Source organism: Mirounga angustirostris, unplaced genomic scaffold, assembly GCF_029215605.1.
Source record: "Mirounga angustirostris isolate CCGP_5_RB_7025 unplaced genomic scaffold, mMirAng1.0.hap1 SCAF_6, whole genome shotgun sequence".
Taxonomy (NCBI): domain Eukaryota; kingdom Metazoa; phylum Chordata; class Mammalia; order Carnivora; family Phocidae; genus Mirounga; species Mirounga angustirostris.
Genome location: NW_026991714.1, coordinates 144239460 through 144383638, shown reverse-complemented (window position 1 = coordinate 144383638; position 144179 = coordinate 144239460). Strand labels below are relative to the sequence as shown.

At 44.4% G+C, this 144179-nt stretch overlaps 2 protein-coding genes across 8 annotated transcripts; one reads left to right on the top strand and one right to left on the bottom strand.

The window, feature by feature from the left end:
* Positions 1 to 62055: 62055 nt before the first annotated feature.
* LOC123846917 (large ribosomal subunit protein eL18) lies at positions 62056 to 62799 on the top strand. Its single transcript, XM_045878986.3, has one exon. The coding sequence runs from the start codon at positions 62071 to 62073 to the stop codon at positions 62761 to 62763; it is 693 nt and encodes a 230-aa protein (XP_045734942.2). The 5' UTR covers positions 62056 to 62070; the 3' UTR covers positions 62764 to 62799.
* An 8147-nt stretch (positions 62800 to 70946) lies between these two features.
* WDR11 (WD repeat domain 11) lies at positions 70947 to 127876 on the bottom strand. Of its 7 annotated transcripts, none has more exons than XR_010412598.1 (30): positions 127729 to 127876; positions 126639 to 126750; positions 121598 to 121751; positions 120497 to 120670; positions 118284 to 118470; positions 115757 to 115922; positions 114961 to 115075; positions 113905 to 114100; positions 113301 to 113404; positions 110148 to 110324; positions 106838 to 106922; positions 101494 to 101600; positions 99529 to 99604; positions 94390 to 94498; positions 92452 to 92576; positions 91614 to 91761; positions 87449 to 87555; positions 86723 to 86837; positions 86253 to 86424; positions 80386 to 80494; positions 79229 to 79291; positions 77959 to 78024; positions 76997 to 77174; positions 76073 to 76168; positions 75397 to 75562; positions 74827 to 75038; positions 74232 to 74377; positions 73112 to 73239; positions 72255 to 72463; positions 71779 to 71913 (listed from the first exon to the last, which is right to left on the bottom strand). XR_010412598.1 is itself a non-coding variant. In XM_064595339.1 (29 exons), exons 1-29 carry the CDS (start codon positions 127812 to 127814, stop codon positions 71758 to 71760), a joined length of 3789 nt encoding a protein of 1262 aa, XP_064451409.1. In that variant the 5' UTR covers positions 127815 to 127876; the 3' UTR covers positions 70947 to 71757. The 7 variants fall into 7 exon arrangements, 5 of the variants coding, with proteins under 5 accessions (XP_064451409.1, XP_045734941.1, XP_064451410.1 ...); XR_010412599.1 differs by having other exon boundaries at positions 71782 to 71913; positions 72303 to 72463; XM_064595339.1 differs by lacking the exon at positions 72255 to 72463 and having other exon boundaries at positions 70947 to 71915; positions 73160 to 73239.
* Positions 127877 to 144179: the final 16303 nt, after the last annotated feature.

Genomic DNA, 144179 nt, shown 5'->3' with positions numbered 1-144179 from the left:
GAGTTAATATTTCAAATTTTCCAGAGCTTGAGGAGACACAAGTCTTCAGATTGAAAGGACCCAGGGAATCATATTCTGTGACTTCTCTTAAGGTTTATAAGACTTAAAAAAAAGTGCTTAGACTCTTCTAAAGAATTGGCTCTGTGCTTATTCTATTTTTCCATGCATTTAAGCTATAATAAGTTCTAACATTTTTTACAAGTCCCCCTGCACGTTTTCTATCATTTGGTGGTCTTATCATCCCTTGTCTTGGTTTCTGAGTTCCTATATCAAATCTCTGACTTGCTACAATTTGCCCCTCTCTGTGGCTTTGCTATTCTAGTTCCCAAGGCAGTGACACAGTCACTGTTCCATCTGTTAGGATTTTAGTCTCCAAGAGTCAGGCCTATATGAGTTCAAGGGGAGTGATATCACCAACAGGGTGCTTTATTTAACTGTGAGCCTTTGCACTGGAATGTTCTGCTGGTGTTTTAGAATAACCATTCTATGGATCGTTTCTGCCAGACTCCAGTGTGCCTCACAAGAAATGATCACTGCCCATCTCATAACTGTTGAGTTTGGTGCATATCAGGTAAGAGTCCATAGGAGCACACGTGAATCTGTGCAAAGCAGATAGTGTGGGCTGCATCCAGGTCCCCATTTCCAAATTCAAGCCACATATTGAACATCTAAAGCACAGGCCAAATCACACATCTTGCAGGACAAATTTGTTCTGTAGACAGGTCATAGAAATACTTTGTTTGGCCCACATGGTATTTCTTTTTAAATATTTTAATTGGTTGCTGGAAAATCAGTCTCAAGTGCCTGCAAGGCAATATTAGTGAATGTCCCCTTTGACCAGAGCGTGTGCTCACTCAAACCACCAGGCACCAACATAAATGGGAGCAAAGCAACTCGAACTACATTGTCTTTGTTAAGCATAGCCAAGAATCACTCCACACTCATCCATTCAAGATCCGTACTAAGCACCTGCTATATGTCAAAGAGGATGCAAAGATGGATAAGACCATAGGATAGCCGAGCAGAAAGGACCTTAGAGAGCATCTTCATCAATTTCCAGATAGAGAAATAAAAATTCGGTGATGTCAAAAGCTTTGCCCAAGTTCAAATCCCGGTTGGTGGCATAGCCAGAAGAAAAATCTAGGCTCTTAGCATACTCAAACATTGTTATATGGTTGATTTCATTGCACTTATTCTAATCTGTCTTTAAAAAGCACAGTGGAATAAAAGGTAATCGGATATTAAAAAGAAAACAATTCAGTTAGTAAAAAGGTAGGGGCAATTTTTAATAAATAGTACTTTGTATGACCTCAGTTCCTTGTAAAATATCTTGTGGAGGTTATTGTTCTTCTGTTTAAAAGGATATTCCATGTACATAGAGACTTGAATATTTTTTTCAAATCTTAACATTTTTTAAGGATAGGTGAAACTTTACAAACATCAAGGAATTCAATATGAGGAAGGAATTTGGAGTGTTTATGGCTTTTCTCACCACTTGGAAATGGTACACTCCTGCAGGGTCTGAGGATCACTGGCTTGGGGGCGCTGTTGTATGGAATTCTTAAGAGAATTTCTGATCATTATCTTCCTGTATTTTTATGTTGAATGTTATGGGGTGTTGGGGGGTTGAGAGTGGTCCATTATTCACAGATGAAAGCCATTCTGCTCTGAATTGGATCTAGCACCACGTTGGAAGGAACCAGAGAAGGCCTTTGCTGGGTTAGGCACACTTGTTTTTAACTGCACAGTAGAAAAGCAACACAAGGGACTCCTGAGTCACATTCTAAGAGACAAGTAGATGACACAAATTGCATGGATCGATCTATCTATCATCATCTATCTACGTATTTATCCAAAGAGTTTGGGTTTCTCATGGGCTTCTCTCTCGAATTACTCCTCCTGCTGCTTTGTCTCTCTCCCTGCTCTGGCCTGAACTGCACACCCAGCTCTGGGCCTCTTCCATTAGGTCATGCAGTTATTGCAGTCCTATCCTGTCTTCCCCAAAGCTTTCCAATCTTTGATTAGAAGGTATTGGTTTGTGTTTCCTAGAAACCTGGGATCTCTGCTAAAGTCCTTGATATCTGAGCCCTGTCATAAACTACGAAGGAGGAAGGGCTTGGTGGAGGTAAAGGCTCACTTGTAAGGCCAGAAGGTAAGGCTTCAGGTGGTCATGGTTGAGTCCAGTCTACCAACTGGGCGTCTCTGTTACACAGGATAAACTGTCAATGTCAGTCTTCCTTGGTTGTTTAACCTTAGCCTTTTCTTCCAGCCAGGTCACTGTGCTTCTGTCCTCCACAGACATCTGGTACATCCTCACCTTCACCCACAGGCTTATTTCTCTGCTTCCCATATTCCAGCCTCATGGGAGTACTCCGTTTCCTAAACCCACTGTGGACAAACATGCATTTGATCCTGTGTGCATGCTGTTCCCTCAGTCTGGAACATCCAGATCCTCTTTGCTTGGTGTGGTTTCACTGGCCGTCATTACCCACCGGGAGACTTGGTCACCCTTGCTTTGTGTTTCCACAGCATGAGCGTCTAGATCAGTAACAGTCTAGCCTATTTAGACCACTGCATCTGGTCAGTGTCTGCTTGCCTTTGACCATGACTCCCTCTGGAGCAGGCCCTTCTTGAAGACAGGGATGTCATCAATTTCATCAATTCTTTCATCAGTCCTTTTGTATCTCTGGTACTGCTGTGGAGAAGGTCTCATTTTAAAGTGAATAAGAGCATGATTGTCAAGAAGCACCAGGGTGGTCTCAGACCTGTTCATAAGGGTTTCCTTTTCCATTGAGTTGTTTTCTGAAGACTTTTCTGATTTTTAAGGGTCTGTCTTTAACAAATTCAATAGATATTTCTTACTCCAATCATTGTATATTGCCCACAATTTCACTAATTTCCCATCATCAGAGCAAAGGGAGGGACTTCTAATTTTTCCATCAAGCATCTGCCTTTCAATGGATTTTCAGAGGAATAACTTCCTCTACTTTATGTAACCATAATTACAATAGGTTAACCAGGTACAAATAGAAGTATACATAAAGGTTCTCATTTATCCTATGAGAAAGAATGGCCACATAATTTTGTTATTGATATAGGGGCGAGGTTTTCTTTGCCATACGGGCTACAGGAAACTCAGAAGGTAAGAAAAGAAACTCCTAAAACTCAGAAATATTGCTCCATTGAACCAGTTGGCTCAGGTGCCATACATAGTACATTCAGGTGGAGTCATCTATTTGTACTGTGCACAAAATCCGACAATAACAAGAATATAGTTTGGAGTGCAAAAAAACCTCAAACCCAAAGTCATGAAGATGAAAAGAGAGTCTCCAGATTTTCCTTCCCTACCACCTCCTCTCTGCCCACCCAAGATAATCCCAAAATTGCCATCCTGGTCGGTGCAGGCATGATATGGAGAAAGGTTTGGGAGACCAGTGGAGAGCAAGATGCTCCAGACACCTGGTAGGGTAGACGTGGGGGCTGATGAGGGACATGCCACTAGATATTGTTGCTGTAGACTCTAAATTTGGATCCTCTTCATAGTTTTGAGAAGCCTGGATAAGGTTTGGAATTCTTTTTTAAATTACTTTCTTGGCCGAGAGACTACAGTTCTTTAAACGAGACGCTGCCCACGTGGGGCCCGGGATTTAGAAGGGTTGCAGAAGCAAGGTGCTCCGCGCTGGGGAGCTGGGTTGGCTTGCAGAGCTTATCTGCTGAAACATGCCTACTGTATGCCGTGCAGACATTCTCTTAAAGGAAGATAATTACTATGAGAACGAAAAGGAAAGTAGGAAATGACACGTAATCTATAAAATAGTTTCTGAGAAGAAATCTATTCCTGCTTGGCACAAATAAAAGGATCTTTTTTGTTGCCAGAAGAAAGTCAAGGCTAGTTTTCAAGACCATGAAAACCTCAAAGTTTTGCCTGGAGGAATTTCCTTCTACAGGAGAATTCTGAAAATCTTGACTTTGATCTGCCGTGTTTGATCCATGGAGAAGCAATATCGTCAATATCTCAAGGTTCAGCGGAGTACCCCATTAACCTGACATCACAGTGAGGTGATTACTTCTGCTTAAGCAGAGGCATATTTAAAATGAGACAGAAGCCTTCCACCAAAGGCATCTCATGCGTCCTAAACAGTCCCATGTGGTGGACACAAGACCATTCTCAATAAACCGAATGATCCAGCTGGTCTTCAGAAGTGCCTGTTGACGGCAGCATAGGGTGGGGGTTTATACCGTGGTTGGCAGAGGCTGCTGCAGGGGGCTGGCTCTGGGCCACCTCAGTCCCCCTCCATCTCTGCCACGCTTGTTGATTGTAGAATCTGTTTTGTATCCGGGGTCGGCATGTCAGATGTTATTGGAACAAAGGTGGCTGTAGCTGAAAAAAAAGTGTTGGAAAATCCCGAGAAGCCCAGCCATCGCTGCAAATGGAGCCTGTTTTCAAACACTGTCAGTTACTTGGAACTCAGAACACATGTCCCCTCTCCCAGAAATAATATTAAAGATTGCAGCTGGGACCCCAAACTGGTCCATAGATGCCTGTCCCTCTGTGTCCTGGAAAAGCTGGGACAGATGGAGGAATGGCCATCACAAATGGGTATCCCAGAAGCGGGAGGCTCCCTATAACTCTCATAAGGGACAGAAAATATTAGTAATGATAAGTAATATTATTTATTGACCATACTGTATATACCAGCCTCTCTTCTGGGTGGTTTCTATGAGTCATCTTGTGTGTTATTAATTAGAGGTGACGCGGCCGAGCTCTTTCTGTGTGCCAGGCACTTTTCACAGCTTTTTCTCATTTAGGCTTCTTAATAACCTATTTTATAGACAGAAAAACTAAGTCAGAAAAGTTGATTCATTTGCTTTCATTTGCTTGTGTTTCGATCGTGGTTTTTAACCGCTAGCAGAGTGACTGCTTTAAGCCCTGTGCCCCAGCCAGGCCCCATACCTCCAGAATGGCACTTCGGGCCACGACAGGAAGGGGGACAGGCCAGAGGGTGATGCCAGCTGGCAGCGAGTCATCGGGACTGGGGAGAGCCGGCAGGTTTATATCCTGAGTCTTCACTTACCTGCTGTGGGAGCCCAGCGAGTGGGTAGCTTCTCGGAGCCATTGTCCTCATCCGTTTACCAGGGATAACAGTAGGATCCATCTCATGGGGCTTCAGGGAGGATTAAGTGGGAAGGCACGAAATGTGTTAGCATAGTTCCAAGTGCCTGGTATCTCAGATCTGTCCTCTGTTTCTCTGAGTCACTGAATTAAGACCTATAAGCCTTACCTTGGCCACGAGGAACTCCTGACCCACATAAGACTTAGGCCACTTCTGGTGATTTCTGTAGAGGCCTAATTATACCATCTAACATCACAGTGGGAAAAGTCTGTGATGTGCAAGATATAAAAATGGTGGATAGCATGCTGCCTCCCTCAGGTTCAGCTCCATGATGGTGTACTTGAGCCCTGGCACATCAACCCCCTCCGTCTTTTCTAGATGGTCTAGAAACTCCTAAAGAAGTAAGCAGGGCCTTGAAGCAAACACCGCAGAAGAATGGCTGCGTCATCTTTCCGGATGAGAGTCTGTAACAAGACCTGCTGGGTCACAGACCAGCATGTCTCAGCGTCAGGGACAAGGGTCACTTTGAAAGGCCTGTGTCTAGGGCATTGAGGTTTGCTCGTCCCAAAAGCCTTGTGGGATGGGGCTTCTCCAGAAGGTCTTATTTATACCTTTCTCTCATTTCTTTTCTTTTCAAATGTTGTGAGTGAGGGGAGAGAGAGCTTGCCTTTAAAATGAAAACTTGTTTTGTGAATCCATGAAGGGAAAGATTGGAAAGGGATTGAGAACTGCCTGGTGGAGAAGTATGTCTTTGAGTAAGATAAATGGATGGAGAGGCACCTGGGTGGCTCAGTCAGTTAAGTGTCTGCCTTCAGCTCAGGTCATGATCCCAGGGTCCCAGGATCAAACCCCACATCGGGCTTCCTTGCTCAGCAGGAAGTCTGCTTCTCCCTCTGCCCCTCCCCTTGCTCGTGCTCTCTCTCTCTCAAATAAATAAATAAATCTTAAAAAAAAAAAAAAAGATAAATGGATGGAATTCTCCAAATACAGTAGGCTACAGGCTGAAGGCAACCCAGCTCTCCAAGAAAAGTGTGCACGTGTATGTACATAAGTTTATTATGAATCGAACCGATAGAAAGGATTACAGCACACAATTTACAAAAAATAAAATATTCACTAATCTTAATTGTAAATTACTTACACCTTAAACTTCAAGGTGACCTATTTATTGCAAAATCCAGTCCTTATAATGTATTACTCGAGAGTGTGACAAAATCAGACTATGAATAAATACTTGAATACAGTTTGAATCAGCAAAGTCCATCACATCACTGACGATGAGCGTAATTCTAGTGACTGTCAGACTAATGCATGCTGGTTGCTATTTTCCATACGACAAATGTGACACCATGAAAACGGGTAGTGGAACTTCACTCATTCATCAGTGATGTGACCAACTTCTTTCCTGAATCAAATAATAGTTTTCTAATACTGCAAGAGTATTTTCTTGATTCTTTTGTACTATTCATAGTGTAAGTGCTGGATACAGCAAACTTACGTTTAACTGTATCATTAACATTTTCTCAGTCACTCTCGCGAATCAAGACAATAAGCAGAATGATAAGCTCACACTGATTCCTGTGGTGTAAATACTCCTGTCCCGGCCGTGTCAGGCTACTCAGGTGACATCACTGAACGGTGCCGAGTACTGCCGTTACACTGTATTTCCACCCCACAGGTACAACAGATGCAAATACAAATATTAAATAATAAATTTATAAATAATAAAAGTAAATATGGAATAGATGAAAGGCAAAATAGCTGGGAAGTAATGAGTTTTGGGTATTTATTACCTTTGACTGTAAGAATAGAATACATTTTATGTAGACCTTAATTTTTCATATGACTGTCTTTAGCCAGCTCACCAAATCCTTGAAAACCTAGGATCAGCTAGTGGTCCCGGACCAGGGGGCCTCCACTGCACACTGGCTGAGGGGGTGGGAAGGCAGGCGGGAGGTCTGAGTGGAAAGGCCAGGCTGGGCCACTGCTCCTGGAGCCAAAGCTGAGACACAGCTGCGGAGCAGGTGCAGAGAGCGCGCTAAGCCGTGGGGCTGGACCATGGCTTGGGGAAAAGCCATCTTGACCAAAACCAGGAAAACCAAACGCAGCGAGCACCAATTTGCTGCAGGGCGTTTTAGCAGGAGGGATTGCATCCTTCTTCCCATTGCTAACTCCTGCCTCCAAGCTTCTCACCTCTAAGGTCCCAACTCGAAGCCCATGCCTTCATGCCCTCCGCCTCGGCATCACTCTTGCCTGCGCAAGTTCATCTCTGACCTCTGGATTCCCAGTAGACCACAAACCTCCCGAGGGCAAGCACTGTCTGGTTTCCTGCCTCATCCTTGAGCAGGAAAGGATGTCCCTATTTGAGACATCAAGTTAAATGGCTAATTCTAGTCTGGTAATGATGCCAGGCATTGCCTTCCTCAACCTTATCTCGGGCGCCAGCTTCCTGTTTGGGTTCAGGTTGCAGATTAAAGGTGCAGGTGACTTGCTTGGCCTTATCAACTGGGCAAACTTAGCAGGGTCACTTTTCAGATTAAAGAAACGAGGGGTGGGGATGTTTGGGCATGAGTCATAGAGGGAAACTCTTGGGCTGGTTTCCTTAATCTCAAAGCAGTTTTGTTCTCTAGTTTACTCATTCATTCATTCATGTGTTCTTCCATCACTTAACAGCTCCTCACACCGGCTCTGTGCCTGGCCATGCACAAAGGTCTCTATCTGGCACCTGACACCTGCTTGGTCACTGACAGAGCAATATTTGTAAATAGGTCTTCTGGAATCAGACAGACATAGCTTCAAATTCTGGGTCTGTCCTGATAGCTATGAAAACTTGGGCATATTTTTAACCTCCCTGAGCCTCAGTGTCCCTCCTTGGCGCAAAGGGCTGATCAGGTTCATCTTGCAGGGCTGCTGTGGGGTTCACAGGTGATGAAATATTTAAAACAACCAGCTCCAAGTTGGGGCTCCATACATGTTGGTTGCGAGCCCACTCCGCACGCCTGCCCACCTCCAACACATCTCTAAGTAGTTTGTGCAGCTCTTTTTCCAAAGCATTTTTTCTTGTCGAGTGTTAAACCATTTGGAAAACCTGCCAATCCTTCGGTGTCCTTCAGAATTTCTCAAGGCGCAGCACCCAGATCACCAGCATCCATCACCTGGGGAGCCTGTTAACGTGCCAAATCCGGGGCTCTGGTGTAGTGTTCTAGAATCGGAACCTCAGGAGGCTCAGCAGATGGCATTGCAAATACGTGCCTGAGGCAGGAACACCTGCACTGGATACTCCCAGCCTCCGAGAAGCCCCTTGGCAGCAACGATGGATGCCAGCCATGGAGACTTAGCTTGCAGAGAAAGCAGCCATCTGAAAGGCTATGTGCTTAGCAAGGAGCCCGGAGGGGAAGGAGCGAAGCTCTGCGATGCTGTGGGCTTGGCTGAGCTGCGGTGAGACGGTGCAGAAGGAGGTGCCAGAGAGCAGTGTTCTGGCTGGGCAGGAACAAGCAGACACCCCTGAACCTGCGGCTGGAAACCCGCCCCGCCAGGGAGGGGGCAGCACGACTCAGGGGCCAAGGCCCCCCGGGAGTCACAGGGGAGGGTCGGGACCTGCACCAAGTCCCGGCAGTGTAGTTCTCCGGGTCCACCCCGGCTTCCACCACCGTGCCCCTTTCCCAGACTGTGCCCTGGGGACGGGAGTTGCTGCTACCTCTGAGGGAGCACTTCCGGTGAGACAGCAAGCACCCCTACCCCCCGCTTCGAAAAGCGGGGAGGTGCTAGGGTGAAAATCGCATTCAAGCCCTGACTCTGGTCCCCGTCAGGAGGGTGGCGTCGGAAAAGTCCTGTGCGTCTGTTTGCTCATCTGTAAAATGGGGGGGATGACAAAGTCCCCCCCCCTCAGGGTTGTGGCGAGGAATAGATGGCATCTCCAAAGCCTGCCGTGGAGACAGGCTCAGGGTAGGCGCTCGGTGAATGTTCCTTGCTCCCCACCCACCATTCCAGAAAGGAGCCCAAGCAGCAGCTGGCCCCTCCCCCAGTCCAGGTCAACGCAGGCAGCTCTGGCAGTCCCACCGTCCCAGAGCCACCCACAGAGACGACTTTGTGTCTGGTGTTACACTCCGACTGACCGGCCTACGCTAAACACAGAAGGTCTGCATTTTTGATGGAATGGGAGGGAGAGACAGGAAGGGGGAGGCGTTGGGAGGCCTCCGATCCAGAGCCGTGGCCCCCAGGCGAGCCCGGGATGTTCCAGTGGAGTTGGAGGTGCCAGTGGCCCACGAAGGACAAGGAGAATTCGTTGTTGAAGACGCAGCTCCTTGGCCTTTCACTTGGAACAAGTAGACGTGGCCGTGGAGCCCCGAGCCTGGCGTCAGCGAAGCAGAGACACATGGTTCCCCACGATTCGGGCTCAGAGCAGGGGTAGCTGCTCACAGAGGGGGTTGCACTAAGAATCCAGAAAGGGGCTGGCCTGAGACCGTGGGCTCTTCTCTGAGTGGGTTTCCCTTCTCCCTCCGTCCCCTTCCACTCCTTTCCCTGGATTGTCATCACACTTGGGGCCTTGGGGACAGGGCCAGGGCCCACTGTGACACCAGGCGCAGCAGAGAGCAGCACAGGGTGGACGGGAGGGCCCCCCGCCCCCGACTTGGAGGCGACGAGGAACTTCAGTGCCAGCTTCGGGGGGCCTTGCAGGGACTTCTGTGGCTTCACAGCAGCAGGAGGCGTGGGCTCTGTGGCAGCAGAAGCAGAAGCACAAAAGGGGGAATTAAGCGGGCCCCCCAGAGGCAAGAAGGGCATTTGGCGAGCCGTCCTTCACCTCCCCGTCTGCTTTGGGATTTCAGAAAGGCCCGGGAGAAACCCATGAATTTGGAAGCAAGTTGCAACCCCCCAGGGGCAGGGTGAGACTCAGTGGTGAGAATCTGCGTCGCTGCTGCTTTTTAGAATACAGGAGCTTAGAGCACATGCCCCCCTGCCCCGACTGTGTGCCTCCACGTTGGTCCCCCAGCCCCCTGCCCCCCTGGCACGGCCCAGCCAACAAACAGGATCCTGTGCCGTGACTTCCCCGGCCCCTCCCCACCACCCACAAACAGATGCTTCCACGTGGGAACCTACGGTCTAGAAGATTCTCCCACTTTGTCTCACGGGTCATGGCCACTCTCCAAGAACGCCCTGGTTCAGGGGCTCCGCTGACCTAAGAGCTCATCTCCGCGCCTCTGAACCTCCCCTGTTCTGCGGCCAGTTCCACCTCACAGCACACAACTCTTCTGTGCGATTCACATCTCCCCAGTGCCACACTGGTTTCAGGCCCTGACCCTTCTTGGAAGCCTCTTGTCCTCCGCATCCTCTGGTGGTGCGTCTGGGGACACAACGCAGGGTCAGTGTGACAGCCCTGCCCTAAGGGAGCCGAGTTGCTGCAGTGCCCCCCGGAGCCAAGACCCTCTCCCCCTCGAGGCTTCCCAACCTCCCAGACCTCACCTCTGCTTTCTCTGTCACCAGAACACTTGCTGTCTCTCCGGAGCTGTGTCTGTGGTAGAAGCAAATGGGCCAGGCTTGGGGTGGGAGACCTCTGGGGCCCTGGCCAGCTGCGGCTCCCCCACAGTCTTCGGTGCCCAGGGCAGGGGGTGGGTGGGACCCCCCAAGGGGTTAAGCCTTAAGACCCCTGCGTGGCCCTGAGGACTGAGGCTTCCTTTCATCTGCCTCGTGGTGAAGCTGCTCTTGTTCTTTTCTGGTCTTCAAGTCCAGATGGCCGGGCTCCCTCCCCACAGAAATCCCAGCAAAGAGGAAAACAGCACCCCATGTGGGGCTAAGCGGGTCTGAGCACGCCTGCGGCTACACCACCTGACGCCCAGCATGGCAGCCCATGGTGCCCCTTACCCCCTCAGCTCTGCATCCTGGACTGGGGGGTAGGAGCTCCCTCGCCGCCTGGCACTCAGAGGGTGTAAGCAACGCTGTCCTCAGGTCCCCTTCTCATCCCAGTACTCTCCCTGCCTAGATGGCACACACGGCCAACCTTTTGTCCCATCTCCCCGGTGACACCAGATGTAGGAACACAGTAGGTCCTTAGAATTGTCCAACTGCCTTGCTGCTCAAGCCTACAGCGCATCCAGCACGAATCTGGCTTCTGGCCAGTAGTTCCCAAGCTTCCCATGGACCAGCTTTGCCCCCAAGCTTGTCGTTCAGGTGTAAGAGTGTGTCTCCTCTTCTCCAGACCCAGCTCCCGTTTCCTCTGCTCTGGTCATGTTCCACACCTTCTCAGGTCCCCAAGTTAAACTGTAGGGACAGCATGAAAGGAGTTTTCCTTTCTTGAGTACCCTTTGCTCCTGGCACTTGTGTGTGTGTGGGGGTTGGCTTTGGTCTAATCACATGTCCTTTTTAAGAAGACATTCATTGCTCCCTGACACAGACCAGACACGGGCTCGGGGCAGGCACCATGCGATTCTCACGTTCACCAGCCCTGGGGGTCAGCACCATTATTTTCCCGGTTTTACCCATGGGATCCTTAGGAGTGACTTGCCTGTGGTCTCGTGACTCGGAAGGGCAGTGCTGGGGTGTGGGCTCGGCCCGCCCGGTCCCAGGAGAGTGTGCTTGCTTGGGGACCACCTGTCGCAGCCTCTCCCGGAGGACTGGGCACCCAAATGGGAGGCAGCTGAGCCCTCCCCCCAGAGCATCACCCACAGCAGGCTGGGCGCCCCCCTCCCCTGAGAGGGGAGAGGCCGGGGTGGAAACCAGCAGGAAATTCTCTAGCTGCGGCTGCTAGGCTGGAGGTGGGCATGTGGAGGAGGCAGGGAGGCTCCTGGCCAGTGAGGAAGTGGGCTCTGGGCCCACAAGTCAGGTGCACCGGGCCAGCCTCCGTGACTCCAAAGCAAGGGGCCAATGGGGGACCCAAGGGCAGCATTCGGTGCTGGGGAGGAGGGCAGCACGACCGCTCGCTGCTCTGGGGGAAGCTCCGAGATCACCGGGGCTGATTGGCCAGTCCGAGGTGGCAGAGCTAGGGCCGGACTCACCCCCAGCTCCTGGCCCTTAAACATGAGCTGTTCTCACTGCGCCCTGGGGCCCCCAGAGCGGCAGCCAGCTCCTTGGCACAGCGGCTCTAGGAACCGTGGGTACCACCCAGAATACCAGCTACCCTGTGTTTAGCCTTTTGTGTGTGCCAGGCACTTGCTAAATGCTTTGTACATACCCATCATTTTACACCATTGCCCCAGGAACCCTTGAGGGGGATGCCATGATTATCCATGTTACAGTCGAAGAAGCACAGCTGGGGCGTGAGGCTTTGGGGGCTGCCCTGCGGACAGTCATTTACATTTGCTCAGCCAGCTTTCATGCGGATGGCACGGAGGCTGGAAGGGGACTACACATCTCTCTCTGACACTCACACACACACAACGGTCTCCGATGAACACTTTGCTCCACAGGGCTGTGGGTACGGGAGAGATTTGGGTTGCACCGGGAGATAAGATCCAGGGAAGAATGGTCTCCTTGAGGGGGAGAAGGCCAACCCCTCCCTCATCCCCCCTGCCTACAATGCCTTCAACTCCCTCTTTTTGGTCCACCTCCTATTCTGCTCAGAACTCGCCTCCTTCAGGAAGCCTCACCTGATTTCTCCCCGCCCCCGCCCCCCAAGGCTGGGTTGGGCATTGCTTTCGCAAAGCACCAGCGCCCTGCCATCTAGTCCTTAGTGCAATGTGCTGTATTGGTCTGTATAGGGTCCAGCCTCCTCCCCTGGACTGTGGGGTCACTGATTCTCTCTCACCTCTACATCCCTATTGCCCAGCCCGGGTTAAAAATATCACAAGTGTTGGGGTGCCTGGGTGGCTCAGTCGTTAAGCGTCTGCCTTCGGCTCAGGTCATGATCCCAGGGTCCTGGGATCGAGCCCCGCATCGGGCTCCCTGCTCTGTGGGAAGCCTGCTTCTCCCTCTCCCACTCCCCCTGCTTGTGTTCCCTCTCTTGCTGTGTCTCTCTCTATCAAATAAATGAATAAAATCTTAAAAAAAAAAAAAATCACAAGTGTTTAGGGAACATTTGTTGAGCTGCATGGAGGGGAAGGGTGAGCAGAGCTGCAAAGGAGGGAGGCTTATGGGTGGTGACGGCGCCTGCTTTTCTTGGAGCTAAGCGTCCGAGTAGGAGCAAGGTGGCAGGTAGCCCTGGAGAAGTGGGTTCGCCCCATCCTGGCGCTCTCACCCATGGATGCTACACTTGCAGAAACTTTGGGGAAAGTGCCATGGCTTCTCCCTCATTTCTTCAAATCAAATCTGGGCCCGAATGCCCCAGGCAGCTCTTCTGTGCAAAATCATGCGTGTTTATTTTGCCACCTCGGACTAATAACTCCAAGGGCTCAGGGTACAGCCCTGGTAGGCCCTGGGATGAGCAAGGTAAGGAGGCAGGGAACAAAGACAATCCATAGTGTGGTCAGGGCTGAGCTCTTGGCTTTAATTCCACGTTTCTTGATTCTGAGGCTTTGAAAAAGAAAACACGCTCTGATTTGGCCTGGAGGACAGAAGCTTCAGTCTCATCATGAGGAAACCTCCTCCTCCGTTGTGAACTCTTGGCTTGTTGGTGAATCCTGGGGCTGTCACCGAGCCCTCTAGGCTTGGGCGGCAGCAGCATCTATGTGGGGATGGAGGAAGGGCCTCCTTTCTGCAGTGGCCCATCACTGCCCAGCAAGGGGGAAGAGATGCTGGCATGTTCTATCCTGCCTTCTGCTTATTGTTCTGTCCATCGTCTCTCCCCTAGCCTATCAAACCCCTTAGGGACAAGGATGGATCTCCCACATCTTCACTGAGCATATGTGTAAGTCCTTGAAAAATACAGGTGGAAAGGGGAACTTAGGTGGCCCACAGAAAGAGGCAGGGAAGTGGAGACATCTTAGACCTTTGGCAAATAATCCCAATGGATAACTTTTTAGAGCACTTGACAGTTTTCCAATCACATACAAATGTGCGAGTCTCTGGTAGCCAATTTCACCAAATCTTTAAATCCAACTGCTGACATTTACTAAGCACTTGGACCTTAACACAAACCCCAGGAGGTAGGGAAAATGCCAAAAGTTTCCCTACCACTCAGCTAAAGAGAAGCAAAAATGAATTAGAGAAATAATTTCCACAGGGCTCAGCTGGTGAAACAGCTACGCAGGAGTTATCCTGGTAACTCCGCCCCTTCGGGTCATCTCCCTGCTGTTACAGATGACAGAAGTGTCCCTAAGATGAGGTGACCTCTCAAGGGCAGCAGTGGGTCCGTGTGGCCAGGAAATAGCAGAGCTGGGCTCAGAGCTGCGGTCTGATTCTAGAGCCTAGGCTTTTCTCACACTCCCAATGGAAGGATGCTTCCAGTGTTTCGTCCCAAGGTGATGGATCCCACATCAAGGCCACTTGCTCACTAGTGTTCACATTCCGTGTGCTTGGGCTGAGATGAGTCTACACTGCTTGTTATGGGCTGGATTATGTCCCCCTCTAATTCCTAGTTGAAGTCTTAACTCTCAGTTCTTCAGAATGTAATGGTCTTAAAAGAGGTTGTTATATTAAAATAAGGTATTTAGGGTGGGCCTTAATCCAATATGATGGTATCCTGCAAAGAAGAAATTTAGACACATGGAAGATACCAGAAATGTGCACGTGCAGAGAGTTGCTTGTGTGAAGATAGTGAGAAGGTGGCCATTTCCAAGCCAAGGAGAAAGACCTCAGAAGAAATCAAACCTCCTAACACCCTGATTTCAGACTTCCAGCCTCCAGAACAGTGAGAAAAAAACCCTGCTGTTTAAACCACGCAGTTTGACATATTTCATTATGGCAGCCCGAGCAAACTAATACAGAGTTACAAGGCCATATGCACCTATCAGAATGGCTAGGAACAGGGGCGCCTGGGTGGCTCAGGAGGTTAAGAATCTGACTCTTAATTTCGGCTCAGGTCATGATCTCAGGGTCGTGAGATCAAGCCCTCCATTGGGCTCCGTGCTGGGCGTGGAGCCTGCTTAAGCTTCTTTCTCTCTCCCTCTGCCCCTCCCTTCTCTCTCTCTCTCAAAAAAAAAAAAAAAATGGCTAGGAAGAAGAAGAAGGGAGGGAGGGAGGGAAAGAGGGAAGGAGGGAGGAAGAAGACATTACCAAGTGTTGAGAAGCATACCTAGAACTCTCACACATTGTCGGGACAGTGAGGGAAACACGCAATGATACAATCACTTTGGACAGTTTCTTATAAAGTTAATACACCTGTGTGACCCATCGATTCTACCTCCAGGTGTTTTTCCCCAAGTTAAATGAAATTTATGCTCACACAAAACCCCAAACATGCATGTTTATAGCAGCTTGATTCATCATCCTCTCACACTGGAAATAACCCAAACATCCTTCACCTGGTGCAAATCTTGTGCGGTTCATCCATGCAGTAGAAGACTGCACAATAATAATAAGGAACAGCCTGTTGATCCACAACCACTTGGGTCATCTCAAATGCATAACTCTAAGGGTGAGAAGCCGGTCTCCAGAGGCTACATATACTATGTGATTCCATTTATAAACCACCCATTTATATTTCATTTGTATCACCTACAGTCATACTATATGATTCTATTTGTGTAACATGGAGGAAAAGGCAAAATTATAGGAACAGAACACAGATCAGTGGTTGCCAGTGGTGGGGAGTGGGGAGAGGGCTTGAGACAGAGGAGAAGGAGAAGGATATCTTTCCGATGGAGCAACTGTTTTGTGTCTTGATTGTGACAGTGGTGACATGACTAGACACCTAGAAATGTACACTCAAAAGTGTATGTAACTGGGCGCCTGGGTGGCTCAGTTGGTTGGGCGACTGCCTTCGGCTGAGGTCATGATCCTGGAGTCCCAGGATCGAGTCCCGCATCAGGCTCCCTGCTCGGCGGGGAGTCTGCTTCTCCCTCTCCCACTCCCCGTTTGTGTTCCCTCTCTCACTGTCTTTCTCTGTCAAATAAATAAATAAAATCTTTAAAAAAAAAAAAAGTGTATGTAACCATATGGAAATGCATACGGTTTTTTTAAGTGAATAAAAATGGGGCTACAGTTAGAAAAAAAATCCAAACCAAACCTGCAGGGCCAGGTGTGAGCAGCTAGAGTATAAGGGGGAGAGCAGCCCCTTCCTGCCAGTGTTCATGCTTTCACAAGGCCTTTCCTGTGCATTCTCTCTTTGATCCTCTATCATCCCCTCAGGCAGGGCACTGAGTAGAGCTGCCTCATTTTATAGATGTGGCAACAAAATAGAGGTTCCAGAACCATCCTCAGGATTGGCGGCTTGGCGATCCGAAGTGCCCACTCAGGCCATTCTCACTCATACTCAGTCCAGACATGACAGCTCCCTGGAGCCCAAGAGAGACATGGGAAACATGGGGGTTGATGCTGCTGTCTGGGGTCCCTTTGATTGGCGGTCCCCTGAGGGAGGAACTGAGTCAGGTGTGCTGGGCTCCAAGCAGTGCTTGGTGCTCATCAGCTGGGTACAGAATTGAAAAGTGCTCATGGGGGGGCGCCTGGGTGGCTCAGTTGGTTAAGCGACTGCCTTCGGCTCAGGTCATGGTCCTGGAGTCCCGGGATCGAGTCCCGCATCGGGCTCCCTGCTCGGCAGGGAGTCTGCTTCTCCCTCTGACCCTCTTCCCTCTCGTGCTCTCTGTCTCTCATTCTCTCTCTCAAATAAATAAATAAAATCTTAAAAAAAAGAAAAGAAAAGAAAAGAAAAGTGCTCATGGGTTTTGGCCTTTATGGACCTAGGCAGAAAAACCAGCTCACAGCCCCCTGGGAGTGCTTGGTTTTGCAGGGAGGGGTCCCTGCCTGCAGACCGCAGGCCCTGGGTGATTAGGGCAGGGGAAGGTGGGCTGGAGTGTGGAGCTCAATAAAGCAGTTGGGCAGGTGGACTTTGAAATGGTTTGCATATGAAAAACGCCCTCAGGGACCAGTTGTTTGCAAACTCTTAAGAGTTGGCTAGTCCTGGGAGGGGCAGTCCCTCCAGGGTCCTCAAGGCCGGCAATCAATGTGTCAAACCATGAAAAATACAGAATAAAAGGCCTATTAACAACAGCAAGCCCCCAGATACTCAGCCAGGTGCTAGTGCTCTCTGGGCCTTACAGGACACCCCACAGATAGGTTTTCCCGTTGCCCCCTACCTCACCCCTGACCGGGCCACACAGGAGTTTGAGAGAAACCTACCTGGAGGGACCAGGGTTTTCTCTAAGGAGTTTGTGAGGTTGTCCCATCCTTGTGGGGTTTTGCTGTGAGAGAGAAACCTCATGAAAACATCCATCAAAATGGAAAGTATTTTCACAGATATCAGCTGGCAGAGTCTCACAATCGATTCGTGAGGTGACATTATCATACCCATTTCACAGATGAGAAACTGAGACTCAGAGATATGAAGAGACTGACCCAAGTTCATAGCTAACCTGCGAGCCACCCTCGGGGGCGCCGGGCTGTGGATGAGGCACAGGTGGCCTGAAACAAGAAGCCTCCAGAAGCTTGGAAGCTCACCGCTTTCTTGGGAAAATCGGCCACGAGCATGTGAAAAGGCAAATGTGGAGAATACAGGGAATGAATGGAAGCTAGAAAGTGGGAAGGTTCTGGATGGCTGAGGTGGTTGGGTGGACTGAGGGAGGCTGGCGGGCATTGCAGGTGGGAGAACGCTGGCTCCCAGGAGAAGGGTTAGGACACTAAGTAGCTGGTCTCCGTGGACGGGGGTGAGGGTTAGGGGTGAAGCGAGCCGGAGGGAGACACTGCCATGAAGTGGATGGGCTGAGGACAGCTTCAGACACCCACGGAAGGAACGAGAGCTATATTCTGGCGTACGAAGGAGCCACTGGAGATACTTGAAGAGGCTTTCAGGCCAATTGGACGGAGGTTTTAATCCCCTGCTCTATCACTTACTAGCTGTTCTCCCTTCAGCAAGTTCCTTAGCCTCTCTGGTCCTCAGTAGCCTCATTTACAAATTAGGGATTAACACTTGGAATTAATACTGTCAGAATTCTTGTTGCTATCATATGAAATACCATGTAAGCTATTCACATTATCCAGCACACGGCAGGTCCTCAAAAGAGTAAATACTTCTTGCTCATCAGAAAAGAAACGAAATCTCTCTGAGCTTCAGATGCCTCACCTCTGCAACGGGAAAAATAATGCTAGCTCTCAAATTTCTCAAAACAAACACCAGGCGAGTTTGTTAGCGAGCGCACCGCCTTGACAATCTTAGTAATGTCTCCGAAAGGGGAGGAGCCGGGGGAGTCTAGTGACAGGGTTTGAGGTCCAGGGTGACTTTAAGGCAGTTCTGGAAGGACTGGAAAAACTGGGCAGAATTGATGACAATACTTCTTGATTGGTGAGCACAGTGAGGCAAGGGTCTTGAAGGAAGTATCCATGAGCAAGCATGTGGTCTGGATAAGAAAATCAGTCTGGGGGCGCTTGGGTGGCTCAGTCGGTTAAGCGTCTGCCTTGGGCTCAGGTCATGATCGCAGGGCCCCGGGATTGAGCCCCACATCAGGCTCCCTGCTCAGTGGGGAGTCTGCTTCTTCCTTTCCCTCTGCCCCTTCCCCCTTCTCATGCTCGCTCTATCTCAAATAAATAAAATCAAGAAAGAAAGAAAAAGGAAGAAAGAAAGCAAAAGAAAATCAGTATTTCCTGGAGCATGCAGCTAAATTCTTTTGCATAGTCCAGTTTTATCTTAGCACAAAACCCAGAAAGTATGTTTTGTCCCAGTATATCGTTTAAGACAGGAACGGTAAAGTATGTTGGTGTCAATAATAATACTTAGCTCGTAGGATCATTGGAGAAATCAAGGGAAATTGTGTAGAATGTGTGCTTAGCACAACCTCTGCATAACCTAACATTAACTTGTTAATTAGGGGGAGGAGGGCAGTAACTGGAACAGAGTATGATAAGGCAATTTTGCTAAGGGGTTTCCAGGATGTGAACTTTCAGTTTTAAAACCGAAACAACTCCCCCGGCCCGTGCCCTGGCGATCATCCTTCTACTTTCTATGAATTTGATGGCTATTGGCACCTCCATATGAGTGGAATTATACAGCGTTTGTCTTTTTTGTGACTTAGCATAATGCTTTCAAGTTTCATCCATGTGTCATCTGCATATGTCCGAACTCTGTTCCTTTTTAAGGCTGAATAATACCCCACTGTAGGGATATACCATGTGTTGAACATCCATTCATCTGTCAGTGGACACGTGGGTTTCTTGGCTAAGAGGACTAATGCTGCCATCAACATGTACCAGCATGGGTGTACTTTTTTTAAAAAGCATTTGAAGTGTTCAACAAGGTTTGTTTGCAAGTCACAGAGTACAAGGAAGGCCCTTAGTGAATAGAGAGTAGGGCTTCCTGAGCAGCAAAGGCTCTATCCCTCAGCAAGCCTTTGCTAGATTCCAGCTTTGGGGCCTTTGCTGAGGATGCTAAGACAACCCTTTGGAAGCACCCCAGCTGCTCCTGGAGACGCTGCACTGGAAAGAAAGAAGCCCTTGGAGGATCATGCTGAGGGGAGAGCCTGAGATCCTAAACCAACCAGAGACACCCTTGGCATGACAGGTGGAGCTCCACCTCCTTTGTTTCTCTCTCCTGTTCAAAGGAAAAACTGAATCTGAGTGAAGAAATGCCCAGAATTGGGGTTAAAAATACAGCAACTGGCTTCTTTTCCAGAGAAGACATACAGATGGCCAACAGACTCATGAAAAGATGTTTGACATCACTGATCATCAGGGAAATGCAAATCAAAACCACAATGAGAAAATTACCACACACCTGTTAGAATGGCTAGTATCAAAAAGATAAGAAATAACGAGTGTAGGCAAGGATGTGGAGAAAAGGGGGCCCTTTTGCCCAGCTGGTGGGAATGCAAACTGGTGCAGCCACTCTGGAAAACAGTATGAAGTTTCCTCAAAAAATTAAAAATAGAAATACCATATGATCCAGCAATTCTGCTTCTGGGTATTTACCTACAGAAAATGAAAACACTAATTCGAAAAGATATATGCACCCCTATGTTTACTGCAACATTATTTACAATAGCCAAGATAGATATGGAACAACCTAAGTGTCCATTGATGGGTTAATGGATAAAGATCACACACACACACAATGGAATACCATTCAGCCATAAAAAAGAATGAAATTTTGCCATTTGCAAAGACATGAATGGACCTTGAGGGCATTATGCTAACTGAAATAAGATAAAGAGATAAACAGTATGATCTCATTGTATGTGGAATCAAAAAAATAAAAATTAAAAAAAAAAAAACAAGCTCAAAGATAAAGAGAATAGACTGGTGGTTTCCAGAGATTAGGGTGAAGGGGGTCAAATGGCAAAAACTTCCAGTTATAAAATAAATAAGTCACAGGGATGTGATGTACAGCATGGTGACCATAGTTAATAATACAGTATTGCATATTTGGAAGTTGCTAATGGAGTAAATCTTAAAAGTTCTCATCACAAGAAAAAACAATTCTGTGTGTGTGGTGGCAGGTGTTAACTAGACTTATTGTGATCATTTCACAATATATACAAATACCAAATCATTATGTTGCATTCGTGAAACTAATGTAATATTGTATGTCAATTACACCTCAAAACAAAACAAAACAAAACCAAAAAACAGTAGGCTCCAAGGTTAGACATTTCCCCCATCCCTCTTGCCCCAGATGGAGACCAACACCACTTACTGGCTCACTGGATTTCTCTGCTAAAGGCCTGGCTGGCTCTGGCCCCTGTAATTCTCACCACTGCCCTGTGAGGAGCTGAGTATATTAGTACCTCCACATTACAGACCAGGAAATTAAGGTTGGGAGGGGTTAAGGGACTAGCTAAAGGTCACGCAGCAGAAGGGACAGGGGAGCTGGGATTCCAGTGTGGTTTCATAGGGAGAGAACCTCGGGCCTTTCTTCTCAGCCTCCTAAGTGTGAGAGCCATCAACCACTGGGTGATCAGGTCTCCCAAGATTAATGAGTCATCAGGATTCTCAAAGCACTATCTGAAGGTAAACAAGTCAGTATCACTTCCCGCTTAGGGTTTGTGAGTGACTTTTCCTCCTTTGGGAGAGAAAGGTGGAAATCTATACCTAATTGAGCCCAAAGCAGGGGCTCAGGTTTCTCTTGGGGCCAACTTGCTTCCAACCCCCTGGGGGTCCTGGCTGGGTGCTATTCTCAGGAGGGTCCCCCCTCAGCAGGGAAACCAGAGCAGATTGACAGGAACTCCAGATGGAGGGAGAGCCCTGGGGGCACTTGGCTTAAGCCAGATCTGAACTGTTTCCCTCAGTCTTGCTCCCCAGGCAGGAGGCCCCCTGCAAGGTCCTAACTACACTGATCTTATCTCCTCCTGGGGAATTTTCCCACAGGGAGGTGGGAAAGGTCAGCTGTGTGTCCTGGGGGCCTTGGGGCAGGCTCAGCCCCTTCTGCTACGGAGGGGCTAGGGCAGAGGCCCCAGAGCCTCCACGTGTGTACTCACGTGGGCCCCTGTGTCCTTCTAAGGCACACCAGGGAGCTCTGAGTGGTGGATATCAACATGGTACCCTGCCTGCAAGACAGCTGAAAATCATTGTCAGGTTTCATTAAGCTCTCATTTGACAAGGTTTAAAATTGGCTCAAACTTGAACATGGGTGCAGGAGGAGAAACTCCATCACTCTCAAGGAGTAGGTCTGAAATGCCACCTCTTCATAATTCATACATTATATTCGCTATTTTTGCCACATCTGCATCCCACCAGTGCTGTTGTTTCAATTTTTAATTAAGTCTATTATTTTATTCCTTAATAATTTTTTTAAAAGTATCAACAGAGGCCAATGGAAAACCAGTACCAGTATCCATGTATTATACATAGAAAGTCACCATAAAAAGAAATACGATGAATACTCGTCAGCAACTCGAATGAACAATCTACATAGACACACAATAGTGCAGATGAATCTCACAAAGCTCTGGGAAAGGAGCCGGGCCCAGGTGATTCCAGGTGTATGAAGGATGTGAAAAACAGGCAGATGCAACTTATGCTCTTAGGAGTCAGGAGAGTGATCACCCTTTGAGAAGGGAGATAGTGACCCAAAAGGGACCGGGGAGGGGGCTTCCAGGAGCCCAGAAAATTTTGTTTTCTGAATTCAGAATTATCTGACTGCTGGTTTCACAGATCGTTCAGTTTGTGATAATTCACCCAGTTGAACACCACTTATGGTGCTAAACTTCAATACTTAAAAAAGTTAAAAATCAGTGGAGACACAGTGAACCAGCGAGGTGCTTATTAAAGTCTAGGGGGAAACCATGCTGGGCTAAGGGCTCTGAGCCTGAGCTCCGCTCCCTGTTGTGGAGAAGAGGGGTCAAAGTCCTGCTCCTCCTCCTCAGAAGGTTCGGGGGAGAGCTAAAAAGGATGTGGCCTTTTCACCGCGAGATTTCAACTCCCAGCACTTGGGAAAACAGGGAAGGAGGCAGTCTACCCTCTGCTCCAGGTAACTAGTTGCAATGCGGTCCGGGAGGAGAGTGGGGACACTGAGTGTGTGCAAGGGAGGCAGGCCGGCAGGTGGAAGGGTGGGGGGTGGGGGACCAGCAGACGTCGCAGCTGAAGCGGCAGTGCTGGGGGCTAGCGGGGTGAGGGCGGGGGAGGTGCCCCAGGCCCCGCGGGGTTGCTGGCTTTGAGGCCTCCCCGCCGTCTGGAGCGGCCAGGCCAGCGTGAGTGGCTTTGGGCTGCTTACGCACCCGCACCCGTATCTCAGGCCTGGCTTAAAAAGTGGGCTAATGCCTCCACCCTCCCAGGGCTAGGCCAGCCGGCGGAAAGGATCCAGTTCCCCAGGTCGGTGCCACCTCCGTGCCCCCCATTCGCCCAAATTCTCAGGCGCTTGGAACCTAAAGGACGCATCTGCCCACCCTGGGCGTCAGCAGGACGCCCCATAGACACTGCCTCCGCGGGAGCCCTGACGCGGTGGGAACCCCGGAGGGCCCCCCCCGCAAGCGCCGAGCCAGAGCCTCCAGGGCGCCCTCCGCCCCGACTTGGGCGGGCCTCCTGGGGTTGCTTTAGTATTAAGCGTTAATGATTAAATCCGGGGTTCTCCATTAACCCCGCTGCCAGCCTCGGTCCCGGGCCGCCTAGGAGCCTCCTCCTTTGAAATGCCACATAAAAATGATACATGCTCTTTTCCTCCCTCCCGGCATCGGCAGGCCCTCTTTCCCTTTAAAGTTTAATTCGGGTGCGCCCAGCTTCAGCACAGAAGCACGAGGCGACCTGGGCCGTGCAGGCCGGGGACTGCGGGGACCAGCAGCGAGCGAGCCGGGTGGCTGTGGGGACTGGACCTCGAGGAGCGGCCGCGGGAACCGGGGCAGCCCCCTCAGGCCCAATCGCGCCGGGCTTAGGGCCGGCCCTGCCTCTCAGCCAAGGATCTCGTTGTTGGCTATGATAGTAACATCAACCACAGGGGAAGAAAACTTGACCTGTCCACACGGCAAAGCGCCGGAACGACCGTTGAATGAGGAAGGATGTAGACACGGTTGGGTTGGTGAATTCCGAATTCTGCACCACCACCGCTCAGAGCGGGGTCCAGAGACCAGCTGCACTGACATCACCTGCGAGCTTGTTAGAAATGCGGGATCTCCGGTGCTCGGAATGAGAATCGGCGCTTTCCTTAGATTCCCAAGCCACTCATGTGCGCGCTAGGGTGGGAGAAGTCTGGTCTACCTGCAGGCAACCAGTGGTTCTGGTCAGAAGAGTAACAATGCGGGCTAACGCGTATTGAGTGCTCATCAGGAGCCAGCATCATTCTAAGCACTTTGTGTAATTATTCTGTTTAATCCTTGCAACATGCCAGAGACACCATTTTGTGGATGCCAAGGTTGATTTGGTGTCTTGCCAGAAGTCACATGCGCAGGGATTTGATATCCCGGCTGGGACAAGCACCCACACAGAAACCCCTTCCAGTTAGCTTCTGTGTGTGCGCCACATCAAGTTGGGGGCTGTCCTTTGGAATAACCAGAGGCCAACTCCTGGCGGCTCCCGGTGCACCCAGTTGAGATGGATCAGTCGAAAGCACGCTCTTGGCCACAGAAAGACCTGCTCCTCGAGGCACCCACCTGCGGCTGCAGACAGATGAGACCTCTCACCTCCGTACCCCAGCTTTTCGGCAGAAATACCAGCGCTGGGTGTAAGCAACCCCCACCCCCCTGCACACGTACCTCCCAGGTCCACTCTGGTGCCACAAAAGGGTTAAATTAGGACTTAGCCACTACATAAATCTGTGTTTATCTGCTGCAAAGTAAGCTATTTAGGTTTCTGATTTACAATCCTGCGTTTTCATAAAAGTCAGTCATTCCCAGTAAAAGAATGTAGGTTAGATTTATAGGATCTACGTTAGTCTTTAAAGCCCAAAGCTGGTCTATGACTCACTCTCTTTAATGTTTTTGCTCTAGTCCGGAGACATTCATGTGCAAAGAGAAAGATTCAGATCTCTGCCCTAAAAAATAGGACTTTTGGGGGGAACTAATTATAATGGCGTCAATTGTACTATGCTTGTAAACTTGCCCTCAGCAGGCCCCCCTGGAGCCTGTTTTCCAAGCATTTTATTCCACAATAAAATGTGCTCTGGTTTGCAGCTTGGCATATAAGACCTCCAATGGTATGAGCGCATGTTTTTTCCTACCAAATTATTAGAAATAAACAGCCCACCAGTGGAAAGGCAGAAAAATTATAAGCAAGGAAAATAAATCTTGGAATGTTTGCGTTTGGTGACTTTAATAAAATCGGTCACTTAGCCCAACGGCCCAACTGGCAAAATGGAGCCAGCCTGGTATTTTTATTTTAACTTGAGTTTGTATTTTGCCAGTGTGAAATGGGGTCAAGGCAAGGCACCGTGGAAAAAGGCTTTGATGTCTCCTTGAAAAATAGTTTGCACTGTGACTTTCTGGTATTTCATGCCCTTCTCCCCCTCCCCACCCCCAACCCCCAGCTTGATGAACTGCATGTCTAACTCATGACCATCACACATAATAAAATATAGCCATCACCAACAGTCCTCTTTCCAGCCTTCTCCCCTCCCCCAGTGAAGTCAGAATTCAAGGCAGAATGCTTAAAATAAAAATGCTGATCAAAATAATCAAATATAATTTAAGGGGACGGAGGAAACTAGCCTTTTAAACTTTTTCCAAAGCCAGACCAAAGTGAGGGGCCCAAGTGCACGAGGTGGGGAGGGAAGGAAGGTCTCAAGGACTGGGCTGTCGGCCAGGTCTGTTTGAACTGGGTTAGGAGGGAAGGTTTGCCAGTGTGTGGAGAAGCAGAGAAGGATGGGCTAAAAGGATGAGTGAGAGCAGTGAGCCCAGAATAAAAGCAAGCTCTCCTTCACCATATGGGTGAGAGAGAAAGGTGTGCTTGTATGTACAAGACTTCAATTCTGTCTCAGCAGGGGCACAGTAGAGAGAGAGCAGGGTAAAGTGACAGACTTGGAAGTATCTGCTCTCAGTTGTGGGCAGGAAAGTTTTATTGTGGGCCTGCAAAGTGCAGGCTGAGGCCCCCCGGACACACGGATGCCTGTGACTTGCCTTGACTTTTTCCCAGACTAGCGCTGGAGCAGATGAGTTGGCAGAGGGTTTCAGTATGAGCAAGCAGTGCCCACAGAACAGTCCAGATCTACCCTATGTGGCCCATTCATGTTTCAGTGGGGCTGCAACAAAAATCCTGTTGGGCTTCTTCCTTAATTTGTCTTCATCTTTACCTTAGTGCAGGGAATCCTGGTAGGTAGGTCCTGTGGGGCTCTCAGAAATGAACAGAATATGATCCTGGCCTGAGTTCACTAGCACCAAGAAGTATCCAGGACTCTCCAGTAGACCACAAAGAAGCAGATAAGGGCAGTAAAGAGAGAGAGAGAATATGTGCAAATCCAGAAACCAGGGAAGGCTTCAGGGAGCAGGTGGTGTTCCTATGGCTCTTGAGGACTCAGTAGTGGGTTACCATGGAGAGGGGAGGAGCGAGGATAATCCAGGGAGAGAGACGAATTAAAAAAAAAAAAAAAAAAAGGAGTAGAAGTAGAGAAGTTGGCCTGTTTGGAAGGAGGCAGGAGCTCTTTACAGGTGCTTCCTGGAACATGTGAGGAGTCCAGAGGTTAGGAAAGTGAGCCCAGGCCAGGGATGGACAGTCTTGCACACTCGCTGAGGAAACTGGACTGTCCTGCGAGTACTGGGGCCTCCCCTGACCCACCGAGTCTGCGGCTGTGTCCTTATTTGTGGCCCCAGTGAACCCACTCCCTCCCTCCCTGTTACAGAACTCTTCACCCTATAGTACAGCTCCCTGTTTGTCTCCCCTATGGGATCGTGAGCCCCCAGAGCCCTGTTCACTGTTCCAGTCCTAGCTCCTAATACGATGCCCAGCACATAATAGATTTTTAAGAAGTATCCGATACAGAATGAATGCAAGGGATTTTTCATGCTGATCAACTGAAGGCTGACAGCAGGGACAGACAGCTTAGAGCCCTTGGACTTTGGGCTTAGGATGGACTGGAGCAGGGGAACCAGGACGCTGGGATCTGTCGGCGTTGACTGGCAACTGGGGAGTATAGTCGTTGGAGGTAGCAAATAGAGGGGATGGGGAAGTCAGGATGCAGAGAAGTTTGGAAATGAAGATGGGCAAAGCACAGTGAATGAATGAATGAATGAATTCTGTTAGGGATATGCTGCATTTGAAGTGTGCTATGCCTCTGAATAGAGGCTTTGCAGCAGTCAGGTAGAAATTTAGCATAGAAACATCTGCACAGTGACCTCCAAGAGAGACAATGCAACGAAAAAGCCAAGACTAGAGCCCAGGAGGTTGCCTCTTTTGGGGAGATGGAACATCAGACACTAAATCTGAAATTCCCTTTTCTGTGAACCCCCTCTCCTCTACCTATTTTAGTTGAAATCAGTTTGGATTCACAGTGGGTCGGCCAATTTCCCTCTGATGTTGTTTTGATCTTAAACCCCCATAAATTGGAGGTCTCTCTAGGCATTTGAAATGCACCCCCCTCCAGCACATTGGGAAGTAGCCCAGCTGGCAGAAACCTTGAACTCTGTGTCACATTGTGATAAACAGCCCTGGACAATGAACAGGCCTCCACTCTGTAGGCTCTGTGCATTGGCTCTTTTGCAGGACACAAGCATTATCTACTGTGAGAAGCATCTAGAAGCGGGTGATTTCTGCTCCCATGATGGAGCTGGTTGAGAGGATCCATGGGTAATGAACAGAGGGGTTGACCCTCTTAGCCAGGGAGCAAAGAAATAGAAATACAGTTGACTAAAGGTCAGAAATGACAGGGAGCAAAATGGGGGCCAGAATGGAGTGAACGGCAGGAGGTGAATATTATAAATCCAGGAAAGATTGGCCTAACCTGAGCCCAGGAGGAGAGAGTATTTCTGGAGATTCTGAGTAAGTGAGTCAGGAAGGAGAGGTGACAGAGAAGACACTGCCCAAGGAGCACTTCAGGCTAGAGCCAGGGCCTCCACCTGAATAACCAGCCGGGAAAGGCCTGGTATCCTTGGGGCGGGGGTGGGGGGTGGGGGTGGGGAACAAGGGAGAGAGTGAGGGAAGGCTTCCCTGGCTAAGGAATCCCACACAACTTAGGAGACAAGAGCTTTCCATTAAGTTGGCCTCTGGAACCTTCCTCCCAGGCCTCATCTCTAGCAAAACAGTCTTTCTTCTCGGCAGACTGTCTGGGGGTAGTGTGAGATCGCTTGGTTACTCACCCCTGACCCCGAAGGAGAATACAGAACAGACTCTCCTCATCTCCGCAGTGGAGAGAGAGGTCAGAAGTGCCCAGCGTGGCCGCAAGTATGTTCCCAATATTACTCAAGAAGTTTCTGGAATCTGTGCCTCAAACCAGCTGCTCTGCTCTCCATGCCATGCTCTGGTCAACAAAGGCTGCTGAGATTAACTGACCCTCTTCTGCAGAGGATTTATTTACATTTCCAGGAGAAGACATGCTTTTCCAGGAGAAGACATGCTTTTCCAGGAGAAGACATGCTTTTCCAGGAAGGATCCTCCCAGAAGTAAACAGCAGTGGCTCCCATCATGGGTTGGACCAGTTGAGGTAGAGGATCCAGCCTTAGAAGTGATGTCACCTTGGTGGGATCTCCAGAGTCTGGGGGCTTCATCCGGGCAGGAGTCATATAGCACGTTTAAAATAATTTTAAAAAGAATTTTTGTACACATACCATAAAACTACCATATAAACCATTTTAAAGTGTATGATTCATTGGTATTTCGTATGTTCACAACATTGTGCAACAATTACCACTATCTAGTTCCAGAACATTTTCATCCCCCCAAAAGGAAACCATTGTATGTATTAAGCAATCACTCCCTTTCTATCTCCCCACAGTCCCTGAAAATCACTCATCTGCTTCCTGTCTCTATGGATTTGCCTATTCTGGACATTCCATATAGGTGAAATCATATACTAATATATGACCACGCCTGTCTGGCTTCTTCTACTTAGCACCCCTTTCCGGGGCTCATCTATGTTGTAGCATCTATCAGGACTTCATGCCTTTGAATTGCCCAATAATATCGCAGTGTATAGATAGCAGGCATTTTTTTCATCCATTCCTCCATTGATGTACATTTGAATTGCTTCCACCTTTGGCTATTGTGAATAATGCTAATGGTGAACATTCCTACTGGTTTTTATTTGAATGCTTATCTTTAATTCTTTGGGGTATATACCTAGGAATACAATTGCTGGTCCCATGGCAAATCTATGTTTAACTTGTTGAGGAACTACTAGACTGGTCTCCACAGTGGCTCTTCCACTGGATATTCCCAGCAGCAAGGTATGAGGGTTCCACTTTCTCTACATCCTCACCCATACTTGATTTTTTTCTTTTGTTTCCATGATAGCCATCCGAGTGTGTGTGAAGTGGTACCTCACTGTGTTTTGATTTGCATCTCCCTACTGATAAGGATGGTAAACATCTTTTCATGTGCCTACTGGCCGGCCATATTTTCTTTGGAGAAATGCCTACTCAGATCCTCTGCCCATTTATTAATTGGGCTCTTTGTCTTTTTATTATTGAGTTGTAACAGTTCTTTATATATTCTGGATATTAGACTCTTCTCAGATATCTGATTTGCAAATGCTTTCTCCTGCCCTGTTGGTTGTCTTTTCACTTTCCTGCTAGTGTTCTTTGATGGGCCAAAGTTTTTCATTTTGATGAAATCCAATTTATTTTTTTTTTCCTTTGTCGATTGTGCTTTTTTTTTTTTTTTTTTTTGGTCATCTAAGAATATTGATAAATCCAAAGTCATGAAGACTTACCCATATGTTCTAAGAGTTTTATAGTTTTAGCAGTTATATTTATGTCTGACGGGAACTTTTGCAAGACGTGTGTGCAGAGTTAAAGGAAACCAACAAGGAATGGTGCAGGACCTTGGGGCAAGGCAGGCAGGGGCGCTGTTACCATCCCTAAGCCTGGGGACAGAAGAGAGAGAGGAACAGTGGGGCTGAGTCTGCAGCTGTGTAGAAGGGGAAGGGACTGACTGCCAGATGCTGTGTGCTTTGGGAGAGGGATGCACCCATCCACAGCCCGCCACGGAGAGAAACTGGGGGATCTTCTCTGTTTTCTGATCTTTGCTGATGCTTCCATTGGTTGAGTCCCACCAGAAACGAGAGAACAAGGGAGCGACTAGATGCGATTGCTACAGGTCAGTCTCCAGGGGCACTGAGCAGCTTGGAGGAGGTGAGGAGTGTAAATCTGGGGGCGTGGCCAGCAGGATAATAGCCCCCAAAGATCCACTGGTCCTAATTCTCAGAGCCTGTGAATGCAATGCAGCTGTGGTTAAGGATCTTGAGGTGGACTGATTGTTCTGGCTTATACGGGTTGGCATAATATAATCACAATAGTCCTTGTAAGGGAAGGCAAGAAAGTCATTGTGAGAGTTTGAAGATGCTACTGCTTTGAAGATGGAGAAAAATGTCATGAGCCAAAGAGTGTGGGTGGCCTCTAGAAGCTAAAAAAGGTAAGGAAACAGATTCTTCCCTAGAGCCTCCAGAAGGAATGTGGCCCTGAGGACTCCATAATCTTAACCCCAATGAGACCCGCTTTGAACTTATGACCTCCAGAACTGTAGGATAATAAATATGTGTTGATTTAAGCCATGAAGCCTGTAGTAATTTCTTACAGCAGTAATAACAAACTAACACAGGAGGGGCAGGTGGTGTTTCTCTCTGTCTCCCTCTGCCCGGGGAGACCTGGGGTTACCAGTCCTGGAAGAACTCCAGGTGACCACATTTACTTTCTCTGGGAAGACCACATTTCATGAGTCTTGGTTGCTGTTTTCTCTAGAGGGGGAGGCTCCATAACTACCCTTGGTGATCGAATTACCCAGGATTCACTCAGAAGAGTAGATTCACTCTGAGGGATAGAGAATCAGGGGTTTATTATAGGAATTGGGTTTTATGCAATACTGGAATCCGGTGGAAAATTCTGTGCAAGGCTGTTTTTGCCTCTGGTGTTGAGCCTGAAGTGGATTAGGTCAGCCAGACCAGCAGTGAGGAAGGAAAGCTGATGTGAAGTGCAGGAGAGCAAGGATCAGCTGGAATCCACCAGGGGCGCTGGAACCCAAACCTCTCTCCCATGCAACTTTGATGACATGGGTGACCTGTCAGAGGAAGTGGGCACTGAGCCACAGAAATCATAGGTACCTGGTCCAGGACTTGAAGACGTTGAAGAAGGAGACCCAGAGGGCATTGACAAAGCTGCCCCAGGCCAACAAAGTGCCCTATACCAACCTTCAAGAGCATAAAATGGCCACTGCACCATTGTGTCTCCCAAATTTCCCATAGATGTCTCCTGTGGTCAATCCAAACCCAGAGCCATATAGGAAAAGGAATTGTGGGAATCACGGTTGAGCCTAGGTAGGTTAATATGTTTCAAATCAATGGTGTGAAAGGGTAAGCGTTTGTTACGTGCTTGCTTACTATGTATCGTGGACCCCAGCTCCATTACCTCATTCAATCACCTTGCAATTATGTCTATTTCACAGGCAAGAAAACTAAAGGTTCAGGATGACATACCTTCCCAAATCACGTGCTACTCCAAAGAAGATACACGGGTGGCCAATAGGTGCATGAGAAGATACTCAATGTCATTATCCATTAGAGATAGGCAAATCAAAACCACAGTGAGAGGCCTCTTCACACCCACTAGGATGGTTATAATAATAATAATTTTTTAAAAAGATGGGCAAACCATGTATTGGGAAAGCTGTAGAGAAATTGCAACCTTCATGCACAGCTGGTGGGAAAGTAAAGTGGGGCTGCCCCTTTGGAAAACAGTCTGGCAGTTCCTCAAAATGGTATATGCATTGAGTTACCACACGACCCAGCAATTGCACTCCCAGGCACAAGAGAAATGTAAGCATGCATCCACGCAAAATATGGCACACAAATGTCTTCAGCAGCCTTATTCGTAATAGCCAAAAAATGGAAACAACAAGTGCCCATCCACAAATAAATGGATAAATATAAGATGGTATATCCACGCATTGGAATATTAGCCATAAAAAAGAATGAAATAGTGACACGCAACAACATAGATGAACCTTGAAAACGTTATGCTAAATGAAAGAACCCAGATACAAATAGCCACCTATTGTATGATTCCGTCGATATGAACTATCTATAGCACAGGCAAATCCATAGAGACAGAAGGCAGATTAGTGGTTGCTTAGGGCTGAGGGGTTAAGGGTAAATGGAGAGTGACTGCTAATGGGCACAGGTTTTTTCACTTGGGGTAATAAAAATGTTCTAAAATTGATTGGATGGATGATGGCGCAACTCTGAATATACTAGAAACTAATGAACTGTATGTACAAAGTGTATGTGTGGATTGCACGGTATATATATCTCAATAATGCTGTTTAAAAAAATCATGCCCCTAGTAAAGAGCAAAGCACAGAATCCAGCCAGGGTTTTTCTGACTTCAAAACCATGCTGCTCCCCCTCAGTAAAAGTGGATCCCTAACTGGGTGGAAGGGTCACTCCGTGAGCTCGTTAAACGCACAGATTCCCTGGCCCACTTCCCGGAGTCCAGTTGAGTCGAGGTGGTGAGGTTGGGGGATCTTCATGCTTAAGATCCAGGTGACTGGAGTGTAGGCGGTCTGCGGCCACCCCTGGAAAACCACTGGCCCTGGTTCTGCATCTCACAGCTAATCATGGACGTTCGTTGGTGAAATCTGAGCACGTGGGTGAGTAAAGGGAAAGGAAGGAAGGAGTAAGAGAGAGACATGGAAGCTCATGGACTGGGACATGTATTGGAGGGAGGTGCAGTGGAGGCCTCTGTCAGAGATCCATTCAAGGGAAGGCACATCAAAGAGAAAAGGAATGTCAAAGGTGTGTGGAAATTTCTCTGGAGGGGAGAGAGAGCAAATACATACTGGTCAAGTTTGCCACCTGCCTGGGCCTTCCGGAATGACTTGCCTCACACTCAAGTGTAATTCTTGAGAGGAAGAGAATTTCAGTGAACTCAAGGTAACCAGTTCTCTGGGGCTTCTTTTTGAAGAACTAACGTGAACAAGCTTGGAAAGCACCCAGCAGTGGTTAAATTTCAATCTTTTTGTGCTGTTACATCTTTGTTCCCTTTACCTTCTCCTTGAAGTGGAAGTGATTGATGCTTAAGTAACTTTGGCTATTGAGTAATGTTTATTCAGACTGCAGGGGAACAAGATAGGGCTTAAGAACGAGGTGGGCATGTTTCCTTTGAATGGCACAAGTTGAGCCTTTGAAAGTCAAGTGTATTCCCAGTTGCGCAGGATGATAAAGAGTGAGGGGCCAGCGAGCAAAAGGTCTCCTGCAGATGATCAATGTGCAGAAGTTAAAGTGGAGCTCAAACAGTCTCATGAAGCCACATGAGCCGAAGTCCCAGGTTATAAATATTGACTGGGGCCTGGAACGTTCTGAGGATATCTTAGGTCTTGTGGTGAGCACTTTTGACCTAGGAACTGGAGGGCTTTGTAAATAAGCTTCGAAAGCTCTGAGGAAAGAGGCAGGTCCTGTTCCCATATTTCAGACCTTTTGTAGATAATGGCGGTCCCAGCCCGACCTGCCACCTCAGGGGTCAGCAGAGACTGGCGAGAAAAAGAAACCTCCCCCCTGACACCAGTGATGGTGGTGATCGCCTCCAGAGGAGCCCGAACTCCTCCATGTGTGGGCTCCTTCCTGTCCATTGGCTCTTGCTGGGCTGTGGTAGCAGCCAACTGGGCTCAGTCTCGTCCAAAACACACCCAAGGATTTGGCTTGGCATGCTATTATTTGATCTTAAAATCTAAAAATATGCAAGCAAAAGCAGGAAAGAGTAATTGTTTGTCTTCATTTTGCTAGGGTAGTCTAACACTTGAAATTGGTCATCTTTGAACCTATGGATTGAAGATGGGGCAAGGGACTTACACTCTCTGGGGAAGCAAAGGGAAGTTAGAGTTTTCTGAGCTCTGGGTGAGGACTCCATTGACCAGTGTTGGTGGTGCTCAAAATGGCTCTCTCCTTCTGGGGGCGGGGGCTGTGGAAGGAAGAGCTGAGGGCCTCTACGTATTCTCTCTGAGAGCTTCCAGAAGGAACGCCACCCGGCACCGCCTTGAGATTAGCCTGGTATGCCTGTGTTGGCCTTCTAACCCACAAAAATGTGAGATAGGCTTGTGTTGTTTTAAGTCAGGACATTTGCGATAATTTGTTACCTCCTCAATAGAAAACTAATACACGGGTTAAGATCATGGATGTACGAGTTCTTTGACAAGTGCTACCTAGATAGAAATCAGAAGAGTCCCTGTTGCTCAGAGGCCAGGAGGGCTGGGGACGTCTGCTGAATCGATACCACATCCCTGCAGATGAATGTGTCAGACTTGCCGTCCCTATTCATTTTGGGCCCTCTACAGGTGCATAAAACTCGCAAAGACCTCAGTGCTCAACATCACCCTTCCTGCACCCACTGAGGCAGGGATCTTCGCCCCCAGCAGAGGGGAGGGCCACAGGACAGAAACGAGGAGCCTGTCCCCTTTCGAAACTCCAGCTCTGGGGTCCTCGGCCTCAGCCAGTGGTTCTCAACCCTGGTGTCACATTAAAAGCACCCAGAGAGCTTTGGACCCCTGCCAGGGAGTGGGCCCCCCACCTGGGAAATTCAGATTGGCTTGGTCTATAGGGCCACCAGCCACCAGCATCGTGTAAACACTCCCGCAGGAGCGGCCAGTACTGGGAGAGCTGGGGAGAGGTGGGGAGTGTTGGGGAGAGGTGGGGAGAGCTGGGGAGAGGTGGGGAGAGCTGGGGAGAAGTGGTGAGTTGGGGAGAGCTGGGAAGAGGTGGGGAGAGCTGGGGAGTGTTGGGGAGAGCTGGGGAGAGGTGGCGAGTGTTGGGGAGAGCTGGGAAGAGGTGGGGAGAGCTGGGGAGAGCTGGGAGAGCTAGGGAGAGCTGGGGAGTGTTGGGGAGAGCTGGGGAGTGTTGGGGAGAGCTGGGGAGTGTTGGGGAGAGGTGGGGAGATCTGCAGAGTGTTGGGGAGAGCTGGGGAGTGCTGGGGAGAGCTGGGAGCCTGATGGCCCAGAGAGGCCCCCTCATGGGCCACTGTGGGAGAGCCTTCCCTCTCACCCCGGGGGACTCTGGTGTCCGGTTTCTCCCAGCCCCTGCAGCCTGCCTGGCGTCAGTTTGCCCACTACACCAGCTCCTCCCAGACCATAAATTTTAATTCAAAGCTTTCCCTTTTTATTATTTTCAAATGCTCAAGGCCCTAAATGCGATGCCAAGCTCCTCTCTTGCTCTGACCTGCAGAAAAGCAGCGTTTCCCTTCCACAGGGGGCATCCTATTTCGGCAGCCCCACCCTTTACAACACACACACACACCTGCGCACACACACACCCCCCCGCACAACCCCCCGTGTGCACGCACACACACACACACATCCCCGCGTGTGCACACGCACACATTAAACTGGTTCTTCTTCGCATCTGTGGATACAGTTCGAGCCAGTGTGAGCCCAGTGACTTCACCCGGCTCACCTCTGCGCGGGGGCTCCTTCTCTGGGGCCAAAGGGAAAGCGAACCCAGACAGTCGCGGGTACTGCCCGCGAGGACGGGACTCGGCCGCACAGGCCGCCGCTCAGTGAAGCTCACGGAACTTGTCGAGGCAGGGAGGACCCCTGCCTGCGGCGCCCTGGCTCACCTGCATTCCTGGGCTGTTGTGTGTCTTGACTGCGCCTGACGCCGCGTGGGCCTGCGAGTGACCGAGCCCCTTGGGCCTGGCCTCCCACCTGGAATATGGGAAAACCTAAGCTGAAGGCTTGCTGTGCCCCTGGTTTGCCCCCCCACCCCACCCCCCTGCTCTGTCCTCCGTGGCCTGAGCCTGGGCGTGGGAGGGTCCATCCTTAAGGCCACGTTGCCCCAGGCAGGGACCACTGTTGGCCCAGAAACCCTCGGGAAGTCCCATCGCTCTGGTGAGCCAGAGAAATCGGATCCAGTGGGTCTGGGGCAGGGCCTGAGGTTCTGCGTTCCTAACTAGCTCCCCGGGGCCCGCTGATGCTGCGGGCTCCAGGACCAACCACACCTGGGGCAGCAAGGCCTGGGGGCTTCCGGCTGGCTCTGGAGCTAGGTCCAAACCCAGCTAGAGCTTCCGTGGAAACATCTCTAGTGTATAGGCGGGAAGGTACAAGGGAGCCCTAGAGTGCCGTGGAAGGATGCACAGCGGCGTGACCACTCGTGGTTGTGGCCTCCGGGTAGCGATGATGTTGCCGAAAAGGGGTCAGTGGAGGCGGCCTCCCTCCTCCCTCCCCTCCCCACCAGCCTCTACCGGGCAGCATGGAAACCAGAGCCTGTTGCCTCGTCGGCTCCGGCTCCGTGTGCGGCCCCGGACACTGGGCGATCCCCTCCTGGTTGCTGGAGTGACACGCAGGGCCCATCGGTCAGGTCGCAGTCCACACACACACACACAGCCTGAGCCCCTGGCCGGCCTCCCACCCTCTCTCAGGCCCGAGCCCAGGGCCACCCCGCCATTTCAGAGCCCCAGCCACAGACACTGCCTCCGTGCGGTCTCCCCAACTTCGGCTAGAATGATTCTCGTGCTCTCCAGGCCTCGCAACACTCCGCGTACCCCCGCCCGCCCGCTCTGGAGCTTTCCCGGTGGTGCTGTCATTGTCTCCCCTGCCAGCCTCCGAGCACCTCAAAAAGAGCACCTGCCAGGCATGTGGGTGGGCATCCAGGCCATGCGTGTTCAAGGTCTAAATCCTCACAAGGTGGGGAAGTGTAGCCTGGTTCAGGGCTGGACGAGGCACAGCGCGCGTATTCTCAGTGCCGAGAGCGGGCGGGGTGGAGAATTACTGCCCAGAGAGCAGAGGCCTTGGATGGGAAGCTCTCCCGCTCACTCCAAGACTCCCCCTAGTCCTTCCTGAAGGAAGAAGCCCCGTGTCTGCAGCGCAGGCCCCCGGAACCTGGCAGATTTGTGGGGAACCTGATGGGGTGAGGGCCGAGGGTCCCTTGATGAGGAGGTGTATCCCCAACAGTGAGGTCAGACCCTCACCCAGAATGTCAAACAGGTTAAAATACATCTCTGCTAATACTGGAACACATCTTTGTATGAATTCTGAAGTCGAGTGAGGGTTGATTCTAAATGCGGTATGTTTTGCAGGCGTTGCATTCAACAGGTACTCCTTTTAGTCCTATTTTTCACTCCCTCTCTTTGAAGGAGGGCTGTGGCTTAAGCCCTTCCATGGGGTCTGGGTCCTAAGTAAGCCCAGTGCCTCTGGAGCCCCTGCAGACACCCCCAGGCTGGGGACCGGGGGTGGGGGGGGGCCTGGGGGGCTCTGGGGCAGGGAGGCAAGGCTTCTCAGCCGGGCAGCAGTACTCAGCTAAGGGCTTCTCTTTTCTGCCTCCGAGCTGGATTCTTCCTCCAGCTCCCTCCTCTCCTGGAGGGAAGGGGAGTGAGTTCCCTTCAGGGTAGAGTAACTCAGCTCAAGCCAGGAACTCAGTGACAGCCACCAGGAAGTCATGAGGGCCAAGTAATCAGTGGTTTGCACTTTGAGAGGGGCCCTCCAGGTGGGATTGTACAGTTGATCCTCGGTGTTGTACAGCCCGAAGCCCCCTCCAGGGGCCTGGCTGGTGCTGCCCAGAGTGCTCACGCCCAGGGGCCATCCCTCCCCCACCCCCCCAAGTGTATGAGCCCCTCTAACCCCAGGTGTCTTCAATGCCCGGCCCCTGCCAGGCGCCCCAGGAAACACACCTGCAGCCTGCAGCCTCCTGACCTGGGCTGGGCCAGGCAGGTGCATGCTCCTGCAACCGCCCCACTCCACATTCCACCGTGCCTCACCTCTGGGCTGGCTCAGACAAGCAGTTCCCCCTCCCCTCCTCCCCCCACCCCCCAGCTCCGGATGCCCAAACAGAGGCCTCTCCCTCTCCGGGACTGGGCCTAATTGCAACCTGGATGTGAGTGTCAGGAGGGACCGGGGAGAGAGTGTTAACAAGCCAGGAGGCTCCTGCTCTGAATGCTTTGGCAGTCAGGACTCCTGCACCGAGCATAAGGCCGAGAAACAGAGATAGTGCAGGGACGGGAGCTAATTAAGCTGTAAACCATCCCCAGAGCCCCAGTGCATTTGTAATTATGCTCTCTGATCTCAGAAGCGCCTCGGGGGCTCTGGGAGAGCTGGGGGGGTGGTGGGAAGGGGGAGCAGATGATTGAGAAGTTCATCGGGGCTTTGAGAATGGATTTTCGTGAAACTGACATTTACCCCGTTCTTGGAGAATCTGCTCCTTGAAAAGAACCATAAACCGTGCCTAATTCTGCCACGTGATCTGAGGAGCTCCAATCGGCCAGCCCCAGGGGGTACTGACTTGTTTTATGTAGGTCAGGGGACCCCTGTGTGGTATGATGTTGGAAGCCCCCCTCCCTCACTCCTGCCCACGGAAATATCCCAGCTCAGCGCATCGGTGCTGAAAATCGTGTAGCTGTTTAATTCTGGTGCTTTTAACATCGCCCACATCCAAACATCGTGCTTTGCCTTCACCGATGCTGCACCTCAGTGGGAAGGAGAATAACCCAGTCTCAAGGACGGGACCTCATCCTTCTATTCGCACCCTATCCTTCTATTCACACCTTCTATTCTATTCTTTTTTGTTTTTTAAACAGTCAACAAATCAAAACATGACCTAATATTTAGGTCTAATTTTTCAAGTGGGTAAACTGAGGGCCAGAAAGAGCTGGGGACCTCATCTGAGATCACACAGGCAGAAAGGTAGCAGAGCGGGACTTGCAGCCAAGTCTGGCTTCAAATCTAGCAGACTCCGCAGTTTATAAGAAGTAGAGGAGGGCGCCTGGGTGGCTCAGTCAGTTGGGCGACTGCCTTCGGCTCAGGTCATGATCCTGGAGTCCCGGGATCGGGTCCCGCGTCGGGCTCCCTGCTCGGCGGGGAGTCTGCTTCTCCCTCTGACCCTCCTCCCTCTCATGTGCTCTCTCTCTCTCTCTCTCTCAAATAAATAAATAAAATCCTTAAAAAATAAAAATAAAGGGGCGCCTGGGTGGCTCAGTCGGTTGGGCGACTGCCTTCGGCTCAGGTCATGATCCTGGAGTCCCTGGATCGAGTCCCACGTCGGGCTCCCTGCTCGGCGGGGAGTCTGCTTCTCCCTCTGACCCTCCCCCCTCTCATGTGCTCTCTGTCTCTCTCATTCTCTGTCTCAAATAAATAAATAAAATCTTTAAAAAATGAAAAATAAAAAAAAAAGAAGTTGAGTAAAAAAGAAAAAGCTGGAAAGCTCAGGACTTGTCAAGCATCGTCCTGCAGAGGCTGGTACTGGGGAAGGGTGCCATGCACCGAAGGGCTGGAGCCTGAAGTCGTCTCCCATTACCACCTTTGGCCATATTTTTTATTTGTTGACTGTTCGAAAAATTCCGGGTTGGGGATATAGCCTTGCTCCAAAGGTTAAGTTATAAGCAGAAACTCTCACGCTGATGCATTTGCATCCTCGTGCAGTGATGGGCCCTGCTGACAACTGACTCAGGTCTGGGCTGAGCACACGGTCCCCAGAAACCCCTTCGCCCAGACAGTCCCGCATAACTAAATAGCAGCAGCTCATCTGTGCTCAGCCTTTGAAGAAAACCAGATAATACTGGGCTCAACCCAGTTTAGGCAGTGGCTATTTCTTTTAAAAACAAAGAAGGAGACAGAATTCCTGCCTGAATCCGTTCACCCTGCCCCTGCGGCCAAGCCCCAGGAATTCTGCCCTGGCGGGGAAGACTCAGACCTCAGCACTTTTCTGAGAAATGGGGATTTGGGCCAGAATCTCCCCTCATGATTCTGGTTCCCAGAACGGCAGCAAGGCATGTCCGCGGGAGCCGGCCCTCCAGCGCCTTCCAAAGCTGTGCAGCGAAGCTCGGGAATCTTGAGACTTTTTTCTACTTTTACTACAAATCATAAAATAGAAACAACTAATTTTTCATCAAGCTTTAATACAAATTGAAGAGTAGAGGAACATAGCCCAGTGCCTGGCATCGAGTAAGCAACCCCCAAATTGTCATTATCAAAAGAATACATTTCTAGCTATAAAGGTAGCTCTCGCATTGTAAAAAACTTATAAAACCCCAAGAAGTACAAAGAACGTAATTAAATTCCTCTATAATCCAAACTCCCAGACATGGCAACTTGTGGATCTATATCCTTCCAGATTTTTTTCTACCCATATACTCAATGTATCTATCATATAAACTGGGTATGTCGATATCATACACCATAAATGGAATAAATCTATTCACGAAAACGGGATCGCAGTATAGATATTGTTTGACTATAGTTTCGCTGTTCATCATTTCATGAACTTCTCTTCGTAGTAACGAGTATTCACCTAATCCATTATTTTTCACAAGTGCAGGGCATTCTGTTATAACATAACAGCTCTCCGATGAGCATCCCTGCACATTGACGCACATCCTTGCACAGCTTTCACTCCCTTGCCTGATGATTTTCTCTGGATAATTCCCAGCAGTTGGGCTGTCAGAGTTAAAGATTTTAGGGATGCAGGGCCCAACTGCCCTCCAGAAGGAGCACACCAGTTTCCTTCCCGACATCTTTTCGGGTATCAACAACACCTTGACATGCGTCGATCCTCACTATTCATGGATCCCATGTTTGTGGATTCACAAGAATCGGTCCAGAAAGTCTCTATAGAAAAGAGGATCCAAATTTTTTATCTTTTCACTTGTGATACCCCTGGTATGTAGTAAACACTCAGTAAATGCAGTGCATGTTGAATGAATGGGAAGAAAATCAGAGATGGTTATACAATTTGGACCCCAGGTCAGGATCCTGGATTTTCTGTTTCTTCTTTTTTTTTAACCAGCATCTTTCCCTGTCCTGCTAAAGGCTGGTTCTCACAGGCATCTCTCGGAGGAACAAGCACCCCTCACAGAAAAGCAAACTCCAGATGTCACCCTTGATCTTTTACCACTCATTAATTCGGAAGGTCACCAATGGCGTTGATGTAGCATGGATAATCATATTTTCCCAACTAAAAAGTAGGAAACGAGGATGTTATCTGATTTACAAATCTATTTATGTGGAAGAAGAAAAATATTTGCAGAAGAATAATATTTTGTGACATGCAAAGATTATGCAGAGTTCAAATTTCAGTGTCCATAAAAAATGTTGTTGGAACGTAGCCACGCCCATTTGTCACCGATCAGCTACGGCAGATTCTGCTGTATTACCGGGGAGTGGAGTAATTCCTACAGAGAAGGGACAGCCCCCAAAGCCTAAAATATTTACTCCCTGGCCCTTACAGGAAAATTTGCCAACTTCTCGCCTGGAGGTAGGATAGAATACTTGGTCACAACATACTTTAAGTGTACGCGTGTGGACATACAGACACGAGGAGAGCAAAAATTCTTTTGTTGAGAATAGTGGTCCTCCAACTACTTGGCCTCAGAACGCTTTTCCATCTTGAAAACCACTGAAGACCTAAGAGAACTTTTGCTGAATGTGGGTTATATCTATTGAAATGTGCCATATTTGAAATTAATTCTATGAAACACTTAAAAAGTTATTAATTCACTGAAAATAACACAATAATCCCTTTACATATTAATGTACATACCACATTTTTATGAAAAAAACAACTATATTTTCCAGAACAAAAATGTCAGCTGAGAAGAGTGGCATAATTTTATGTATTTGCCCATCTCTTCAAAATCTGGGTGAATAGAAGACAGGGAGATTCTCATCATCGTCTCTGTGGTCACTCCATTGCAACATTACACCTGACGCAGCCTCTGGAAAACTCTACCATGAAGGCAAAAAGGACAAATAACATCTTGGTAGTATTATAAAAATGGTTTTGACATAGCGGATCCTGTGAAAGTTTCTTAGGGAACCCCAGGGGGTCCCCGGGCCACACTTTGAGAACTGCTGGTTTAGAAACACAAGGACATATATAGGACAATGTTCGCAGGGTGAAGCCTCTGCGAGAGGGCCGACTGAGCTGGAGCCAAGAGCACGCTTCTTTTTTGCCCCTGCTTGCAACAACGTAACCAGAGTCTCAGAGATGGAGAAGATTAAGACAACCCGGGCCATCCCCTCACTTGTCCCGCAAACCTGGGGAGGGGACAGCCGCTCACTTGCAGCCCCAGCAGCCAAAGCTGAGGGAGAAGCAGGAGGGGCTTCAGAGGTGACAGATCCTCCTCCCCCAGTGCCAGCCTTTTGCCAAGCCTCCTCTGTCTTCCTCCCTATTTCTTCTCCTCCCCTCCACCCTCTCCATGAGCTGGGGTGGGGGTGGGGGTGGGAGAGAAGCCAGCTGACACGACACCGACACCGTGGGTGTCGTTGGGAAGGACCAGGGCAGCTCTCATTTGCATTTCCCGTGGACACGTCTGTCTGAGATCCTTCCTTCAGCTGGAGGGGTCGCTCCCCTGGAGCTTGCACTTCAAGTCCCTTCCGGGGCTCCCCCAGCCGCCCGCTGCACCAGCGCCCTCATAATCCTATTTTCTCCCGCACGGAACATGAGATTCAGTCCATTCCCCTGCTTGCTTTTGCTTTTTCTCATTTTTAAATTGTTGCTACTCTGCGGAGACAGCACCGTCTGTATACGGAGACTGAGCACAGAAGTAAAGTGTTGTGAGCACGAAGGTGAGGTCTATGAGGCGCATGAGGCATGACGCTCAGCTTCCAGCACGGCGGGATTCTGATGAGAGGATGAGTCTGCGGGTACTGTCCACTCACTAAGTACCAAGCACTGTGTCAAGCCTTTCAGACCCTTGAGACCGCAAACTCCATGCCTCGACATCTGCTTTTCCCCTTTCCTTTCTTTCTAGAAGCCACGGTTTCAAGTGTGGCATGCAGCTTCGCAGTATAGAAACAACATCTGCAAGCCTCCCTTGCATCCAGGCGTGTCCACAGGACTAAGTTTTGGTCAATGAGATGCACAGATGAGCCCTGTGCCTCTGTTTCCCTCTCTCGTTCCTTCCTGCTAGCTGCAGTGAGGCGCCGATGACCGAGGCTCAGTGACCATCTGGGGCCATACGGTGGAAGCCACTTGCTGAAGAAGGTAGAGCAACAGGTGAGAAGGAGCCTGGGTCCCTGACACTGGGCAACATACCAGCCTGGACAGCCTGGCTGTGGTCTTTTGAAGGAAATAACTATCTTTCTTTTGTTTTAAGCCACTGTCTTCTGTTACGGTTAAATATAATCGCAATACAGACCTTTAAGAGTCATTTCTTTGGATCCTTATAACAGCAGTATGACATCCACACTTTCCAGACGAGGCAGATAGAGATTATATAACGAACCCAAGGCCATATCCTCAATGAGGCTGAAACAAAGATTCTAGCCCAGGCAGTCAGAATTCCAATCCTGTGCTTTTAACAACTATATTTGCTCCCCACTATTTCAATAAATGACTGGCCTTCTCCCTTCTGAAGTTGGTTTTCTGGCTTCTTTCATTTCCTGTTTATAAAAATCTACTACTTGATAGTAGATTCTGGAGTAGAGCCACTGGGTTGCCAACTACAAAATGGGGCAATAATACCCTTATTTATTATATTCTCAACTCCCGTGAACTTACAGGTGTAAAGGCGCACGCGCGCGCACACGCGCGCGCCCACAAGCACACCCATGCACACGCATACACACGCACATGCACACACACATACATATGCAAACGCTGATGGTACGTTTCCATCTCAGATGAAATGCTGAGTGTCCTCCTAGCTCCTCGGCCATTGGCTTTTAGACTCTCTACACACTGATCATGATCCTAAACCCACAAATATATCCTATAACTTGGGATTATACTCTCTGGAACATAGAACCTCCATGATTACCATGGAAAGGGAAGAGAACCCTTGGATATCCCACCCCCTCTGTTTTATGCTTCAACCCAGAAGTAACAGGTCACTTCCTCTCACAACCCATTGGGCAGAACTAGTCACATGAACCCACCTTTCCACAAGGGGTCTGGTGGAGGACACATGATAGGTATATGGTGAGCTGGAAGTGTTTCTGCCATCTCACGTAAGCATCAACACTCTACAATCATGAGTCCTACCAAAAAATATTCTGAGTTCTTTCCTTAGTCTTTGGTGGGCACAGGTGGACACTTCTAAGCTCCAGCTAATGGGAAAGCACAGATGCATAAGGACTTCCGTGGGCATCTCTGTCCTAGTGACAGAACGGGTTAGGATTTTAATATCTGATGGTTGAGGAGCAGTTAGTCAAGTGGTGCCTGAGAATTAGAAGAGAATACTTAGTGGCCTGAGGAGAAATAAGTCCAGTGGTCCATCTGGTTCTGCCTTCCAGCCACGAGAAAACCAGCGCACCTGTGGTACCCACTCACTCTTCTACTCACTCCGGTCCTCCCGTAAGGTTGACAGGAAATACAGGCACAGATTTGGAACTTTGGACTTGGGAAAGAGATGAACTTGGGAAGGAGATGTACATTATTATTTATATCCTGAGTCCTCCATTTTATTTAGAGGTTTGAAGAGGAACGATCAGCTTCTCTTTGTTTTGGCTGGCCAATTCCAATTAGTACCTAAGGATCTAGTTGAACCAGGGGCTGACTTGTTTTTGCTCTGGATGGTAAATCAGCCACTCAGATATTTACTTTGTCCCTACCATGTGCCTGGTACAATGCTAATGAATACTTTGATGTTTGCAAAAGAACGGTACAATGCGCTACAAGGCAATGAGACAAGTTTTGTAGTAAAACACACCACTTTGGTAATATTTACAAATAGCTCAGAAAAACTCGCCCTTCAAAGTAGTCTTTTTAGAAGTCTGCACACTTCTTTCTTTCTTTCTTTCTTTTTTAAGATTTTATTTATTTCCTGTAGAGAGGGGGGAGGGGGAGCCAATGCCGGGGGGAGGGGCAGAGGGAGATGGAAAGAGAGAGAATTTTAAGCTGGGCGTGGAGCCCGATGTGGAGCTCAATCTCATGACCCTGAGATCATGGCCTGAGCAGATGTGCAACCGACTGAGTCATTCAGGCGGCCCTGCTTGCTTATTTCTGAGATGTAGCTGAGAAAGGTCTTGATATCCTCTTTTGGAAATATCTTCAGGCCCCGGGTAAAGATGCCTCTGAAAGTTGACCCCATTACTACTGTAACATCTCCTTTTCTATACTATTGTTATCCAGCAGAGTTATCTACTAGTTTACTACAGTTGGCTTTCGATACCTTTTGTGTATTCTCAGAAATCAAATACATCCTCAACAGAGGAAGAGTAACCATGCCTACGGGATATCTAGAAAAATGTGCTGTAGCCTCTGAAGGCAAATCCCTAATTACATTTCAAAACTCCATGACATATTATCTTTTCCAAAAGCCTATCTCTCATTCTATATACTTTCCAAGAAACTTGACACTCGCCCATCAAGAGGTGGACTCTAATCCCCTTCCCCTTGCAACTAGGTGAGTTTCTGACTCACTTGTAATCAACCGAAGGCAGGGAAGTGATGCTGTCAGGCTTCAGTGTGTGATCATAAAAGGTAATTCAGTCCTGCCATGTGAGTCACTCTCACCAGAGCCCCGAATCACCATGTAAGCACTCTGACTATTCCCGTGGTGTAAATACTCCCACGACGGCCAATGTGGTGAATGTAGAGTTGGAAAGGGACGCACACAGGGGGCATGCTGGTCCCAGCCCACCCCCTACCCAGAGCTGCAGCAGGCCCTGAAACAGGTCAGTTCTGAACGGCCAACAGGTGCTCCTGAATACGTGTTTCAAAGTTCCTTCCTGCTTATGGGATGGAGCCCAGAGCCAGGAAGCACTGAAATTTGTGGAGCTTACCTGTGCTTGCCTCTGGCCAAGACAGAGAATGAGACCCTTCTGGCTTCACAGACAAAGAGACAACAGAACTGGACAAACAGAACTGAAACCTCTGAGCCACCCCAAAGGACCCCTAATTGGGCAGCATCTTCCTGTGATACAGAAAAATGTAGTGGAGAGTGCCCTCACCTCCTGAGGGGTAGATACGCTGTGGGCAGCTTAGGCCATCAGCTCTCTAGGGTTTTGAAGGCCCTGCCTCCCTAACAAGGCTGGGAAAACCTGCCCTGAGGGATTTGGCTAGTGTGGAACAAACTGGTGGGCGAGGAGCTGTGGGAGGGCTGGGCCTGCTTTGTGAGAGCATGGCCCTGTTTCTGGTGCGAGAACATGCCCGCGCCCCACCACCGGGGAAAATACCCTGAGTCAGCATGAGGGGGTCAGAGAGAGAAGGCCATGCTCTTTGCAACGACATGGTTTCTATCTTAAATTAATATATTGTATCTTGGATAAAGAAAGCACATAAAAGGAGAAAATAAAAATTGTACTTGATCCCCCGCTCTTCCTACTGAAAATTCGGGTTTGTTTACGGTCTTTGAGAATATACAGTATACACAGGTTTTACACCCAAAGTCTTTCCCTTAGCATTAATTATATCATGGCCATATCCCCATATCCTTAAATCTTAAAAAATAATAATGGGTGTGGGGTGCCAGGTGGTGCAGTCGGTTGAGCGTGACTCTTGGGTTCGGCTCAGGTCGTGATCTCAGGGTTGTGGATTGAGCCCCGTGTTGGGCTCCGCGCTCAGTGCGGGGTCTGTTTGTCCATCTCCCTTTGTTCCTGCCCCCCCCAAATAAAAAAATAAAACATTTAAAAATAATAACGGGTGCATAATATTCCATCATTTGGAAGAAAACAATTCTAATTACTGGCGATATAGGCTAACTTTGCTCTTCCATGATGGAAAAACTTGTAAGTCCGTCTTTGTGCTCTTACCTGACTCTAGAGCGTTTGTAGCAACAGGAAAGCACCGTGGAATGACAGGGTCGTTGTTAAGGCCCTTGATGAACATCGCTGTTTTACAGAAAGCTGCTCTAAGTCTGAGCTCCCACCGGGAAAGCAGACCAGTGCAGGTCCTACAGCAGTGAAAGGGGCAACATGAATTTGCATGATTGGCTTGATCTCCATTTTTGATGAAGACATGGAAACGTTGTACATGTTTGCTGACCACGTGTCTTTTTGCAGTTGACTCATGTTCTTTGTCCCTTTTCTTACAGACATCTCAGCACTTTTGTGAGGTTTTGCAATAGCCTTTCCACATCAAAATAAAATTCTTTGTGATATTTAGCACAAACATCTTCCCAGCATTACTGAGAGCTACACTGAGTTCCAGTTTCTGCGATCAGACGCAATCATCTCTTACTTTTTAACTTACGTCCAAGCTTTTATATCTACAAAGTCCTCTCAAGATCTGAAGTTTACGTACGTCTTCTATGCTTATGTTATTTTTGCATATAACTGTTAAATGCCTGTGGACTTAATTTTGACATATGGGGAGAACTAGGAATTATCTTTAATCTTTTCCACATGGTTGGTCCTGACATCATTTGTTGACTAACCTCCCTTTCCTCACAGATCTTAACCATGGACTAATTTTTTTATCTATAGTATTTCTATTAGGGCCTGTGTGTGAGACTCTGTTATTCCCATCCATCTGCTGATGGTTTGATTTGGCTATTGAAATTTTATAATATCTTTGTTTTTCTTCTTTTCCCTCAACAGCATAATACTTTTACTACGGTTCCTTCTCAAAATATTCTGGAGGAAGCTACCAAAATTTCCTACGTCAGGCCTCATCCGAATACAACTCTTGTTGATTAGAGTACATTGCCAACTCTCCCCCAAGAAACCACTCTTTTAATTTTTCCCTGCTCATCCTGGCCTTGGGCTTTGGGATGGAGAAGCAAACAAGAGCGGGTGAAGACAGAGCTTGGGCCTCACGAGGCCACCTTGACAGGAAATTAATTTGTGGCATTACCTTCTTCTTATTAAGGGCCATGTGTCTGGTCTGTTGTAGCTAGAAAGTAACAGCTTGCATTTAGCCATGTCTCCAAGGCGCCAAGGCAGAGAGACACCCAAAAATGAGACTATAGCTCCTCATTAAAGAACACTCAGCAAAGGGTCTGGGCTCTACTTGCAACTTGATCACTAAGTTATCTCGGGCTCACTGCTGTCACACTCTGGAATTCTGCCACACCATCTGTAAAATGAGGCTTCCGGACTGGACTCCCTTCTAGCTCTAACATGGTGCAACTGGTTGTAGGCAGCCCCATCCAAATCTTGCCTTTGTTTCCCTGAAGCCAGCATCCGTCAGAACCTTTCTTTTTTTTTTTTTAAGATTTTTTTTTTTATTTATTCATTTGAGACACAGAGATAGAGAGAGAGAGAGCATGAGCAGGGGGAGAGGCAGAGGCAGAGGGAGAAGCAGGCTCCCCGCTGAGCCAGGAGCCCGATGTGGGGCTCGATCCCAGGACCCTGGGATCATGACCTGAGCTGAAGACAGATGCTTAACCATCTGAGCCACCCAGGCGCCCCAGTCAGAACCTTTCAATGGCTCTGAGTTCGGACATCTTCACATTTTCCGGAGACTTCTTGCTTTGTGAACGGTCCTTTCAAGATCCAAGGAATAAAAGCACCCCCAAAGTACGAAGCAGATAAAAAGGAACATCTATCTAAGAGAAGAAGAAAGTTTGTCTGTTTCTCTCTCTCTCTCTTTCTCATTAGTGTGACTTCTGACCGACTCAAACATTTGTTACACTTTTTCTGGAAACTTAAAAGTTTAATTTGGAATATAGTCATGGAGAGAAAATTCTGCTGAGTGTATAATATAAAAATATGGTTACTAATGAGTGGCACTGATTTAACAGGAAATAAGGAAGAAAAATACAAATTTTGGAAGAAAATAAGCAATTTCAAAATATTTCCATTTGCTCCCAATCCAACTTCATTGCTTCAAGGGGTAGCTTGGAAATTCTTCTCATGAAAGTGCAGTAAATATTACCGTAGACTGTTTTCTGGCCTGGAAGACATGGGTAGAAATGACAGATTTCCTAGAACAACTTTTGGGAAATTTGTGTTGATGGTACCTCTGATTTTAAAATCTTTATTCTTTCTTCCAGCAAAAACACACCAAATTGTTGCAACAACACAGAACAGAGTTGCAAATTCCTGCTTCTTCAATTAAAAAAAAAAATCTTTTTAGTCTTTGTGTCCATATCGTGTGTGTGTGTGTGTGTGTGTATTGTGAGTATCTGAGTGTGTGTGTGTATGTTAGATACGTTTTGAGATCGTTCTGGGACACACCACAAAAGAATCTCCTTCCTCCCTATTAGAAATTCTCATTTTACACCATTAATTGGCATTTTCAAAACACTAAGCACCAGGTTTGAAGTCCACAAATAAAATGCAAGCCCAGATGCTGTGTTTACGCTTGCATGCATTAACAGTTCATAAGCAGTTCATTAAACTGATAACACTTTAAACAGTAACACTGGCTCTTTCAGACTCTCTCAGCCTGTAATTGTCCTGAGGCACCAAATGAACCCTTTCTAGGCTGGGAACCACAGGAATTTACATTCTTGACGTGTGTCTCTTAATTATGGACACCCTGGGCCCTGGCTGACTCGGGGAAGGCTGGGCTCGGGCCTGCATGCCCCACCGACTGCAGGCACGGGCCCAGGCCTGGAGCTGTGTGCTGGGGACACCGGCTGGGGAAGGGGCCTCAGAACCAGGCCAGGGCAGCCACAGGAGCAAGGCCGCTCCACGACTTCCCTGAAATTCACACCTCAGCTGGGTTTGTGCTGAGCCTCTGACCAGAAACCCGTTTTCCAAGGTTTTGGAAATGAACGCTCCCCACCTTCTCGAGTTCCTTTCCAAGAGCAGCAACCCCCATCTAGAAATGGGAGAGCCGGGTGCACTGTGCACCCCATCTCCCTGGCACGAACTTCTAGGGCCTGGGGGCTGCATTATCAGAGAGGAAGAGGAATATCTGGGTGTCTGCCTACTGCGCCCAGTCCTCTCTCAGGAACATCAGGGTTAACTGTCCCATTGCCACCGTGTAAGCTCTTCATGCATGTCACTGAATTCCACAGCCATCCAGGAGGCTCTCCCTGTTTGGGATGATGACACCGAGGCCTCCCTGGCCACAAAGGGGTGATGATTTCAGTTCCCCAGGGCACCTGAGCACAGGGCGCTGGGCCGAGTTAGCCTTTTCTAGCATCATCTCCTTCATCCCGCCAACTGATCCGGACCCTTGTTATCCTCACTTTGCAAAAGAGGAGAGGGAAGCAAAGGCGGAGATGGAATTGGAATTCAAGTCCACCATGCGCCCGCGGCAGGGCTGCGGCCTCTCCCCGATGGCCCCCTCTGAGGGTACAGGGCGTGCCCGGCGACTTAGAGGCTCTCAAAGCCCGGCTTCTGGGGTTTCAGCCCGAGGGCAGTGAGAACCCGGCCCTTCTCGCCCCCTCCTGCCAGGCCAGGGCCCGCTGTCCCTCGATTCCCACGCCTCGAGCCCTGGGGCTGATCTCCCGCCCCAGGGAACTGATGGTAACTGATGGCTAACTGATGGCTAACTGACCGGCTGCTGATTAACCTCAGCGAGGTTTCGGCGAGCACTCTTCCCAGACCCGGAGTCCCACGGCCGCTTGGAGGTGGGAACCGAACGGGGAATATCTGGCGTGGAGGCCCGGCCGGGAGTCCGGGAGTCCGGGAGTCCGGGAGTCCGCAGCGAGCGCGCCGCAGGCCTGGACACGCGGGTGCTCCGCGGCCGAGCGCACAGCGCCATCGCGTGGCCGGAGCGGGCAGCGCAGCTGGGAGCGCGGGCTCAAACCTTCTCCAGGACCAGGGTGAGTTAGTTGGGTGATGCCGGTTGGGGAAGGACCAAATCGTCCTTTTGGGAACAGCCCCTGATCTCCAGCTCTGAGTTCAGGAGGCCCGTGGGGCTGTAACAGCAGGGGGAATGGCCCGGTGGGGTCCTGCTCAGCGGGGACACTTTGGTCAGTCCACCAAATGGGGAAGCAAGGGTCCCCACCTCTCCAGGTGGGACAGTGGATTTCTTTCTCCTGAAGAAAGGAGCACAGGTGGCAAATGGCCCCAAGAGCCTTCTGCTTCTTCGGAGACACATGGGTCTCTGAACCCAGGCAAGGTCATATTAAGCTCCCATCACTATTCATTCATTGGTTTTATGGTTCATTCAGTAAGTCAGCCAGCAAAAAATGTAATGAGCACCTCCCATGTGCCAGGACCCCGGGGCGTGCTGATGATACAAAAGTGGACCAAAGGGATGGCTTACAGTGTGACCGGCCCCTTAGCAGTCCGGGGAAGCCCCTGGGCTCCTTCTCAAAACATTGGAGAACACATAAAATAAGGTACACAGAATTACAAAGCAACCAATTATACTAAAACACGGTCCCCAAAATATTTTTTAAATCGTGAAATAGTCATGTTCTTTGTTAATATATAGTGTAGCAAGATCTACAGACCAGTATGCTAACTATTGTTATTTCATATAGCGACGGGCACAAATGATATTTCGGGACAAGTGCCCCAACTGCAATGTGATACGCAAATAGCTATGATTTCTGTTAGTGACAAAGTCACAGGCACTGCTGATACGCTGTGATGAATTGCCTGTATTCATAATTGAAGGAAATGTTAAATTTCTGTTAGAGGTTGGCGAAAGGAATGATGTAACTGCTTCCTCATCCAAGTGCACGGAGCCCCTGGATTTCATCCACGGGCGACTTGGTTAAGAAGCTGGTGGGTGAGCAGCTTGGTTAACAGGTAAATAAACGGGGTGCGTGTGGATGGTGGATATTCACGGAGCCTGTTAAATGCCAGCAACACTGGGGAGGGAGGCGTGATCTTGACACATCAGGCCCTTGCCTGGGGCAGTGGAGGGGGGCTTACATTCCAGGGAGGGAGATACAGCAATGAGTAAAGTAAATACACCAACAAGCTAGCTGGTGCCTGTAGTAAAGACCAAGAAGGAGCTAGAGGAGGGGATGCGGTGGAGAGGGCCTAGAGGTAGCAGCCATTTCGGAAGGGGCGCCCCTGAGGAGGGGAAATTGCAGGTGAGACGCTCAGAGGGAGGGAATCTGCCTGGGGAGAGCTTTGCAGGAAATCAGTAGGGGGGATCCTGACAATAAAAGCCGAGGGCGATGGAACAGGAAGGCCTGGATGAGAAGACACCTGATGTTAAGAGACTCTTGCAGTGGCAGGCGATGGCCACCAGGGGTTCCAGAACCTGCACAGTCTGCAAATTGGCCTCCCACCTGCAGGCCCCGTCTCCACCCTTTGACCACAGTGCCCCGAATTCCTAAGGCCTGGACGGATTCACTCACATGCCTGCCTGGGCCCTGAAGGCACTTGATTTTGCTGCTTTCCCACCAGGGCAACCTGGCCATGGCAACCATGATCTGCCCTATGGAACTGAACCTGTCGGAATTTAACCTGAAGCTCAGGAGCTCTGAGTTTTATTTGGGACCCAGGCTCCTTCAGGTTTGGAGAACCGCCTGAGCCTTCCAGGTTTGTGATTCCTCAGGGTACGGGACCTCTGGTCTCCTCGGGGGTCCAGTCCAGGCAGTGTTTTGGGGGATGGTTGGTGAGCTTAGGGCCGGGTCAGAGGCAGCCTTTGTAGTTGGGTACGAACCAGTGTGGCAAGCTTGTGGGTGATGTCAGGGCCTGGCACCCGCAAAGAACAGCTTTGTTGACAAGAAGATTAATTAGACGAATGTAGCGCCCATCGGTTACTGCCCCCACCTCCTCTGGGGTCAGCTCCAGTCAAGCCCTTGCTGGAGGTTCTTTTTTATTTTTTCTTTCTTCATCTTTTTAAAAGAAAGCTGAATCTCCTAACAAGGCAGCCAAAAAACAATTCAAGGCACGCCAGGGGAACAAGTAGGTACAAGCAGGTTCTGAAGGGAAGGTTCCTGCCAGGCCTTGGGCTGGCCCAGCCTGGGAGCCGACTGGGGCCTCTTCCTTCTACCTGTACAGACCCGACCCCAGGAAGCGTGTTGAGCCCTGAATCCTTCCTCGTGAGGGGGGACGCCCTGTCTGTGAGCTTCCTTGGTCTCTTTTTCTCTCTGCCTTTCATGAGTGCGTGTCCCCAGAGAGGAGCTGGCGGCCCGCCATGCTGGGCCTTCCAGACGTGAGGCTTCCGCCACCTACACTTTTCCTCGTTTCAAATGCCCTCTTTGTCCCGTGTCCCATTGTCTCATTCTGGAAAGCGACAGGGATCCACGGAGTCGTGGTGGCCCCATTCGTCATTCAACAGATATTCACGGAGCCTGTTAAATGCCAGCAACACTGGGGAGGGAGGCGTGATCTTGACACATCAGGCCCTTGCCTGGGGCAGTGGAGGGGGGCTTATATTCCAGGGAGGGAGATACAGCAAAGAGTAAAGTAAATACACCAACAAGCTAGCTGGTGCCTACGTAGTAAAGGCCAAGAAGGAGCTAGAGGAGGGGATGCGGTGGAGAGGGCCTAGAGGTGGCAGCCATTTCGGAAGGGGCGCCCCTGAGGAGGGGAAATTGCAGGTGAGACGCTCGGAGGGAGGGAATCTGCCTGGGGAGAGCTGGCCATTTCTCAGCCGCGGGAGACAGGAGTCTGGTGATGTCAAGGGAGGGAACGCTTGGCAAATGCCAGTTGGTTGGATGAAGAGAAAAATATTTCCAAGTTGTGCTTCTCACACTTCAGCAGACGTCTGAATCTTCTGGGGGACTTGTTAAAATGTAGGTTCCCAGCCCAACTGACTCAGAGGGGGCGGTGTGGGGCCCAGAAGGCTGCATTTCAGCCCTGGCCTGGAGCGCACCCCTCCCCTGGGGCTGGAGAAGGAGCTGCTGTGGGTGCCGGCCTTCGGACCGAGCTGTGGCCCCCTCTCCACGCGGCCTGCTCAGTCCTGGAGTCTGCCCTCTCTGTCCCATCAGGCTCCCTGAGACTCGAGAAAGCCCTTGCAAGGCTGTGGGTGCCCAAAGCAGGCCTGTCCTGGCAGCTTTTCGTCACCCAGGCCCTTCGCCTCCTAGCCTGCCAGCAGCACCAAGGCCTGGCCTGGGGTGGGGCCGCGTCCACCTCGGCATGGCCAAGACACTGAGCACATCCAAGACTTGTAGCCCCAGAGGACGCCTTGGAAGTGGAGAAGGGATCTGGCCCTCTCTCTAAAGGGGGGAGGTCTCTGAAAGCCTCCTGGGGCTGGGGGCAGAGCTGGACGGCCGCTGAATTGTCCTGTCCAACCAGCACCCCTCCTGAGCCTCCCTCAAGCCCCATGGGGTCCTCAGAGCCTCCTGGAGCAGGCTCCCAAATCCGTTTTCTCTCAGAACTGAGAAGCCCACCTGTGGGAATTAGGGTAGCAGTTGGGAGCCCAGGGTCTGAGGAGGACAGGTCCACATGGAGGGGCCCCAGGAGACATTGACCCTTTGGGGGGTGAAGTGCAGTGATGGGCACTGAGCACGGGGTATTCAAGGCAGGAGAGCCAGCAGCGCTAACCCCAAGGCAGGCTTGGCCAGAGACCCCGGCGGGACGGGGAGGACCTGCTCCATCCACCCTGTCTGCAGGGTGAGGCTTCCCAGGACCGGGACGTGCCCACCGGCCCTTCATCCTGACCTTTCAGCGTTCATCTTGGGTACCCGGAGCCTTGAGCCGACTCCGGGCCTGTGTGGGCCTCTCTCCCTGGGGTAGTAGCACAGCTGGGTGTGTGGGTGGCGGGGGGACAGGCCTTGGACGTGTGGGGCTGCAGGTACGCACGCGTGAGCACTCACACATGTTCATGTGGCCCAACAGAGTGCTGGGGGCGGACCTCAAAGGGGGCAGGCCGAAGCCCAGCTCTCAGCACTGCATGTTCTGATAGGCAACTCTTGAGATTTCTAAATTCAAACCTGGCCTTCCAGATGATGAGAAAGATGTATTTATCAAGGTAGAAAAATAATACATGTCTTATCTGACAGCTTGTTGTTTTGATTAATAACTTTTTAGTAATAGGTACAGGCATGGGGCCTCTACTTTGGCTCTTGTCCTGCGTGTCCCAAACATCAGGACACTCAGAGATAGTTGGAGGAGGTTTCCAGAACCAAGGAATGCTCCTCTTGGAGGGTGGGTGATTCTGAGGACAGAGACAGGAGATTTCCAGAGTTGGCCAGGCCTCTGGTCTTCTCTGCACCCAGGCTTTACCTCCATGCACTGATTCTCCAGGTGCGGTTGGGGAAGACCAGCCTGAGTCTCGTGGGAGCCTGTCTGACACGCCGATCCCAGGGCCACCCCCAGACTCGATGAGTGTGGTCAGGTGACTCAGAGTCAGTGGGGAGTGGGCCCACACCAACAGATCCACACTTGGAAAAGGAGCATGGGGTGCTCTGTTTGAAGACCTACTGGAGGGGGGCCAGTCCAGGATCATCTGCTATCTGATTAGATGTTTGGGGACCCCGGGGCAAATATTTGTAGGGAACTCTCTTTTCTGGCTGCACATGGAGGGGGCTTTAAACTCATGAGGCCTAACTCAAACCACTCACGTCCTTCCCATACCCATGGTCCCTGGGCCTCTTCCAGAGGGGTCCCGCTCCCCCCAAAGCCCCATGGAAGAAAGCTAGACTTCAAGGCCACCTGGCCCGATGCTCTTCTAGGAGCGAATGTAAGACTCACAATGGGACGGAGTGATAGGCCTGTGCGTTATCCTGAGCCTGCCGCAATGTGTGCCCATGGGCCCTTTCTCCCTCTCCAGGCCTCAGTTTCCCTGTGTGGAGGACTATAAAGGTGGTTTAGTATCACCTGACTCTACTAAATAAGCTTCCACGTAAAGCATCAATTTACTGCTCTTAGTCACAAAAGAGAGCACAAATGAAATAGGACATTTTTTTGTGTGTCCCTTCGGTTAACGGCTTTTAGAGTGCTGAGCTGCCGGACAGAGCGTCCACCAGAAGACACTGGAGTGGCTCGCAGAGTTCAGAGGAGGGGTTGAGCCGCCCAAATAACTCCATTTCCCAATCTCTGCTGCCCTCTGCTGTCCAGTGGTGGCTAGGACCCGCAGCCCAGGGGGTTCTCAGACGGGGCAGTGATTTTCTTCAGGCCACAGAGCCCGGTGGGCAGGGCTGCAGCTTCGCGCCCATCCGCCGGGCAGAGTCCTCTGGCTCACGGACGCTTCACGGTCGCTGCCGGCACCAGCAGCCTCAGCACCACCTGGGAAGGGACTAGAAAGGCAGCTTTGCAGGCCTCCGGCCGAGACCTTCTGAATCGAAACTGTGGGTGGGGCTCAGGGTTCAGCATTTTATTTTTTTATTTTTATTTTTTATTTTTTTTAAAGATTTTATTTATTTATTTGAGAGAGAGAGAATGAGAGAGAGCACATGAGAGGGGGGAGGGTCAGAGGGAGAAGCAGACTCCCCACCGAGCAGGGAGCCCGACGCGGGACTCGATCCCGGGACTCCAGGATCATGACCTGAGCCGAAGGCAGTCGCTTAACCAACTGAGCCACCCAGGCGCCCTACAGCAGTTTAATTTTAATGAGATTTACATTATATCCTGAGTGTGTAGGGACAACAACATATACATTCATTAATTGTTCTGAATACATATAACATAAATTAAAAATATAAATGAATTTAAACTTGTGTTCAAACCCTCTTTGAGCCCTTGGCTCTATTTGTTAAAACTCAAACTGTATTTTTGGCTTATTTTATTCTTATTTTTTTTTTTAAAGATTTTATTTATTTATTTATTTGAGAGAGAGAGAATGAGAGAGAGCACATGAGAGGGGGGAGGGTCAGAGGGAGAAGCAGACTCCCCGCTGAGCAGGGAGCCCGACGCGGGACTCGATCCAGGGACTCCAGGATCATGACCTGAGCCGAAGGCAGTCGCTTAACCAACTGAGCCACCCAGGCGCCCCTAGGGTTCAGCATTTTAGTAAGCCCTCCAGGTGATGCTGATGCACACGCTAGAGAACCTTTGCTCTCTCTTTGGAAACAGAAGTCTGGAGGGGAAATGGTGTGTATCTATTTTGACCGTATTGTGCATCTTCAAAATTAAAATAAGACATGAAAAAATGTAGGAGTTGCTTTTCATTTCATATTTGGGAAGGCCAGTGCTCTGAGAACATCAGGGTCCCCACATCACACAGGTGGGCTCAGAGCTTTTGCGGAGAGCAAGACTCCTCAGGGACAAACACGTAAGAAGTTTTTCTCTGATCTGGGTGATGGGTGTGCGACTCCAGCGAGTGACAAAGAGCCTCCGCTGTCCAGCAGGATTTCTGCATTTCAACAAGATGCATCTGATGGCTGACATCATCAGGCAGAGGGATTTGAACTTTCAGAGACGGTCCTGATTTGAATGCATTCATGCACTCACTGACTGTTTATCGAGCACTCACCATGTATTCTAAAGACTGAGCTAGCCATGGGGCATTTGATTCCTACCCTTGTAGATGCAGCCCACTGGGGAAGACAGGTGGTAGACCGGAAATTGCACCTAAAAATGATTTAGCGGACATGAATTGGTCCCAGCTAAAATCAGCACTGTGATGAGGACATTCTGCGGGGGCTGATAGGCAGGAGGGCCCCGCCTAGTGAGAGGGAGGCTTATAAGGCCCTGTGATGGCACAGTCTCTGAGGGACGTGGTCCCGGGGCTGTGGGGGAGGCTGGGACACGGCAGACTCACCCTCCCCTGTGGGCTGCAGGGGGAGCCCCGAGGAAAGACATCGCACAGGTTGGGGATTGGTGGGCTGAGTCTTTTTGTCATCAGAATTAAACAGTACAGTATTACTTATTATGGGACAGTTTTTATTGTTAAAAAATTTAGAAAATATAGATAATACCGATAAGGTGAACATTTTAAACCACCTATAATCCCACCATGTAGACATAACCACCACCAAGAGTTTGTTGTAGAGATTTGACTTTTTTCACGTCTATATATGTAATATTACATTACATTATATTAATTATACAAATGGGAGGGGGCAGAGGGAGAGAGACAATCTTCAGGACTCGACTCCTCAGGCTCAACCTCATAACCCCGAGATCATGACCTGAGCCAATAATCAAGAATCAGATAACCGACTGAGCCACCGAGGTGCCCCAGTAATTCGCTTTTTATTTTTTTATTTTTTTTAATTTTAATTCAATAATTAACATATAGTGTGTTATTGGTTTCAGAGGTACAGGCCTGTGATTCATCAGTCTTCTATAATACCCAGTGCTCATGACGTCACGTGCCCTCCTTAATGTCCATCCCCCAGTCAGTCATTTCTAAATGAACAGCGTGGCCCGGCCTTCTTTCTTCTGCCCTCTGTTCACCTGTGGATACCACTCTGTAGCACCTGGCCATGCCACGTGCCTCCGACGTCGTTCCATTCTGACACCTGCCAGGTTGTCCTCCCACCACTCCCAAGTGGACCCTGGACTGGAGGGATCTTTCTTTTCTTTCTTTTTTCTTTCTTTCTTTCTTTCTTTCTTTCTTTCTTTCTTTCTTTCTTTCTTTCTTTCTTTCTTTCTTTCTTTCTTTCTTTCTTCTTTCTTTCTTTTTCTTTCTTCTTTCTTTCTTTCTTCTTTCTTTCTTTCTTTCTTTCTTCTTTCTTTCTTCTTTCCTTCTTTCTTCTTTCATTCTTCTTTCTTTCTTCTTTCTTTCTTCATTCTTTTCTTCTTTTTCTTTCTTTCTTTCTTTCTTCTTTCTTTCTTCATTCTTTTCTTCTTTCTTTTTCTTTCTTTCTTTCTTTTCTTCATTCTTTTTTTCTTTCTTCCTTCCTTCTTTCTTTTTCTTTGACAGAGAGAGAGCATAAGCAGGGGAGAGGGAAAAGCAGGCTTCCCGCGGAGCAGAGAGCCCAATGTGGGGCTCAATCCCAGGACCCCGGGATCATGACTTGAGCTGAAAGCAGATGCTCAACCAACTGAGCCAGCCAGGTGCCCCTTCACGGGATTTTTCTTATTGAAAGTATGGTCACTTTGGGGCGCCTGGGTGGCTCAGTCATGGTTCAGCGTCTGCCTTTGGCTCAGGTCATGACCCTGGAGTCCCAGGATTGAGGGATTGAGCCCTGTGGAGGGCTCCCTGCTCAGTGGGGAGTCTGCTTCTCCTTCCGCCCCTCCCCCTGCTCGTGCTCTCTCTCGCTCTCTCTCTCAAATAAATAAATAAAATCTCTTTAAAAAAAGAAGAAAGTATAGTCACTTTAAGAAGACAGTGGCAGTGTCCTGGGGCTTTTCTGTGAAAGTGACCGCACACTCTCAGAGATAACAATGCCCCGAGGGCCAGGAGAGCATAGAATTGGGATCTAAGAGGTCCAGGCAGGAGGAGGGCAGAGACTGGGGGAGGAGGGACAGGGAGATGGGGTCACACTGGGGAGCCAGGGCTGGCTGGAGCCTGGGAGGGGAGCAGAGAGGTGGGGGCTAGGCATTCACTGGCCACTGACCTCTCTGAGGGGCGTTCAAGGGGTCGACATAGGTAACAAGGACCAAAGCCTCCTCCCCACAGCCTGTGCCAGTCATCAGTGCCAGCCGTGTGCCCTGGACCAGACGTGGCCTTCTGCCAAGGCTCTGGTGACAACGGGCCGGCCCGAGGAGGGTGGAGATCGCCCCCGGGGCAAGGACCTGCTTGAAGCGGTGTGGGAGCATTTGCCTGGGAGCCGAGAGCAGGGCCGAGCTAGGACACACAGAACTGTCTGGGGACAGGACAACACTCAGAAAGCCAGCGTCGGGGTATGCACTGCCCTCCAGTTTCCTAGCTGCTTGCAGACCTTTGCATTTCATCAGCATTAGCTTCACCAAAATGTTGAAAGTGGGGAAATTCAGATGGCAGAGCAAAATGCCCGATTCAGCCAACAAGGGACAGGAAGGACGCCGCTCTGAGTCTCCTGATGCCCCACATCCCATGCTCTTGCCCTGTCCCTGTGATGAGTCTGGAGAATGGGCCCACGAGTCTGTGGAGAGGCCGATGCACCCCTATGCTGGGAAGACGGCCCTTTCTAAGTCATCGGGGCCTCTGAGGAATGGAGGGGCTGTCCTGGGCACATCAGCTCTCAGCCACCGTCACTCCAACAGAAGGACAGGAGAGGGATAAGCCAAGTACACGCAACCCTGACTGCACATTAAAATAGTCTGGGGCACCGTGCGGACCTCCGATGCTCAGACCCCACCCCTCGGTCCTCCAACAGCACGAGGCCGTGGGGTCATGCGTATTGTTAAATTTGCACCTACAATTCAGGTGACCAGGAACAAGGCAGAAACACCTGGGATGCACGCTAGAACCCAAGCGTGCCAGGGGCGACAGGAGGGGGGACGGGGTGGGGGGCGTAGGTAGCTCAGTAAGACCAAGGTGCTCCCAAGAGTTGAGCATCTTCTGGCTCTTTGCTTAGAACATAGTGAAGCTACAAAATAAAGCGTGGTGCTGGTGCTTTCTTGGTTTTATGATTATGAGAGTCACAAACTGTTGGCATGAAAGCCGATTTTGGCCCAGAGGTGTATTTTGTTTGGCTTGTACGGGATTTTTTTTTTTTTTTTAATCAAGCCAACATTTAAAAATCTGGATATTCTGCAAAGTTATTTGGACTTTCAGCCTCTTTTGAAAGATCAGATCTGACCCTCAGGGCCTTGGTCTCCTGCGCCAATAGGCCGCGGGCGCTGGGTGGTGGCTCCCGCTCTTCCTTCCTGAGCCTGGGGCCCCTGGACCCCCTCACACAGGGTGGGCGGGAGCACTGCGCCCTGCCTGTCTCGCTCACACTTACGACTGCTCCCCGCCTTGGCAACGTTTGCCTTTCGGATTTGTTCTAGAGCCTGTGGGTCCCTGTTATCTGTAAAGTAAAACGTTTTGGTGCATCTGAACTTAATCTCTATTAAAATCAAGCAACACAAATCAAATTGCTCATGGGCTCTTTGTGCAACACTAGAAATGTATATACATTTCATTCTACCCCTGAGCCAGCGACACTGTATGTTTTCATCTTTTAAATATGATAACCACAAATCTAGGGAAAAAACAACAACTATGGACCTTGACAGTACTGGTCATTTGCTCAGGAATGGAAGGTGAGCATGGTGGGAAACGGCGGCAGATCAGATCACGACATCTTTACGGAATGGGGAGGAAGGTACCTTATCGGCAGTTACCACCGAGCTGGCTGTGGCCTGCAGCCTGCTCGGCAGAGGCACCAGGCATACTGGAGACTTACCTACCGCCTTCTTCAAGAAGTGTCCAAAATGGTTTTTTTCTGTGTTTAAAAGAGGTGACGGAAGAAGGGGGGGCAATCGGAGGGGGAGACGAACCATGAGAGACTATGGACTCTGAGAAACAAACTGAGGGTTCTAGAGGGGAGGGGGGTGGGAGGATGGGTTAGCCTGGTGATGGGTATTAAAGAGGGCACGTTCTGCATGGAGCACTGGGTGTTATACGCAAACAATGAATCATGGAACACTACCAGAAAAGAAAGAGAGAAAGAAAGAAAGGAAGGAAGGAAGGAAGGAAGGAAGGGAGGGAGGGAGGGAGGGAGGGAGGGAGGGAGGGAGGAGAGAGAGAGAGAGAGAGAGAGAGAGAAAGAAAGAAAGAAAGAAAGAAAGAAAGAAAGAAAGAAAGAAAGAAAAGAAAAGAAAAAGAAAGAAAGAAAGAAAAAGAAAGAAGAGAAAAGAAAAGAAAAAAGAGAAAAAAAGGTGATGGAGAGGTTGTGAATCTAAGTGGACCTTGCAGTGGCCAGAGTGGGGTTAGGGGCCCTGAAAGGCTCCCTACGCTCTAAAAATAAGAGTCAACTAGAAATAGACCAGCCCTCTCAAGCCTCAAAGCCCATTTAGGATCATCTCAGTTCCCAACTGGATCAAGGTAACCTGGGATTGCTAGGGCATCTCCCTTTGGCTGCCTGCAAAAGGCAAAAGGAAAACCTCTGGAGGAAGACAGCCCCATCCAAGGCTTCAAATTCTATCGAGGTTTTTTATATAGAATGTCCAACAATCAAAGATTAACAGGCATATTCAAAGGAGCATCAGTAAGACTGACAACTGGCTTCTCCATAGAAACAGTGGCCGTGGGAAGATGATGGAGTGTCTTCAGAAAGAAAATAATCACCAGGCTAGGGATGCCTGAGTGGCTCAGTCGGTTAAGCGTCTGCCTTCAGCTCAGGTCAGGATCCCAGGGTCCTGGGATTGAGTCCTGCATCAGGCTCCTTGCTCAGCCTGCTTCTCCCTCTGCCTCTGCCTGCCACTCCCCCTGCTTGTGCTTGCTCTCTCTCTCTCTCTGACAAATAAATAAATAAAACCTTTAAAAAAAAAAAAAAAAGAAAATGATTACCAGGCTAGACTATGCAGTGAAAATATCCTTAAAATAATGGAGCTGAGAGATGATTGTTTAAGCTGGGTTATGGGTACATAGAGGTTCATTACATTACTTTCTCTACTTTTGTATGCTTGAAATGTCCCACAAGAGAAATGAAAGCAAAATAAAGACAGCGAAGACAGACAGAACCTGAGAGTATTCATTACCAGGAGACACAGAGTAAAAACCCCACTGGAAGGTGTTCTTCAGGCAGAGGGAGAAGGGTCCCAGATCCTTGCATCCTGACGTGGGCAAGTCTAAATGGATATTGACCACGTAAAACAGTAATTATGTCTTGAGGAGGTTTGAAATATACATAGAATTAAAATACATGATAACAATAGCTACCGAGCCAGAAGAGGGATAAACGGAATTAGCATGCTCTAAGGTCCTTTTCACTGTCCAGAAAGTGGTAAAAGTACTAATTTATGTTAGACTTTAGTAATGAGTCAGGATGAGTATTGTAATCCCCCAGATAATTGTGAAATGAACAGAACAGAATATATAAGTGACAAGATCATAGTGGGGAAATGCAGTATTAAAAAAATCCTCGGAGCAGGAGGAGCCATCATGGGAGTTGACATCCGCCACAACAAGGACCGAAAGGTTCGGCGCAAGGAGCCCAAGAGCCAGGACATCTACCTGAGACTGTTGGTCAAGCTGTACAGGTTTCTGGCCAGACGAACCAACTCTACCTTTAACCAAGTCGTGTTGAAGAGGCTGTTCATGAGTCGCACCAACCGGCCACCTCTGTCACTTTCCCGGATGATCCGGAAGATGAAGCTGCCTGGCCGGGAGAACAAAACAGCTGTGGTTGTAGGGACCATAACCGACGACGTGCGTGTCCAGGAGGTGCCCAAACTGAAGGTGTGCGCGCTGCGTGTGAGCAGCCGTGCCCGGAGCCGCATCCTCAAGGCTGGAGGCAAGATCCTCACCTTCGACCAGTTGGCCCTAGACTCCCCCAAGGGCTGTGGCACCGTCTTGCTCTCTGGTCCACGCAAGGGCCGAGAGGTGTACAGGCATTTCGGCAAGGCCCCGGGAACCCCGCACAGCCACACCAAACCCTACGTGAGATCCAAGGGCCGGAAGTTCGAGCGCGCCAGAGGCCGCAGGGCCAGCCGAGGCTACAAAAACTAACCCCAGATCCTGCCTTGTTATTAAAGATTTTGAATGTTAAAAAAAAAAAAAAAAAAAAAAAAAAAAATCCTCATCTGAAAGACCAGGGAGTGGGGGGAAAGGATATAAAATGAACAGGGAAAATTGAAAACAGATAGTAAAGATTGCAGATTTCCACCGCATCGCATGAAGTCACACCGCTGTGTGTAAGTGGTCTAGCACTCCAACTGAAAGAGCAAATAAAAAACAAAAAAAACAAGTCCATGGTGCTTAGAAGGGACACCCCTTAAACATAAAATACTCCAGGCTCAAAGGACACGAAAACCAATGTGGTTGTGCTCATCGCAAGCATAGTGGACCCATAAGGCAAGAAGCAAACGGCCCCCAAACCTGTGGGATATGGACCCGACAGCCTGTCGGAGCAGGAACCTCGCCCTCTAGTAACACATGGCCCGTGGATGCCCCAGACCCTGACCCATCGTGAAGCAGCAGGTGTATAGACACCTGTGGAAAATGCTAGAGATGCCTGGGTGAGACCCGCCCTGCCTTCCTGGGGCCTCCAGCCCAGTGGAGGAAACAGACTGAGGAATGGGGCATTACGGAGTTGAGCAGGAGGTCTTGTGCTGAGCTCAGAGGCATGAGATGGGATGGGGGGCAGGTGAGGCAGGGGAGGCGTGGGAGACAGCAAGAGCAACGCCATGATGACGTTGCACGGTCAAAAACCACCGGTGTGTCACACGGGGCAAATGGCAGGTGCTGAGTGGAAGAGGTGGGCTGGCCCTGGTTTACTGAGGACCTTCTATGTCATTTGAAAGTGAACGGTCTGCAGGGAGACTTGGCGAAGGGTTCTGGGCTGGAAATCGGCATCGTCCACTGATTTACGGGGCAGACTAGAGGGGCAGGGTGGTTTTTTTGCACTTGGAAGAGAAAGCCTTGGCAGGAAAGAAGGAAGGGAGGGAAGTGCCAAAGAGCACGATCAGCCAGGAGCACGCAGAGCTCAGTAAGGACTGTGGCCCAATAGGTTTAGGAATCCCAAATTCCATAATCCATTGCTTGGAGGTACCCAACGTGTATCTGGCATATTAAAGGCCTTGGGAAGGTCTGCAATAAAAAGAACTTATTTAACTCTATTTATTTTGGCATTTCCCAAACTAATTTGATGATGATGCTTTTAAAAATGTTTGTTAATATTTTGCAGGTTCCAAGGAACACAGATTGGGATATATTGGAAAAAAAAAAAAATTCTTGGCTTCAGAAGCCTGGAAAGCTAAAACCACAGAGAGTCCCACCTGTGGAATCTTCCCCGAGCCACAATCATGGGTCTGGATGGTTTCGACTGCCAAGCAGGACTTTCCTGGGCTGTGGGCTTAGGAATTGTTGGTGCCTGTAGTTGGTCTGATCAGCAGCAAGCAGCAGAAAGACGCGCCCAGAGCGCGTGGTGACGGCGGCTGAGACCAAGGCGCTGAACACCGAAGGCCGAGAGCCCGGCTCGGGAAAGCCAGTTGAAAATAAAATTTCCAGCTCTGGAATTACAACTGGAAGCCTTTCTTTTCCTTCTGGAAAGCAGACTCTGAGAGAACAAAAGCAAGCTAGAGGCCATCCGCCAGGAGAGTGGAGTCGGAATTCCTACTATTCTGGGAGGAGGGGTTGCAGGCCCTGCAACAGGGAGTCCCTGAGGGATTCTGGGTCCTCGGCTTTGGTCAGTGGCAGCATGTTCGAGTCCTAGGACCACCGTAACAGACCACCACACACTTGGTGGCTGAAAGCAGCGGAAATGTATTCTCTCACAGTTCTGGAGGCTCCCCGGCTTCTAGAGGCTTCTGCCCCACCTTGGTGTTCCTCAGCCGGCGGCTGCATCTGTCCAACCTCTTCCCAGGGCCACCTCCTCTGTGTGTCCTCTCCTCTTCTCGTAAAGACACCAGACACGGATTGATGATCTAATCACCAAGGTCTGCGAAGACTCTATTTCTAAATAAGGGCACGTTCTGAGGTTCCAGGGGGACATGCATTTTGGGACACCATTCAGCCCCTACAGGAGAGCCAGCAGTCCCCCCAGTGGGCTCTGTGCGTGGCTCAGGCGTGGGAGGATAGCCGTGGGCTCTCCCTCTGCCAGGATCACAGTCCCAAGGTCCGGGAGCCCAGGGGCTGGGCTGCCCATGCAGCCCTGAGACTCTCCAAGCATGGCGACTACTTTGTAAAAAGCTACTGGCCGCTCACCTCCCAAGCATGGCACTTCCATTTCCCTCCACTGCAACCATGGTATTAGAATCAAGTTGCTGCAACCACCGATGAGTCTAATGATCAGAGGGATAAAGTGGCATTTGCTCGGACCAGACCCAGGCTCACAAAGGGTGGTCTTCCCTGAGCCCCCATCCAGCCACTGGTTCTCCAAGGGCAGAAGTGAGCTGCTCCCGCCCTCGATCTTCGGATTGGACCTGGGTCTTTATGGACAATCGGACTAACCTTTACCCCTCTCTGGGAACGGGGCAGTGAGCTCCAGCCACTCTGCTTTAGTAGGGATTTGCTTCTCCGTTTAGTGTCCTAGTAGCCTCCAGTGGCCTCCTGAGGCTCAATTTTCTGCTAGGAGGGCCAGCTGCCAAGTGGCTGGGGTTTGGGGACAGGAAAGGGGGAAGGGGGATGGCGTGGGGAGGGATGGGCCTGGAGGCAAATGCAAGCGAAGGGAGCAGCCTCTCTGGACCTGTCTCTGCGGTCTCCCCCCTCCTCCCCCTGCAAGAGCAGGCGGTGTCCCCACCACTCATGACATCAGAAGCCCTGCCTGGTTTTAGTCTTTGTCCATAACGCGTGGGCCCATGAGGCTGCTGGAGATTCGTCGACTGAATTTAATCCCACCAGGACTCCCATGTAGACCAAACAGTGCAAGTGGCCTGAACAGGAGAATCACCGAGACCAGGACTCCAGGGACCAGCGGTCACAGGCCCTGCCCTCACGAGGATGGGGAGCAAACACTGTCCTCTGCCCGCATCGTACTTGGGAACAGAGCCACCTCCGTGGTGGTGGGAGGAAGCCATGTCTGTCCCAAGGCCCGTGATGAAGGGATGAAGCGGGCGCTGCACACGGACATTTAGGTTTTCAGCCCACAGGTGAGGTTTCAGTCCCCCCAGAGGCCCCTGCTATTCATTGAAAATAAGGACAGAAAACAAAGCAATAGCATTCTTCAGCATTCCCTCCCCACGAAAGGGGAGCACTCCAAACCCAAATGGTACAACCTCTTCCAGTGCTGCAAATAAATCCACTTGGAGCCTTCAAAAAGCATTTAAAAATTCACGTTTTTTAAACAACAACAAAAAAATTTAAAATGTTTTGAAAAAGACATTCTTTCCAACAGCCGATGCTGAGAAGATAGTTCTTTAGATCTTGCTCCTGCTGATTGCCAGGCCTTCTTCCTCTGCCTAGCTTTCGGGCTGAACCCAGCCTCGCCCCGGATGAGGAGAGTCCCCGGGAGAGGGGGAAGCAGAGAGAGAGCCACCACCCTTCCATGTGGGGTTCAGGGTCACTAGATCTTAATGTGAGCAGGAAATGAGGACAGGGCCCTGGAGAGGCCCCCATCCAAAAAGGAGGGTTGTTTGATTTAGGGACCTGGGCTTTGGGCAACAAATGAGAGGCCTCCACATTCCCGCTGACAATGGTCTTCCCCAAAACAGCACCAATAATGAGACCCAATATTCATCATGCCAAGCTCTGTACCAAGAGCTTTAGGACTCCATGAGGGAAGCACTGTCATCAAGCTCACTGTACTGATGAGGAAACTGAGGCATGGGAATGCTAGATTAACCTGTTAGGGTCTCACAACCAGCAAATGGCAGAGCTGGAGTTCAGAGCTGGGGTGGGCTGGTAGAACAGAGCAGCTGTGAGGGGGCAGGTGACAGAGCTCACCCCACCTTCCCCACCACTGGCTTTGCAGGACAGAGGTTGTCTCTTGGTACCTACAGATTTCAGAAAAGAAAATACAAAACAAGGACACATCATTTTTCTTTCTCGAAAGTGCTTTTTTTCTGTATTCATTAACTACAATAGAAGATGTCATCAGACTAAACACTCCACTTAGAAAAGTTTTCAGGGAATTGCATTTAAGTAAAACACCCATGTGCATTTGCTAAAGGAAATGAAAAGTGATGAGAAGAATGCCTGTCAGGAAAGGTGGAAACTTTCCAATGTGATTGCTCAACACCTGTTGGTAACCCTTCTGGAACACTCTGCAGAGTCAAGGGGGCCACCTGAGGACACAGGCAGGTGGGAAGGCTTCCTGCGCCAGAGGGATGAGGGCTCAGGCTGGGCCAGGCTGGTCTCAGAAGCCGTCCCCACAGCCAATTCCGGCTGTGCCCACCTGGGCCAGACCCCTCCTGAGAGGACCTAAGTGTGTGGCTGTCCCCATCACATGGGCTGTCTCAGCCTTCCACCAGCTTTGACTTAAATCCAGCCCCCTCTCTGGCTTTTCCCAAAAAGCCAGTCACATGGAGCATACGGGGGCCCACCTGGCCCGGGGGGCGTGCTCCAGTGCTCCCGAAAGATGCAACCAGCTGCTGGTGTTGGCTCCAGGCCCGTTCTCATGACCACACCTTTTCCTGTGTTGTTTCATCTGCCTGGACACCCCAGGCTCATGCTTGCTGGCCCTATTCTGCCCACCCTGCAGGGCTGATACCACCTCGTGGGAGCTTCTGGGGCGTCAACCTGCTCCCCCTCATCCCTGAGTCCCCCGCACCTGCGGTGCACCATCCCTGGTCTGTCCCCTGTTGTTGAGGAGTGTCCTTTTATGGTCACCCCCAGTTGGTTCTGTTCAGCCCTTCTCCGGTCAGGGTGAACTTCCCCTTGTGCCCGGGGTTGCTCTTCACCCCCTGCCCCCTCCAGCCCCAGTCCTACCTTGTTTTCCAGAAGTGCCTTGGTGGTGGCTCTCCAAGTACTTGGAGTGTGGTGGTCCTCGCAGGTAAGCGACGGGGCAGGGGATGGGGCAGCAACAAAGATTGGGATGTAGGAAGGGGAATGAGTCTCAGGCAGGAGATGTGCTGCATGGAGGAGATTTTCAGAAATGCTGGAAGCTGCTGGAGGTTTCTAGAGCTGCCTCAAGAGAAAGACTGCAACCCACTGGGCTCCAGATGAAGTGCCTTCTGCTCACAAGTTTTCCACAATGCCATAGTGGGTGAGGTTCGAGAAGTGAAGAGTCCCCCTTTCCTTCTTTGTGTCCGAATCCCAGCTCCAGCCTGCAGTGCCAGGCAGCAGGGCTCTGGGTCGTGAGCGAAAGTGACCCCATCCATCTCCAGCGAGCGGAGAAGCGGTGAGACCGCACCTGTTCTGGATCATGACTGGGGTCTGGAGCACCCTCTAGACTGACAAGCCCCTGCATCTGTCATCCTTCTGTCTACCACCTCGAGAGGTCACCAACATTGCTACCTTCTTACAGGTGAGGCCAGGCAGCCTGATGGCAGGACATGCTGTCCCATGCTCCACTCTCCCCTTGACTCCACATTTCAGACACTGGTGTTCGTTCACAAGCACCACTGAGTGGGTTCAGAGGCAAAAGGCAAAATCCAAGATTCGGTAGAATTATTCTGTTGGCCAGAGTATGGCTCCAGCAGACCCTTTGCCATGTGCATCGGCATTTCCCAAAGCACGAACTTAGATCAGATTCTTACCGCCATTTGGATTAACCTGCCCTGGAGTCTTGCTCGAACACTATCCTCTTGGGACAGCTTCCTAGCTGCTTGACAGGACACCCTGTCTTTTCCTTGGCCGACTCCTGGCGAAGATCAGCAATTTAAGACAAGCGAGGGCCTGTCGTTCAAATTCCCGATTGACATGCATTCTAGAAGACCACTAGGAAGCCAACAATCTGTAGAACTGAATGTTGTTGTTGGACAGGTAGTTATCAAGAAAACTCTCGGTCATTTCCCACAGATCAGCCCGAGAAATCTTGTTTCTTGGGCCTCCTCCTTTCCTCACTCCCCTCCACATGTCTGTGCAAGCTTAGCAGTTTGCCAGTTTCTTCCCGAGCTCTTCCATTTGATCGTATTGCAGACTCGTCCATTCTTCACTTCTGGTCGCTGTTCCACCTCCTGGGTCCTCCCCATGGATTGGATGCAGCCTGAGCCATCAGTCACTGCAGTTCCCCTGACCCAGGATTCTCTCCCCAAGTGGGATGGTCATAAATGCGCGCACCCTATGGATTCAAATCGGCAACGGCAGTGCCGGCCGCTGGCTTAGGACAGAAGCGTTTTTCAGCTTCTACCCTGCCTGAAGGAGTAGGGCTTAAAGATGATGCTCAGATGTCAAAAGATTGGAATACAATGAGGGTTTTTTTTTTGTTTTTTTTTTTACAGCAGAACAGGTTAGGAGGTGTCTGCAGTAAACCTTAGATTAACTTTAAAATGTTGATATGAAACAGCTCTTGGGTTTAAATTTTTCTATCATCTATTGATGCCCTTTACCTCAGAATTGTCAGGAATACAACTAAGGCCACCCTGCGTTTGTAGTTTCCTAGACCTACCACCATGGGAACTTGGGCCTCTGAAGGAGCCAGATGGGATGGAGCTGAAACAACATCTTTCTGGAAAGAGGTTGGTTCTAGTGCACCTGGTCACAGGAAAATCGCAAAGGGCTTCACACTGATCTGCGCCCAACACGGCAGCTGAACACCTGAAATTTCATCACAAGCAAGCACGTGGGACCTTGAGTAGGAGTGGGTACACTTTCCTGTAAAGAGCCAGACATTTAAATATTTTAGGCTTTTCAGACCATATGGTCTCTGCTGCATCTACTCATCTCTGTTGAATGAAAACCACCACAGACAAAGAGCAGATGGGCAGGATTGTGTTTCAGTAAAACTTTATTTACAAAACAGGCAGTGTGTGGGATTAGCTCCCCAGGCTAGTTTGCAGACCCTTAACCTAGAGGGACGGTCACAGTGAAGAGGCCCCTTTCCGGGCAACTCTCCCTCCTCCCTCTGCCCCCACATCAGCCCACTTCACTTCAGCTTTAAAAATACCGTAAATGCAGAGAAAACGGGACTACATTTTTAAGGCAGTGACTGAGGAATGTCTTTTTATCTGATCTTAAATCCTCAACTACCTGTTCCAGCCCAGTCTTTCTGGCAGTACATCGCAGAGTCTGGAACAACCCTCTTCCCTAATTGCACTTGGCTGTGCTAAATATAAATATGCAAGAAGGGGTTGGTGGGGGGGGGGGTGTCACCCGGTGGCTCAGTGCATCAAGCTCTCTGCTCAGTGGGGAGCCGGCTTCTCCCTCTCCTGCTGCCTGCCGCTTCCCCTGCTTGTGTTCGCTGTCAAACAAATAAGGAAGAAGGGAAAGCTAAAAACCAACCCAAATTGCCTGTGGAACCCTAGTTCATATCAGTTCAGCTGTATCTTGACAGACCGGGCTCCGGATGTTGTGAAGGGTAACTGAACTGGGACAGACTTCAGGCCCTTGGCCTCAGGGGCTCTGCTCTCCCTCCTCCATTCCCCCCGTCAGGCAGTGCCTCATCACTTAGTCATTGGCCTCAAATCCAAAGCATATTTAATTTTCAAAATGTCCCACTCTAGAGTAAGATTTCTTTTCTCCTCTCTGCTTACTAAGGCCAGCATATTTTTTTCATTTAGGTAGCTGATGGTTGAATAAACAAAATGTATGTGGGCAATCATTTAACCACAGGCAATATAGAGAGACGGCTGTGTTTGCCCATGGCCTTTAGGAATTCCAATGTAAACCTGCCCAGGCACAGAAAGGACAAGGAAAGTGAGCCAGTTACAGGCCTAATGAATGCATCCCGGATTTCTTCTAGAACTTTAGCCAAAGTGCCAGCCTGGGAACAGGCATTCCTGGGATAAGCCCATTCTCTCCATAGACCTCAGTCCCTTGTCGGAGGGGATCGTTGATACCTAAGGGTAGAGGCTATGACTCTATCTGGAGGGTGTGAGGAGATGTGCCACCCTAGACATCCAGGAGGGGAGACAGGAATGCCACTTCCTCACCTCACCTCCGAGAGCCCTGCTCCCTTGGGAACTCTGAGGCAGATCTGCGCAGGGTGAGGGCGTTTGGTCCAATCCTGGGCCGCACACCTGGAATTCCTATGCTCCAATTTCTCTGGACTCAGCAAGCAACCTGGGCTTTGGAGGGTAAGCAGCTGGAATGACTCCTGAGAAGCCAGCACAGCCCCTGGCCTCCTGCACAGCAGTTTGGGGAACACAAACACCTGGCTGGAATTTCCTTTTTATTTATCATTTTGGTAAGTTACAGACAGCAATAATTTATAAGTCACATCTGATATATTTCAGTTGTTGGACAAACACAAAGACAGAAAATTAAAGCACAGAGAGTTCAAAAAGGAGGTTATATAATACATCAGAGGAGTTAAAATTCAAAATACCCAAGACCCCACATACTAGAACAAAACATAAAGCTTAAAATTTCCCTATGAGCCTATGAGCCTGAAATTACAAAATGTAGCAACTGCCTAAAACAGAGAATCACGAGTTCCATGTTCTCAAGGTAAGAAACAAGGAATGCTTTGGTAAGTCGTCTTCACTGTTGCAACGTCTCTGCTCTGTCTCTTGAATGATTGTATATAAACATAAGCACAGCACATATTTGAGAATAAGTCTCACAAACTTGTCTTACTATTAGATTTTTCAAATATCTTTCCATTCAGTCAATGGGAAAAACAATTCAGTCACTTGAATTTTAAGTTTTAAAAAAATTAGAAGTATTTCCAGGGACTCTTAAAGCTGTCTCTGAAAGTGTAAAATGTTACCCCCTTTCCAAGTCTGAAGCATTCCAGGCTTTCCTCTGAGATAAACACAGGAGGAGGAACTTGCTCCTGACCGTGTAAATGCTCACTGGCTGCTGTGCCCCTGCAGCCTCAGAGAAGTGGTGAGCAGCTCCTGGGGACCCTGGGAGGACGGCATCCTCAGCAGTCCGGACCGTGGCCATGAGCGTGAGCATGAGCACTGCCAGACCAGCCCCGTCCTGCTTGCGAAGCCAGGCTCCCCAGCACATACTGGCCTGTCACTCTTCGGTCCGTTCTTGCTTGGGGGAGTCCAGCTCATTCAATAAATCTCTGCCAGCCGCTCCAGCTTTTGAGGCAAAAAGAACGGCTCCCTGTTTAAAACCGAGGTTCTTCAAACTTCGGGCATAATCTGCATATATAGCAGAGATGAGTTTCTGTAAGCCACAGTTAAGGAAAAGAAGGGCAGAAAGAGATGTGATTACACGCCACCAATCTCCCATAGGCAAGAAGAAACCAGCTCCGTGGGGCTACTCAGAGGGGTGAGCGGGCCCACGGGAGGGCAGCAGGGGACGAGCATGGACACGCTTCCCTGGGGGAGGCTGACTCCTGGTTGGAGGAGGTGAGGTCTCAATCTGCAGTGTCCCCCACTACTACCCTTTGCAAGCGCTGAGTGCAAAGCCTCTCCTTCTGGAAGATCTAGCTAACATTCTCCTAGACTATCTCAAAGCCTAACACAACTAAAGACTACAAAAGGAAAGAGGACTCAAGTGCATACCCTCTGGCATCTGAAAGGCTGAGTGGTGGGTGGTTTGGGGGCAGATACAGCTTAGTGAGAGGTTCTGCTAACAAAGCCTTCCTGGAGGTATTAGGTTTCAGACAGCCCTGTTTCCCTGTGCTCTGACATTCCAAATGGCCCCTTCCAACGGGAGGCAACTTCACCAGTGTCTGGACACAGAACACTAAGTTCAAGTTCAGTTTCATCTTCTGTAACAGATAAAACAAAACAAAACAAAATATATACACACACAGAGAAGACCAAGTATCTGACATACAGAAATGAGGCCACAATGTAGTAAGTCCAAGAGAAGATGTGATGAGAACAAGCAGAGCTCAGCAAACACGAACAATGGGTACCTGTACCCTCAAGCCCAATCCTTTCAAAGAAAAACATGTGACTCAAGTGCTGTCGGCAGGGGGCCACTGTGACCTGCCGGCATGACACATACCTTTGAGGTGCCTTGTCTGGTTCCACGTTAGACTGTCACTATGGATAACAATGTCTTTTTTATTTATTCCAGAATGTATATTCCAGATAAATATATAAATTTTATTCCATGGAGTACATTCTTTTAAATAGTACTATTTTTAAAGTAGCAGGCTCTTACACTTTTCCTGAGTTATTTCCTTTATCTTTTTTTACGTTCAAACAAACCTTCACAAAATTCAGAGTCCCATCCCTTTACAGCCCCACCTGCCTCCCCAACCATCTTAGGGCTGATGCCAGCGACGCCCCCATCTTCTTCCCGATTCTCTCTCATTTCTCCCTCTCTCCTGACTTTGGCCAATCTGAGTATGGATCACTCCTGATATAATACAGTTCTTGCCCAGGCAGTACGACTGAGAGGAACCCACTTGGGCCATCTGTCTCCTCCTTGGCATAATCATCCTAGCAAAGGATATCTGTGTCCTCAGTGACTCCGACTGCACCATACTTGAGACAGGCTTCCACAAACAAGGCAGCTCTATCGAAGTATCTCATGCTGCTCAAGAGAACAAAGTGAGTTAAGCTTTGTGATTTACAGCATTTGGGGGCAGACCCACCCAAGGGTGTATTTCCGTATAAAGACTTGTACCCATTCTCCCTGGAAATCTGAGTGCCAGTAAGTTACACTAGCACCTTTCCAAGCCCTGGCTCACAGAGGAAAGCAGGGGACAATGCTCATGTCCCGAACCCCAGGCTCTTTCTTCTTTTTTATTTTTTAAGATTTTATTTATTTATTTATTTATGAGAGAGAGAGAGAGAGAGCAGGGGGAGGAGCAGAGGCGCAGGGACAAACAGACTCCATGCTGAGTGCAGGGCCTGATGCGGGGCTCGATCTCACCACCCTGACACCACGACCTGAGCCGAAATTAAGAGTCAGATGCTTAATCAACTGAGCCACCCAGGCGCCCCAGCCCCAGGCTCTTTCTAATTAATATTTACAAAAACTGTGACATAGTTGAAATACACACAAATCTACAGAGATAGGACAAGTATCCACATACCCACTGTCCAGATTTAACAAGGAGTCTTTTGCCATATTTGCCTCAACCTCCCTTAGTTTTAAATAAATAAAATGTCCCCTAAGTGATAGGTATTATTTTTGGAGGGGACATCTCCCACGGGCAACGCTCTCTGTCATCCTTCCTACTGCTCTCTGGCCTTCATCTTAGTTGTTCTATTCAAAGCCGAATTCTCTGAAGACTTCTTTTATGTTCTTTTTAAATAGATACCTGTTAGGTTTGGCGAGTATACTGGTAGGAAAATAGAGATCCTAGACCAAGTGTAGATGACTAAACATGGACTGTGGACGGTTCCTTTCCCTGTAGGATTTTTTTTTTTTTTTTTTTTTAGGATTTTTTTTTTTTATAAACCTGAAAGGTAAGCTTCTCCTTTCACTCCACACAGTGAGTGTTCCATCCATCCACCAGAGTCTCAAGAGAGCACAAAGTATTCGTGTCCCTGACCAGCCACGAAGCACTCTGGGTGTACCTGTGAAGTGTCTCAGCCACGCTGAAAAAGCAGCCCAGGGAGAGGAGGACCAGGAGGGCCTTTGACTTCTGGTTGACTTGTGGAGAGCAGAGGTGGTCAACCCACCGCTTTAAAACATCGGCGCACTCTTCAGAACTTAAACGGACCTAGAAAGATGCCCACGTTACAAAGACATCCTGCACTATATAAAGAAAACTCTAATGTAATCAAAATGGGATCTGTTCCTGTGAAGCCAACACTAGGCTTGGCTTTGCTAGCACACGCCCTGACCTTGCTGCTTACCGTGGACAGCAGTGGTAACAATCCACGCCTGCAGAGCTAGGGACCTGGCAACACCTCGGGGCTGGAGTCTGGGCTCACACCCCAGCACCCCAGCAGGGCAAGGGGCCACCTGCTTTCACTTAATTGCTACCAAAGCAATCCACTGCTCCCTAAGAATGTAATTTACACTCATAAAGAACAGGAGCCTTAGAGTTGCAAGAAAATATCTGCATAGCAACTCTGCAGCCAAAAAACTGCTGCTAAATCATGAGTCCAAAGTTCAAGACTGAACTCTCTACCCCAAATGCTCAAGGCACCTCGGGCAATGACCTACTTTTGCCAGCCACGCCGCCCGGTTCCACTCGCCGTATGTCTGCAGGTAGCGGCAGGCGTCTGCAGCTTTGTCTATCAGGCAGAGCAGCTGCACCCCCTCTGGAAGACAGAACGGCAGCCCCTCGGGTGACGCCGCGGCCCCTCCCTGACAAGCCACCACCGCGTGACTGCACCCGCTCTTGTGCATTTCTGATCCACTGCAGACGCTCTTGACTGAAATTTTCCAACAAAACGCCACGGCAGAGTTTTAGAGCGCTGCCCCTCGAGTCAGGAGGGGAGGCAGGAGGGCAGGCAGCGCCGCTCGAGTCCAGCCCGCAGCCCGCAGCCCGCGAGAGCGCGGGCCCGGCGTCGGGCCTGGCGGTTATGACTACGGCCCCTTTCACACGTGACACGTGTTCTGCTTCAGATGATTAAATGATGTGGTCATCATGTAAACAGCTAGCAACAATCGTCCTATTTCTCTCCAGCGCGCAGAAAAAAGAAAAGAACTATCTTAATAATCAAATGCTTTGCTGGGAAGGGGCCTGATTTTCCAGAGGACCGACCAATGCACCCACAAAGCACGCCTTACCTGCCAGTTTGCCATTGGCGATCATGTTCGTTGCCACCAGCTTAATGGTGCTCTGGGAGGGGCCTGAGGAGGTGACAGTTGTGACCAAACAGGCTTTCAGGGAGTCACAGTAATAATGCTGGTTATCCGCACTTGTTTCCAATAGCAACTGCACAGCTCTGTCTGTCTAATGAGAGGAACAGTTCTTCTAATTATGAGACCATTTTCTTCCAACATCATCTTATTGAACTCATAATCTGAAACACTGAAGTTACAGCTTAGAGAAGACTTTCACTTTCAAAACTTGCTTGCCGATGCTTTGAACACAGCGTCCTCCTGCTTCTTTGGAACAAAGGTAAAACCACAGTCTGGTTTACAAAGATGCTCAAGAAACTGCTTACTTTAGTTTTGCATCAGTCAATTCAGAGACACCAAACCAAACCAGTCAGGTCTCATTTGACATTACGTAAGCCAAAATTCCAAGCTAGTCAACTACAAATTTTTGCTTTCTCACGAGGTTTGTTCGTCTTATTTTGAAATAAAGCCTAAATTTATATGTATACTTTCAGGGAAATACTATGATCTACCTATCCATCTGTGTGTGTGTGTGCGCACGCGTGATCTACATGATGCTCTGAAATACTAATCAACTAGCAATTCCGTGAAACATGAAAAGAGTTGTAAAAATTGCACGTACTTGACCCAAGAGAAGTAGCTGGTCTGTACATTTCCTTGTATGATCATAAGTTGACCGCTTTACTTCCTGTAGATTAACCCTTTCCAGCTGAAATTTCTAGAGTAGGAAAAAAAAGAGAAAATTCAGTCCGGATTTTAAGACTTGAGTTAAAATTTACTATATTTAATAAAATCCTTTTATAAAGATTATTTTGACTTCTGAGGTTATTAGATAATCAACTTCATAGAAATCCAACAATGTAATAAGAATTTGATTAGAAAAAACGTTGAAACAAATTCTCATTTCTGTGCGAGTTTACCGCTTACAGAAGCCGGCCCTCCATGTACTGAAGTACTCTCCTGCAGTGAAAAGACTGTGAAAGTACCTTTTTATACAAAAATTCAAACCGAATGAAAGAAATATTTGTTATTTATAGAAAATAAAATGAAAGAATAAAAATGAACCTTCTAAGTTAACAATTACACATACAGAATATTCATAAATCGGGGGCTGAAATAAAGAATAGTAAAATTCTAATGTGTATTAAAAAACTCGATAAGCATTTATGAGCTTTTCAAGTCCTGAGTCAGGCCTTTTTTATGCAGAGGTGACAATGGACTCATTTCTGTTATGTGGACCTTCGCTTAGCTGGAAAGTTTCCCAAATTTAAGATACTTAGACATTAAGTCATCAAGATGGGAGCTTTATTTTATTTATTTTTTAAAGATTTTCTTTATTTGACAGAGAGAGACAGCGAGAGAAGGAACACAAGCAGGGGGGTGGGAGAGGGAGAAGCAGGCTTCCAGCCAAGCAGGGAACCCGATGCGGGGCTTGATCCCAGAACCTGGGATCATGACCTGAGCCGAAGGCAGACGCTTAACGACTGAGCCACCCAGGTGCCCCAAGATGGGAGCTTTAAAGAGTTTAATACATGAAATATAATACCTGAAAATAGGCATTTTCACAGAGTATATCATAACATATATCCAGCGGGTTGTTCACTTTGTCCCGAGGCATGGTTTCTTTAGAGGCTGGGGTGCCTGCTGGCTTTTCCTGGGACAAGCTGTGCAGGTAGTGGGCAGCAACGGTCCAGAAGTGCAGCTCCGACTCATCGCCATAAAGCCTGAGAAGGGTGACACCAAAGTCCCACTGAGCACACACAGCAGACTTGGGCGTGGACAGGGGCTCGCCACAGAAACCTCAAGGACCAGGAGCACAGCACTGTCACATGAAAGACCATCTGGAACACTGGCCTGTGCCTGGCAGGGTGACGGAGGAAGCAGGCCGTTCTGCAGCCCCATTACTGGGTCTCAGACAATCCAGGCGCCTGAGGGCACAGTCCCTTCACACCCAAACCCCCTCTGTGCTGTGTTAAGAGCAACACGATGGTTCCAAGGCCTGGGCAATGATTACCTGCTTTGTCATCAGCACATACACCTTTCAATCCGGACCATAGCTTCACACTAAGGAAGAAGTTCCTCTGGGAAAATTGGCTAAATAAGGTATGGAAATAACTGTAATTTATTCTCTGGGGAATGGATGGAAAGGTCTTTTTTGTAAGTGACAACTCTACCATTCGGTGAGGAAGTACAGATTTTTGCTTCTAAATATAACTTACTGGTGTAATTAAGGACATGCCCTTTGTAGCTGATATTTTAAAACACAAATTTTAAAAAGCTGTCTGTAGGAGGCAGCCTTTTCAGTAGAGAAGGCCTAGATCTCATATTAAAATTGTTTTTTTCCTATTTGTATTACTAGTTTCAAAATTAACTGTAAAGCAAATCTAAAGGATGAACTGATATGTTGTTCTAAAATCTAAAAGGGTTTGTTTGGTCTTAACTAAAAACACTTAATAAGAGAAATGAGTTCATCTGAAATTCTCTCTTACACAGAACACTGAGTGTTACCTTGAAACAAGCAGGCATCTCTGCAGGAGAGTGAATTCTGGGTCGAGCAAGAGTTTCTTGATGTCACTGCAAACAGGAATCCAGACAAAGGCAAGCCAAATTTTTTAATCAAACAATAAAGGATATAGGCCAATATACTCCTGAAAGGGGAAATCTACTCAAAATTGTTAATCTACTTAGAGTTTTGCTATTTCTGAAATATTTTGTTCTTTTTGAACTAGTTACTATGCTTAGAACTGACAAAGGAGGTTACTTTGCCATGACCCTGAAATGACAAATGCTTTAAAAGGCTTACAGTATGTCTAGGCCTAGAGAACTGGTACAGGGGGGTGAGGCTCTGATTCTGGCTTACATTCTTGCAATAGTTCAACTCATGGTTTTGAAAACATGAATAGCTGCCTAACTATAGGAACAAGAATTTCACTGTTGGAAATGATTTTGCTACTCATCAGAAACAGTATATACTTAAGAAGAGACAGATTCAGAAACTATTCCAAAAAATAAAATATTTAAGGAAGAAAGGCATGTTTTTATAAATTGATATTCCTAAAACAGCCACATACAGAATATTCATAAATCGGGGGCGGAAAGATGCTCTTTAAATCTTCTCCACTTAAATTACAAATGTTAACTTTTGGATACAGAAAACAATAATTATTTTGAATTTGGCATCAATAAAACATGGTAAATTTATTAAATATTATGATTACATGTGACAGATTCTAAGATTGCAAAAAATGTATTCTATTTTACCAAGAACTCATGGACCCATATTTTTCTACTTCCTTTGCAATATTATTCCCAATATGTACTTTTAAATGCTCTTGGCTCTAGGGAACATATTAATTTCTTAGAATTGTGCACACATAGCACCTGACACAGAGAACTTATTTTAGAAAAGTCAGTTGCCACCGAAGAACCACGCTGTGCATGGCCTCTAACTTGAGGCTTCATGGGGCATCTGTGGTAGAGGCAGGCTGAGCTACGAGGATGCTCACACCACAGCTTCCAGTCCTGCCCTGACATGGGACCACAGCCATCAACACTTAGGATCTTGGTGAAGGTAGATGCTGTCACCGTAACTATTAAATAACTACGTTTTCTACAACACAAAGATTCTCGAGGGAAATAAGCCTTTGAATAGAATGGTCTCTCCTTGCGCTACTAACATTTTCTAAAACACAACTTACTTTAACTTCAAAAAGCCTAAATAATTATATTTTCTTTCTCATAGTCGTATCCTCTATTAAAACATAGCTGGGGTGCTTACTTTGACAATGAATTCAGCTGCTCTTGAAGGAGATTCTTTATTTCTTCATTTTCTGGATAATCACTGTGCAGAAAAGATTTTGAATAAGCTCATTCTCTCTTCACTTACAATCATGCATTTCTTCACCAGAAAAAAAGTTGTACCAATACAGAAATAACCTCTTTAGAGTCCCTGGTTTAAAAAGCTAGTTATAGACCAAACAGCAACTATTCAAGAACCCACCAACCACCTTTGATGTCTGCTTTTATCTTATTTAGTTAAAACAAAGAAATGAGTAAAGCACGTCTCTCTGGCTTTCAAGAAACCAGAAAATTTATCAGTGGGCTCTAAAAACTATCATGCTTAGATTCATGTTAATAAGAAACCTAGCAATGACTAAAGCAGTTTGTTCTTTCTCCTCTGCAAAACGGACATTCATTTCTCCCAAGTAGATACTTCTTGGAAAACAGATACCTCATCAACATTCTTTTTTGTATTCCCCTAACCCATGCCTATCTGTGCTCTCCACATGACATAAGTTCAGTAATACTAGTGGGTTTAACTAATAACTATTATTAACTAATAATAGTTACTGTGAATGTATCTTTGTAATGAGGCAGTGAGATTCATAAAACAGAAAATATCTCTGCAATAAGCTCATTCTTGCCACTTTAAAAGATTTTATTTATTTGAGAGAGAGAGCGGGCAAGCACGGGAGGAGGATCACAGGTAGAGGGACAAGCAGACTCCGTGGAGCCTTATGTGGCGCTCCATCCCAGGACCATGAGATCATGACCTGAGCTGAAATCAAGAGCTGGTCCCTTAACCGACTGGGCCATCCAGGCACCCCTTGTACTGCTTTTAAGTAGAATTTGAAGTCTGGCCGCAAATTCCTTTTGGCCTAATTGGACCTCTTCACACTCATCATGCCATACCCGTGTTCAGACCACAGCCGCCCAGAGTAGCTCACGTACCCCAGCTCCGCATGCCCGCCCACTCCCAAAGGCCCCAGAGAGGCAGATGAGGGATTCTTTCAGTGTGTCTGCTGTCTCTGCCTCAGCTTGTTTTTACGGTTCCAATCCTTTTAAATCCCAAAGTACAGGCACCTGCTGGTTTTCATGGGTGCCCTTCAACCCCAAGCAAATTAAGAAAGGAAAATAAAAATGGTAAAAACTTACACCTGAGAAATGTCCAAAGAATACTGTCCATTCCATGGCTGGTGTAATAAGAAAGCTTTCAAGGCAAGGGAGGCCCTTGGAACAAGGAGATAGGGGCACCACACAGGCTCTAGATAAAAATAATTAAATAAGTTCTTTCTTTTAATAAAATAGAATTTTATAGTTTTACTGTGAAGCTTCAGCTATAGAAGTTTACAGAGAAGTCAACAGAGAACAAAGTATAAAATCTGGTGGCAACTGAGTCTATTCAGTGTCATCAGTGCTTAAAGACAAACGGGCTAAGAGTGAATGAAGAGAAGAGAGATTCTCTTCATTCAAACTGATTAATAGCTCTTTCTTCACCTTTTTAATAAGTGTCCTGTACGGTATAAAAACACTGGTCCTATGTGAATAAAAGGTTCAATGCAACGACTCGACAGATATTAATAAAGCTCATTATTTTAAAATACTAAAAGTAGTATTTACCTGTATCATCTCATACCATTTGTTATCTTTGCTTCTCTGAGACTATTCAGCTAACACAGCCCATCAACTTTGAGCTTGTTACTAGGGGGATCAGGTCACCTCTGATCAAACGTATCCTCAGGTCTCACTTACAAGGGCAGCTCTTACCTCCCTAGACTACGGGCCCTAGCATCCTCTAAGTGCAGCAGTGGGCTTACTTAGGACACAGTAAACAAGCTTTGCTTCTCTTTCAATATGTTCTAATGCGAGGAAGCAGAGGACCCGAAGGTCCCAGCGCCCAGACAACCATGCCGTGGCTACCTTACACAGATAGCCCCACTCGGTCAGACACTCAATCTGATAAGAGTTCTTTAGGACTTAATTAATTTTAACTAACTTAAATTTCAAAATTAATACTTGATTCAGTCATTGGATAACTTTTATGTCTACTCAGGAATACATAACTACTTTTTCAGTTGTCAATTTTATAAAATCCAAATACAGCTTAAATATTTCTGCTGAAAACGTGTCCCCTAAATTGATCCGTGTTTTTGTTTTTGTTTTTTTTTAAAGATTTTATTTATTTCTTTGACAGAGGAAAGCAGCAGGCAAAGGGAGAGGAGGAAGCAGGCTCCCCGCTGAGCAGGGAGCCCAACGCGAGGCTCGATCCCAGGACCCGAGCCGAAGGCAGCCGCCTCACCACTGAGCCACTCAGGCACCCCATGATCCGTGTTCTGATGTTAAATACACCCTGGATTTTGAAAACTGAGCATGCAAAACTGTGAAATATCTCATTAGTAATTTTTAATACTGACTATATGTTGAAATGACAAAACTCTGGATATACTGGGTTAAATAAAATTTTTTTTTAAAGATTTTATTTATTTATTTGACAGAGAGAGAGAGAGAGAGAGCAGGACAAGCAGGGGGAGTGGGAGAGGGAGAAGCAGGCCTCCCGCCAAGCAGGGAGCCCGATGTGGGGCTCGATCCCAGGATCCTGGGATCATGACCTGAGCCGAAGGCAGATGCTTAACAGTCACTGAGCCACCAAGGCACCCCCCATTCACATTTTATTTTTTAAAAATTTTATTTATTTGAGAGAGAGAGAGAGTGAGAGCAGGACAAGGGGGAGAGGGAGAAGCAGGCTTCCTGCTGAGCACAGAGCCTGATGTGGGGCTCGATCCCAGGACCCTGGGATCATGACCTGAGCCAAAGGCAGACACTTAACTAACTGAGCCACCCAGGGGCTTTTTTATAGTGGGTACCAGAAAATGTAAACATACGTGGCTCACATTATATTTCTGTTAGACAGTACTGCTTTAGAAAACGTCATTCTATGTAGTTAGCTAAGTATTAAATCATAGATAAAATATCTTATGTGGACTTCCCAATTTCAGAGTCAGAAAATGGTCAGAAATATTTTTAATATTACTTTTTGTTTGCACCCAAGAGTTTTAATATTGATTCATTACAATCACTTAAACTGCGGTCCATATTCAGAGGTCCTCTGGTTACTCCCTATCCTGATAGCTATATTCTGCCTGCACTGGCTTCTCATGTCTCCTGAGTCTCCCTCAATCTACAACAGTCCGCTCACCTTTTTGTCTTTGGTCTTACACAACGTTTTCATTTTTGAAAAGTCCTGGTCTGTTCAATGTCCTAGGAAATGATCTCCATTGAGCATTCAGACTCAGGCTAAACATTTTGGGCAAGAACATGACACAGGGGATGTTGCGTACTTCCCACTGCATCCCACCGGAGGGAGCATGTTAGTTGGCCTCCTGGTAACACTGTATCTGATCATCTAGTTAAGGTGAACTCATGGGCTCTCTCCCAGTCAGGGCACCTTTCTCCCCTTCACAATTATGGCGAGATACTGTGAGACCGAATTTCCTATTTCCCAACGCCCTTCCACCCAGTAATCTGACACCCACTAATGATCCTGGCTTGAATCACCTGTTACATTAGGAATTGGAATTGGTGATTTTCTAATTCCATCACTCTGTCTACATTTATCAATAGGCATTCTTCTGTAAAAATGAGCTTTCCCTTCCTGCCCAGGCCCCTTCCTCTTTGTGAATATTACTATGTAATAATGGATTAAAAAAAAAAAAAAAGTCCAACACTGATACCAATACAACTGTTATTCTTTACGATGCTCAGACTGCCCCAGATTTGGCAGTGGAAGCCTCTAAATGCTAGTTTCTGTATGTTTGATTTTTAATAATATATGTTATTTCTCCAAAACCAAACATTGTTGATAGCATCCCCATGAGCCCGAACAAACTGAAAGTGAACTCTATTCCCTCCTACCTTCAAATGCATTTAGATCTTTCTTCTCAAAGGCAAAGATCAACCATGAAAAAGTAATAGGTGATCGTCTCCCAGCTGGAGAAACTCACCTACAAGAGTAATTCACTTCCGGAAATTACAATTAGAATGGAAAGGCAGCTGGCATCACTGCTCCTTCTCTCGCACTCATTCTGCTTACTCTGGGCTACAGCTATCTGAGGTGTTAAACAGAAACACGCCCAGACTGCTGGCTCCCTATGTGACAGCAGTGCAGGGAATCAGGAACCCAAGAGCCAAGAAGAACAGTAGGAAAACTGCTCCTCCCTCACCTGGTGGCCCACGGCATGGTGAGCAGGCAGTTGGGGAAGGAGAGGACCCTGCTCGGGGGGTTTCATCACTGTGATGCAATGGGGGAGCGGGGGAAGGGAAGACAAGGGACACGACTGACATTTTGGGCAACACCATTATTCACTGTCCAGGTTGTTCCCTGCACTGCATGCTGTTTAGTAATCCAGATGCCCCCCAAACACATCTGCACATCCTGACACATTTCCAAACAGCCCAGATGAAAACCACTGGAAATGAGTAGAAAGCAGAGGCAGACGAAGAGGCAAGGTCTGTGTATAAATCTGATTATAGAAAGTTTCTTTCTATGAGTGCTCCCTTACGAAAAATGTGTTGTTCGGCATTGGCCCGAGCAGCTGTGAGGAAGTTGGACTGGACAGTCTCGAACACCCTGCAGATACTATGTAAAGTGTGTGGAAACTGCAATAAACTGGAACGCTATTAAACAAGTCTCACCCTCTTGGACTCCTTCTAGAGGCTGCTAGAAAACGTATTATGATTTTTTTATGCTGTTTTATGACCCTGATAAGACACCAGACAAGAAGGGTTCTCCAACTCAAAAACAGAGTTCCTCTTCTACGTGTGTCTGGCCTTCCCCTTTACTGAGGCGGGGAGGGCTGAGACAAATGCAAACATGGGGGCGGAGGGGAAGGAAGCGGGCCATCTAAGCTGTTCTAAGAAAACTGACAGATTTGAACCAGTATTTTAGGATATTCTCTACTTGTTATTAAGGAGAATTAAAGGAAATTTATTAAATATATCACTGCATATAACCTAAAATGATTTTTATCCCATATCAATAAGTCCAAACTCTATTTCTAATTCCCCAGAACAAAAATATATCAAATATATTTTTCCAAGACCAAGTCAGCATGCAACTGGAGATAAACACATAGACATCTTTTTGCTAAGTCCATAGTTACACACACCACCATTTTTATTCTTTAACATGTATCGAATGTTGTTCTGACTTTAAAGGTTAATATTGAACTTCCCTGTTACTATTTCAAAAATTTTCCCTTTCTGGCTGAGGCTGCAGCACTACAGACTGGGTAGGAATGACTTTTTTTTTTTTTTTCTTGAAAACTTGAAAAGAAAATGTAATCTAAAATCTGTCTGCAGGTCAGATGTTCAAGTATGGTGTTAATGATGGGCTCCAATTCTGTAGTCACTTTAAGAAAAAGCTACCCTGGCTTTGGTAGATTCAAATTTTAAATTAAAGGGGGATAGAAAAGCTTTCCAAACATTTTGATTACATTCGCAAACCTCTTTAACCTCGAACCAGTAGCCGAACTAAAAGGAAAACCACCCCTGAAGTTCCCTCCATTTCCTTAATAACTAAGTTTGTCTCGGAAGGAAGGAGACGCTGCCATTTCTGCAGCGTGAGCAAGCACGTCGGGCACAGACACGGGAAAGCGCTGCACAGCTTCAGGCTTCGGCACAGGGCGGTCAGGGTCACATGGAGGGGAAGCAGCGGTACCGAAGCCACTGGCAGGGCTGGGGCAGCGACAAAAACAAAAGCACACCTAACACAACTTCAAGGGAGCCCAGCCAGGATCGGCAACAACTTGGAAGTGCCTCGAGCACGAACACAAAGTGAAAGCACAGGTTTTCAAAACGTTGCTGCCTCTGAAGGTGCCGAAGGCCGACCCTACAAAGGTACAGCAGTCCCCAGAGCGGACTGCCCTATGCTGGAACCCAGTGACTCAACGAGTCTCTTCTGAAATTGTTCAGCAGCCTGGTGTGCACACCAAAGCGATGCCTGGAGAATACTTAATGCAGGAAGTTTCCTGCTTTGCTCCCATGAGGGTCAGAATGTCTGTCTCCACCCAAAAGTATCTGGCAAGGATGAACATTGCATTTCATCAGACGAAAGCTGACTTTCGAACTGACTGATGGGTGCATTCATAATCCCATTCTTTTTTTTTTAAGTCACATATGAGGTTATAGTTACTAAAATGTTCCTCATTCTGGTAAAAAACAATCTCAAAACCACCTTACAAAAAAGGTACAATAGCACAATCGTCTATTTTATTTTGAGAGGCATCAAAATTCATGACACTCAGAACACTTTCCAAAGTGACTTTTCAATGATATACGCTTACCCTTTTCTTTAAGTAACCTCTATGGCCAACGTGGGGCTCCTACTCACAACCCCGAGACGAAGAGCTGCATGCTCTTCTGACTGAGCCAGCCAGGCACCCCCAGCGATATATGTTTGCAAAAGATATAAAGCTCATTATTAAAAAGCCAGTAGCACCTTACCACTAGATTTATGTCCTCTGATGAGTTCTCCTAAATTCTTTTTTTTTTTTTTTTGGTTAAAGATTTTATTGAGTGAAAAAGAGAGAGTGTGCATGAGCTGGGGGGGAAGGGTCAGAGGGAGAAGCAGACTCCCCACTGAGCAGGGAGCCCAATGTGGGGCTCGATCCAGGACCCTGGGATCATGACCTGAGCTGAAGGCAGCCGCTTAACCAACTGAGCCACCCAGGCAGCCCTGAGTTTAACTAAATTCTAAGTGAATCATTTTTATGTAAACATCTCTGATCTTTTGACAAAGCATTCCTCAAAGGGTCAAAGAAGGGGCACTTGCCAACCTGGAGCTGGAGAATGACTGACATCAGCAGTTACAGAGTATAGCATCTCAGTGGTAAAACACTCAAGCTTGAAGTTAATCTATTTCCTTAAACTCAGATTGTTAGAAAGTAAGACTGAAATGAAACAGAAGACAGCAGCCTGTGCAAAATAAAGAAGGTGTCACAGAGCCTTTCGTTGGCGCTCCATACCGGTTAACTCTTGTTCATCCATTCTAAAACAAGTGGACTTCATAGACATCTCCAGGACTCTGATACACCCATCATCTGATGCCAAGATCACTTTATCTGATGTACACCAGTCCACATCCAATATCCGAAAGGTCACATTTCTTCCACTTCTTAAACTGCTCACCATCTGAACCTTCAAGAGTGAATTTGGGCGTCATTTTCAGAACGAAAAAGATGTTTATCACAGACAGTGCCAGTGGCAAAGACCCAGTGCAAGTTAAAACAAAAGTCTTTGGCAATCTCTCTTCCACATGCAGACTGAATTTTGAAGATCCCAAAGACAGCGATACCATTAAAAGCAAGAAAATCATTTTAAGAAGCTTGACAAACCCATTATATAGGCTTCATTTCTAAATCAGGAGGAAGAAAAAAATTACAGCTCCTGTGACCAGCAGCTTGGTTTGAGTGTTCCCTCATGGAGCTGGGCCTACCTCTTTAGTATCCCACACTTCAGCACCATCATTGTACATTGCTATTAATTTCTGGTTTCCTTTACCAGGAGCAAAACGAATCTTCCTCACCCAGCTTCTGTGTGTAGGTATTCCTCTGAGGAAAAACAAACAAAAACAAAACACCAATATAAAGTAGGGTAATACCTTGTCACTGGAAACTATGTCCAACAACTCTTTCTAGGTCTGCTTTTGACAAGGTCTAGTGATGTGAGAACCACTTTACTATCTGGGACAGGGGACCCATCTGACAGAAAAGGTCAGCCCCTTAAGGACGATGGAATAATATCGCAACACTTCTGCACGGGTCACCTGCAAATAAGCGTCTCCTATGAATGGCCCAGAGCTTGGCTCAAGGCTCTTCCTCCCAAGTTCAGCGACAAGAGACCCAAGGGTCCAAGCTATACCAGGTCACAAGCCTCCAATGGAACCATATCAAGAAGTTACTTTTTTTTTTTAAAAAAACAAATAATATTGTATTTTTTAAAAAAGATTTTATTTATTTTATTTAGAGAGTGAGAGAGAGAATGAGCAAGGGCAGAGGGAGAGGGAAAGGGAGTGAAGCAGACACCCCGCTGAGCGCAGAGCCCGAGGAGGGGCTGGATCTCAAGATCCTGAGATCATGACCTGAGCTGAAACCAAGAGTCAGATGCTTAACCAACTTAGACACCCAGGTGCCCCAAATAATACTGCATTTTTGAATCATACCTGGATACTCTGCCTTTCAAATCCCAAAAATTTAAATTTCCATCCATATCTCCAAGAACTAATGTGTCACCTTTCCAAGCGATGCAGGTAATACTACCCATACTTCCCTAGAAAACAAAAGCAACAGATACACGATACACCTAGTTTTCACTACTTATAAGCCATCATAGCAGAGAAATGTTTTTACTCAATAAATGTGATAAAATAATAAAGATATTTTAATAAAAACTGTAAAAGGTTTTGCTTTGGTATGAATGCCATCAAACATGAACAGACTTGGGACACTAAAAGAGCTACCTAGCTTATCAATTTCAACTACAAAGAAACAAGAGATTTCAGTTTGATGGACATTAAGTTATCTGAACTAAACTTATAGAGAAGAGGTACTTTTTGAGGAAGAAATACCTTAAAGAAAGCAAATTAAAAGCAATAAAGAGAAGGAAGGAAAACCCTTTCCAAAGGGCCCTTGTCTCCAACTTCTCACTCACTGCAAAAGGATAAATCAATCTGTTCCAGAGGAAACTCAGAGCTGTTTCATAATGAATTGTGCAGCAGTTTTTCTACTGAAAAAGGATCTAGAGCTTCACTGATACCTTCTGGATAATGACAGTGAAAAGATACTGTAAATTAAAGGCATCTGCACAGTCTGAGTTAACAGAAAGCTTTGCAAAGAAGGTACATATGGAAACCCAAGTAGAAGAATGGAACACTACTGCAGTAACTCCAAAGTGTGTGTGTGTGTGGCGGGGGAGACGGGGAGAAAGGAGCTTGCAGCTCTATCTAACAAATGCACAGAGGTAGTGTGACAAAGACTATCATAAGAGCCTGGGCTCTAGAGTCAGCTGCTGGGGCTCGAATCTGGGCTTCATCAGGTGTATTTGTTGTGTGGCTTGGGGCACATTTACTTAATCTTTCTGCATCTTGGACTTATCATCAATAAAGGAGGTTAAGCTTATGAAACTTGAGGAGTTCCTACTAGCATTAATAAATTTATATAGGAAAGGGCTCAAAACAATGCCTGCTACACAGTAGTCAATAAATGCTCACTATTAAATAATATTATTGCTCAATTACTTTTCTACTTATAAAAGAAATCTTGTTTTTTGCATTTATAAAACAAAATAAAAATTCACATGCTTCGTTCATAGTGGGAAAGCTCCAGGTTGGCCAAATTGACTATTAATAGACTGGCCCATGCATCAAATACTGCATAAATCCTAGTGGTAGTTAAGAAATAAAAGAAAAAAAATGGATTAAAAATGAGTATTTGAAATAATTCAATAATAAAAAACTTAAAAGTTACGTTAAACAGAATTCTATATAATACGAAGCCGCACTTCAAGATCTGATTTCCATTTTCCTCACCACATTAACAGAATGTTTAAGCGTCTGCCTTTAAGTTTACTTTTTTAGTCTTGAAAACTTTCACATTTTATAATCTTACTTTCTAACCTCTAAAATTAAAATATTAAAGCTTAAATAAGCTCAGAAATCAGCTCAGAATTACAAGTGACATATTAATACAACTACATAATTAAATAATCCAGACCTTTCTACCTAAGAGTTTGTTGACGGGCTACAAGCCATATGCAGATACCAAGGGGCTTTTAGAGGATGTGGCAAAAAGTTGCTTTGTGGCTCCGAATAATCCCAAAGAACCAATTTAAGGTTAAAACTCAGTAGAGTAGGGACGCCTGGGTGGCTCAGTCATTAAGCGTCTGCCTTCGGCTCAGGTCATGATCCCGGGGTCCTGGGATCGAGCCCCGCATCGGGCTCCCTGCTCCACGGGGAGCCTGCTTCTCCCTCTGCCTCTGTCTCTCATGAATAAATAAATAAAATCTTTAAAAAAAATAAAATAAATAAAAAAATAAAATAAAACTCAGTAGAGTATTATTAGTTGACACTGTTATGTTCCTATATACAAGATACGATGTTCAGAAGGCTGACAGCAAAGCAGAGATATTCATTCTCTCTCACTGTTCCAGTTTTCTGAATAAAGGCAGTCAACTACAGATGCTCCAAAACCTAAAATATGCCAAGATTTCCTCTTCTTTTTACCATTTTTATATACTCTATAGTTCTGGGGCCAAAATTCAGAGGGAAAATTTCAACTCAAAGCAAATGTTTAATACTTTACATTTGGGAGGAGGGTAAGATAAATATTGGATTAAAATGAGCAAACAAAACCTCTGCCTAAATACTATATGACAGTCCCTAGAAAATATTTAAATTACAGAAAATAAAAAAAAATGAACCAAAGCCACTTTCTCACGTATCATACAGTAGCTGCTCAGATACCTTTCCCTAAAACCAACCTGCTCTAAAGTACGTACTAATTTCACTGGAGGCTGGATCTGTGTTAGGCTGCTTATTCCCTGAGAAAGCTGCTTCTAGCTGTGGAATAAAAGGATCTGGCAGGCAGATAGAGACCTGCTATACCCTGACTTTGGACCTCCACAAAAAGAGACAGAATCTTAAAAACTGTGAGGCACAATTACCATCCTGAAAAAAACTCTTATAAAAAGGAAAATTACGGTCTAATGTCCAAAAGCTTTAAACTTTTTCTGGGGTGAGGAGGAATTGGCATCTCAAAAAATTACTGGGTTGTTTCTACATCCTAATCGCAAGTGTGAAGTGATCAGAGACAGACGGAGCTGCCTGTGAGTGGCACTAGAAGAGTTCAGATGGGGCCCTCTCTGGGTTTCTAGAGGAGGAACTCTTTATATTCCTAAGACAGCAAACTGATTTTTCAAAGGACAGCTACATTAACACTGCAACTCTTAGGTCTGCTCTCCCTAGCAGTTTTTCTTTCTATACACTTAAACTAAGTTCCTTTTCCTATTATGACCAAATATTAACCTTTCTTATTCGCATTACTACTTTCACCCTTTCAAACTAGTGACAATGAGAGAAAGTTCAAAACAGACATTACTAAGTCTCAAGTATGACTTGTTCTATATAATAGTAAAAAAAAATTGTAAAAATGAAACTTTCACATGTTAGTTTCCATTTTTAGTAGAGAAGGTGGTTTGGATGGCCTCAACTCTTCTCATGTTGTCTATAAGGAAGATGTGGCAGCAGCCTCTAAGAGACCCCCACAGATCCTGCCTTGTTGTATTCATGTCCCTTGGCAGTCACCTCCCAAATGAACAGGACTGACCCATGAACCAACAGCACACTGAGGAACCGACGGAGTGCACTTTCTCAAACTAGGTCCTAAAAGACACTGCAGCTTTCTTTGTGTTCTCTTGGATCACTCACTCTGGAGGAAGCCAACTGCCATGTGGTGAGGACACTCAGACAGCCCTATGGAGATGCCCCTGTGAAGAAGAACTGAGGCCACTCATCAATAGCCACTGTTACTCTGCAATGGTCATGTGAGTTAGCCATCCTGGAAGTGGACCCTCCCACCCCAGCCACCATCCTGACTACAACCTGTAAGACTCTGAGCCACCTGCAAAATATAGGGGTTGGCATTCAACTAAAACAGTCTATTTTTAGACAACAATTTTAAATAAATATATTTTATGAAATCATCTCATGCCTCCACTTAGCCATTATAACAGTATTATTTAACAAAAACATTTTCTTATCTATCCATTAGAAACAACCTATGAGATGCATGCGGACACAAATGAACTACAGAACCTCAGTCAGAGGATTTCACAAGGTCCTAGAAGGATATATATATATACATTAGTAAATATTAATAATGCTACTACACTTACAACCTGATTACTATTACCCCAAAATGATGCTAGACTGTAAGTCAAATCCTCCAAGGTAATGCCTGAAGTGGAAAGAGGAGATATACTGGAATCAGACAGACAGACAGACCTCAGTTTAAAACTGCCATGTCACTAAGCTGGATAACATTGGGAAAGTTACTTACTCTCCCTTGATTCTGTCATAGTTAAAATGGAAAGAATTCCTTATGGATTATTAAGGGGATAAAAAAGTAAGTAGCACAAGGTAAGTATTTAAGTAGTTACAATGTTATTCTCTAGCAGTATGGAATAATATCTCCTTATATAGTCAAGTTTATTATTTACATTAAACTTTCCTGAAATAGCTTCACAACTTAACTATGGCTTCACTGGATATGGAATCAACAAAATCTTTGATAAGAACTCTTCATGAAGACGTAATCAAGAGTTGGACTCACATCTGGTGGAATCCGAGCACTATCTTTCACTGAGTTTCCTTCCACTGTGAGATGATAAACTTGGCCATCATTATCGGTAAACACAAAATGCTCCCGGGCAGAGATGTTCTGACTGAGTTCAGATTTACTTTCTGCCTCCTGCAACAAGCTTTGGAATAGAGAGGAATAAGATAAAGATATTTCTTTTCTCTAGAGTGACACACACATTAATTACCTTGCCCAAAATACAGATGCATTAACAGGAGGTCCAAAACTATTTACAAAAAAATAAAAAGCACTGACACTAATCTTTGCCCAGCTAATAATAGGAAAACACAAATTACTTCCAGCAGGTCATTTACCCCATACAGAGGAATGCAGTCAACTAGACTTCACACAAGAAACTTGTTCACTATTTCTGCTGCAGAAAGAGAGGACTTACCTTGACCCATCATTCTCTCTGAGGTTTTTTTATTTGTAAAACTGGTGGGGATGGAGATGGGGACAGTCCATATAAATCTAGCATTCTCTATATATTTTCTTTGGTGTATATAAATGACAATATGATCTATCTGGATGTTCATGCTACATTCATTTGAATTCCAGAAGCTCAAGTTTAGGGAACATCTGGCTAGTGAGAATGATCACGCTCGCTAACGGAGGCTGACACGTGGATATTATCGTATGCGTTACTGACTGCACTAAGCAATGAAATAATAAAATTAACTCTTCAGTCTTCCAGGTATGCACTGAAACATAACAAGGTACTACAGATGCCTTTGGATGACAGACACCTGTCAAGTTCCCCACCATGACACTGGTATCACAAATGACAGAGGCAGGAAACAGCACACTGCACCTGATCACGGAGGATTCCACGATGCTCAGCTCTGTGTCTGAGACCACGGTCTGGCGGGCCATGGCCTCTCGGGTGGCCAATTGTTTCTTTCTCAGGCTCTTCAGGTTGTGAGATGGGGACCACTCCTGAGAAGCAAAGACAGGCACACCTACAAGTGCTCAGCTTACTGCTGTCAAACAATCTTTCCAGAACAGCTGGGCATTCTCTAGCCACTGCTCGGCATTACTTATTATCACTGCACATGAATTCACAATTTGTTCTTAGGTTTTATCTATTTATAGAAAGGCTGAACAAATGCATTTAATTAGTGCTTAAGGCAGATTTTAATAATCTACCCTCCACCTCCTTCTACCTCTAATCTTTAATGAGAGCTTAAGGTAGAAGAGTTTAATGGCAAACTTCCAAAAGGTCTAACTTTTTGATGCTTTCTTTTTTTTACAAAACAAAAATAATAAAGGCAATTATGGTGTCTTTTCTTCCCTACCTCTAGCCCTCCCCCCAAAGGTGCATGGGGTGAGATGATCATGTTCCTCCAACCATGGATCACTGTCCTCCACAGATCCACCTCAAATCTCTCATTTGATTTATTTATTCTTTTATATTCCCGCCTATTCTAATGCCTTCAATCTAATATCCTCTCATATGCATCAATTTTTCACAGTAGTTATTTTACATGCATGTATTCGTAACTTACATAAACAGAACTTCATCATATCCCACCGTTTCTAACTCTTTTCATTCAGCACAGTGTCAGTCCCATCTCTGTAGTTTCTGCATGCTACCAAAGACTCCTCGAGTGCATCCACCAACCTTTAGTCTCTCTGTTCTCCCAACAGAGAATACCCTGATTGCCCCCAAACTCTCTGACAAACAACACTGCAGTCAATATCCCCACAGAAGCTCCTTTTTGACCAGGGGCTGAAGAGCTGGTGCCCAGGGGATGTCTGTTTGCCGAGGCACTATCAGTCTGCTCTGCAGAGTGCCTCACCGGTCTGCACTCCTACCCGCATTACATAAGGATTCCTGCAAGCTACACTACACCCACGTCGGATGTCATCTGGCTTCCCAGTTTTTGTTAGTCTAAAAGTTACACCTTGATTATTTTATTTTGCCCATCTCTAAAAACTGCTGAATTTGACTATTTCTTCAGATGCTTGTTGGCCTTTTAGGTTTTCCACCATTCGTGAACTGCTCCTGTACTCTGGCCCTCTTTCTACTGGGGTTCCTGTCTTTTCACTGTTTATGTGCAGGAGTTCCCATAATCCTAACTCCCTACAGGGACTAGTTAGTCCTTTGCTGGTTTCGGACATTGGTAAATTTCTTTTCCCAGCTTGTCTTCTCTATTTAACTTTGACACTGGTGTCCTTCATTGAAGAGAAAGCATCAGTCTTGATTAATTAAAAGCATTTTTTCTTTTTTTGCCTTTTGGTTTGAGCCTCTGATGTCCTTTCCTGCCCTAGAACAGAAAAATAGTCTTCTTTTTTTTGACTATATTAATTTTATAGCTTTATATTTTTACATTTAGGTCTTTAATCCCATGGAGCCCACCTCTGAATATGGTATTAGGTAGAGATCCAGTATTTTTCTCCATAAAGTGAGACCATTTTCCCAGTACTGTCCTCTTTTTTTAAGGTTGAGGTAGCTACCATGACCTTTATTCTCTCACAAATCTTTTTATGTTTATCATGTTTAAACATGAATATGTTTATCATGTTCCTCAAAATATCGAAGTAAAATCTGAATTGGAATTGCACTAATGCAATATTTGCTTAACCCATCCAAGAAACTAAAAGTTATCTCCATGTACTTAGATCATCTCTCAACACACATTTTTAGCAAGGAAATACATGACACTAATGATTTCAATTCAAGCAAAAGAAAAATATTCACGACATACAGAACATGCCTAGATAAACTAGTTCTTCAGTTGTAACTTACCAAAGCAGTTATTGCAGGGAAGTTTTTGGACATTTCTCTAAGAATGGTACAAGTCCTAACATCCCATAATTCGAGGGGTTTATCTTTGAATACAACTGCCAAATACTGCCTAAAATAAACAAAAATACTAAATAAGCCCCCTTTTGCAACATTTTCACCATAAGTAATACAAATAAAAAGTTGAGTAAATCAGAAAAGTCACATAATGTATTCTAAACATAGACCATATAAATTAACACTTAGTTCTCATGATTAATAGTCATTAAGAAGGTAAAGCCCTAAGATGACCTTTGAGAGCCATATAGCCATAATTAAGCAAGGATCCCAGGTCAGAAGAATGAAAAAGGAACAAGTTCATATTTTACCAGTTTATCAATTTATGGTAACCCTCCCAAGGCTTCATTTTCTCACACATGACATGAGAATACCACTACCTATCCCAATGGACTGGTATGCAGGTTATGGTAAAAATTAAATGAAAAGTAAAGGTTTTCACAAAGTTTCTATTAGGCTGACACTAAGGAAATGTAACCGAGCAAGAAAATCCCTACACTCAGTGTACCAAAGGACTTAGGTTCTCCTGCTCATACAAAGTCTGCCACTTGATAATTATGTGGCCTCAGATAAACCATGTAATCTTTTTGAGTTTTATTCTACTTATCTTTAGAATGCTGTTAATAACATCTGTCTTACTCCCTCACTAAATGCCCTAAGAATAAAAAAGGGGGGGAGGGGATAGCACACATGAAAGAATTTTATACATCATTATGGATTATACAAAGGCAATATGTTACATTTTTTATTATATCTAACATAAAGACATTAATGGCTTATATATAAATAACTAATGTAGGGCGCCTGGGTGGCTCAGTTGGTTAAGCGACTGCCTTCGGCTCAGGTCATGATCCTGGAGTCCCTGGATCGAGTCCCGCATCGGGCTCCCTGCTCAGCGGGGAGTCTGCTTCTCCCTCTGACCCTCCCCCTTCTCATGTGTTCTCTCTCATTCTCTCTTTCTCAAATAAATAAATAAAATCTTTAAAAATAAATAAATAAATAAATAAATAATGTAAGACAGAGTCTGGTGAATGCGACAAAGATTCAGTATGAAAGAGGAGATTTATTTTGACAACTAGACAATGGCATTTTAGGCAGAGTTACAAATGTGACAAATGGCCAAGACAAGAAAGGACACAGAGTGGAGGAACATGCTACTTGAAATGTAGAGAATGGGGCGCCTGGGTGGCTCAGTTGGTTAAGCGACTGCCTTCAGCTCAGGTCATGATCCTGGAGTCCCGGGATCGAGTCCCGCATCGGGCTCCCTGCTCAGCGGGGGTCTGCTTCCCCCTCTGCCCTCTTCCCTCTTCCCTCTCGTAATCTCTGTCTCTCATTCTCTCTCTCAAATAAATAAATAAAATCTTTAAAAAAAAAATGTAGAGAATGAAAGAGGTAGCATCATGAGAAAGAAAATCGAAGTGTGAATTTTGGATCACATTATAAAAGACTTAAAACACCTGAATAAGCCATGCTAGATATACAGAGATTTATTCTGCAGAGAATAGTGGATCACTGAAGGTTTTAAAGTAGGGGGGATAAAGTGATCAGTTGTTTTAGAGGTATTAATTTAGCAGGTGTGTATGGAGTTAAAACTGGAAACGGAAGAGACTGAAGTCCAAATAGTCTGTCATGTTTAAACATGAATATGTTTATCATGTTCCTCAAAATATCGAAGTAAAATCTGAACTGGAATTGCACTAATGCAATATTTGCTTAACCCATCCAAGAAACTAAAAGTTATCTCCACGTACTTAGATCATTTCTCAACACACATTTTTGAGCAATTCTCAAACCCTGTAATCTCAGGACTCTTTTACATTTTGTTTATTTTTAAAGATTTTATTTATTTATTTGACAGAGAGAGACACAGCGAGAGAGGGAACACAAGCAGAGGGAATGGGAGAGGGAGAAGCAGGCTTCCTGCCGAGCAGGGAGCCCGATGCGGGGCTCGATCCCCGGACTCTGGGATCATGACCTGAGCCGAAGGCAGATGCTTAACGACTGAGCCACCCAAGCGCCCCTCTTTTACACTTTTAAAAATTACTGAGGACCCGCCCCCAAAGAACTTTTGTTTACGTGGTTGATAACAACTGACATTTTGCATATTAGAAATTAAGTCTGATAAATTAAAAACTATCCATATTAATTCATTTTAAATTAAAAAATAGAAAACAACTAGCAAGATGGTAGATTTAAATATAAGCTGCATTGATAATTACACCCAATATGAATAATTTAAACACTGCAATTTGAAACACAGATTACCAAATAGAAAAACAAGCCCCAACTACATGCTTTCTAGAAGATATCAACTTTAAATGTAAAGACATAGATAAGACACAAGAAAAAGGTAAGAAAAAGATACACTATGCAAACACTAATCAAAAGAAAGCTGGAGTGGCTATACAAATCAGACAATCTGACTTACTTCTGAATATACTACCAAAAATATAGAGGATATTTCACAATGATAAAGAAGTCAATCAAAAGGACAGAACAATACTAGATATGTATATACCTAATAACAGAGCTTTAAAATACCCAAAGCAAGAACATGAGCTCTTCAAAAGATAAACAGATCCAGAATAAAGTTCATTTCAACACTCATCTCTCAGTAACAGACAGAAAAGCAGGCAGAAAATCAGTATGAATATGAGACCTGAATAACTACCAACCAATTTGAACTGACATTTATGGAATATTCTAATCAGTAACAGCAGAATACACAATCTTTTCCAGTGCATACGGAACATTCACTAAGACAGACCACAGTCTGGGCCATATAACAATCACATTAAATTTAAAATGATGAAAATAATATAAAATATGCTCTCTGACTCTAATGGAAATCATAAATTAACAGAAAGATATTGGAAAACCCCTAAATATTTTGAAATTAAATAATGTATCTATAAATATCCCATGGAAATTTAAAAATATTAAAGTGAATTAAAATGAAAATTCACCATATCAAAACATGTAGGGTACAGAAAGAGTAGTGCTTATATTAAATTTTAAAGAAAAGCCTTAATTTAATCATCTAAAGTTCTATCTTAAGAAACTAGAAAAACATATTAAACCCGAAGTAAGCAAGAAAAAAAAGATACCTATGGCATTTGATGAAACAGAAAATAGAAAACCAAAGAAAAAATGAGAGAAACTAAAAGTGTTTCTTTGAAAAGATCAACAAAATTGATTAACATAATTTACTGATATCAGAAATAAAAGAGCCATCATTCAGACGAAACTGACATTAAAAGATTAAGAGAATACCATGAACAAGTTTTTAATTAATAAATTCAACAATTTCAATGAAATGGACAGATTACTTGAAAGACACTAACTACCAAAGCTCAGTGAGGAAACCAACCAACCTGAATAGTTCTACATCTATGAAAGAACTGAATATGTATTTAAAAACTTTTCTGCAAAGGAAGTTCTAGGCCCAGGTGGGTTCCCTGGTGAATTCTTCCTATTTCAGTTAAGGTATAATACCAATTCTATACAAACTCATCCAGAAAAAAAGAAGAGAAGGGAACAGTTCACAACTCATTTTACAAGGTCATCATTACCCTGATTCCAAAACCAGACAAGGATATTACACGAAAACTAGATCAATATGCTTCATGAACATAGATGTAATAAAATATCAGCAAATCAAATCCAGTAATATATCATCACCAAGAAGAATTTATGCCAGGGATTTAAATAAAGTTGGTTTAACATACAAAAAATCGGTCAATGTAATTCACCCCATTAGCCAACTTAAAACAAAAGCCCATCATTATGATGATGTCCCTAAATGCAGAAAAAGCATCTGACAAAATCCATCACCTATTCAATGATACAAAGTTTCAGTAAACTAGGAATAGAAAACAATGTAATAAAGGTCACTTACAAAAAATCTACAGCTAACATATTTAATGTTCAAAGACTGAACATTTCACCGTAAGATCCAGAAACAGAACAAAGATGTCAATTCTCATCATTTCTATTCAACACTGTACTGGAGGTCCTACTTAGTACAGCAAAGCAAGGGGGGAAAAAAGGCCCATTGTCCAGAAAAGAGAGATGTAGAAGAGTCTTTACTGGCAAACAACATGGTATGTCTACAGAGAAAATACTAAAGAATCAACAAAAATGCTACTAGATTAAGTTAGCATGGTCATGAGGCCATTACCAAAAATTAACTATTTCAGTATACCATTAATGAATAATTGGTAACTGAAATTAAAAAAAGAAAAAAAGAACATGTGTAAAAGCAATGAAGAAAAAAAAATTATTAGCAAATGATGTGTAATACCTTGACACTGACAATGAAGAAATATTACTGAAAGGCATTAAAGCCCTAAATAAATGGAGCGATAGACCGTGTTCACGAATCACAAAACTTGTTAAGATGTCAATTCCTTCCCCCACGTTGGTCTATGGATTCAGTGCAATCCCAATCAAAATCCCAGGAAGCTTTTTTGGTAAAACTGATAAACTGATTCTAAAATTTATATGGAAATGCAAAGATCCTAGAAAAGCTAAAGCAATTTTGAAAACTATTTTAGAGAGCTTACTCCTTTCTTTGTTCTTCTGATTGATTTTCATTCAGTCTCTATGTTTAATAATCTTGCTTTATGTATTTTCCCTTAGAACGAAAAACTCAAAAACTTACTGAAATTAAAATAGGTCTAAATTATAAACAAAGAAAATTAGTTCTTTGACTCAACAAACCTATGTTGAGATAGAAATGCATAAGAATTTAATTAGATGACAACATTTTCTTTGTGGGTGACAGGCATTTACATCAATATAGCTATAGCACAACAAAACAGATTAGTGGTTTTACCAATCTAATGAAATATTAAGATTCATACAAAAGGTATCTCATCTTTTTAAGAAGTAGAAACTAAAAGCAACAGCAGTTTAATTTTATGATCAAAATATTTTCTTGGAAATGGCTGCAAAGCACCATTTACTATCACTAAGAAGTTCTATATGCATTCTAGCATATTCTTACTTTCTTAAAAATTAAAAAAATCCTTAAGATTCCATTGTGATAACACCAGATTTTTTTTTTTTTTGGTTCACACTTACTTCAAATGAGATACTTTAATCATTTCGATGGGTGACTCATCATTGCCTCGTTCACCGCGAAAAGCAATGCTCCTACCTTTAATTGCAAATATTAAAGAAAATGTGAAATATCAGATGAAACATGTAAGACACAAGAAGCTATACACACCAATAGAATCTGATCAGTGCTGCCTCTACTCTCCCTTTCATTCTTCTACTTGCTTCTAAGCTGTTTCAAGTAATCTAAATTCAAAACGTATTCTCAAAAGTATTACACATTGAAGACCAATAATATATTACTTGTATTCAAAGATCTCTTATAAAATGATATTTACCTTTGTTACAGAGTTTCTTGAATACTTTCGGTTGTTCCTTTTAAATAGTTGTATTTTAGAAATTCAAAAATACCAATTTTAAAAGTTTCAATGCATCTATGGTAAAGGAACTGTCTACTGTAAAACTACTGGTATATTTAAAGTAACATAAACACTCCCATGCTCACAAATACTAACTAGTGGGGAAATCACTCTTTAAACAGGTATTTAAGATTTCCTGTCCCAGGTACAAATTGCTCAACTGAAATACTTTTGACCTGGTTCCTATCAAAAGGTCTCTATACACTGAAACTGGGGAATGATAAGAATTAGTTAACTGCCAAAGAAGCGAAATGGTTTTCTGTAATTAAAAAATGCAAATTCTACTTTATGTCTGAACAAATATATTTTAATAACATTTCCCACATTTTTATTTACATTAAACAAAAGAGCATGTTCAATTCAGAGAGAATTGAGCGCCTGCATGCCTCCCTGCTCCTCATTGCTGTCAAATGAGGCCCCTGTTCTTATTTGCCAAACACCCACATCCTTTCCTGACCCTCCTTAGAAGACAGGCTAGAAAAGTCTATAATCTACAAACTCAAATATCCCACTTAAGCAAGTTAGTAACTATGACTTATAAATTTGTTGCTCAAAAATATTCTGTAAAAAAAAGACTTTTAAGTTATCTAACAGTCCTGAGCTGACTGGAAAAAATGAATACGCCTTTTTTTTTTTTTCTTTTAAAGTGAATGATACTAGAAAACAGCAGTTCGCCCCTGGGCTACAATGTAATTAGAGAGACCCCAATCTAGGGGCAGGGGTTACTAGGCAGGTCACTTCCAGATGAGACCAGAACAACACTGACTGATTCCAGTGGGGCTAACTCCTTGAGGTTTAGTAACATACTCAGATAAGTAAGAACAACCATATCTTGGAAATACATATTGAGAAAATACTCAATTTACTACACACACGTGCACACACACATATCTTAAGATTCAAACTATCTACATATATTCTTATTGCTACACCATTTTAAAGAAACTCACCACAATTTTGTTAAGAATTCAATTTGAAATCATGCATCTGTCATAAAATAATTTGAAACTCTCACTTTATCTTCAAGTTCTTCATTTTGAAACTCATTGAGTTGTAGGTTTTTAAACAATTCTGAACAAGTTACTTTACTGGAATGCTTCCTCTTGTAAAGTCTTTAAGCTCTCAGTCAGAGACTATCAAAAGTTTTAAATTTGAGCACTTAAAGACAATCCTTACTTAGAAATTTATAAAGGTTTTCCTAACAAAGGCCAAAAGTTTTAGAATAAAGCCTACTACAAAGATTTATTTTAAAACCGTACTTTTGGTTATCCATACAATGTACTTAAAAGTAGAACTGATACCATATGAACTTATGAATCCATCTGTTCACACTAATGGTACTCCATTTACCATGCACTTGTGTTAACACAATCTGCATACAAACAACAACCAGGAGCCTTTCCAGGGCAATTATTACAGAAAAACAACAACAAAATGAATATACAAATAGGATATAAAAAAAACCTTCCAAGTTGAAAGAAAGTTTTCTGGAATATGTTTTATAAATAGCAACATCTTTGATCAAGGTGACAAACCATTTTCAATCTTTTAATAGTCTAAATACACAAACCTGTTGGAAGATCAACCAGCTGAAGTTCATTTCTCACTAATCCCATATTGTTTGGTGTTGAAGTAGCAAAGGAAAGAAAACCAGTCAAACTTGTCCACTCGATACCCCTAAAATGATAAATTAAATAAAGTTTAGTCAAATACCTTTTTTTGTTTGAGCAACTTACCTGAAAAATAAGTTTTTCCTAAGACCTAAATTCTATCATACAAGTAATTAATATTAATATGACCTTTAATTTGAGACTAAATTATCATATGTTTCCAATATATATATGAAATTATTTCTAATTAAAACTTTATCTCCAAATGTTATGGTGGGCAAGACAGTTTAGTTACCAGGATTCATGGCAGCATTAAAATGACTATCAAAATCTGGCAGAGGAGAGAGACACACATCACAGCAGTGTCCAAGAATTCCACTGCTTAAGACAGAGTGGTACTGAAATATTCTGAGCCAGACTGCTTAAAGTTGGGTACACTGAGGAATTTTTTTTTTTTAAAGATTTTATTTATTTGAAAGAGAGAGAGAGACAGTGAGAGCAGGAACACAAGAAGGGGGAGTGGGAGAGTGAGAAGCAGGCTTTCCGTGGAGCAGGGAGCCCGATGCGGGGCTCGATCCCAGGACCCTGGGATCACGACCTGAGCTGAAGGCAGACGCTTAATGACTGAGCCACCCAGGCGCCTCTACACTGAGGAATTTATCAAATTTCCTATTTGGTTAGGAGGCAGAAATTCCTGAAGTAAACAATTCGAACCGAGCTGTTAAATATGGACGTGGCTGACAGTTCCAAATGGTGTATTAGAGAAAAGCACAAAAGAAAAATCTCAAAGAAATGATAAGACAGCAAGCAACCTATCAGCCAGATGCCTCAGAGTCTCCTTTTTGAGGACTGATAGCAAATGAGTCCAGTTTCTCCCACTGACACTAACTACAGAGTGTTACCGCCATGGCTTGTGGAGAATGGAGGCAGGGGGTGGGGCAGGGAAGGAGACACAGGATAAGTGGACCATCAGCATCATGAGAAGAAGGAGAAACACTGTACTATTGCCCTGCCTTGCTTACAAGGTAATAGAGGCTGGTTGGGAGGGAAGTCCAAACCTTTGCTCTACGTGCAACTGCTCACCAGAATTATAGGACAACTGTTTTTAACAATGTATCGTCTATGGCTGCTTTCATGATGTAATGGCAGAGTTGAGTAATTGTGACAGAAATTCTATGGCCTGCAAAACCTAAAATATTACTATCTGGTCCTTTACAGAAAATGTTTGTTAACTCCTGATCTAGTTTATCCACATCTACTTCAACTTGAAAGCTATTGCTAGATTTAGCATTAAATACTGCCTGAACACGTCCCTCATTTGCCCAAGAAGATATGCTGGCTTCCTGCATCATATCCAAACTCAGGTGACTTTCAAGGCCTTCCGGTCACTGGCCTCATCCTACCTAACCAAACTTACCTTTCAATCCTTTGAACCTTGTCTGCTATTGTAACTGCAGTAACTTTCCTCACTTACCCCTGTGTATCCACCTATTTGTCTTTTCTCAGAGGGGCAAAGATAATCCCAAAGGAACTAAAAATAATATTTGTTAGAGCAGGGACTTGCTGTAGTCATCAAGGATTATAACTCTTTAAGTGTAAAGTTGTGTTGAAACACTCAGATTAGGCTGCTGAAAACTGAGTACTCTTAAGAATTTCCATGCCTAGGGCGCCTGGGTGGCTCAGTTGGTTAAGCGACTGCCTTCGGCTCAGGTCATGATCCTGGAGTCCCTGGATCGAATCCCGCATCGGGCTCCCTGCTCGGCGGGGAGCCTGCTTCTCCCTCTGACCCTCCCCTCTCTCATTCTCTCTGTCTCAAATAAATAAATAAAATCTTTAAAAAAAAAAAAAAAAAAGGAATTTCCATGCCTGGAATGACCTCTCTCCTTCCCTCTTCAAATACTATTCGAATTTAAATCCCAGCTCTAGCAATTCGAGCTCTGTGTTCTCTCTTTATCGGTCTCCTTATCTATTATTACTGCAGGAATAACAACACTGTGTACACAAAGAAAGCCTGCCACATAGTAAGCACTGCACGTATTAGCAATTACCATCATCATCATTATTATTCTAATTTCAAGATCTAACTCAAGCCCAATTTTTGTCATGAGGTCTCCTCATTTACTAAACTCAAACCACACCTATAGTGAATACGATATAAATTTGATGAACTACTCACTGAAAAGTCCCTTTGTCTCTTCTTTCTCTTTCCTTCCCCTAACATGTAACAATATTCACTAAGTTTTCTACTTGGAGTGAACAAAAAAAGTGAGAAATCCTTTTGAACTTATTGTGCTGTTTATGTAAGTCTGGTAGCGTCAATCAGATCTGTTTACCCGTAGAAACCGAAGACATGCTTTCCAAGGCTTGCTGCTGGCAATCTGAACACCTACACTCCATACAGTAATGCCATGATCTCGGGACACTAAGAATCCCAATCCGCCCATTCTTCATTATTTTTAAAAATGTATCTGTGAAGGGCGCCTGGGTGGCTCAGTTGGTTAAGCGACTGCTTTCGGCTCAGGTCATGAGGCTACTTCTCCACCCTGGGGGTCTGCGGGGACCACCCACCTCTGGAAGGCCTTGAAGTTCTACAATCTATAAAACTAACTTCTGCAAATTTATAGACAAAACAGAGATTATTATTTTACTTTGCACAAATCACTCAATTTACTCAAAGCAATACTAAGTCAAAGTTCTGACACCCATATAAACTGCTGTTATTTAGTAAGTTTTGACACTGAAGAGTATTGTGCTATATTATTGTAAACTTAGCCTACTGGACAAAGATGCAAACTAATAATCTAAAAAAATCTAATAATCTAAGAAAACCTCCATGTACCATTTATTTATTCCTTGGTATCTTCCATTAGATTATAAGCATCAAAGGTTATGTTTATAGGAATACAGAAGATGCTCAATATGTACTTGTAATGTATAACTGGCTAAAACATCATGATTTTAAAAACAACCCACAGACAAAACTATCTGCAAGTTAGGCAGTCCATGTATATGCTTAAGATTCAAGTATGTAAGTGATTTTTAAAAAACGTATTTAGTACAAGGGAAAAGCAACTTTTAAAAGTTGACCTTAAATCTGCATATGAATATCTAGAATGTGTCGGGTTTATTGCTAGTAAGTTCAGCAATTTTTATAACACACCTGTGAAATTTTCATAATGGCTTTTAACTGTAATATTATAATCACATTAATTGAAACACAAAGACGGCAGGATTTTAGCATCCTCCTGGGCATCATCTCTGAATATAAAACGTGAATTATCTTCAAAATGGCAATTGAGAGGGAAAATTCATATAAAAAAATGGAGCACATCTGTGTGATCATTCACAACATCAGCCTGAGCAGCATATCCATTACTTGGTATCCCAAGTAACACTATAATTTCAAGTATTACTCAATAACAAATATTATCGCAGCATGAGTAAGTCATGTATTTAGTGACATCTACCATCTGAACAATCCAGAAAACAAATCTTATTTAAAACTAATAACTTGCTGATAAACTGGCTATTGAGTCTTTATTAAAGATTTCAGTGATCAGGGGCGCCTGGGTGGCTCAGTTGGTTAAGCGACTGCCTTCGGCACAGGTCATGATCCTGGAGTCCCTGGATTGAGTCCTGCATCGGGCTCCCTGCTCGGCAGGGAGCCTGCTTCTCCCTCTGACCTTCCCCCCTCTCATGTGCTCTCTGTCTCTCTCATTCTCTCTGTCTCAGATATATAAATAAAATCTTTAAAAAAAAAATTGGTTAAAGATTTCAGTGATCAGAAAAAGATGAAACTGTACGGATTTTCCAGAAGCAGGTATAAATTTCTAGCACGAACCCTGGCTTAGTCAACATTTTCATCTTATTGCCAAAATGTGCCCTATGTGCATTTTTTTAGCTGGAGATGTAGCACATGTACTGTAAGTATAAAGGTCAGTTCTGAAGCCTGAAAGGCCCAGATTAAATTTCACAGATTACAATACTGAGTTTCTTCTATAAATTGGGAATAAAAATAGTGCCTACCACATAAAGCTGTGGTGGGGACTCAAAGAAATGGTCATGCGAAGTATTAATACTTAACACGTCCCCAGAACAAGTACTGACTAAATGGAGAGTTTGATTGGTGGGTGTTAGCCACGAAAGGAAACACTAGACACCAAGCCAAGGGTGAAAGGAAATATCAAGGAAGAAATGTAGACTGGAAAGAAGGAGCGAGCAGGTAGCAGCAGTGGCAGAAGGATCTCCTGGAAGAAGAGAAAGATGAGCAACAGCCTGACATGGTCCAAACACAGACCCGTGTCATTGTGACTCTGAAATGGTCAATGGTCTAGTGACTCTGAAAACATTAGGACACCATGGAAAGGTATTTAGGGAGCTCCTGGAGGACACAGCATGAGGTGGAGACCAACAGTCAGCTACCTGGGCTGTACCACAATACGCTCAAAAGAATAAGGCAATGTAAACTTCTCTCGAACTTCCATCACAATCAGAAGTTGTGATACTTAAAGGGTTAACCTTTCCCCATTGAGAAAATACAATTACTCAGAATAACGTGTTCATGAAGGATTAACTACGAATTTTAACATATGCATGAGACCTATAATTATATAATATACAGAGGACAGAAAATGGCCTGTCTTATATGTTTGTTAAAAGATCATCAAAAAATATTGGGAATGTAATAAATTTATATTATACACACATAACTTCACAATCCATCATTGCTAGGGCAAAGAAAGGACAGCAGACATGCCATCAACAAAATAATGCTATGGAGCACATATGCATGCACTTCAAAACAAAGCAACCTTCTTCCCTCAAGTATCTCTGAAAGCACAGCACTCATAAAACACATCACATCTCAAAATGAAAGAAGAGATACTATACAGTTTGGTCCTTTTCTAAAAAAAAACAAATGAGATTAGTTAATAATTAACATGACTTCAAATTTTTCAGGAATAGTCCTACAGATGGATCTTTATAGAAATGAAAAACAAACTATATAAATCTGAACAAGGGAACACAGTGATAGTCAGTGAGAAAATATCCTAGACCTTAGGAGAAATCAGATGCAGCAATAAAAGTTAGAAAAAATTTTCCACTGCATAATATCCTTTTACAAAGCAAACAATTAGTGCTCAGCCTTGATTAACATAACCATTACTTAAACATCAATATTTATTATTTAAAACTTTCAGGCAAATAATTACCACTGCAAAGTATTCAATGTAGTAAAGTCTCCCAGAACTTTTTTCCAGTATGCTTTCTGTTTGTGATCTCAAAGTCATAATGCATACTCACTTGACTTCACAGGAGTGGACGCTTAACTCCTTATGCAGCAGCCCGCTGGTGAGATGGTACACCAGGACAGAACCATTACTTGTACCTATTGAAATGATGTAAGAGAAGAGTATTAATCTAGCCATAGTTCCAGATCTGTCCAAAAAGTCTTTTCTCAAGATTTGAATAATTTTATAACATTTATCTTTTATAAAAGGACCCAAGCTATGTGTTAAGAAAGAGTGAATTTCTCGGTCTTCTCGCTTCTCAAAAATGGGCCTAATCTCATGTGCTCTGAGATCTTACCTAAATCCAGGGACAGAGTTTCACAGAAAGGCTTCAAAATCTAACTCAATACACATGATATTTGAAGAAGCACTTTGCTAAGCTTTTTTACACATGGGAACTCATACTTTTTGAGATTTGGAATGTTTACAATAGCCAGGCCTCAAAAAGGCAACCTAGCAGAACTCATTAACCAGATCTTTTCTATTTTTCTTTACAAAGATTTTTGTTTTGTTTTGTCTTTTATATTACATAAATCATTGAGATGGTCAAGTATGGTGGTTAACTGTGGATTTTGTAGTTAAACTAGCCTGAGTTCAAGCTCTGGCTCTGTCTTACACTCTTACAAATTACCTGCCCACACTAAATCTGTGTTTTTAATTCCTTTAACATGGGAATAATAGAAAATTTACTTGCTGGAGAGTAAATGAGAAGACATATTTTAAACACTTAATACAGTACCTGGCACAAACTAAGCACATGTTTATTACTATTTTTATTATTGTTGTAGTTTGGTTTGTAGTTATTTTATGCCTAAAGCTTTTCATGGCGTCAGGTAGAATGTGTCTATAATTAAATTGAAGAAACATGGCCATACTTGGAAAAGTAATATTTCAGTCCTTAAAATGTTTTTATAAGTTAAGCAAGAAAGTGAACAGTATAATTGGTTGGACAATCATTGTCTCACTGCACATGACTTTAAAAAAATTAATGGATTCATGCAGAGTAATAGAATGTAGAAATGACAGAATAATAATAGAAATAAAAACACTAGGCAAGTTCCAATTTTAGCTTACCTGAATAAAGCTTCATTAAATATTTTACAAAGCTATTCTAGAAAAATACAATATTATACTTGTTTACATTTATTATCTATTCCATGATAATACCTTCTAGTACTGAGACAATATCTAAAGAATTACTAGAACTTTTCAATTAATAAATCATCATCATAATAAAATGATTTTAACATTCTGCAAGCTTCTGTTTTTTGGGGTTTTTTTTGGTTTTGTGTTCTGTTTTTTTTTTTTACAGAGAGTGAGCGCCCACACACTTGTGCACTTGCACGACTTGGGGGGTGAAAGGGAGGGGCAGAGGGGGAAGGAGAGAGAATTTTTAAAAAATATTTTATTTACTTATTTGACAGAGAGAGCGAGAGAGCACAAGCAGGGGGAGCAGCAGAGGGAGAGGGAGAAGCAGGCTCCCCGCTGAGCAGGGAGCCCGAAACGGGCTCGATCCCAGGACCCTGGGATCATGACCCAAGCTGAAGGCAGACACTTAACCGACTCAGCCACCCAGGCACCCCAAGGAGAATCTTAAGCAGGCTTTATGCCCAGAGCAGAGCCCTACACAGGGCTTGATCCCATGACAGTGAGATCATGACCTAACCCGAAATCAAGAGTCAGATACTGAGTGAGCCACCCAGGTGCTCCTACATTCTGTAAGTTTTAATGATGCTGAACCTATGACCTAATATTCTAGGGGCACCACAAGGAGCAGTAATTCCACAGTGGAACTCTGCCTCTTTTCCCTAGTGACTGCAAAAGTTTAGGCACTTATTTTATATTTTTTCCTTTTACTTTGTGATTATACTAAATTCAATAAATGACTTGATCATCACACTATACCAGTAAAATACAGCTTATTCTACAATAGAAATCTCAGACCCTGACTTAGCTCCAATTATCTAGCTGTGGCAAGAAGTAATTTTCTCCAAGAAATTGACAAAATCCTAATTGACAATTTAGGTATACTGACACTGTATATACATGTACATATAATGTACATTGACAAATTCCAATTAAAATCTCTATAAGAGGTTTAATATAAGTCAACAGTTTCTAAAACAAAAACTATCTGCATTTATATAAATCTGGACACATGTACACACAGATTACCAAACATTAAAATGCAAACCACTTTCAGAAGACAGTAATGGAAAAACCGGGAAAATCCGAATACTGCCAAATACGATTACTCAAGTGAGCCTTTAGTACTCATGAGTAGGCTGTTAGCTAATTGAGACCTACTAGCAACAAAATAAATGTGGGTCAAGTTTTCATTTTAGAAAAAAAAAAAAAATTACAAATCATGTTATAGACCTGGAGTGAAAGCCAGAAGCCAACGAATAGCATCTTAAGAAAAAATGTTGACAATTTCAAATGAATATACTCCTTTTTGAAATTTTCGAGAAATGCATTTTACCTTATATATGTAATAGCAAATTAAAATTTGTTTTTTTTCCTATGGAGATTAGATTACTCGCATAATGTGACAGCAAGTTGAAACCCAGACCAATTTTCTATCTACAATATAAAACTATGCAATTTCAACCCAAAAGGCAAATCTTAGTTTAAGGAGACCATAGGCACTTTAAACAATGTTTAATATACAATTCTTGGCAAATGAAGAGCATGGCTATTATTAAACTACTAACTATGTATCATTAGTTAACAAAAACCCAGTACAGAATAAGCCTTGGGTGGTCCAAAAAAAGACCAGGAATCTGGATTTAGCATCACACAGGGATTTTTCTCCTAACATTTCAGAAAGGTACCCATTGTGGTCAGGGTCTCTATCACCCAGTGTCAAATGGATGAGTTAACACTGTGATTAAAAATAAATAATAAAAAGATGGGGGGATTAAAAGGACAGAAAAACAAAAAGAAGAAAAATATTTTAAGATGAGTATATATATGATTTCACTGGGCCTCTTCTTCCTTATCCTCAAAGAGAAGATTTTCTTTTTTTTTTTTTTTTTTTTTAAGATTTTATTTATTTATTTGACAGAGAGAGACACAGTGAGAGCAGGAACACAAGCAGGGGGAGTGGGAGAGGGAGAAGCAGGCTCCCCACCGAGCAGGGAGCCCGATGCGGGGCTCGATCCCAGGACCCTGGGATCATGACCTGAACCGAAGGTAGACACTTAACGACTAAGCCACCCAGGCACCACCGAAAAGATTTTCTAGTAACTACCAAACTCAAATGTCCTCTAAAACGTAAAACAGGCATGAAGGATTAAGAAAAGAACAGGTCTAATACTCACCAACCGCAAGCAATGGCTGATACACCTTGATGTTTTTGGTGGTCAATGGCGGGCACATACGGATGGCAAACTGTGGAGAGGGCAGCCCTGAAAGCAGTCCTGTCAGCAGGAAGCGGAGGTGCACTTCCTGAAGAATGGGGCCTTTAGGATGCTCCTCCCCAGCAATGGCACTTTGTCCTGATTGGTGAGCACAAGTACAAATATATTCATTACAATGTATGCTGAAATTTAAAGAAACTTTTCAGCAGAAATACTCTTCAAGTCTAGAAGAAATACTCTTCACACCTACAAGGTACCAGGTGGCACTCCAGGGGCTGCAGTTGAACAATGGCTCTGTACTTGGCTCTGGGATGGAAACCGCACTGTCTGCCATCTCAAAGGATAGATTACTCTGGAGGACTGCTGTCCAGAATTCAGGGACTTTTGTCATCTAAGAAGCACTGTTTCAGCCAAAGTTCCTGCTATTAGGCACCAAACAAGGCAAATCAGGGGACTTGGGTTAGAGAGCAGCTTCTGTGGAGCAGGATGCTGCAGGACATTCCCATCTCACTGCCTGCCTTTCTAAAGGGTTGCTTTTCCATGTGAGGCACTTCCTCAAGTACATATTAAACTGGTGATCACCAACTGTAGGTTCAAAGAACTCATTTAGATTTCTAATCAGAAATCTTCTCAATGTGTCAATGTAATTACAAAATCTAAGCTTTATAATACTTCATACATAAGTATATGAAATAAATATATATAACATAAATTACATATAATTAATTATATATAAATAAGAATATACAAATACATAAGACAAAGAATATATAAGCTGTCACTGTTGATAGTTAATCTTAAATGGGCATTATTTTCAGATACAGCATTTGTACTTAGGTTATTAAGTTTCAAACTAAAAGGATTTAGTAAAACCATTCTACGTGAATATGAAGAGTACAACAAAATCCAGACCATTCACTAAAAAGATTATACAAATTTTCTACCTATAAACCACTCTAGAATACTGAGATATAGTTTCCAAAAACACGCAATAAAGGAAACATGAGTGTGTGTTTATGCACACATAACACGTACACACCCATGAAAGGGAAAAATGTAAATAATTACCATAAGTGGGTGATGGGACTCCGAATCCTGTAACCTTCTGAGGCTATAAAGTTGTTTTAATAACAATGTTATTTTAAAATCCATAAGATGTACAGAAAAAATGGCCATCAATTTAATCCAAATAAGATGATCCCATGATATCGTATGATTGATATCAACCTTTGGTAACAAAAGATGGAGTCTACAGGAACGTGGAGTTCAACAGAGAGGTACCATGTTTACAAACCCTCCACAGCTTGGAGCTGACTCCTGGGAATGGCCATTATTTTTCTTCAAACTTCTTCCATAAGAGGCAAATCACAAGGTAGGGCAGATTAGGCCTTAAAGAGCAGCAGGCTTCACCCAATGAATATAAATCTGGCCTCTATATTTAACTGAATTGCTTTCAATTATCACTAAGGACATAGTGAATATCAAATTAAAAGTTTAATTAAAAGTTTTAATTAAAATGTTTTCAAGTAGCAAAGCTTTATTTATTTAATGCTTTTACTTATTTTTTTAAAGATTTTATTTATTTATTTGACAGAGAGAGAGACAGCAAGAGAGGAAACACAAGCAGGGAGAGTGGGAGAGGGAGAAGCAGGCTTCCCGCGGAGCAGGGAGTCAGATGCAGGGCTCGATCCCAGGACCTGGGATCATGACCTGAGCCGAAGGCAGATGCTTAATGACTGAACCACCCAGGCGCCCCATTTAATGCTTTTAAATCGACTACATTGTCAGGAACTGTATACAATCTGTATCCTTTTGTCTTTTAAAAAAATGTAATTTATATCACTTAGACACCTTGCTGTGTAGTATTGAGCAAGTTTTTTTTAGAATCTCTCTGGGTCTCAGTTCCCACTTTCATAAAATAAAAATAATAATATTACCTACTTTGCAGGGTTATTAAGGTAATACACAGTGCATTTAGCACAGTACTTAACACAGTATTAAGCACCCAATGTCATTTCTGATTAAGATTAGTAAGGTAATACTCTTCCTAGTATTATCATCTATCTAGCATCTAAACAGTGCATTTAGCACAGTACTTAACACAGCATTAAGCACCCAATGTCATTTCTGATTAAGATTAGTAAGGTAATACTCTTCCTAGTATTATCATCTATCTAGCATCTAAACAAAAAAACCTACTAAATACTGATCTCCAATTACGTTATGAAAGAACAAATAATGACAAAGAAAATCCTTTATAAGCCACAGCTACAAATTTTAAAAGAATTAAGACATCAAAATTACTTGGCATATTTGCAACTTCTATTTGTACAATATTTGAAATCACAAATCCTCATTCTTCCTTTAATAAATACTGACCCTATAATAATTAAACAACTGAACCAATATTTTATTTGTAAATAAATTTGTTGAAAGAATCCCCAACGTGAAAGTTTAAAAATGTGCATCAAGATGCTAAAATAACTTTTTCTAATACTGCTCACTTTATTCCTTCAATGTTTGTTGCACAGCTTGAACGTACAAGGCTCTTTGCCGAGTACTGGGGATACAAAGTGGAATCAAGCATGTCCCACACTTACAGGGTTTATAATTTACTGGAGGAAACAAACAAAATCACAGTTACAATCAACTGGTAACTACTAGGGACTGCAAATGAAGAACATTTAAGTCAGGCTAGGGAGACTAAAGAAAGCAACACTTGAGTCGAATTTTAAATGAGGAGTAGCAGAAAGGGAGAAAGAGAAAGTATGTATTCAGTTCCGAGCCAAGGGACCAGACTGCATGAAAGCCCTGAGGAGCAGGGTATAGCTCAACACAGGATAGATCTAGCATTCAAACGCCTAATGTCATCTCCTTTATTTAAATCAAGAGTCTCTCATGAGTGAATGTTTTCTAATTCCGATAACTGTAATGTCAATATATGCATTTATGCTTAAATATTTCATACCCTCTGATTTAGTGAGGAAAAAAATGATCCATTTTAGTCTTCTCAAGTATTAACTTTGACTTTAAAACAATTGCAAATCAGTGACTCTATTAATTTTGCCCTTCGAGAATACCTAACATAAATGTTAGAGGAAAAAAATAGCTTACCAATCATGTTATCTAAGGAGAGGTCTGGGAGTTTATTCTGTAGCACTCCTACAGGAATTCCACAGAAAGACACGGGTGAATATAAAGGTGATACACCAGAACTACTGCAAAGACATAATAATTGCATGTTTTTACATACTTAAAACCTACGTCACATTTTAGTAACCCAAATTACTAATTTCAGATCATGGCATTCTATCCATTTTTATAGAATTTATTAATCTTAACCACAGTGAAATATTTCTAGCAGGTTTAGATAATTCCCTAATAATCTAAAGTCTAAATTCTCACTTAAAAAAAAATTTTTTTAAAGTCCCTGTTATTTTCATATGATTCTGGTAATTTTTTTTGAAGATTTTTTATTTATTTATTTATTTGAGAGAGAGAGAGAGCACAAGCAGGGGAGAGGAGCAGAGGGAGAGGGAGAAGGCTCCCTGCTGAGCAGGGTGCCTGACATGGGGCTTGATCCCAGGATCCTGAGATCATGGCCTGAGCTGAAGATAGATGCTTAACTGACTGAGCCACCCAGGCGCCCCTGATTCTAGTAATTTTCTTAAAAGAGGAAACAAAGCAAACCAGAAAAGAATCCTATTGATTCACTTACCTGCTCCGTGAATTTCGATTACAAACGGCAGACTTCAGTTCCCATATCATGACCCTGCCATCACTCACAATGAGGGCAGCTGCATTCTCATTGACAGGACAACACACCATACTGAAGGGACGGACAGTTTTTGTCACCCTGATTGCATCGCATTGGCTTCGTAAATCATAGGTAAGCTCTTGGACAGGATCTGGATCTTAACATAGTATTGTTTTCTTTTAAATATCGGAAAGCAACACAGCAATATCACTACTATTTGCTTTAATTTAAATAAAACCTCAACTAAAAAGAACATCATTCCTTCACTAGCACAAAGTTTGTCAACAATGCCTTCTCCTTTTACAAGTATTACTAATTTCTTGAGAATATAAATATAATTCATTTAATGGCTGTCTATACCAAGTTTAGTTTCCAAAATAAAAACTACAATCAACATAGTTTGTTTTTTAATATTTTAAAACAAAGAAAATAACTTTGAAGAAGGATCAATAGTGATATGACTAAATAATGTACAGTACACTACAGGTCATCATAATTTATAGTGGCCTATAGTAAGCCTGAAAATAATGGTACTCTACAAAAGATGTGAAAGTCACTTTCGCTTTTAGGTAATACATCATTTTACAAAACAGTGCTTTTATTCTCCAGGATAAGACTGAAACTGACAACTGAATACCCTGGAGACTTATTAACCTATGTCATTTTATAATGGAAGTTCCTAAAGCAGAGAAGTCAGGGGTGTAATAATAAAGGTATTTTACAAGGTTCCACTTGTGCTGAAGAAAAATTCACAAAGATAATATCTACTTGGCTCATGGATATAATTAAGGAATTACAAAATATTACTTTCTTTGCTGCATATAGGAGGAGCACTATTATAACACCATGAAATTAACCATGGGCTTGTGCTTTTTTATGCTTCATTTTACAATCATAGTCTACTTTTCCAAGGCCAGGACTACCATTAACTCCAAGCTTTGGCTGGTATTTGTCACATAAAGACTTAGGAAATTCTGAAGAAAAATATATTAACATTATTCTGAGCTATAAACTCACCTGGTTCCTCATTTGAAGTGGTAAAAATACTATTATAAGATCTTCGAACACGTAAAGTTATACAACCATTTTCATGTAGGCAAAATAAACCGTCACGTTGAAAGCAGGGTATTACCTTTAAATAGATAATGTAGTCATTTAAAAAAAACACAATAGATTAAAAAGTATATGCTGGGAAGCTCATAAACTCATATTTAGAGCATATGGGCAGAAAAAAAAAAGAAAAACAAAAATACACACATAATCCCAAGCTTTAAAAACTAAATGAATTATTCAAAGTCTCCATTTATGGGGCACCTGGGAGGGGGGGCTCAGTCAGTTGAGCAGCCAACTCTTGATTTCAGCTCAGGTCATGATCTGAGTCCTGGGATCAAGCCCTGCCATCAGGATCCGCACTCAGCAGGGAGTCTGCTTCAGGATTCTCTCTCCCTCTGCACCCCCCCAACCCCCAACCCCCACCCCCGGCTTGCTGGCACTCGTGCGCATGTGCACACGCATGCTCCCTCTCTAATAAATAAATCTCTAAAAAACAAAGAAAATCCATCCATTTATTGTCATAAAAAATTTGTCTTTATCCAGGTAACTTAAATAGTTCAATAAATATCTTCAGATCAGAAGAATTTCTAGGGTAAATCAAATCAAGAGTGCAGAAAAATAGGAATATACAATAACATCGTTAATTTTTAAATAAATAGAAAAGACAAAGTGGAACTAAGGACTTCTGCAAGATTATGTTTTTTCTCCCTATAACATTCATAATCAGCTTGGAGGGATGTAATTTTTAAATCATAGATACCTGCAGAAATGGAACTCCTGTTCGTTCTATTGCAATCACACCCACTGTTTGATTCACCTCAAGGTCAAGGATTAAAATCTCTCGAGGATACAGTAACAACATGTGATTTCTTTTGGAAGGCAGATATGCCAACTGAAGGCAATCGTTGAGAGTTATAAATTCAGCGCTGAAAAAAGTAAACATACTTTAGGGATCAAGAAATGAGTCAAAGACTTTATTCATATCCAAAAAGCTAATAAAGGACTGAATTTTGTCCTTTCCACCTAACTTGTCAATAAGAAGGTACAATTGTTTCCTGAAATGACCAATAGGGACTAGCATCTAAAACTAAGATCTCTGTGCCAATTATGACAATAGTATTGCATAGGTTGGATAGAGATACGTTTCTAAATTTTTGAAAAATTTAAGTAATAAGGGCGCCTGGGTGGCTCAGTTGGTTAAGCGACTGCCTTCGGCTCAGGTCATGATCCTGGAGTCCCGGGATCGAGTCCCGCATCGGGCTCCCTGCTCGGCAGGGAGTCTGCTTCTCCCTCTGACCCTCCTCCCTCTCATGCTCTCTGTCTCTCATTCTCTCTGTCTCAAATAAATAAAATCTTTATTAAAAAAAAAAATTTAAGTAATAAGTCTATAAGATGGTAAGTGACAAAACTAATAGTTTTATTTTTATTTTGCCATCAGAAGTACCAAAGAGATTGCTGAAATCAAGACTCAGCATCAAAACAAAACAATCTGGGTAATTAGGGCCCTTGGACCAGGAGCCAATGGATTATCTGTATGGCCTTGGGCAAGTCACTTCTTCCCCTCTGTCTTCATTCACTTTTAAGCTGTCTTAAATCTTTTCTGAAACAAAGTAAGGTATTATATTCACTTATCACAGCATTTTCTTCTGTGTAAATAAAATTAATAAAACTTTATAAAGATTGTAGATAGTTCAGAGTCTCAAGACTCATTTTATTCCTAATCAATAGGAATAAACATTAGGAATAAACATTACTAGGAATAAACATATAATAAACATATAATTATATACTACTTTCTTTTTACATAATGATTACAGAGTTTTAAATTTTAAATAAAGTTAGGCAGCTCTTTTCTGCCCACGGGTCCTATCCCCGTGCTTTAATAAAACCACCTTTTTGTACCAAAGATAAAATAAAATAAAGTTAGATTAGAGGACTACAAAGAGGAACATGGATTGCATTAAAATCTTGGCTCTGCCACTTCCTAGTTGGGTAAGCTTGAGGAACATATTTAAAACAATGTGGAGCTCAATTTCCTCACTTACAAAATAGGCACAGTATTACGGCCCAGAACTGTAGCAGGATCACATGTAATAATGTACATAAAAGCACCTGGAGCAGTTCTATTTGAAGGGATTAATAATTCATTTCCCCAAAACTCAAAATGAACGTATGACTCATGAGAAGATATAACACATACAAATCATAATATAAAACAATTCAGACTTTAAAAGATTTATCTATAACACAGAACCAATGAAAAATAATAGAAAATTCTCTTAAAATATGTAAGGAGCAATCAAATTATTTCAGCACAGGGCGGGGGATAAATTAGTGAACTTAACAAGCCTATGGTTTAATACATAAAAGTGATATTTATATATAAATTCAGAATATATTTATAGAGCAATCTGTATTTTACCATATATTTTTCAGGTAATCACCCACAAAATCTAGGCAGAATAATCTTAGTATATTAAAAATAGGAGTCTTTTTAAAATGAATGCCAAAATACTGCCAAAGCAATAAAAATAAGAACAATCATAGCTTTCGAGGAAAAAAAATTGAAATCTATTTTTCCAATGCACAAAATTAGTTACTTAAAATTTTATTCAGTTGCAATTTCTGAAATAAACAATAATAGGTAGCATTTACCAAATAAATGCTTACCAAATTATCTGCCACTACATTAAGTACTTAAGCTACTGTATTTTAATCCTCACAACAACCATATAAAATCCTATAAAATGCTGTTTTAGAGATTGGGAGAGTGAAATTTGAGCAAGATTAAAGAATTTTCTGAGTCACGTAGCTATAATTTCCCCTAGAATCCTGGTCCTTAATCAGTACGAGAAACATCTTTACATGCATAAGAAAAACACCCATATTTTACTAGCTAATGAGACTGCACAGCACTTAAGTGAGGAAAATGTATTTAAAATGAAAATCCAGCTTTTGTCCCCAATTTTTTAATGTATTCAATTGCCAACGGTGGAATCTTCATCTTATATTTTCAGATTTAAAAATCAGAAGCCAAAAACTGTGATCTGTAAAAATCAGTGGGGGAGAGGTTAACATGATCACTAGACACAAGGAGCCACATCAAAGGTGGAATCTCCTCTTTGGGGAAGAGACAGAGAGAACATTCTCCTCCATATAAATTCAAAACTGGAAATGAGAAAGGGTGAGGTAAAGAATAAAATCAGTATTAGTACATCTTCAAAAATGACATTTCATGAATGGATGATAAATAGATGAACGTGGTTAGTTTTATACTTGTAACTTACCTAGGTTTCTCTTGAGTGATTAAGATTTTTACTTTATTAAGAGCCTTCTTGGCCCCTGTGGCTGCAGCGAGCTTGTTATGAGCTGGGCTAGAGTGTGGGCTGGATATGTAAACTTTTTTCCCAGGGCCCGAGGGAGGCTTGGATGGAGAGAAGTCTGAGATGAATACAATACCCTCGCTGGTGAGTACTATATTGAGAGAAGCAAAACTCTGATTAAAGTTTAATCAAATTTAGCACAGAGTTTTATTCCAATACAATTTTGAAAGCAAGGTAATGATAATTTTAATAATATAGAACTGGCAGTGTAATGGAGTCATAACATAACTGGAATGTTCTCCAAGTTGAACTGAAACAGGTGGTCCATTACAATTCATCAGAGGCCTCCAAGCTCAGCGTTCTAAATTAATGTTTTATATTAAAAAGATATCAGAAGGTTACTGGCAGAAAGAAATGTTTGTTCTTCCAAATAATTCAGTGCACGTCATTAAAAACCTTTCCTCATTATATCCCGTAACTTCAAAATCCAGAGACTTTTCAGAATATAAAATTCACAGAAGAAAAAAAAAATCCCATATATAAGAGGCTTTGCATATCACACTTAGCGAAGTTTAAATATGTGATGTGATACTAATTTTTTATGATTATCATGAGCTACTCAGTCTAAAAATATTTCCTTTTTCTTTTGGAGCATCAGATTGAACCTTAGGAAGTATAGCAGAGTGTTCTTTTTCTCTTTATATCCAGGGTAAAAACAGAGTGCCAACAATGGCTTACTAAGTGTACAGGAAACAGAAGTATTCAAGAAGGGAGCACCATATTTAGCAATACAAATTTTGCCTTTTTATGACTGAAAAATAATCTCCCTCAACACCGGGGCTAATACAAAGATATCTAAACAGAGAAATCTCATCTATCCTGGCTCCCTGCAGTTAGTGAGGCTGCTTTAAGCACAGGGAGCAAACAAGTATTCAAGAGCTATGACAGTCCTGGCACATTCAAGATGAGTAAATCAAAGCTGTTAGGTGAACTGACGTTTTGAAATATACTGTGCTTTTATCAACCAAATTACAGAGATGCAGTAAGTTAGCCTGAGGCCTTGTCTCCTTTTCAGATGACAGAACTCACCTTCCAAGGTCTCATTCTTCTTTTGTGTTGCCCTCCCTCAGTCAATGGATCAGCTAGAGCAGCCCTGCTCTGTGTTCCCACAGCACTGCATTTCATAGCACACTAAGGAGTGAGTGCACGTATGCACATGTTCGTACACACGGACCGTATATGTCTATACACACGCAATGCCTAACCACACATTACTATAACTGCACAGCCGTGTTTCCCATTTTAGTTTCTGCGTGTACACACTTCTCTTCTTTCTTCAGCACACAAATACACACTCAGTAATAACAAATGCTGGTAGATAAAAGAATTGAGTCATTCAAATTCAGGGGAAACATTCTTTCCCACAGCTAATTCCCTTATCTCTTTCCAGTTTTTGATCAAGTATCAAAATGAGGCCTACTCTGACCACTTTATCTAATACAACAACCGGCCCATTCCCAGCCCTCCCATTCCCCTTCATTCCCTTTATTCCTGGAATATAGTAATAGCTCAAGAAATATCTATTGGATAACTGAATGAAGAATATTTCCTAAACCATTTAGTCACAAAAACATGTGTCTAAAAACAAATCAAATTTTTTGATCAGCAGCTCAGTGAAAACACCAAAAGCACAGTAGCAAAAACAACCTCTGCAAGAAAAAATTCCCTTGGGCTTATTCTGTGCCTCACATGCATCTATTTATGGCACTCAAAACACATGCATGAATTTAAATGATTTTTTAGAAGGAAGAACTGAATTTGGCCACATACTAAATGAAACCTTTGACTCAGGTTCTTTATATGTTCCTAGAAAAACAAATTTAATTAAGCCCAAATTAGAATAGCACAGCAACTCTCTCTCCCCAGCTAATTGAATTCTATTTACAAATTCAACACAGTGAAGGTACAGCTTGCTGATTTAAATTTCTAGCCATCAAAATACTTGCAAATGATATGGGATTATGATTTAGTATCCATATTAGATGCTGCAGGTATATGGACTTCTCCACTTTGTTGTTTTAACATATTAGATGTATGATATGGGTTGTGTATATCTTATGTACAGAGCATTAACTATATTATAAAGAACTCATTTTCCACAAGAATCTGTTACTCACAAGTTAAATGTGAGGGATCAAAAGGGTCAAAAGAAAAAGAAAGAATGTTATCTGCATAGCTTTTCTTCCACAGTTTGGTGCCAGTATCTGCATTCCAGAGCACAATATAATTTGGTGGGTGGATAGCAAGTAGTAAATCTCGGGAAGCATCTTGATTCCACAACCACTGAACATCTGCAAAGACCAGATAAAGGCAAAATTCAGAAATCACTTCAGAAGACTTGGTTAATGTGCCCTTGACATATAGGGTTTTGTTTTTTTTCCCCACAATCCTTAAAATCTTAACTTCCCCTCTCCCTATGTTGCATACATGTGTATATATGTCAGGACTGCACAGGAAAAGTAGTTTTATATTAAAATGAGCTGTCTGGACATTAGAATCTCAAGATCAACATTTTCAAATTACTTCAAAGAAAATACAAGACAAAATTTTCACTTAATCATTACTTAAAACTTTGCGTCAAAGACTGTCCTGGCCATGATCAACGTCAGGCTCTCCTAACATCTTTGTGGAATTACTTAACGGGACTTTGCAGAGTTTCACATTTTTTACATGATAATAAAGAGAACAAATATCTCGTTCAGTACCTAGTACAATGTACTCAACAAATATTTAAATAGTCATCTAAAAAATTCACTCAGTCAAGAAAGCCACTCAGTCAAAGCCTTGAGTCGAAAGAATACCATATTGGTTTTAAGTAGTAACATAAACACACAATCTATATGAAAATGAAAATAAAATTTGTATCATCTCTATTAATGGAAAGTAAGCACTGAGGGCTAATTCAAAATAGCAATTCAGCCAAGTTTACTTTATTGTAGCTTAGATTACAAGACTTTTATAGCAGTTTAATTTTTTTCATGCTTGATAGAGGCCAATGCTAAAATTAATGCAATTTACTAAACCACAAATCATCTGAGATTTGAGGAAATATGCACAGAAATATACTGATAAGGACAAGAAAGCTAGATACAGATCAATAAAACACGCTGAACACAATCAAGAGTTAACTGGGAAGTGATGAAATTAAAAGGGAAAAAAATCACTCTAAAAGTAAGTGTATTAATATAAACACTTAGCAGAGCACAGACTTTCCTCACCCTGAATAGGTTTGGCATGCTCTTGGATCTCACACTGAGCTACTCCCGCAGCTACATCCCAAACGATGATCTTTCCATTGACATCAGCAGAAGCTAAGCGCAAGGAATATGGTGAGCCAATGTTATGGTGATAATTTTCCCTGGCCCATTTAACCTAGTATCAAGAAGAAATCAAATCAAGTAAATACTTGTACTGGATGAAACTAAACACAATTTTCATAAAACATCAACCAGAACCCAAACTACATTCTACACTTATGTTACAAAAACATTTAGAAAGAATAAACAGGAAACTGTTTTCCATCTCGAAAGTCAGACTTTTATTATGTGGTATTTTTTTAAAGTTGCAATACAATCATAAAATTTAATCATGACAAAACATCTAAAATCCTAAATTACTAAGTAGAATGGTTTTCTGTACTCTACTCTCCTAATTAAAAGGAGACAACTTAGAACTACCAAAACCTTGCAGAGGAAAAAATGGAAAACAAAAGCAAGCAAAAAACCCTCTAGCTGTCCTTTTCATAAAACTGGAAAAAAGATGTTAATTTTCTTAAAAAAAAAAATATATGCTTCATACCTCTAGCAACATCATAAGAGTGGAGTTTTTACAATAAAAACCACAAGATTCCAGCACAAATCAAGTTAATCCTGAGTCATGAACAAAACACACGTCTTCATTTCACCCTAAGCCATGGCCTTCCGTGGCTACAGCCTCCCCTCTGTTCTAGCTCAGCATCCAGTTTGTCTTCTTCAAAGCATTTAACAAACAACAATTTGTAATTGCTTTATTTACCCCATTTTGACCCATCACCAACCCGTGAACTGTAAGCTCCACTGGGTAGGATCATGCAGGCCTTGTTCACATTTCTATTCCCAGATCTTAACAGACCACCAAAGCTAGTGCTCAACAAATATGTATTTAATGAATGAACTCAAACACCACAGAATCTTCAAATATATACATATATAAACATATGTATAGAGACACATGAGTGTATATATACATAAACACAAACTCATACCTAGTGCCAAGGCAGGGAAGTGTGCCTTCCCTACAGTATTCCTAAAGAATTCATAGAAAAGACAAAACAAAAAGTTTTCTGAACTTCAGTGTTGATAAGCCTTAAGATTCTGTTGTAATACATCTTTTCCTCAGGCCAGAATTTTTTAAAATAAAATGTGTTAAGAGAGTGTATATGCGGGCGCCTGGGTGGCTCAGTTGGTTAAGCGACTGCCTTCGGCTCAGGTCATGATCCTGGAGTCCCTGGATCGAGTCCCGCATCGGGCTCCCTGCTCGGCGGGGAGTCTGCTTCTCCCTCTGACCCTCCCCCCTCTCATGTGCTTGCTCTCTCTCATTCTCTCTCTCTCAAATAAATAAATAAAATCTTAAAAAAAAAAAAAGAGAGTGTATATGCATATATGTACATGTTTGAATGTGTGTCTATGTGTATATTTTATATTTAGTGTGTGTATATACAGTCAATCCGCATTATTTGCAGATGTGTTTGCCCACTCACTGGAATTTGTGATTTTACTTAAAAAATGAATACTTGCAGTGCTTTCACAGTCATTCAGACACATGCAGAGTGGTGAAAAATTTGAGTCACCAATAGACATGTGTATTCCCAGGTGAAACAAAATGTTCTTATTTCAGCTCTCATAATGCAAACAAGTGTCTTTCTCGTGGTCTATTGAGCACCACTTTTTGGGGGGGGGGCATTTTTGTGCTTTTTATTGATGATTTCATTGTTCAAATTCAAAATGGTCCCAATGCACAGTGCTGAAGTGCTGCCTAGTGGTCCCAAGCATAAGAAGTTGTGATGTGCCTTATGGGATAAACACGAAAGATAAGCCCTGTTCAGGCATGAGTTTTAGTGCTGTTGGCTGTGAGTTCAATGTTAATGAATCAACAAAACAAATACAAAACAAGGTTATATATTGATCAGTTGATGAAAATGTTGTGACAAGAGGCTCACAAGAACCTAAGTTGTATTTACCCTACAATCAACAATTCAATCAACTGAGCAATCAACATTTCAGTATTTGCTAATTTCAGTGTTTGCAGCAACTTTACAGAATAAAACTATCATGGATAAGAATTGATTGCATCTATGTATATAAGTGCTTGAATTCCATTTATGTAAACCCCAAGCAGTGCGTGTGTGTATTTTTTTTTTTTAAATCACCTAGACATATCATAATCAAACTGCTGAAAACTAAGGATAAGGAGAAAATCTTGAAGGCAGTCAGACAAGAAAACATACACTGCATATAGAGAAATAAAGACAAGAATTTCTCTCAGAAATTATGGAAGCTGGAAGATAGTGGAATATCTTTCAAGAATTACAAGAGAAAAAAACTGATGAAATATCTTCATAGACAAACAAAAACCAAGAGAATCAACCTATATTAGATATATACCTCAAGAACTTTAAGGAAATTCTTCAGGCAAAGGGAATATAATACCAGACTGAAACCTGGATCCACACAAAGAAAAGAGAACGCCAGAAATGCCAAAAAGATCAGGGAAATGGGTGGGAGGGAGAACGTATTTTTTCAAAATAAAACCCTATACCTAACACCAGACTTAATGGTAGAAGACTGAATGTTTTCCCCCCAGGCTCAGGAACAAAACAAGAATATAGTCTCACTATTCCTGTTCATTATAGTAACGGTCCCAGCCAATGCAACACGACAAGAAAAAGAAAAAATAGAGGACATACAGATTATCAATGAAAAAAACTAAACTGCCATTATCTGCAGATGACATGATTGTCTATTTAAAAAATCCCCTCAAAGTTACTAGGTCTAGTGAGTTTAGCAAGACCACAGGATATAGGTCAATATACAAAAATCAGCTGCATTTTTCCCTACTTCACATTATATATAAAAATTAACTCAAAATGGATCAAGAACCTAAATGTAAGAGCTAAAACTGTAAAATTCTTAGAAGAAAACAAAGGTGTAAATCTTAACAATGGGAGAAACAGAAGAAAAATAGATAAATTGGACATCAAAATTAAAAACTTTAGTGTGTCAATGGACACCAACAAGAAAGTGTAAGACAGCTTACAGAATGAAAGAAAATATTTACCAACCATGTATCTTATAAGGGACTTCTATGTAGAATACATAAAGAATTCTGATAACTCAATAATTAAAAGACAATTTAAAATGGGCCAAGGATTCAATAGACACTTTTCAAAGAAGATATACAAATGGCCAATTAACACACGAAAAGATGCCCAACATCATTAGCCACCAGGGAAATGCAAACCAAAATCACAATGAGAACCATTAATAATAGGATGGCTAGAATCAAAAGGACAGATAATAACAAATGGTGGTGAGGATGTGGAGAAACTGGAATCCTCATATACAGCTAATAGAAATGTAAAATGGTATAGCCTCTTTGGAAATAGTCTGGAAGTTCCTCAAATAGTTAAACACAGAGTTACCATATGTGTCAGCAATTCCACTCCTCTGTATATACCCAAGAGAAATGAAAACACATGTTCGCACAAAAACTTGTACATAAATGTTCATAGCAACATTATTCATGATGCCTAAAAACTGGGAAATACCCAAATGTCCATCAATACATGAATATGGTATACTTGTGGACTGGAATATTATTCAGCAATAAAAAGGAACAGAGTACTGACACATGCTAAAACACAGATGAACCTTGAGTGAAAGAAGGTGAAAGAAGCTAGGCACAAAAGGACACTTAATGTGTGATTTCATTTATTTGAAATGTCTAGAATAGACAAATCTACAGAGACAGAGAGTATTTTACTGGATACCTAAGGATGAAGGGAATGAGGGGATGGGGGGCAGCTATTAACAGGTGCAGTGATGAAATTGCAGTGCTGGCTACACAATTCTATGAATATATTAAAAGCCATGGAATTGTACACTATAAACTGGTGAATTTTATGGTCTGAATATCTCAATAAAGCTTTTATCAAAAACAAACAAACCAAAATCCCCAAATCTCAATCTCTAATCTTCTCTAAGATTTCAAGTCACTGTGAATCAATTGCACCAGGCGTCTCAGACTTTGCATGTTGAAAACTTAAACTGATTTCACACCTACTCCCCTTGTCATAGCAACACTATCATTCAGTTATTTAAACAGAACTTGGAATCATTCTATTCCCTGACTCTCCTTAAACTGATTACTATATAGGCTATCAAGTTTACTTCTTCAGCAGCTCCTGAATATGACTCCTTCCTGCCTCAGCTTTATTTTAGGCCCTTAGAATTTCCTGCCAAAATTTCTGCAAAAGTCTCCTAAATGATCTCACTGCCTCATCTTGCCTTTCTCCAAGAAATCCTCACTGCTGCCAGAGTAAGTTTTTATAGAATACAAATACAACCTTATCAATTGCCTACTTAAAAATCCAAACTCCTTCAAAACCATCGAACACTCTCAGGACAGGACAAATTTCTCTGGCTGCCTCCTCGTCCATAACCCTCTAGCCATATCCCAACTTTTAGCCAACTTTATACCCCACTACTTACCGTTGTGTACAGTCTTCTTTTTATCTGTGGTGCTCCTTCCCCTATTCTTCACTTGGTTAACTACTGTTTACCAGTCCCTAAACTGGATAGACTTCTGGGACCCTCCCCTGATCCCTACAACTAGGTGTTAGGTAGCTTCCTTTGTCCCTAAGCATTCACTTAGCATACCGTATTTATATGTTTTCATCGTTCCTCATTAGACAATGAATTGCTTGAGGGCTTTCATCTCTATATCCTTAGCATATGCTAAGTGCTCAAAACGAATGAATGAATGAGTAAATGGTAGAACTGGTGTTATCCATCATCTTTAAAATCACCTAAGAGCTAGTATTTAATAGCTCATCCTGGATTGCCATTAAATCATATACATGAAAATGCTAGGCTACCCCAAATGAATCATTATGTTTAAAAGCTATTCAACATTTACATATATGACTTAATGAGAATCTAGTGACATTTAAAACTTCAGAATAGGCAATATGTTATAGGGTGAAAGTGGGATTTGACTTACCTTGACCACATCAGCTTTATGTTTTTCTAAAACTTGAAGAGTTTGGGCAGTATTGGAATCGATCACTACCACAAGCGAGTGACATCCATAAGCAATTAAACCTTGCCAGCCCCTAACAAAACAGTGATATTAAAATTTGAGTACAAAACAAAGACTTAACTTCTCTCTTGCCAAGAGGCATGCTAAAATAAATCACAAATCTAATACGTACTACCATTAATAAAATTATTATTGAAGCATAAAGGCCAGTTTTGTTTTGTTTTTACCTTATCCCATTTAAATAAAATGTCTAGCTAAACTAAAAATGTTGACATTTGTTTTTCATGTGGATAAAAAAGGTTCTAAGAGACATGCATATACAGCCCCGGAGATGCACAAAGCAACCCCTGTCGCCTATTTGTCTTATTCAACTTCGAATCCTGAGCACTCACAAAAAAAAAGTGCCTGAGATCATGTTCCGTAGGCATCTGTGACCAGTCCTGGTCCTTCCAACCAGACAAAAAGACAAACACTGGACAGGAGGTTTCCTCGCTCTTGCCAACATTCCCAGCAGCCCCAGCTACAGAATTTCGCTTTCCATCTAAGTATTAATGTTCGGAGTTCAGTGTTAGTTTACGGTGGAAAGGTCAAGGTGAGATGACAGGTGAGGGTACAGGCGACCAGCACCGGCTCTAGGTTGTGGAATGACTAAAGGTAAGAAACAGGGAGATGAAAGAGAAAGAGAGAAGGAAAAGACAAACCGGGGAAGAGACACTGGGCAGGGGAGTTTGACGGTGGAGGGAGAGGAGCCTGGATGTGGGAGGAGAGGTCAAGACAGGCGAGTGCGATGGGAAGGCAGGCTTGGGGAATGAGCAAAGAGAAACACATTTGGGAGAAACAGGGCCACTACATTTGCACAGGGAAGGTTCACACATGGGGCATTTACTCTCTTCATAGTAACAACAAAAACCCAGCATTTAAAGAAAACCTCTAGCGCGAGGGCAGCACCCAGGCTCGGCGAGGCCAAATGAACCGGGGGGTGAAACCTCCTGTTCCCCTTCCCTACACACTCATGGCCGAACCCGGTGTCCTCCAAGCCCGGCGCCCTCACCAGTCCACCGCCGCCTTGTTGTGAGCATTGAGGGCCCCGGTGAGGGTGCGCGCCGACACCTTGAAGTTCACAGTGAAGGGCAACATCGCCTCGGCTCAACGCGGCCCTCGGCGCCCACCGGCAACCAGGAAGCGGCGGCCACTGCGCTTCCGTTACCAAAAGAGTCCGGGTGGCTCTGTGAGCGCCGCCGTTTGGTTCCGTCAAAAGCAAGTTTCCACCACCTCGGATTCCGCCTTCTTCGGGTTCCGGTCTCAGCGGTTCAGCCTCGCTCAAGGTCTGGCCGCCCAGCTGGCGCTGCCAGTCCGAGGAGCGCGGGGCTGTGCTTTGGGGGCAGCGGGGCTGCTTTCCATTGGGTCTGTTTTCTTCACGTTGGGACTGCGTAGGCCTCTGTACCCTGCAGGAAATCGTGAAAAGCAAGAGCTGAAAGTCCCCATTAGCCTTTCTGACTTTGATCTATTAGCTCAGGACAACGACCAAATGCCAGGCACTGTCGTAGGCATCAGGCGTGAGGCGAAGACACGGCCTCCGCTCTCAAGAAGTTTATAGAACAAATATAGGAATAGGACTGGATGAAATGATTAGAATGCATGAGATGAATGGCTCTAATATAAACAATTTCTAAATATGGAGATCACTCCACATCTGGTCTTGAAAATACTTGAAAAAATACATTACTCCTGAGGCCAGCTGCTTGTCGGGGGCAGCTTTCATTTTGCAGTTTCTCCTCTGTCTCCTCTCCTTCAAATCAGACTCCATCTCCCTCTCCTCTGTGCTCAGCACATCATCTATACTGTCGGCCAATAAGAAGAGTGTGTAAAGCAACTAAATTATTTATTTGGGATTTTACGGATCGTAATCCCTGGGGCACAGAGTCCGCTGAAATAAAATGTATTCTCTGAATTGCCAGGGAGCAGGAGCTCAGTCTTAAAAAGGCAAAAACTGCCAGGTTACATACTTGTTTGGAAAGAATTAAGATTGGTGCTGGCAGAGTTTACGGTGACCATCCGATATATGTTTAGATCTTTAGCTAACAGGTATTATATTATCTTTATTACGGTTCAAAATAGAAGGATGTATTCCAGGAGGTGGTAGAGTTGGAACTGACAAAAGTCGGAAGTTCCTGGTGTTCCCAGGATTGAAACAGGAGAGGGGCATACATCCTGCTACTTCTGCCCGCATCCACAACCTCTCCACTCTGTTTCAACTGACTGTCTTAACAATCCTTACTTCATTTCGAATCTTTCACAATACCCTTTACTGTAACACTTGCCATGATTTCTTTCCAGCAATAATTTTGCCAGATGTCTGTTTCTTCTCCAATGCATTCAACAAAAGGGACAAAATAATTGGTAATTTTGTCATTTTAGGTTTTTGCGTCCACCTCACTCTGAGAAAACAGCTTTCTCAAAGATCACCTCCAATACCATCTTAGTTGTTGAAGCCAAAGAACGCACTTTGTCTCTTAGTTGTTCTCTGGCAACTGTTGTTGCTTCCCTTTCCTTTCCTGTCCCACATCCTTCCCTACTGATGCTTTTGGGGCAACCAGAGATGCCAATAACCACAGGTCTAAATTTACCACTCCCTTATTAAAAATCTTTGATGCTTCCTGACAGAGATTGCTAATTGGCTCCCCAAATTCATTTTCCCCTTCTTTCATAGGAACAGAAGCACAATTTGTATCTGAGCACACTATCATTCCATGAAATGAATACATATCCCACCTCCCGTTACAACCAGATCAAGCCATAAGACTAAATTCTGGCCAATGTGATGTAAGTGGACATATTGTATAGTGGCCTCTGAGAAATAACTCTTCTGTGCTGTACTGTGTTATTTCAATATACATACCCCACATGATTGCTATCTGCGTATATGTCTGTCAAGCAGGGGAGACTAACATATTTTTAAGCAACTGCAATATAGGAGAAAAAAATACGCTCCACTAGACTTAGAATTCCTTTTCAGAAAGGAACCAAATCCCAATCTTTCTTTGTCCCCAATGGCAACCACGAGATGACAAAAAGGAGTCAGTGATGGCACTCAAGCCCTGATTGACCTTATGCTTACGGCCATTTAAAACTCCTGCTCCATTAATCACTTATTGAGGACCAACTGCATGCCAGGAAGAGTGGTTGCCATTGGGGACAAAGAAGGATTGGGATTTGGTTCCTTTCCTCAACAAATGAGACTTGTATTAGTAATAGAAGGGCATTAAAAAGACCTGTAGAGTATTGCATACAGTGCATGGTTTCCACGGGCTCGTGCACACAGAAGAGCTCGAAGACGTTTGGACAAGTGTGAAGGTCAGAAATTGAGCAGGACTGCCAACAGTGTGCCTGACTCGACTTGGCATCTGTTCATCTTTCCTTGGATTTTTTCCTTAAACACCTTCTGCCCACGCCTTACTTCCTTGCGAATGATCATCAGCCTGATTTATTATTTGGCTACTGTCATTACTGATCGCCTCTCACATCTACATACTACAAGTACTTATGACAGTACAATGGATTAGTTGTTGTACTTTGTGACATGGTAATAGAGGTTTATTAGACTAAAGGATGTTTTCGGAGAAAAACAGTCATGGTGAAATGCATTTCTCCCAAGTAGGTTGTGTGAGGGATGTGCTACTCTTAGACCCTTAGCACAGGAGGGGCAGTGGGGTATTGCCTGAAATGGGGAGGGCTTTGCCGTTAGACAGACACAAGATCTGTGACTTTGGATGATTTTAGGGGATAAAAATACCACATGTAAGATTCTCCAATGTAATGGCTGTCCTGGCTACTAAGGATGAGGACCCAGGTCACCCTTTGCCTCCTAGTAGCTCATTCTGGCCCTTTATCTCTTTCCAGCTGGTCTACAAAATTGACCTGCCAGCATATCTCATTCCTGGGGCCACTTAGGTTCTGTGAGTGCACGTTTATCCAGTTATTGGCTGTTTTTAAAGGAAGAATAAACTAGAGGACTTTCTTATTTGATTTTTCCATCAGAATTTTATTAGTCCAAGTAAACAGTACTTTAACAATGTGTTCACAGAATAGCTTTTCATAAATTAGATTAACCTAACAAGATTGTTTCTGGTACATGATCATGATTTCTGGGGGAAAAATGATTCTATTGATTTCTTGCTCTTAACGAGCTTGGACTTTGGTGGAAATAGATTGTGAGCCACTCTAACAGGTTTACGGACTTTATAATGCTGTCTGGTCTTTCACAGGATCCACTAATTGTTGCAATTAAAAATAAATGCCAGTTTGTCTCTGTTAACTTTGAATCTCTGAGTGTCATACTTGCGTTTCTGCCCAGGGTAGATGACTGACTTGTAATTCAGATTTGCCCTGTAATGAGGCTTGAGTGTGGATGGACTGAATCAGGAGACTCAGATGCCAGCATAAAACCAAGGGGGCTCCTACCACCCTGACCTATACTGAAAGTGTTTATTCAGAACCATCTTGTTTCACTCTTTTGAAATATGAAAAACAATATAATTTTTAGAAAGGTATCTGTAATCTTCACTTGCTAGTGTATCTATTATCATATTTACACATTTTCTCCCAGTTGTTCAAATGAAGATGTATTTTACATAGTTGCCTAATACACCTACATCTTGTCAATCTTTTTCTTTGAACATTCTATCAAAATTATATTTATAATATTTATGTAGTCATCATAATTATCATTTGAGTGACTCCACAATATTTGGTAGAGTGGACTTATTTAGTTACTCCACTGTTGCCTGATACTTAAGTTATTTCCATTTTTTTTAAATAATGAAAATAAAGCTGCAGTAAATATCTTTATGCCTATAGTTGGTTTTCATTCTATTAAGTTATTTCCCTAAAATAATTCATAGGAGCGAGTATAACTATCTCTGTTTCACTAAAAATTTCTAAATCACAGAATAAATAAATGTAGAAAATGTGGGAGTCTTAGAAAAGCATAAATACAAAAAAGTCAATTTTATGATCACTGGTCAGATTGGCTTCTTTGAGGTGACTGTGTCTTCCTTTTAAAATGCATACATGTTTTAAGGGCGCCTGGGTGGCTCAGTGGGTTAAAATGCATACATGTTTTATTTTTTGTAAAATAGAGGTCATGCTATAAGCACTATTTTTACTCTCCCCTTTCCCATGCAATAATCAGATGTAATCATTTGTAAATATATTCCACTTGGTAACCAGATACCGTCATTTGCAAGTATTTTCCTAATTTAATCTGCCCTTTATTTTGTGAAATTTTTTGAAATACAGGAATTTCATGTTCTTTAATGGAAAAAAAAAAACAGTCATTGTTTTTGCCCCACTGCCGTTTGACAACACGGTGTTCTGCATCAGTCACAGTGTATCTGGCTCTAGGCCAGGTGTCAGTCACAGAAGCTAATGAAAAGGAACCATTTTTGAATGGTTATCCTCAGGTGATAAGCCAGGTAGCAGGCGGAGGAGGTGCCATCCTTCCTCCCCTCTTACTCTGCTCCTCTCACTGGCCTGCTCAAGTTCCCATGGGGGCATTGATGTAATAGGAGCTGTATCCTAGAATTATCATTTACTGTCTACATGGACCCTGCGGGGAGCCTGGGCTTCACAGCCTCACCTTGCCTGTGAGTCATCGAGCCCCACACCTGGGAGGCTGGTTCAGGTGACCAGAGACTGCCACCAGACCCACACATCTGCCTCAGGACACACCTAGCTGGGTGGCCGCCAAACCAGCTGATTAATGACAAGTGGGCTCCTACCTCTGAAGGATGCTCTCTGGAGGGTGAAGTTAATGCCCAGGGGTTTCCAGCCAAATTAACTAGGAAAGTCAGACCTGACTTTGCTATGTGTCAAGTTCCTCACATCTGTCTCGTTTGCATGAAGGGTTTCAGCAGAAAGTGGAGAAGGAAAATGGCCATTAATCTTCTCGTGGGTAGAATGTAGTTGTTATAAAAGTCAATTCTCTGTCAGATCAGGCTTCAGTTTCACTTAAGATATTTTAAAAAGGAGAGCCACTAGGATTCTTGCATAATTGTAGAAAGGGACATTCTATAAAACTTGATGAGCTAAATACTGCTATTTATTGAGAAGCAGTTTATTAAATGGAAATTCGTGCTTCTGATGATATATATATGTGTGTGTGTATGTATAAAATCACAAATATAAAAAATATATAAAATGTTTTAGTTCTTACCATAACTTGCCATTGGGCAAATGGCAGCAATATTAAAATGTTCCTGTTTTAAGTCCTGCCTGTCCTAGCTGAGCCCTCTCTGGGGGCCCTGGAAGTGGGGGATATGAGTTACTTCTGAGAGCCCAAACAGAAAGGGTGAATAGAGTGGCCATTATGGAAGACATTTATGGTGTCTATGATTGAGGAATCCACTGCTTCTCTGCTTTATTTAGCCCATAAGAACAGTCTTTACATGGTAATATGTTCATGTCGGCGTTATATTGGTATTACAGAATTTGCATTAGGGCTCATTAATCTACAACAGGAGATAGTAGGTGCTTTCATATGTACTTTAATGATTTGAGGAAGCGATAATAACACAACATCAATTCTTAAACTGGGGAAATTCTCCATCCCTGAACAGTACCTATTCTTCTAAAACAGTGTTTCAGGTACAGTAAAAATTTCCTTTATGCTCTGAAAACTGCATTCGCAATGCCCTCCTGGATCAAATCTGTCCCCCTGGGCAACGGTGTCCTCCCCTGACTACTGCCCTCCTCTTCCCACCCTACCTCATCCATCCTCATTCAATGTCACACCTCTTAGGGCTGGTGCTGTGGGTCCAGCTGGAGGCCATCCACCTGTCCGTGACTGCTGGAGAGACAGCAGTGAGGCAGGCTTGGTGGACCTCACTGTCAACCAGGATAATGCCTCTTTTCTCCCACTGCTGGGCCTTCGCTTAGGCTGTTTCTTCTCTCTGGGACACCCTGTTGTCTTTCTTTGACTAGCTCTTCCTCCTCCCTTAAAAATCAGATCTGGTATTTTCTCTGGGAGGTCTTTCTAGAGTGTCCAGATTCAAAGCTTAATGCCACTATTTTTTTTTAATGCCACTATTTTTATGCTGTCATATTTTTTTATTGTAAAAAATGTGTCTATGGGTAGACAGAGAAAAACAGCAAGTATCTACTGTGGCCTGTTCCTCTGGGTGCCCATGCACACTTCTTCCTCTATTTACACTTATAAATAATGGCTCCTGGCAAGCAGGTCCACTACTTCTTATAGCTCAAAATGCAACAGTGCACACTCAGAAGAAGGGATCATCCAAATCCCACCAGTTGCTGGACTGAATCATATGAAATTGCCATTCTTCTTGACCAAAAAATGGTTGAATATGATAATTTTCATATGGTTCAAACTGACATTATGCTCAGCTCCCATTTCTCCAAACTAGCAGAGCCTTGGGTTGTAGATGGGACAATGGCCCCTAAGACTGGTATCTCCCAAGGACACTTCTCTCATCAAGAAGGAAGTTCCTTGAACAGGAGTGACACTGTGTGGGCTACCAGGATACATCCGGCAAGTCATGGAGGTTGGTTCCAGCAGAAGCCTTGTGGGCAGGAAAAGCAAATCCAAATTCAGAAAGAGATCTATTCCAGTGAGGGAGAAGCTCTGCTCTTCCATGATGGAGTGAGTCTGCTGTAGTTAATCTACCGCCAGCTTATTTAACCCTACTGGGTTTTTAGATTTGGTTGCTGTAATAGCAGCATTAGGATCACCTCCAGAGAGAGGAAGTTCATGTTGTTGAGCCCATCAGAGCCTCTGCTTCATGAGCAGGCTCTGGGCTGACTGAGGAAGGAAGTGAGCTGACGTCTTTAGGGCCTTTTCCCCACTATCTCCTCCTACCACCAAGAGCCTCTATCACAGAGGGTAACTTTTGATAACTCTCACGAGGCACAAATATTCTCATATTCTGGGTCCAATCATAGAGGCCTACCCATATATCTCTCCCCAATCCTCCTGTGACACCATCTCAATAATCATTAACTGAGTGAAGGAACTACGTTTTCTCCCATTTACTACTAAGACAGCCTTCGACTCAAGAGCAATAGGAGCCCCAGGTGACACCAGAATTGAATTTGTATTAACCATCACATGCTGTGGCCTCCTTCCCTCATTTGTCTGCCTAATTCTATCAGTTCTCCCGCACTTACCTGAAGAGACATTTCTCCAGGAAGCCTCTGTTGATGTTTGTTGCTGATTGGGTTTTCCTAAAGCAGATGCTGAGACGGAGTTTGACCTACCAGAGATTTACCAGAGATCAACAGCTGTGTCAAGGGGCGAGCAGAAGCAGGATGAGGCAGAGGGAGAAGTTGAATTGTGCTGGAGACCCAACAGTGACCTCAGCTCTAGGCCCAGAGGTTGCCCAGCATCTCAGACCCCTGCCAGGGCTGGACACAGATGTTTAAGAAGTAGCTGGACTCCAAGAAAGGACAGTTTCTTCCCAGAGGGATGAGAGCTGGGCTGTCCCAGGTACTGAGGTTTCTTAAAACAAAACACAAAAGCAAATTGCAGAGTCTGGGGCTTAGGAAGAAGAGGAAATACACAGAGTTTTTATTGAATTGCAGTCACAGGTGGGGCCCTACGCTAGGGTTTTTGTTTTTGTTTTTGTTTTTTTAAAGAGTTTTGTTTATTTATTTGAGAGAAAAAACACGAGCAGGGTGGGGAGGAGCAGAGGGAGAAGGAGAAACCAACTCCCCACTGAGCAGGAAACCCAACACGGGGCTCGATCCCAGGACCCTGAGATCATGACCTGAGCTGAAGGCAGATGCTTAACCAACTGAGCCACCCAGGTGCCCCTGTGCTAGGGTTTTATAAGCATGATCCCTAGTTCTGGAAGAAAGCCTTCCTTCCCAAAGAAATGCCTATGATCTCTGCCCTAAAACCTCAGCCAAAATCTGCAAGCAGCACACGCACAAATTTGTTCAAATATTTATCATTCAATTATTTCTTGACCAATCTTCACACAACCCAGAACAACTTGGAATATGAGACACTCGACAAAGGTGAGGTGGAGGGTGTCTGCCAAGTTTGCTCTTGGTTCAAGTCTTCCAAGCATGATGTAGCACACTCTGAGTCTAAAATAGAATTGTTTCTCCCAGTCTGGTTTGGGGAGCCTGCTGATTTCATGATGCTCATTTGCCATACACAGTAAGCACAGCCCACAAAATCCAAGTCAGCTTTCAGAAGATTCGACATGATCGAACCCCCTCTCTACCTGCATTTACATCATCTCTCAGTCCCTCAGAGATAACTTCTGAGTATCTTTTAGGTAAAGACTGTGTCTAGTAAGTCACTCTGGCCCCTTATAATGCTGACCAACAAGGCCTGGGCATATGACATATCCAAACATTTCCACTGTTAGGTAGGAGAAGGAACGGAAAGGAGTTGGAGAGGGGGAGAGGGAGAGAGAATATAAAATGTGTAAGGTTTAATGCAATCTGCTTTATACTTGGCTGTTAGCAGGATTATGGGGGACTGGTTAAGAAGGTGGGTTTTCGAGCCTGGCAGACGTAGGCTTAAGCACTCTGCTCTACCAAATCACATCACCTTTTTGAACTCAATTTATTAATTTGTAATATGAGAAAAATACCTACTTAAACAGTGTTGTTGTAGGGATTGGGTGTGTTTCTTACAGTGCCTGGCACACAGTGAGCCTTAAGAAAGTGAAAATCAGCCCCTCTGATCATCAGAACATAAACAGTGTTTTCTGTGGGCAGGAAAAGCCATGCAGACAAAGCTTCTATGTGAGGCCATCCTGGGCAGCAGAAGTGACTAGGGATCCCTTCCAGGTGATCACTGCTTTTTATCAGCACCATCCACCTTTCCCCTGCCTTCATTCCTCAGCCTCCTGAACAGAGCTTGCTGAGACACTGGATCTATGAACTGAGCCTCTTCTTGACAACACCCAATCCAGAACTAGTCCCTGCGTCCTTGAGCCCTCCTTAGAATGGTCCAGAACAAACATATCCTGCCAGAGGTGCCTTGCAACTTCCTCCTACCAAGACTCTCCACGGTTCCTCTGGAAAATGTTCCCCTTGATGCAGTAGGGGAACCTATTTTGAGTTCCTGGTGTGCTCTTATCCACAGAGTTTGACAACATAAAAGACACACACTTGCTATGAAGTTCTCCTCCTCAGAGGGGCCTCCCAGCACCCAGAAGATGAGCCCTTCACGTTCCTCTCCCTTACCTGCCACTTTTCCTCCACAGTTCTTATCACTATTGACACCATAGTACATGTTTATCTTTTTATTGTTCATCTCTTTATTGAGTGCCTTCCCCACCCAGTTGTAAGGGAATCTATCTCTTATTTTCTTCAAGGACTAGATCAATGATAGACACAATATATAAGTGCTCAATACATTTTGTGGAATGATGAATGAATGAACAAAATTGTAAGTTCCTTAAGAAGAGAAAACTGCCATACGCATTTTTTATCTTCAGTCTTCAGTGGGCACCTATGATTTGTTGAATTCATTATAGGAGTACCTTCATAAACATATATTTCTTTTTTTAAAGATTTTATTTATTTATTTATTAGAGAGAGAGCGCGCGCAAGTGAGAGAGTGGGGGGGAGGGGCAGAGAGGGAGGGAGAGACAAGCGGACTCTGTGCTGAGTGTGGAGCCCAACTCGGGGCACGATCTCATGACCCTGAGACCTTGAGATCATGACCTGAGCCCAAACCAAGAGTTGGATGTTTAACCGATTGAGCCATCCAGACACCCCAATATAAACACATTTCTTAATTGTCTGTGCTTCAGTTTTCTCATCTGTAAAATGGGGGTCAGCATCCTCATAAGATTGTTGTGAAGACCGAATGAGTTAATATGTGCTTATAACATCTGGCACATGGTAAGCTCTATAAAAGTGTTAGCTGTTGTAATTACTATAGCCATATGTATTGTGCATATTAATTATAATATTGTTTCGATATTATTAAAATGACATGTTAATTTATGTTACTCTTATGGGTTGTACCTAAAATTGATTTATTTTCTGCCTTACGCTTTTTGACACATAGATACAAAGCACACAGACAGCCTGGTATGGGGCCAGGAGTCAGGAGGACCTGCACTGTTCCCAGTACCCCTCACCCTTATAGCCTAGCATGGGATCGCCTCTGTTTGGTCCTTGTTAATGAGGAAGATTCCACAAAGGATGCTATCGAGTAACCAGCATCCTCTTCAGATTTTCTTTTCTAGTTCATTCCTTCTGGGGATAAAAGAGTCAAGCTAGTGTGTCAAGACCTCTGAGGCCCAGATGATGAGCAGGGATAATATCACAGCCTGGGGTTAGCATGACAGGCTATTGGTAGAAGGGCTCAGGGTGAGGGGTAGTGCTATGGTCTGTTTGTGTGTGTGTCCCCCTCATTCATATGTTGAAAACCTAACCTCTAATGTGATGGTATTAGTAGGTGGGTCCTTTGGGAGATGATTTGGTCATGAGGGTGGAGCCTTCATCAGGGGGATGGTGCCTTTATAAAAAAGACCTTGGATCGCTAGTCACCCCTTCCACCATGTTGAAAACACACAGCAAGAGGTCTACAACTCAGAAGGCCCTCACCTCACCAAGATGGCACACTGACCTCAGAGTTCCCACCTCCAGAACTAAAGGAATACATTCTGTTGTTTATAGGCCACCTGGTCTCTGGCATTTTGTTATAGCTGTGCGAATAGGCAGGAAGAACAAAGGGGGAGGGGCAGGCCACATGGTGAGTGTGAGCATAGGCTTCCTCAGCTACTGACTAGCTGCTTGACCTTGGGTCTGTCTGCACCTCTGTTTCCTCATCCATAAAACTGAAATCATGGTAGTGCCCAAATAATAGAGCTATTATGAGGATTAGAAAGGATAGTGTATGTAAAGGGTTTAGGATGCTGAATGGCACATTGTAAGCTTTCAGGAAGGGTTGTTTTCCCACTGCTCAAAGACCTTGGAGCCTGTCTTGGGAAACAAGACACAAACTTCAGCGAGCTTCAAAAAGTGATTTAAAAAAACAAAAACAAAAACAAAAAACAACGTACATGAATCCCAAGCAATGGACTGGAATTATACTCACCAAATTCATAGTAGTCCTTGGTCTGGGAAGGGAGGATGGGAAAGGATGCCTCCGTGTTATCCATCATCATTTATTTTTTTGATAAAGGAAAAGATTTGAACTAATATTTAGGAAAGTTCTAGGTGCTGGCATCTGAATGCTTGTTGTATTATTCTGCGTACTTTCTGATACCTGTATAAAAATATCTTTAGAAATAATTAGAGAGAGAAAGGACAAGCTTCCCTTGGTGTCTTCTATGGGCACGATTCCATTCATCAGGGCTCTTCCCTCATGACCTAATCATCTCCCAAAGGTCCCACTCCCTAACATCACTGGGGGTTAGGATTTCAACATGTGAATTTGGGGGGGATGCAAACATTCCATCCATAACAGGTACAGAGGTAGCACTTGAAGAATTGAACAAGAAAGGGTATTTGTATTGCAACTGCAACCTAGAAAGGGAAGTAGTTTATTCAAACTTTTAGCTGGTTAACATAGCTAAATGCATGACTGCCTAGCCACGTACTTGTCCTGTGTCTTTTCTGAGAGTGCTCAAATTTGACTCAGCTATCTACCCTGTCCCAAATAATCTACATAATGCAGGAGAAGCTGACTTTATCACCCGTGGCTCTAGGCATGTGCCTGACTGGTCCAAGTGATGTCCCTTCCTTTTTACGAGGAGGTAGTTTGGAATGGGCATGTGATACGCTCCTAGTTAATGAAATATGCTAAGTTTCTTGCTGGAAATTTCCGATAACATTCTTCCCTGCTCCTCTGAAAGACTTCCAGAAGCAGCTCTCCCTTTGTCCTGTTGGCTATGAACAAGAGAACACACAGCCCGGTTGCTGCCAGAAGCCACCCTACGATGAGAAGGAAAACCAGGTTTAGGATGCAGTTGACATTGAACTGCAGAACTAAATCACCGAGACAGTCTGGGTCTCAATTACATCGTGAGCCTGGTTACATCACCCCACCCAAAGCGCACCCTGTCTTTGGACTTCCTCTTACATAAATGATGGATTTCTAGTTTAATCCAGTTTGAGCTGATTTTCTGTTACTGCAACCTAAAGCACTCAGGTTCACATGTTTTGACATTGGAAAGAATACACACTTGAAAAGTGAAACCATAGCATAAACTACTGGTATGAGCAGCGTCTGAAGATACGCTTTGAAAAGAGCGCATGAGCAGTCCACACTCCCTGCTAGATGGCATCAAATGCAGAAAGCACACCTCCTAGAGGACACACCAGGCTCCTGGGAAGGCAGTACGTGTCTGTAGTAGGTGCTTCTGACTTTGGCAGACCCCATTCTGAACAGCGTTACAGCCACTCAGCTATACTCTAGACACGTAGCTTTGAGTTGCACCATTGATTTTTTTTTAAGACCTCATTCTGTTTCTTTCTTTCTTTTATTTTTTCCCCAATGTTGTCACAACAGGCAGAGTAAGGCAGCAGTCACTTACCTTGAGAAGCACTTTCATTTATATTCATGATTAATTTGTGGGAGCCAGCTGAAGGACAGCAATAGGAAAGCTGTTGCCAGGGAAACAAGATTCTTCCTGGCATTTTTTTGAGAAATGTTGGATCTTTGATGCTTCACAGAACGCTCAACTTCATCTAAGAGCTGATCACCCAGGGTAGCCCTGCCCGGCCATGCTAGAATGCAGAACTCCAGGGCCCAAAGTCACTGTTGACTTTTAACTCTGCCTAAATGTTTTCAGACTGGTTAAAGGAGAAATTCATACTCTCTTCTCAGAAAGTTAGGTCTACTCTGTAATGAATTCCACACTTACAGACAATAACTGAAAGCTGCAAAGTCTGAGGAATTCCAGACAGTTCGATCTCTCCACCTGCTAGGCAGGTGGTGACTGCTCTCTGATTTTTTTTTTTTTCCCCCAGACCTTCAAAGAGAGGATGTCTTTGTGCCCAGAGATGATAGGATTATGTACCCTTGAGGGACTCCCAGTTTTCCCCTGGGGTAACAGCATATTGCAACCTGAAGCTGAATTCCAAGGATAACGTAACAGTAGGTTTAATAAAGTATTGAAAACCATGCCATCCCACCAACAGTGTACAGGCATTCTAATTTCTCTACATCCTCACCAACATTTGCTGTCTTTTGTGTTTTGGATAACAGCCATCCTAACAGGTGTGAGAATGATAGCTCATCGTGGTTTTGATTTGCAATTCCCTGATGATTAGTGACACTGAGCATCTTTTCATGTACTTGTTGGGCATTTGTAAGTCCCTTTTAGAAAAGTGTCTGTTCAAGCTGTTAGCCCATTTTAAATATTGGCTTATTAGGTTTCCTGCTATTGAGTTGTGGGAGTTCCTCATATATTTTGAGAATGAACCTCTTATCAGATATACGGTTTACAAATATTTCCTCCCACCCCATGAACGCCCTTTCCACTTCTTTGCTGTGCAGGTTTTTAGTCTGATGTAGCCCCAAGTGAGCCTATTTTTGCTTTTGTTGCCCGTGATTTTGTGTCACATCCATGAAATCATTGCCAAGACCAATGTCACAAAGATTTTACCCGGTTTTCTTCTAGGAATTTTATAGTTTCAGGCCTTATGTTTAAGGCTTTAATCAATTTTGAACTTATTTTTATGTATGGTGTAAGATAAGTGTCCAATTTCATTCTTTGCAAGGGAATATCCAGTTTTCCCAACACCATTTATTAAAGAGCCTCCTTTCCCCATGGTGTATTCTTAGCACCCCTATCAGAGATCTGTTGATCATATATGCATGGATTTATATCTGGGTTCTCTATTCTGTGCCACTGGTGTATATGTCTGTTTATGCCAATATCATACTGTTTTATTTACTGTAGATTTGTAATATCCTTTGAAATCAGGAAGTGTGATACCTCCAGGTTTGTTCTTTTTTCTCAAGGTTGATTTGGCTATTCAGGGTCTTTCGTGGTTCCATATAAATTTTAGAATTTCTTTCTATTTCTGAAAAAAAAAAAAAAAAAAAAAAAAGGCCATAGGGATTTTAATAGAGATTGCACTGAATCTGTGTATCACTTTGAGGGGTATGGACATTTTATTTTATTTTTATTTTTATTTTTTAAATTTTATTTATTTATTTGACAGAGAGAGACATAGCACGAGAGGGAACACAAGCAGGGGGAGCGGGAGAGGGAGAAGCAGGCTTCCCGAGGAAGGGAGCCCGATGCGGGGCTTGATCCCAGGACCCTGGGATCATGACCTGAGCCAAATAGCAGACGCTTAATGACTGAGCCACACAGGCGCCCCAAGTGGTATGGACATTTTAACAATATTCTTCTTGCAGCCCATGAACGGAAGATATCGTTCCATTTGTTTGTGTCTTTAATTTCTTTCAGCAATGTTTTGTAGTTTGAAATGTACACATCTTTCATCGCCTCAGTTAAATTTATTCCTGAGTGTTATATTCTTTTTGTTGCTATTTTAAACGGAAATGTTTTCCTAATCTCCTTTTCAGGTGGCTCCTTGCTATTGTTTAGAAACAGAACTGATTTTTAGATGTTGTATTTGTATCCTGCAACCTTATGGAATTCACAGAAGGACAAATAGAGCACAATTCCACTTATATGAAGCATCTAAAATAGTCAAACTCATAGGCGGTCTTTGTCAGCTTCTACCATGGCGTCCTGTGGCCAAGGCCAAAGGGTGCAGAAAGTGATGGTTCAGCCCAACAGCCTCATCTTCACATACTTGCAAAATAGATCTCAGATTCAGGTGTGGCTTTATGAACAAGTGAACATGTGGATGGAGGGCTGTATCGTTGGTTTTGATGAGTACATGAACCTCATATTAGATGATGCCAAAGAGATTCATGCTAAAACAAAGTCAAGAAAACAACTGGGTCAGATCATGCTAAAAGGAGACACTCTAAAGTGTCTCTAACTAATGGTTAAAGAAGATGTGGTATATATATACAATGGAATATTATGCAGCCATCAAAAAAACAAAATTGTGCCATTTGCAATGACGTGGATGGAACTGGAGGGTATTATGCTAAGCGAAATAAGTCAATCAGAGAAAGACAAGTATCATATGATCTCACTGATATGAGGAATTCTTAATCTCAGGAAACAAACTGAGGGTTGCTGGAGTGGTGGGGGTGGGAGGGATGGGGTGATGGGTGATAGACATTGGGGAGGGTATGTGCTATGGTGAGCACTGTGAACTGTGTAAGACTGATGAATCACAGACCTGTACCTCTGAAACAAGATAGTAGGAAGGGAAAAATGAAGGGGGGGAATCGGAGGGGGAGACGAACCATGAAAGACTATGGACTCTGAGAAACAGTTTTAGAGGGGAGTGGGATGGGGGGATGGGTTAGCACAGTGAAGGGTAGTAAGGAGGGCACGTATTGAATGGAGCACTGGGTATTATATGCAAACAATGAATCATGGAACACTACATCAAAAACTAATGATGTAATGTATGGTGACTAACATAACATAATAAAATAAAATTAAAAAAAAAATAAAGTGTCTCCAACTAGAAATGATCAATGAAGTGAGAAATTCTTGAGAAGGCCATGTGGTTTGTTTTTCTAGATGTCCTCTGTTGAGAATGTAGTTCTAAAACATTTGTTTGTATTGTTTTGATTACACTTATGTTATTACCAGAGGACAATAAATGCTGTGAGATTGTTTTTATTTTAAAAAAATAGTCAAACTCATAGAATCAAAGAAGAGAATGGTGGTTGCCAGGGACTGAGAGTAGGGGGAAATGGGGAGTGGCCAATCACTGGGCATAAACTTTGGTTGTACAAGATGAATAGTTCAAAAGATCTGCTGTACAACACTGTTACTATCGTTAACAATACTGTATTGTAGGCTTAGAGAGATTTTTTAAGAAGATGGATCTCGTGTTAAGTGCTCTTATCATAATAAAACAAAACAAAATAAAGACAACTGTGCCATCCCGAATCAACATGAGGAGTGTTTAGGTCGAACAAAAAGGTGTTCCAAGTCAGAATTTTTGGTTGCAAGTGACGAAAAGAGAATTCTCTGACTGAAAGAATCCAAGGAAGGAAATATCCAAACTGTAGGGAGGAGAGGGATGTGGTGGGCATCTAGGAAATTGGGATTAGAAAGTCAAGGACTGACTAGACTAAACTCTCCCTGTGTCTTTGCTCTCAGCTTCTCTCTGTGTGTGGCTTTTTTCTCTCTCACTGCAGCCTGTTTTCCACCAAATGGCTAGCAAAATGGCTGTCCGCAGATTTTGAGCTATATTTCATTGCTTCTCATTGCTCTTCCCCAATTCCAGAACAACTCATGGGGAAGAACACTGATTCGTCCACTTTAGTCAGGTGCCTGTAAGAGACACCTCAGGCCCAGGGAAGCCAGGCTGTGTAATAACAAAAAATCCCATATAGCTGTGTAGATGGACACACTTTTCTGGAAAAAGAAGGCATTTGGTCAAAAATCCCTGAGT

What these genes read in the sequence shown, in the direction of transcription:
- WDR11 (XM_064595339.1), bottom strand. Translation starts at nt 127,814, where the DNA reads ATGTTGCCCTTCACTGTGAACTTCAAGGTGTCGGCGCGCACCCTCACC. An exon ending in ATAAAGCTGATGTGGTCAAG is followed by an intron (nt 121,752 to 126,638) that starts GTAAGTCAAATC and finishes TCTTGATACTAG; the next exon opens with GTTAAATGGGCCAGGGAAAA. An exon ending in ATTAAAGTATCTCATTTGAA is followed by an intron (nt 94,499 to 99,528) that starts GTAAGTGTGAAC and finishes TGTTTATTTTAG; the next exon opens with GCAGTATTTGGCAGTTGTAT.
- LOC123846917 (XM_045878986.3), top strand. Translation starts at nt 62,071, where the DNA reads ATGAGTCAGGATGAGTATTGTAATCCCCCAGATAATTGTGAAATGAAC.